The 144179-nt window shown below is 45.3% G+C and overlaps 1 protein-coding gene across 3 annotated transcripts; it reads left to right on the top strand.

Moving 5' to 3' along the window:
* Nucleotides 1–15177: 15177 nt before the first annotated feature.
* TMEM161B (transmembrane protein 161B) lies at nt 15178–72304 on the top strand. 3 transcript variants are annotated; one of them, XR_012320133.1, is made up of 16 exons: nt 15178–15470; nt 22952–23025; nt 34136–34239; nt 35065–35151; nt 36920–37017; nt 38664–38820; nt 39074–39225; nt 43726–43786; nt 45448–45588; nt 47159–47272; nt 48957–49131; nt 55475–55571; nt 55685–56022; nt 69246–70029; nt 70131–70283; nt 72158–72304. XR_012320133.1 is itself a non-coding variant. In XM_073678892.1 (13 exons), exons 2-13 carry the CDS (start codon nt 23023–23025, stop codon nt 55951–55953), a joined length of 1458 nt encoding a protein of 485 aa, XP_073534993.1. In that variant the 5' UTR covers nt 15178–15470; nt 22952–23022; the 3' UTR covers nt 55954–57170. The 3 variants fall into 3 exon arrangements, 2 of the variants coding, with proteins under 2 accessions (XP_073534993.1, XP_073535006.1); XM_073678892.1 differs by lacking the exons at nt 69246–70029; nt 70131–70283; nt 72158–72304 and having other exon boundaries at nt 55685–57170; XM_073678905.1 differs by lacking the exons at nt 15178–15470; nt 69246–70029; nt 70131–70283; nt 72158–72304 and adding an exon at nt 22804–22856 and having other exon boundaries at nt 55685–57170.
* Nucleotides 72305–144179: the final 71875 nt, after the last annotated feature.

A 144179-nucleotide genomic window follows, 5' to 3' on the forward strand; every position in this document is an offset into this window, starting at 1 on the left:
ATTCAATGGGAAGTCATCACTGCAGTCTTGTCAAAAGCTTCAGGAAGCAGCAGAAAGGCAGCATTGCAGTGGCAAAAGCTTTAACATGCAAGTGAAACTTGTTTTGTTATTTTCAAGCATTACCTATGGCCATTTTGTTTTTAAAACAAACAGTCCCTTTAAAGATAACTTGGAGATGCCTTAAGCTGCATTAACAATGAAAGATTATCGTGAATGGCTGTTCTTAAGAACGCTCGTTTTACGATAATTTTTCAGTGTAAACAGGCTGTTGATCATGCGAAGAACAAGTAAATTGATCATTCAACATGTGAAATGATCTTTTGTGCAGTATAAAAGATCACCGTTCTCGTCAGTGCATTATCCTGTGTAAACAGGACTCGAACTGCCGAGATCCATGGCAATGTTTATGCACTGAATGATCTATAGATTATTTAGTGTGCATTGTGTACGGTGGTCTGCCTGCGTAAACAGGCTCCTCAACAACTGCCAATGGGTAATTGATTACTGATTGACTGTCATTTAGGTCTGTGAGGGCTGTTCCCCTGGGAGTCTTTTGCACACCAGCACCAAGCACTTTACCATGGGTAAGTTTCAATGATCATTAATCAAATATTCATGGTTACTTCCGGGATATATGTATTGATTGTAAGATACCATACTTAGGATATTTACTGGATATGAGTTTTTGTAAGATGCACATGCACTTTACTCTCTTTGAGGATTTAATATATGCTCTCATAGGCTATATTTGAATTGTCTGGTATAACAATCAGAACTCTCTGAAATTGCTGTCAATCCTCAAGTTCTATGAAATATATATTCAAATTTGAACCTTTGGCTTATAGTTTCTCCCTTGGGGACTCTTAGTTCTTCTTTATGTCTACCTCTAAATGTATTTACTAATGATACATACTGTTTGTCAGTTTTATTTTTTGTGATTAACAAATTGTGTTTTTATTACATTTTTCAAGTCAGCGTAAACAGACCCTCAATAATTTTTTTCAAGGCAAAAAGGAAGTTATGCCAGCATTTTTTGCAGATCCCAAAGGAAGGGATGGTTACAGGAAGCTTTATTTCTATTGGAATTGGAAGATGTAAAGACTGCAGAATTAATGGGGGATCTCTGCTGCTGGACCTTTACCGATGAAACATTGCTTATTGGCATCTCATAGTATTCTTGGGAATCCCCTTTAAGTTCTTTACAAAATATAACAAAGCACTAGTGGAGTCTCTATGATGAAATGATTACAACATATTGTTTATCACTTGCTATTTTTAAATGAACTTGGCCATCTGTATCATTTTTTCTTCCCTTGTTGTTTCACATCTCCAAACTGATAAATAATATAGCCAAGGTTTGAAGTTATATGTTAGTAGCTTAGGTTTCCTCTTGAGGTAATGGTCTCAAATAAAGGTCATTCAAATGCAAATTACTATAGTTCTCAAGATGAGCTGCCACGCATCAAAGAGTAAGATCAAAGGCTGAGTGCATAAAAAAAGGCCTAAGAGATATTTGCAAAACATTTTTTTACATATGGTATTTGATCTAAACAACGCAAACTAAAATAAATAAATAATGTCATTTACATCAAACAGTTACATTCTATATGTAAATAACGATTTTGATCGACTTTTTTTTTTCACATACATCACAAAACATCACAGGGTACTTCAAACCAAGAACGATAACCCTCGTTTATGGAAAACACAGTCACTCCCTTCTTAATCATTCATGAAGCAGCGCTAACTAGATTAGTGCGTACAGTAGAGTTTCACAATGTATATTACAATTATCCTGCTGTAAGTTATCTTCTGTACAGATATGAAAGCCACAGTACGTTCTTGTGAACAGTGCTCCTGATGCTAGTTAATATGTAAATATATTATAATGTAGCAGTGTGGTGAATGTAAGAGCAGTCAGGTTTTGAGGGCAAACACTTGAGCCATAGGAGGATAAAAGTATGAGAGTACAGAATACTGCCACCCTCCCAAGGACTATTTCTAGGTGAAAAAAACTGTATACAAATATTTTTGAAGGTTTTAAAATGTGAACATATCCAGAACACAATATTATATTTCAAATTTTGGAAAATGGATTAAAGTTCCTTTCATTAAGAATGGAAAATTATGACTCAATTGAGTGAAAAGGTCTTCAAGGAGTAGGCCAACCTATGCTTCTTTAACGACAAGGAAAGTGTTGCTTACCCATGTCCGACTTTAAGCAAACAGGCATAATCAAATGCTCTATCCTCTGTGAATGCATATTAGGCCACTCAGTTGACAGAAAGTGATGATGTCCTGGTCGTCAGTCACCTGAATCTTGAACCTTGTGAGTAGCTGCAGTGGTCAGGTGTCTGCAGTGGGAAGTCATCAGAGAAACATCTGATGACTTTCTGTTCTAGTCCCCTGGCCTCAGCATTCGGAAAACCAAAGAAAGGAATGTCCTCACGGCTATCTCCTGAAGTGCCATTGAGTATGATTATGGATGAAGTGGCAGTGCATATGTTGGCCGCAACTCCATTTGAATGGGAGACAAAAGTCCTCTATTTGATGACCATTTTTGGTCTAAGCGGATGGAGGTTCCCAGGGAAACCCAATCAGCTGGGCATTTTCCTTCCAGCAGCTGTTGCAGAGAAAATGAATTATTCTAAGATGTATGGCCATCTATGAATGTGGACCGGTCAAATCCGGACCATGATGTCCATATAGCCTAATAGGACATATGGAAAGGTGTTGTCTTTATGAGAGCTCTTTAACCCCTTTACCCCCAAAGGCTGTTTGCATGTTAATGACCAGATGAATTTTTAAAATTCTGACCACTGTCACTTTATGAGTTAATAAATCTAGAATGCTTCAACGGATCCCACTGAGTCTGAGAATGTTTTTTCGGGACATATTGTACTTCATGATAGTGGTAAAACTTATTTGATATGACTAGCGTTTACTTGTGAAAAAAATCGGAAATCTGGAGAAAATTTCGCAATTTTCAAACTTTGAATTTTCATGCCCTTAAATCAGAGAGATATGCCACACAAAATAGTTAATAGATAACATTTTCCACATGTTTACTTTACATCAGCACAATTTTGTAACCAAGATTTTTTTTGTTAGGAAGTTATAAGGGTTAAAAGTTGACCAGCGCGTTCTCATTTTTCCAACAAAATTTACCAAACCATTTTTTTTAGGGACTATATCCCACTTGAAGTGACTTTGAGGGGTCAATATGACAGAAAATATCCAAAAGTGACACCATTCTAAAACCTGCACCCATCAACATGCCCAAAACCACATTCAAGAAGTTTATTAACCTTTCAGGTGCTTCACAGGAATTTTTGGAATGTGGAAGAAAACAATGAACATTTAACTTCTTTTTCACAAAAAATTTACTTTAGATAAAAAAAAATTATTTTTGCAAGGGTAACAGGAAAAAAATGGACCCCAAAATGTGTTGTGCAATTTCTCCTGGGCACGCCGATACCCCATATGTGGGGGAAAACCACTGTTTTGGCACACAGCAGGGCTCAGAAGGGAAGGAGCGCCATTTGACTTTCTGAATATAAAATTTGCTTGAATAATTATCCATGCCGCGTTTGCGGAGCCCCTGATGTGCCTAAACAGTGGAAACCCCCCACAAGTGACCCAATTTGGGAAACTAGACCCCTTAAGAAACTTATCTAGATGTGTGGTGAACACTTTGAACCTCCAAGTGTTTCACAAAACTTTATAACGTAGACCCGAAAAAATAAAAACAATCACTGTTTTTTCCACAAAAAATGATCTTTTAGCCCCAATTTTTATTTATTTTCACAAGGGTAACAGGAGAAATTGGACCCCAAAAGTTGTTGTGCAATTTCTCCTGAGTACACTGATACCCCATATGTTGGAGAAAACTACTGTTTGGGCGCACGTCAGGGCTCGGAAGGGAAAGAGTGACGTTTTGGAATGCAGACTTTGATGGAATGGTCTGCGGGCATCATGTCACGTTTGCAGAGCCCCTGATGTGCCTAAACAGTGGAAATGCCCAACAAATGCACCATTTTTGGAAACTACAGTGGTGGCCAAAAGTATTGGCACCCCTGCAATTCTGTCAGATAATACTCAGTTTCTTCCTGAAAATGATTGCAATCACAAATTCTTTGGTATTATCATTTTATTTGTCTTCAATGAAAAAACACAAAAAGAATTGTCCTAAAGCCAAATTGGATACAATTCCACACCAAACCTAAAAAAGGGGGTGGACATAAGTATTGGCACTGTTTGAAAAATCATGTGATGCTTCTCTAATTCATGTAATTAACAGCACCTGTAACTTACCTGTGGCACCTAACAGGTGTTGGCAATAACTAAATCACACTTGCAGCCAGTTAACATGGATTAAAGTTGACTCAACCTCTGTCCTGTGTCCTTGTGTGTACCACATTGAGCATGGAGAAAAGAAAGAAGACCAAAGAACTGTCTGAGGACTTGAGAAACCAAATTGTGAGGAAGCATGAGCAATCTCAAGGCTGCAAGTCCATCTCCAAAGACCTGAATGTTCCTGTGTCTTCCGTGCGCAGTGTCATCAAGAAGTTTAAAGCCCATGGCACTGTGGCTAACCTCCCTAGATGTGGACGGAAAAGAAAAATTGACGAGAGATTTCAATGCAAGATTGTGCAGATGGTGGATAAAGAACCTCGACTAACATCCAAACAAGTTCAAGCTGCCCTGCAGTCCGAGGGTACAACAGTGTCAACCCGTACTATCCGTCGATGTCTGAATGAAAAGGGACTGTATGGTAGGATACCCAGGAAGACCCCACTTCTTACCCCGAGACATAAAAAAGCCAGGCAGGAGTTTGCCAAAACTTACCTGAGAAAGACTAAAATGTTTTGGAAGAATGTTCTCTGGTCAGATGAGACAAAAGTAGAGCTTTTTGGCAAAAAGCATCAACATAGAGTGTACAGGAAAAAAATAGAGGCATTCAAAGAAAAGAACACGGTCCCTACAGTCAAACATGGCGGAGGTTCCCTGATGTTTGGGGGTTGCTTGGCTTCCTCTGGCACTGGACTGCTTGACCGTGTGCATGGCATTATGAAGTCTGAAGACTACCAACAAATTTTGCAGCATAATGTAGGGCCCAGTGTGAGAAAGCTGGGTCTCCCTCAGAGGTCATGGGTCTTCCAGCAGGACAATGACCCAAAACACACTTCCAAAAGCACTATAAAATGGTTTGAGAGAAAGCACTGGAGACTTCTAAGGTGGCCAATAATGAGTCCAGACCTGAATCCCATAGAACACCAGTGGAGAGATCTCAAAATGGCAGTTTGGAGAAGGCACCCTTCAAATATCAGGAACCTGGAGCAGTTTGCCAAAGAAGAATGGTCTACAATTCCAGCAGAGCATTGTAAGAAACTCATTGATGGTTCTCGGAAGCGGTTGTTCGCAGTTATTTTGGCTAAAGGTTGTGCAACCAAGTATTAGGCTGAGGGTGCCAATACTTTTGTCTGGCCCATTTTTGGAGTTTTGTGTGAAATGATCAATGATTTGATTTTTGCTTGATTCTCTTTTGTGTTTTTTCCTTGCAAGCAAATTAAATGGAGATAATAATACCAAAGAATTTGTGATTGCAGTCATTCTCAGGAAGAAACTGAGTATTATCTGACAGAATTGCAGGGGTGCCAATACTTTTGGCCACCACTGTAGACCCCCCACAATGAATTTATCTAGATGTGTGGTGAGCACCTTGAACCCCCAAGAGCTTCAGAGAAAATTATAACGTTGACTTGTGAAAAGAATAAAAAAACACTTTTTTCCCACAAAAATGTTATTTTAGGTAAAAAAAAAAATATTTTCAAAGGGGTAACAGGAGAAAGTGAACCCCAAAATGTGCTGTGCAATTTCTCCTGAGCACGAAGATACCCCATATGTGGTTGAAAACTACTTTTGAGGCACTGTGCAAAGCTCAGAAGGGAAGAAGCGCCATATTGAAGTTCATATTTTGCTGGGTTGGTTTGACGGTGCCATGTCACATTGGCAGAGTTCCTAAGGTGCCAGAACAGCAGAACATCCATAAGAGACCCCATTTTACAAATTATACCTCTCAATGAATTTATTTAGGGTGCAGTGAGCATGTTGACACATGTGCCTCAGAATTTATACCATTGGGCAGTGAAGAAAAAATAATTACATTTTTGCCACAAAAATGTTTTAGTCCCAGATTTTACATTTTCATATGGAGAAATTGGTAAAAAATAGCACCAAAATTTGTCACACAATTTTTGCTGAAAGTAGAAATACCCCATATGTGGATGTGCAGTACTGCTCAGCCACACAGCGAGGCTCGTGAGGGACGGAGCGCTATTTGCCTCCTGTATGCAGATTTTCCTAGAATAATTTGCAGACTCCAAATACAGAGCCCTCAAGTGCTAGGAGAGCAGAAAAACCACCTTAAGTGACTCCATTTTGGAAATTATACCCCTTTGGTAATTTATCTACAGGTGTAGTGATGATTTGACTCCATGAGTGTTATGCAGAAACAAGCAGCAGTATATGTTGTTGAATGAAAATTGCAAATCTCCTATTGTAGTACCCAGTATGTTATGCCCAGCTCGTTCTTCTGGAGACATGCACCCGTAAATTAGGTGGGCTCTCATCGCTACAGAAATGGCAAACATGTAGATGCTAAATGTGGTTTAGGCACATTGTGGGGCTCAGAAGGGAGGGGCAGCATTTGGATTTGGGAGTGCAGAATTTGCTAAATCTCTTTTGGGGGGACGAAAAACCATAGCGCTTTTCCAGAGCCTTTGTGCTACCAGTAACGTGGAAGCCCCCTATATTTCAATTAACAGATGACGGACCTGAGTGGGGACTTGCTTTTGTTGTGGATTGAGTTGAATCTTTTATTGAGAACATTTTACGTAATGTTTGGGATCACATTTATCCTGCGCTTTGCGCTGAGCAATTACATCGGGGTTTCCAACTATATTTCCGATCTTCTGATCACCTGGTGGCGATCACGCGTGCACAGCTCCTGTGTGTGCGTGTGCGTATACAACCCCTGGCAAAAATTATGGAATCACCAGGCTCAGAGGATGTTCATTCAGTTGTTTAATGTTGTTGAAAAAAATCAGATCACAGACATGGCCCAAAACTAATGTCACTTCAAATGACAACTTTAGGGCTTTAAAAAACACTAAAAGAAATCAAGATTAAAAATGTGGTACTCAGTAAGGGTAATTTTTTTCAGACGAAGCAGGGGGAAAAAAATATGGAATCACTCAATTCTGAGGAAAAAATTATGGAATCATGAAAAACAAACACACAAAAGAACACTCCAATACATCACTAGTATTTTGTTGCACCACCTCTGGCTTTAACAACAGCTTGCAGTCTCTGAGGCATGGACTTAATGAGTGACAAACAGTACTCTTCATCAATCTGGCTCCAACTTCCTCTGATTGCTGTTTCCAGATCAGCTTTGCAGGTTGGAGCCTTGTCATGGACCATTTTCTTCAACTTCCATCAAAGATTTTCAATTGTATTGAGATTCGGACTATTTGCAGGCCATGACATTGACCTTATGTGTCTTCTTTTAAGGAATGTTTTCACAGTTTTTGCTCTATGGCAGGATGCATTATCATCTTGAAAAATGATGTCATCATCTCCAAACATCCTTTCAATTGATGGGATAAGAAAACTGTCCAAAATATCAATGTAAACTTGGGCAATTATTGAAGATGTAATGACAGCCATCACCCCAGTGCCTCTACCTGACATGCAGCCCCATACCATCAATGACTGTGGAAATTTGCATGTTCTCTTCATGCAGTCATCTTTATAAATCTCCTTGGAACGGCACCAAACAAAAGTTCCAGCATCATCACCTTGCCCAATGCAGATTCGCGATTCATCGCTGAATATGACTTTCATCCAGTTATCCACAGTCCACGATTGCTTTTCCTTAGCCCATTGTAACCTTGTTTTTTTCTGTTTAGGTGTTAATGATGGCTTATGTTTAGCTTTTCTGTATGTAAATCCCATTTCCTTTAGGCGGTTTCTTACAGTTCGGTCACAGACATTGACTCCAGTTTCCTCCCATTCGTTCCTCATTTGATCTGTTGTGCATTTCCTGTTTTGGAGACATATTGCTTTAAGTTTCCGGTCTTGACGCTTTGATGTCTTCCTTGGTCTACCAGTATGTTTGCCTTTAACAACCTTCCCATGTTGAATGTATTCGGTCCAGATTTTAGACACAGCTGACTGTGAACAACCAACATCTTTTGCAACATTGCGTGATGATTTACCTTCTTTTAAGAGTTTGATAATCCTCTCCTTTGTTTCAGTTGACATCTCTCGTGTTGGAGCCATGATTCATGTCAGTCCACTTGGTGCAACAGCTCTCCAAGGTGTGATCACTCCTTTTTAGATGCAGACTAACAAACAGATCTAATTTGATGCAGGTGTTAGTTTTGGAAATTAAAATTTACAGGGTGCTTCCATAATTTTTTCCTCACAATTGAGTGATTCCATAATTTTTTCCCTCTGCTTGGTCTGAAAAAAATTACCCTTACTGAGTACATTTTTAATCTTGATTTATTTTAGTGCTTCTTAAAGCCCTAAAGTTGCCATTTGAAATGACTTTAGTTTTGTGCCATGCTGGTGATCAGCTTTTTTTTCAACAACATTAAAAACTGATTGAACATCCTCTGAGCCCGGTGATTCCATAATTTTTGCCAGGGGTTGTACATACTTCATTGGTCGGAAAGTCCTTCCCTTCCATGACTTATAGATACGTCTAATGTTGTGAAGGGGTTAAGGATCTTCAACTAAGAGTAAAAACATCTAATTCACTTAAGGTGCATTATGTTTACCTTTTCTTTGTAATTATGTCCTTACGATTTAAATGTTTAATTTTAAGATACATATTGGGTAAACATGTCAAATGCTGGCAAGAGATAAGGAACGGTACACATAGAAGTCTGAGTCATCGTGTGCATATCATTCAGATATAAAATACTGTTCAGATGATGAGAACACATCTTTGACATCTTTCCTATATCTGAGAACTTATTTATGCCAACATAATTTATACCTTCAAACTAATGGATGACTACATTGATTCAATGAGATCATTGACGCACTCCACAAATCCATCCAGTTGTAACTTTCCGAGTCTGCAAAACATTCAACAGTTAGCTTATCATAATAGCTTTCCTAGAACACAAAACCATCTATTTAAAAAGTGACCCACTTTTTATCAACCCATCTATATTCCCTAGTGGAATTGTCACAAAAACCTGAAGGGAATCATGATGCCAGTAAAGTGAATGAGAATCCTGAAGTCTGCTTGTGACTTGCAGATTTGGTGCAGATTTCAACCTGCAGTGTGTGATTTCTTTCAGCGTTTTTTCACCCACTGACTTCAATAAAGTCAGTATAAAAAATGCAGCAAAAACGCAGGTCTAAAAATGATTGCGGATTTGCAGATTTTTTTGTAGCTTTTTACACAGAAGTGAATGCTATAGAGATAACCAATTCAGCCTCGGAGTCAGTACGAGAGTCAAAAGCCCCCGGGGCACATTCATACGGCAACTATTCTGTATGGTTTACAGGTGTATTAAACATTATAGTTAAGTGTGGTTGTTATTTGATTTTGCACGGCTTAGACCTCCCCCCCCCCTTCCTTCCTCGACATATAATAAAGTTGCGCCCTGTGAAGCTTATAGGACAGCTTTTTATGATTAAATTAATTTTAAAAAACAACGTAGATTCCCCACCCCCAATTTTTGTAACCAGCAAAGGTGACAAAGACAGCTGTGAACTAATACTATCAGCCTATAAAGGTCCATGGATATTGGTCCCTTCCCAGCCTAACAAGACCTGCCCAGCCCAGCTACACCAGGAGTGAAGGATCACATGGGATGATCCAATTTGGTACTTTGCCTTTGATCTTCCCCATTGCCCTGGTGCATGGGAAATCGGGGCAATGGGGCTTGGGGGTGACGTCAGCTGTGAATTGTCCAAAAATACAGTTAACATCAAATGCTGGTGTTAGTAATGGAGAGGGATCTATCAGACATCTCAATTACTAACCCAGTAAGTAAAAAGACAAAAAAAAGCCACAAAAATCTTTAGTTAAACAAACAGTCCTCCGCACTTTCCCTGGCTCACGTCGTTTTTTTCATTTATTTAATCTTAAAAAGCTGTCCAATAAGCTCCACAGGGTGCTCAGGTACCCAATTGAACTTTCTGTCTAAAGTTTTTTTCGAGTACCAGAACTTAACCCGAATCCCATTGAAATGTATGAAGATCCGAACTTTGGAGCTGGAAAATTTTCTCTCTCTCCTACTACTTCCCCCAAAACTCCGAACATTAAAACGGACATCCGGGAGAAGTCTGTGTTCGGAGTTCAGCACTGGACACCAAGTCTGGTACAAACCCCGAACTTTAAAGTTCCGGTCTCATCTTTATTCTGCGTGTTTCGCTCTATGTGTCTGTCATCTACCTCTTTAGCATTCAGAGATTTCTGCCGCTGCGTTTTTCCTGCCAAGAGATGCAGAAATTGAATGCAGAAATTTCTGCATACAAATAATACGTGTGCACAACCCTTACTCAAACATTTCAGGGAAGATAGTACCCAGCTGGCCTTTAAAAGACTACGCGTCGCAGGTGTCTAGTCCAAGAGGCGGGTCCCCACGTGCTCCTCCCAACTCGCCTAGACTAAGGTGATTACAGACTTGTCAATGTAAGGCAATGGGGCAAGGAGAGAAAAGCAGCGGTGATTCAGAGTAAAATGTACCTGACTGAAATAACACTATGTCAGGTTACACCCCTACCTTAATACATACCAAAGTCCTTAGACCATACCCTCCAATTATAGACCCCCTCTTCCCAGATTAGATGCCCTAATTAATGCAGATCTCAGGCCTAGCAAAGACAGGCTCACACAAGCGAATTTATATTTCAAGTACTGTGAAAAAAAACGGGACAGTACTACTACCAAGGTCATTCAGTTGGGCTGTTTAGAGGAACACTTTTTTTTCCGCTGACAATATTCATGTGAAAAAAAAAATCACAGAATGCAGTAGTTTATTCTGTATGTTGTGTCAGACTTGCCCATTCACTTCAATAGGTGAGCAGAAAGCAATGGATCCCATATGAAACATCGGTATAGCATCCGATTTTCATCGATGCATATCAAATCTTTGACTATTTATTGTCACTTGTCGTCCGTGTGCAATGTTTTTACACATCAACAATTTATAATTTACAAGAGCATTTACAGTTTCCTATGTTAAAGTTTTCTGGATTACACAGAATTATTTTTATATGCTAGTGTGAACCTGGCCTAACGAAGACCCCAAATAAAAAGCAAACCCAAGTACACTTTTAAGACAGACTCCAGACACTCTAAGAACTAAAATCCTCAAGTCTCCCAAAACAAATTTTACTCACTTAGCACCATTAATTCTACAGTACTTTACAGACATTATCGGCACTGTCCCCATTGGGGCTCACAATCTAAATTCCCTATCAGTATGTCTTTGGAAACTGGAGAACCCGGAGGAAACCCACACAAACATGTGGAGAATGTACAAGCGCCTTGCAGAGGATGTCCTTGGGTGATTTAAATACTTCAGCACAGAACACAAAAAAAACAAACACAGACCCAAAGAACAGGCCCAAAGAACAAGCTGCTTTAGATCACAGACTACAGGGCCTCACTTAGCACAGAGGTCTTTATTAACCCCTGCAGTGTCCTTGCCTTTGATGCGGGCTCGCTAGTCAAGATCGCATCTTTCCCAGCACGATGGCTGATTTTTTCAGCCATCATGTGCCGTTAACAGCTACGGGTGGGGTGGAGCAGAGCATCGACTGTGGCTGTTAACCTGTTAAATGCTGCTGTCAATCTCTGACAGCAGCTGTTAATATAGATGTATCTCAATAAATTAGAATATCAAAATGTTAATTTATTTCAGTTCTTCAATACAAAAAGTGAAACTCATTATATAGAGTCATTACAAACAGAGTGATCTATTTCAAGTGTTTATTTCTGTTAATGTTGATGATTATGGCTTACAGCCAATGAAAACACAAAAGTCATTATCTCAGTAAATTAGAATAATTAACAAAAAACACCTGAAAATGCTAAGCGTTTAAAAAGGTCCCTTAGTCTGTTTCAGTAGGCTCCACAATCATGGGGAAGACTGCTGACTTGACAGATGTCCAGAAGGCAGCCACTGACACACTCCACAAGGTCCCAGAGTCTGGAGGAAGAGTGGAGAGGCCACAATCCAAGCTGCTTGAGGTCTAGTGTGGAGTTTCCACAATCAGTGATGGCTTGGGGAGCCATGTCATCTGCTGGTGTAGGTCCACTGTGTTTTATCAAGACCAAAGTCAGTGCAGCCGTCTACCAGGAAATTTTAGAGCACTTCATGCTTCCATCTGCCGACAAGCTTTTTGAAGATGGAAATTTCATTCTCCAGCAGGACTTGGCACCTGTCCACACTGCCAAAAGTACCAATACCTGGTTTAAAAACAACAGTATCACTGTGCTTGATTGGCCAGCAAACTCGCCTGACCTTAACCCCATAGAGAATCTATGGAGTGTTGTCAAGAGGAAGATGAGACCCCAGACCCAACAATGCAGACGAGCTGAAGGCTGCAATCAAAGCAACCTGGGCTTCCATAACACCTCAGCAATGCCACAGGCTGATCGCCTCCATGCAGTAATTGATGCAAAAGGATCCCCGACCAAGTATTGAGTGCATTTACTGAACATACATTTAATTAGGCCAACATTTCATATTTTAAAAACATTTTTGAAGCTGTTAGGCTGTGTGCCCACTATGCTTTTTTAAGCGTTTCCGCAGAGGCAATTCCACTGCAGAAACGCTTAAAAAACGCTTGGTAGAAGGTCTGCCATGCTCCCCAATGATAATCCGCATGTGCTCTACTCCCCTCTTATCTCCTCCTCCCACAATCGTATACAAGATTTCTCCCCTGCTTCCCCCCTACTCTGGAACTCTCTACCCCAACATATCAGACTCTCGCCGACCGTGGAAACCTTCAAAAGGAACCTGAAGACCCACCTCTTCCGACAAGCCTACAACCTGCAATAAACACCACTGCACGACCAGCTCTACCCTCACCTACTGTATCCTCACCCATCCCTTGTAGACTGTGAGCCCTCGCGGGCAGGGTCCTCGCTCCTCCTGTACCAGTCGCTGACTCGTTTTGTTAAGATTATGTAAATGCTTTTGTTATGTATATCCCTATCACATGTAAAGCGCCATGGAATAAATGGCGCTATAATAATAAATAATAATAATAATAAATAATAATAATAATGTGCTGTGCACATGCTGCGGGAATTTCCGCTGCGGATTATCATTGCGGAAAAATCCGCAGCACTACCAATTATTTTGCGTAAGCGACGCATTTTCGCCGCCATTGACTTGAATTGGACTGCATGGAATCCGCATCACTGCATCTGTACATGCGGATTACATACGTTTCAATGTGCGGATGGTACTCGGGTTTGGAGAAGAGGAGACTCTCCTCTGGACCCGGGTACCATAGTACCTGTAAAAAAAAGAATAAAATAAAAAAAAAATATTATACTTACCTTCTGATGGCCCCAGGTGCCGGCAGCTCGCTGTGGACTCAAGGACCCGCCATTCATTTAGTCATGTGACGGGTCACGCGACCGCTGATGTCGGCAGGTCCTTTAGTCTACCGCGAGCTGCCAGCAAGCCGAGACAAGGACACCGGGGGCCATCAGAAGGTAAGTATATGTTTATTTTTTACCATTCTTTCGGTCAGTCTGAAGCCCCCTTTATAAATTCCACAGCTCCTCCCTCTGTGCACTTCGCAGACCACCTCCACTTTACACCTGCTCCAGATGCATGGATTTATATAGTGTGACCAAGTTGTCAAGCACTTTCCAAGTGATGCTACAATCGCTTGGAAGGAACTTGATAACCCGCATGCGGAAATGCATGTGAAAAAAGCTTCACACCCGTTTGTCCCTGGCAGGAAAAACGCATGTACAATCCGCATGCGTTTTTTCTGCCAGGGAGATGCAGAAACGCTCAGGAAAAAATCCGGAGCATTTCTGCATCGTGGGCACATAGCCTTATAAAGTATTCTAATTTACTGAGATAATGACTTGTGTTTTCATTGGCTGTAAGCCATAATCATCAACATTAACAGAAATAAACACTTGAAATAGATCACTCTGTTTGTAATGACTCTATATAGGAGTTTCACTTTTTGTATTGAACTGAAATAAATTAGCTTTGATGATATTCTAATTTAGTGAGATGCAACTGTATGACGTCAGGAAGCGCGTGATTCCACAGGATGGGTTGCCATGATAGCTGGAGGTCAGCTGAACACCTCCGTACTTGTCATGATGATTCTGTGAAAGCCAGCAATGCTGATGCCCTCACCCAGCCACATATCCCAAACAATTAAAACTGGCCTCGGAAAATGGTGACAGCCCAAAAAAAAATAATTTTATCTTTTTTTTTTTTTTTTGAAAGTGGTGAAAGGTGCCAGGTCCATTTTACCTTATAGTGAACGTGGTAAATGATGAACAAAAATGTGGAATTGCACTTTTTTTGCAATTCCAAAGCATTTGGAATTTTATTTCCCTCTTTCCAGTGCATCACATGATAAAATGAAGGATTTCATTCAAAAGTACAACTTGTACCGCAAAAAAAACAAGCTCGCATACGGCTGTGTCGAGGGAAAAATAAAGTTATGGCTCTTTGAAGAAAGGGAGGAAAAAAATGAAAAACAGGGTGGTGAAAGGGTTAATGATGACCCTTAACAATTCAGATCTCTTATCAGAGGCCCCCTCCTACTCAGAGACCACACAGCCACTACACAACCCTGGGTGAGAGCAGACCCCTCTTCCTTACTGCAGTCAGTCTGAAGCCCCCTTTATAAATTCCACAGCTCCTCCCTCTGTGCACTTCGCAGACCACCTCCACTTTACACCTGCTCCTGTGGACCCCCTAACCCTATACAGTATGCAGATCCCATATACTGGCTTATAACCTCCTCAGCTCCCCAGGAGACGGCCCTTTATTAGCTAAGCGCCGTCAGGAAACACGTGTAGTACTGAGCGGTGAGCGCAGCCTCTGATTGTCGGCCGCTCGGTGCCCGCGCACGACGTCGTGCTCGTGCACCACACCCGCGCTCACAGGACTGCCCGCCTGCTCTGCTGACCGCGACACCGGAAGACGCCTGAAGGCGATCACGTGACTAGCACTGAACGTCACTGAGTGACGTCATAGCCACAAGCAGCCCATTCACTCTGGCATTTTCTTCACATGTGGCCGTCTCCCACCCAGCACAACACTGCGCTTCCTGCTAACTCTACACTAGCTCCTCCCACCCAGGAGTCTGGTCACATGGGCGTGACGTCATCGAAGGTCCTTTAGCCTACTAGGATTTAACATCTACCGTGACTGGAGAGAACGGTGTGTACCGGGGGCAGGAGGACGCTGGGCGCCGTGTGAGGAGGATGCATGTGGGGTTTATAGAGCCTTCCCGTACCCGCTTCATGCTCTGGGAACAGCAGTGAACGGTGTGCAGCTCCATTGTCAGACGCTGGCCAGTGACCTCTGTTGCACTGCTATGAATGGGAGCACAGAGTAATCCTGTCTCTGTCATTGACTCTGCATAATAGCGCTCAAGAAGAGGGGGCAGATTTATAAAGCTCTGAACATGCTGTCGCCCATAGCCACCAATCACAGCACAGCTTTCAGTCTTCAGCTGCTGACTAGATATGTAAGCTATGCTGTGATTGGCTGCTGTCTCCCATAGCAACCATTCAGTTTTCAACAGCCGACTAAGACTGAAAGCCTTGCTGTGATAGGATGTGGTCGCCTGTAGCAACCAATTACAGCACAGCTTTCAGTTTTCAACAGCAGACTAAAAATGAAAGCTGTGCTGTGATTTGTTACTATAGGCAACAGTCAGTCTTTCCTGTAAAGGGGTTTTCCCATAAAGTTAACATTGATTAAAAACAGGCAGGGAAATGTTTTACCTCACAAAAAGAATCAGCTGTGATCCCCTGCTGTAATGTCTGTATACTCTTTTGCATCCTCCCCTGCCCAGGAGCTGTGGTATGATCAGACCATGTTCATGTATGGTCAGACACAGCCATTACACAGTACACAGCAGGGGCACATTTATAAGATTATCTCAGCACAGGAACATTTTATTTAAACACATCCGATTGTGGAAGTTATTATTATTCCAAGATCGATGGATTAAAATGTACTTTGTCCGTGGGAAAACCCCTTTAAGGGCTCTACCGTATTATAGGCCCCAGTGTGGTCCTATAAAGCACATGTCCGATTCTTTTTCCTTGGACAGAGTCTGTCTGAGGAATATATTGCAGCATGCACAACCTGCATCCACAATTAGGCCACGGCCCCACTATCCGTATTCGGTCAGTACTTTTTCTCAGGAGTGGGAGCCAAACCAGGAGTGGGTGATAAATGCAGAATTGGTGACTTGTTTCTATTATACCTTTTCTCTGATTGTTCCTCACCTGGTTTTTGCTCCCTCTCCTGAGAAAAAATACTGACCAAATACTGATAGTGGGGCTGCGGCCTTAGGATCGCACTCGCTCATGCAAGGCAATGAGTCCGTAGAAAACATTAGACTGCACTCGGATGACATCCAATTTTCATGGACTGAGAAGAATGGAGAAGATGCAGATTTTTTTTTTCTGTCTTCTCCACATCTGAGAAAATTAGATCACACTCTGATCAGTGTCATTTACATAATTATCTCAGATGAGATAATACGGTGGTGTGACCTCAGCCTTAGGCAGTTTCACAAATCAGCTTGTGATGACTGGGACGGGTCCAGCTTGTCATACATCCGGGGGCGATACATGTACGTCACCTCGTTCCAGACTTAAAACAAATGTCCATACACAACGTCCATTTGCCTTTCCTCGGCTTGTGAACCCGATACTGATACGAAGATGTTTGTTCAAATCAGAAAATTAGGGCATGTGCACACGATCAGGATTTGCTACGGTTTTGACACCGTGTATTTATGCAGCGACAAAACCGCAGCGTCCAGATGTTACAGCATAGTGGATGGGATTTCTAGAAATCCCATGTCCACCGTGTATCTCTGTGCACATGCGGGCTACCCACGGACATGTGGCACGTCTTTCAGATCCTCAGCATGTCAATTTCTCTTGCGGGTACACATGCAGATTTTCCTCATAGACTTGCATCAATGAGGAAAGTCCACATGTGGAAAAAAAAATTTGCGGCTGCTCATTTGCATAATGAGGGGGAATTGGTGCGGATGTTCTGCAGCGTCGGGACTGCAGTGGGAACATTCCCTTAAAGGCAAGCTCGTTGTACTGTACAGACTGACAGATCTGGGCAGTGATGTGTAGCTGACAAGTACTCAAATAGGACGTTCCCACCGTCTACAGCAGGTGCTCACTGCCATGGGGCACATGTTGGCGCGTAGTAATGTTATCATTGGGGTCTGTGTGTACCGCTATTTCTGCAAGTTCTACAGATTTTATTTTCCAAGCTTTTCCATTTAGGGGATGTGCCGAAGATTGCACTATGAAGATGCTTCATCACCACTGCCACTTATATGGCCGAATTCAGACTGACGTATTTCACGGTCCATTTCCAAACCAGTCTGACCTCTAGGCTGCCAGCCTGAATTTGCAATCGAAGGCCACGGTCACACGTTCAGTATTTTCCTCAGTATTTTACCTCAGTATGTGTAAGCCAAAACCAGGAGTGGGTGAGAAATGCTGAATTGGTGACGTGTTTCAATTACTGTCCCACTCCTGGTTTTGGCTTACACATACTGAGGTAAAAAAAAACTCACCAAATACTCAATGTGTGACTGTGGCCTTACAGGCACATATGGGGCTGTAAGTTCAGGCTAGGGGCCGTCCAATTTTTTTTCACAAACACATAGACTTTCATTGAGGAGTTTGATCCATAGCTAGTATCAAAATGGACATGCCCCCATTGCCCCCTCACGCCTCTTTTTTTTCTTTATATAAATATAAGGCCAAGTTACTAGGTTCAGTATTTGGTTAGTTTTTTACCTCAGTATTTGTAAGCCAAAACCAGGAGTGGGTGATAATACAGAAGTGGCGACGTGTTTCTATTATACTTTCCCTCTGATTGTTCCACTCCTGGTTTTGGCTTACAAATACTGAGGTAAAAAACTAACCAAATAGGCCACGTTTACACGTTCAGCATCTCAGACACTGGCCCAGATTCATCATTTGCAATGTTTTTAAGTCACTTTTGTTTTGCGGTATTCGCAGATGTTTTTTTTGCACGAAATTCTTCAAAATGGCTCACAATGTTCATGAATTTTGTGTAAAATAAGAAAAAAATGCTCTTACTTTTAGTCTATTACTTTTTTGTGTGACTTTTTAAAGTACAAAGTGGTAAATGCTTTAAAATGTCACACACTGGTCTTCAGTTGCGACAGAGTAAAAACTGCGCCAGAAATCTTTCTCCAGATAGCGACTAAAATGAGACATTTAGAAAAAGTGGCTTTTCAGGAATTGGTCAAAATATCGGGATAAACAAAGTTGTCGAGAACAAACCAGAAAAGACTTAAAAGAAAGACAACGCAAAAATTGGCACAAAAGTTTTGAGAATAAGGTGCAAATATTAAAGCCACCAATAAAGATCAAATCACTCGAGAAAAGTGGAGAAACACCAATGATGAATGAGGATCTTTTCTAAACAAACTACAGACATGAACAGCACCTAAGACTGTAATGGGTGCATGTTCTCACTATGAAAAACAAGGAGCCAAGTAAAGATGGCCGCTCTCTAATCTCATCCTTCCTGAGTTGATTGATATTCCTGAGAGCAGAGTACGACAATCCAAGATTTATGACCCATAGAAATCTGTCAGTCTTAGGCAAGGCTGTGGAGTTGGAGTCGATATAAATGTTTCCTAAAATGTAGACTGTTTCCTAAAATATATAATAAATTGGGTACAGTTGTACAGTTCAGAATGTGTTGTCATCAGGGCTTTGGAGTCTGTGAGCCAAACTGCCGACTCCTCAATTTCCATGACTACGACTTCGACTCCCTCATACATTTCTCATGTTTAAGTGATACATTTACTGTAGCACAGATTCATCTCAGCTAAAAGTCTAGACCCTTAGATCAGGAATAGGACAGACAATTATAGGACATTTCATAACTTTCCCAAATTCTTATGAAAAAAATATTCCCCACAAACTGCATTGAACTACTGTACCCAATTTATTACATATTTTAGGAGTCGGAGTCGGTCCATTTTATTCCGACTCCACGACTCTGACTCCACAGCCGTGTGTGCTGTAAATGTTTTCATAAGAATTTGGAAAAATTATGAAATGTCCTATAAACGTTTATGTTCCTGATCTAGGGATCTTGGCTTTTAGTTGAGATGAATCTGTGCTGCACTTTATGTAGACGCTCAGTAGTGAGGCCGTGCTGTGGAGTCGTCAGGAAATTGCGGAATCTGAGGTTTGACTTACAAACTCCACAGCCCTGCTTAGCAGGCCGGCAATTGTCCTATGAACAAGCAAAATGGGTGTTCTACACCAGGATAAAAATCATTGTAAGGCTGTGTGCCCACGATGCGTTTTTGGTGCGTATATTGGTGCGTATTTGCAGCGCATAAATGCTCCAGAAGCGCATTGCATACCTTATCCCATGACTTCCTATGACATTCTGCAAGTTCTGTGCACATGGTCCGTATTTTTTCTACGCAGATTTTACTCGCTGAAAAAATACGGACATGACTAATTCTTGTGCGTTTCTGCATGCGTATTTGCCTATACAATGCATTGGAAAAACACTTGGAAAATACGCGTCAAAAACGCATGTAAAAAACGCATGCTTTTTTCTGCCAAGGAGATGCAAAAATGCTCAGGAAAATTTCTGCTTCATTTCTGCATCGTGGGCACTAAGCCTTATTGGCAGCCCTTCCTCCTGTGTAAACAGATGGTCTCCTGCGGATAACCTAATAGGACCATCCTATTAACACGTATTGTTCATGTGGAAACTTTGGCTTCTTGTAGGCCAGTAAATGATGCTGATATATATTCGATTAGCTGGCATTTAGGCTATGTTCGAACATCATGGTTTTTCAGCGTTTTTTGATGCGTTTTTTTATGAAAATTTTCAGCTGCATTTTGCAGTACCAGCAAAGTCTATAAGATTGCAGAAATTTCTTGCACACATCATGTTTTTTTTTTCTTGTTCAGGATTTTGTGCTTTGTGTTTTTTCACCCACTAGAAGTAATGGGTGGTGAAAAAAATGCTGAAAAAATGCACCAAAAACTCAGGTGTCAAGTTTTCAGCGTTTTTTTTCAGGGTTTTTTGTGCATAAACCAGAATGAGATTTTTTTTTTCACTGAACTTTATGTACATGCATAACAGAGACAAAAGGACAGTGAAAAAAACGGTGAAAACACGCACCAAAAAAAAAAGCAAGAAAACAGCAACAAAAATCCTGAACAACCTCCTCGTAAGAGATCGGGTTTTTCTGCAGAAAATGAACGCAGATCTGCTCATGTAAAAAGGCCATTAGGCATTGCTGATTAGCTGGGATTTGCCATCTTATACTGTGTGGGATATGCTTACATTTTATGATCACCAGGGTCTGGGACCACAATCGTTCCAGAGAGTCAGTTGAATGAAGTGCATGTTTAGCCCGGCATCCCCCGGCACCCACCGCCTTATGACCGCACAGCCAGGAGAGGAGGGGTGCAGTTCTAGGCTGGTGCAACCTCCACTTCATTCTTTAGATTGTGGGGATCCCAGTCCCCAGCGATCATAAAGTGATGGCCAGTAGTGTAACTTGAAACTCATCATGGCTGATTCATCAAAGCTTTTTACGGTACATGGGGAGTTGTGCAAAAATGTTGCGAGTTTTGGCATTTTTTCACCAGTTTCATTCAGCTCTACCAAAATGGGTAGAGGCGAGACGAGAGTGTGGCTATGCCCACCCATCAAGTTCATGAAAAATGCCAGTGCTTTGTACGCTAGAAATGTTACTTCAGTCTCTTAATGAATTTGGCGCATTATTTTTCAGCAAGAGTGGCGTAAGGCTGTGTGCCCACTAGGCGTTCTTTAAGTGTTTCCGCAGCGGCAATTCCGCTGCAGAAACGCTTAAAAAACGCTTGGTAGAAGGTCTGCCATGTTCCCCAATGATAATCCGCATGTGCTATGCACATGCTGCGGAAATTTCCGCTGCGGATTATCATTGCGGAAAAATCCGCAGCATTACCAATTATTTTGCCGAAGCTCGGCGTTTTCGCCGCCATTGACTTGCATTGGAACGCATGTCATCCGCATCACTGCATCTGTACATTCGGATAACTTGCGTTTCAATGTGCGGATGCTACCCGGGTTTGGAGAAGAGGAGACTCTCCTCCAGACTTGGGTACCATAGTGCCTGTAAAAAAAAAAAAAAAAAAAGAATAAAATATACATTATACTTACCTTCTGATGGCCCCTGGTGTCCTTGTCCTGGCTTGCCGGCAGCTCGCGGTAGACTAAAGGACCTGCGGTGACGTCATGTGACAGGTCACGCGACCGCTGACGTCGTGTGACCCGTCACATGACTAAATGACGTCATGGCAGGTCCTTTTAGTCTACCGCGAGCTGCCGGCAAGCCAGGACTAGGACACCAGGGGCCATCAGAAGGTAAGTGTAATATTTATTTGCATGGATTTATATAGTGTGACCAAGTTGACTAGCACTTTCCAAGTGATGCTAAAATCGCTTAGAAAGTTCTTGACAACCCGCATGCGGAAATGCATGTGAAGAACGCTTCACATCCGCATGTCCCTGGCAGGAAAAACGCGGATTGTATATGCATGTACAATCCGCATGTGTTTTTTCTGCCAGGGAGATGCAGAAACGCTCAAGAAAAATCCGGAGCATTTCTGCATCATGGGCACATAGCCTAACTCAATTGTATGCCATGTCAGTCTTGGTGAATAAGCCCCATAGGCCCCCATGGAAAATCTCTCAACTATCACAGATCTATAAGAGAATTGATCTCATAAGATCAAGGAACCTTTTTATCTTCTCCACCCCCCAGACTCCAGGGCCCTGGTGCTACTGCTACCCCTGCACTCAGTATAGCTATGCCACTGTAGATGTCATATCCAAGCAAAATCCCACCACTGCATAAGATAGCAATAAGCTTTTTTTAAAAAAAAAATGCTCTGTACATAGTGTTCAATTTGCTAGAGCATGACAGATACCCATGAAGTAATGTACATAAATGATATTTGTATGAGTAAAAGCAATGGCTGGATTTAGGGTATGGCAAGTCTAAAGGTGCATTTGCACTGGCCGACCACAGCCGTTAAGGCCGATCAGCGGGCATTTAATAGCCAGTTTAGACTGGCTGACTGCACTTCCATGCGCACAGAACTATCGGTAATAGATCATTCTGTGCTCACAGAACTCATCATTGCTCTCGGCAGCACAGGTCCTGTTACCCAGCCAGATGTGCTGCCGGGAATAGTTTTGCAAAACACTTGTTCTTCGTACGTCCACTAGTCTGTTTACAGAATCCAGTAATCGGCAAGTGATCATTCTTAGTAATTCCCGATTATCGGCCATTGTAAGTGCACCCTGACAACTAGTTTCATTGAGTCTATACACTCCATAGTGTGAGCTAATAGCTCCCATTGAACGCTCTGGTATCTGTACACAGTGGTGTCCATTGAGTGCAGTATTGGTCCTCCCATCACCTCCCTGCGCACACCTTGATGTGAATGGTATTCCAGCAGGGGGTGTGTTTATTGTCTGCATACCTGTACACTTTCCTGTGTAAGGTGCCCTTCACAGCCTCACCTCTGCTGCTTCTGTAGTGTCTGCATTTAGTCTGGCATTTAGTAATTCATGCAATCTTCTTTCTATTCCAGTGCCTATATATGATCTCCAGACAAAGCTCCTCATATTGTAGACTCTTGGAGAACAAGCCTTCAGCACAGAGATGGTAACGTAGTCTTCATGTCCCCCTGTCCATTCCTGCATAGCCTGTTTTACAAGCTTTAGCAATGATTTCAGCTGTATTGATATTGTTGAATATGTTATAATCACAGTTATTTGTTTGATGGTAACTTTAGAATTTTCGGCTTTGTTTAATGTTTCAAGCTTTTTTTAAACTTGGTTTATTAGGAAATATTTTCTATTGCAAGGATGTCCTACATCAGGTTGCTGGTCAGTTGTGGCCTCCAGTGTTTCCTTCATAGCTGTAATGCAGAGGGCCCATCGTGTCGTCTTTTCTTATTGTATGTTTGTTCCTATGCTACATTTACCTAGTGCATGAGACCGACAGGCAGGTCACACAGGGTAACAGTGACGTGTGTGATTGCAGGAGACCTCTGACTCTCGTGTGACCCTATCCTAGGTATCAGTGGACATGTGAAGGATTAGGCCACTGTTCATATGTTATACACATTTACCTTTTGCTTAGTACAGAAATGCTGGAGATGCATTTATCACAAGAATGGTCCCATAGTTTTCTTTAGCTTTGTCACATCAGCCATTAGGTTTTGTGATTTGTAAAGTTGAGCAAATTGATTCTAAGGAAATAGAATTTCCAAACATTCTAGAAAATCCAAATTTTGGAGAATTCTCTTTGTGTAAATTGAGCAAAATGTTGGCCTGTCAGTCAGCATCTTTGCTGGATCTCTATTGACTGGGAAGGGATTGAGAGACAATATAATATGATGCTCACTTTGCTACTCACTTATCCCTGCTGATGAAGCTCCCTAAATTAAGGAGAACCACCGAATGATAGGTCCAATACAACAAAAGCAATTAATTAAATACCTTTATTAAAGTTGTGGTTGAAGTGACACTACATGCACAAGGAAAGCCGCATTACAGTAATCCTACAGTCATGTTACAATATATGCTGGACTATAGAATATGTTGATGAAGTAGGATAGGTAAATACGTCCTGACGAAGGACGTGTGTCCGAAACGCGCGTCGGGGCTACGCCGCTTGGTGCCATTTACACACACTGGACTACTGTGCAGGTAGATACTCTCTATGATCTGAGTTATACGTTGATTCTTTGATTATTACATGGATGGGCATGGGGTACATGTACTGTTAATGATATGGAGTACATAGGAATTCTCCTCTCCATACTGTCAAGTATATACATATATATATGATCTGGCCATTCATATGTTATCTTTAGTTGCCTATTTGGTGATCTAAGCCCTTTTTGCCCCCTCCCTTCCATTTATTGTATTTACCTATCCTACTTCATCAACATATTCTATAGTCCAGCATATATTGTAACATGACTGTAGGATTACTGTAATGCGGCTTTCCTTGTGCATGTAGTGTCACTTCAACCACAACTTTAATAAAGGTATTTAATTAATTGCTTTTGTTGTATTGGACCTATCATTCGGTGGTTCTCCTTAATTATGTGTCTTACCGAATGGTCTGCCATTCCACATTGGTCCATATAATAAGTACACGATTATTTACCGGCCTGTTGATTTGCGGGTCTGAATATGGTCAGTGTCTTATACTGCTACATTCAGTGTTGTATATATCTGATGAAGCTCCCTGCCTGGTCCTCCTTCCCAAGACAGCCTCTCCGGCTCTGGTTTCCGTTTCACCATTTTCCAGTGCCTCTTACGCCGGCTAGGCTTCAATGCATGTCCTGACATCATGTCGGTCATTGCCCCATGCCGTCACATAATGATATTGTAAAGTGCGTTGAGTCCTATCCCGCGCCAGAAGTGCAAGTGAAGAGGAGACCAGAGCTAGGGCCCTCAAGAAGATAGCGGAGGACTGGAGGGGATCTGCAGGTACAGGTGAGCGGTGACTGGAGGGGATCTGCAGGGACAGGTGAGGGGTGACTGGAGGGGATCTGCAGGGACAGGTGAGGGGTGACTGGAGGGGATCTGCAGGGACAGGCGAGGGATGACTGGAGGGGATCTGCGGGGACAGGTGAGGGGTGACTGGAGGGGATCTGCGGGGCCAGGTGAGGGATGACTGGAGGGGATCTGCAGGGACAGGTGAGGGGTTGGGAGACCGCAGATCATAATAAACAGCTTTTTATACATAACAATCGGGGTACGTTTGATTTGCATAAAATAAATTCAATATGAGTCCAATTTCATGGCCCAAGTCAAGTGTATTTGACTTTTGATACTTTTGCTCATCCCTAGCAATTTATTTATCAGTCAAGGTGAGAAAAAAAAAAGAGTATACGTAAATTTGTGATTACACCTTCATATAGACCCTGTGCATTTTGGCCTATAATACGGTGGCCCACATAGTCTTTGATATGGCACCATGTGTAACTAAGAGTTTCAATCTGACAGCGCCATTTAAATGGAAGGCGCTGTTCCCATTGGCCCCCAGTGACACGATCGCAGGGGACCTGCGGATTACAATGGCAGTCGGGGGCCTGCTGAAGGCCCCTATCACTGTCATCTCAGTCCTGTAAAGCTCAGCCATAAGCGACCAAGATTCTCATTGTGAAGCCATGTTCACACGTTCAGTATTTGGTCAGTTTTTTACCTCAGTATTTGTAAGCCAAAACCAGGAGTGGGTGATAATACAGAAGTGGTGAGGTGTTTCTATTATACTTTTCCTCTGATTGTTCCACTCCTGATTTTGGCTTACAAATACTGACCAAATACTGAGGGGAAAAACTCACCAAATACTGATAGTGTGACCATGGCCTTATACTGTGGTATTGCTGTACATAGTACAAGCAAATGTAATGTCAAATAATCTTCTTTTTCCCCAGTTAAAAAAATAATTAAAGAATAAAAACATATTTAGTATCACTGCGTCCATAAAAGTTCAAAGTAATAATATAATTCAAATAATTTTTATTTATATAGCGCCAACATATTCACTTTACAATTAAGCGGGGACATGAACAGACAATAAATTCAATATAAGGTGAGACAGTTTATACAGTTACATCAGGAGTGAGGTCCCTGCTTGCAAGCTTATCATCTACAAGGAAATGGGGGGACACAATAGGTAAAAAGTGCTTGTTATAAGCAAAGAAAAGTGCTTGTTATAAGCACTATCAGAATATGGAATTAATTAACCTCTACAGGAAACATTGTAAAGAGAAAAAAAAGCAAAATGCCAGAATTGCATGTTTTGTCATTTCAGCTCCCTAAAAAAATGTAATAATAAGCAATCAACGCATCGTATACGTGAAACTGGTGCCCACAAAAAGAATGTCATCTCCTATGCCTTGCTGTTTGCCTCCAATAGGCATACACTGCCGAAAATTATGCACAACAGCACACTGCATCATTATAGTCAATGGCCTATCGGCTCATATGCCCCCGTCCTGTTTTTTGGAGGGGTGGGGGATTGGATGTAAACCCTGACAGAGCCACTGAACATAGGGAAAAATGCAATGTGAATTGGCCCTTACTCAATTCAGTGGAGGAAAAATGCTACAAAACTCTCAGGGATAGGATGAGAAGAAATTTGCTGTGGTATTTTACTAATGCAAACAAACTGGCTAATATACACTGCCTATAGAGCCTGCGGGCAGTTTTCTTGTTGTCCTATCTGGTCAGGCTGGTGTATCAGATGTCCGGCTGGAGCAGCTACAAGCCAATGTCTAGCTACTGCCAATTTACACTTTGATAACAACAGTTGATTAGATGAAATGAGATGAAAGAAGCCACCGGACAGGTCATTGATATGTGAAGCCGCCATTGTCATATTCTCAGCTTGTTAATGTAGATGTGGAAAGACAAAAGTGACCAAATCTGCATAGAATCTGTTTCTGCTCCATGATCATCCACCTCCCACGCCGTCATGTCTGGAGAGATTAGCTTGTCTATTGTTAGTGATAGTCATTTTTTTTCTCCTGTGATCTTTGGCCCCCATACACACTAAAGTCAGCCAAACCCTCCAATATCTGTGGGATCCTCCGACATACTAATGTGTATGGGGCCTCCTGACTCTCCACCAACAGGTAATGTTGGGGAAGAGAAGGATCCAAAGTAGTGATGACCGAGCGTGTTCGTTTAACCCTTTAAACGGGCACTCTCGGGTACTCACCAAGTAGTTTCGGCGTGCTCGGCATTTCAGTAACAGCCAGCTATCCCTGCATGTGTCACAGCTGTCTAACAGGTGTGACACATGCAGCCACGGCTGCTGTTACTGAAATGCCGAGCACGCCGAAACTACTCGAAAGTACCTGAGTGTGCTCGTTTAAAGGGTTATAGATTTCAGCTCAGTCACTTAAAAAAAAATTTGAATGGTTGTTAAAGTGCCCCCCTCTTTTAGCAGTAACTTTTTGAAGTAGATTGCATTTCAGAAGTCCTCACAAAACCGCAAAGCGCCTCCTATTGGTGGGTAGACACATGCTAACAGAGACTAAGCTTTTATTAAAGGGATTATCCGGTTATAACTTCCTGTCCTCTAATGGCTTTGCTCTGGGTTAAAATAATAAAATCATCTGTTACTCGCCTTTCACGGGTCTAGCACTGCCTCTCCGGTCCATATTTAGTGGCAGTAGCAGTGATGTCATGACTACATCGCACATCACCCTCAGCAGCTTTACCGATGCAGACGTCAAGAACCGCTGCACTTGGTGATTGGCTGCAGCAGTGATGTGTACTCTAGTAGTGACGTCACTACTGCAGCCAGTAAACACAGTCTGAAGCAGCGACATAGAGGCAGTGCTGGACCCGGGGAGGGCGAGTAATAGCTGATTTGATTATTTTATTTTAGGACAGGAAGTTATAACCGGTTCGGCCCTTTTACTTTACATTTGTAGACTATGTCCTGTGTACGCATCGTATCCAGTGAGCACCATTTACCCATAGTATATTAAAAGTTCATACCCCCTTCAGTGACAAATGCTGGGTCAGGATGCACCTTTTTTATACCTAGAATACCTTAGTCAGCTGCTTTTCTTTACAAAGGATTACCATTTACCTTGTATACAATGGCAGCCTGTTTCTGACATGTACCGTTGATTCCCCATACAGCGACATGTTGCCTTTTTCCATAGGGAATTGCCCCTGACATACCCCTCAGTCAGGGGTCATACCCATTTGCCAGAGTAATGGCAGTCATGTAAGCTGCCACTCATTTTCCACCAAAACCTATATGACTAAAGCATTAAGCGGCATCTTTTAACATTCTGACAGTAGTGACATTTGTTTTTTTTTTTACCATTTTTTCGCTGACTTACAGGCATAGGATGTATTTTTGACCTGTTGCCAGTTCTGATATACCAAGCACATGTGCTCCGTAACCAGTACCTGTGCACCTGGTGATTGTAAGATCTGGGACATATCAAGAAATACCTCATCATTAAAGTATATGCACACAACGTCTTTTTCAAGCTTTTTCTGTCTGGAACCTGCCTAAGACAACTATAAAAGTCCATTACAAGGAATGAACATAATGCACATCTATGTAAGAGCGACTTTCTGTGCACATCATATGTCACTTCTCTTAAGCACTTCAGGCTTCGAAAGCGACCAAAAGAAGTAGAGCTTGTTCATTCTTTGGGTGGTCTCCACTTGTAAGCCACTCGCTATTTAAAGTTCAAATTGCAAAAAAAAAGACACTGATGACGGAGTCAGAAAAACGACGACACTTCAGAAAAATACATCGCTACATTTTCCTGAAGCATCTTTGCCTTGGAAAATCGACCGGTAGGCCGGCTTGTAAAAGATGCCATGTTCACACATCACTAAGGTGACACCACCAGCAAGAGAAAAAATCTATGGTAGTTGGTTTATATGGTGATGATCATACATACAAGTACTAAATGTGAGGGAAATTTTATTACCACCGGTCTGGACAATACTCGCTATATCTGATCATAAAGTGCTGCAGAACAATGTTTATAATATCATACAAGGTAACGCAGAGCTGCATAGGTGCTTGGGGCCATGAGAAAAGAATGTCAGGATTTTTCTTTTTGCCTCCATCATCGGTAGCATAACAAAGACAAACAGGTATCGCTAAGAAAAGCTTTTTCCCTGACCTTGTACTTGCCACCGTCTTTACTTCACCTTGCTCCTGACCTTCTGTAACTCATCAGCCCTTGTGTTGACATAAGTAATCTCGTCCTTCATCAGTCCATATTTGCATTTGTTCATTGTTGTAAGGGACACACTTCTCAAGATAACGTTTCCTTGTTCATTAGTACACAGCAATGTTCTCCTTCCGTTGAAGGCAGCATGTAATGGCTGTGAAGTATGTAATTCAGTGTAAGGCAAGAGCTCTCAGCTTTGTAGAACATTCACTGGAAGCCCTACAAGTGTTCCCAGTATTTATGTATTTAAGATTACTGTTTATTTTCGCATTATTAAAGGAGTTGTCCCCTTTCAGCAAACTTACCTATGGGCTTAGTTTTCTGTAAAAAAAAAAAATAATAATAATAATCATACTAATCTCAACCTGAGCCGATGAGCTCACTGATTGGCTGCAGCACTGTTGACGTGACTTTACTGTTGCAGCCCATCAGCAGAGACTTGGGTATCGGCGAAGAAACAAAGCTGGATCCAAGGAGAAACCATAGTGAAATTTGGCGGCTATATGTAAACCATGCTTGACCTAACTCTGTGTATTTCTACTGGTTCCAGTAACGGTGGGGCTGAAAGTGAGTCATGTACTTGTGCATCATTCTGATGATGTTCAATATCTTTTTGTATCCCTTTCCTGTGTTATACAGTTCAAATGCATTTTCCCGTAGATCCGTTGACAATTCTTTTGCTTTCCCCATGACTCACAATCCAGAAATGTCAGTGGCTGGATGAACGATGCAAGAGTCTTTCCCAGAAACTCACTCAGCTTTTATGCACACACACTGATTACAAGCAAACAGGTCACAGGGGAGGATGTTACCTTTAGTAGCCATTCCAACCCATTTGTGTCAAATTATGTGAATGTTATCAAAATCACCAGGGTATGTGAACTTTTGATCAGGGTCATTTGGATGTTTTTGGTTGTCATTAAGATTTAAAAAGAGAAAACACAGTAGTTTGACAATAAATGGCTTCACCCAACCAATAACCATGAGTGGAGAAAAAGTTTTTTGGTTTTCATTCATATTCTTGGAAAAAGGTCAAGAAAGCAAAAATTCTGCCGGGGTATGTAAACTTTTGACCACAACTGTATGTGTGTTTTGGATCATTGAAATGTTGGAAAAGTGCAAGTCTTCCAAGGGCAAGGAGTGATGGTAGCATCTTTCCTTTCATTATAGAGCAGTACATCTGCGAATTCAAGATATCGTCAATGAAATGTATCTCCGCGACACCAGCACCACTCATGCAGCCCTACATAAGGACACTGCCACCACCATGTTTCACTGTAGGCACCATGTATTTAGAAAAATGCATGGTGACTATACTGACAACTGGTGGTGGCGATGTCCTTATGTGGGGCTACATGATTGCTGTTGGTGTCGCTGAGCTACATTTCATTGATATCTTGAATTCACTGATGTATTGCTCTATAATGAAAGAGAAGATGTACCATCACTCCTTGCCCTTGGTAGACGTGCACTTTTCCAACATGACAATGATCCAAAATGCACATCTAAGCTCATTGTTGCAATGCTGAAGAACAGGGTGAAAGTGATTCAGTGGCCAGGTATGTCTCCTGACCTGAACCCAACTGAACACCTATGGGGAATTCTCAAGAGACAAGTTGAGCATCACTCTCCATCCAGCATCCAGGCTCTAAAAAAAAAAAAAAAAATATGTCACCAACTTGTTTATTCCATGGCTAGAAGGCTTGGTGCGGTCCTTAAAAATCATGAAGGTCTTGCAAATTACTAGATGTAGTAGTTCTTGATGTGTTTCCAAAAATTTGGAAATTGTTCTTGATTCAGTGAGATTTATCCTGTGCTCTATGCTGAGCTCTTACAATCGTGTCCAAAACCACACAAAAGGTGATTGTGACAAAACCCCCAGAAGTAAAATTCATTATAGTGAGGCTGATGGAGTCACTGTAGAGTCTTTTGCAGCGATGTCCATCTTTTTGAAGTGCACAAAAGCATGGTCGACCATAATTTTGTGCAAGTCTAAAAAGATGAACACTGCCGGAACAGAGGCCAGACGAAGTCCAAAGTAACTCAATCATCCTCATTATAGTGAACGGCTGTTTCAGGATTTTTGTCTGAATCCCATTTTTCTTGAATTTAGATGGAAACACTGATGTAAGTACTCAGTGTAGAGCACAGGATAAATGTTAGGTGAGCCTAAGCAATCAATAAATGTTATGTACCCCCAAAATGGCACCAATAAAAACTTGAACTCATTCTGCAAAATACAAGTATCCGCTTAGGTCCGTCATCTGTCATTGGAAAAATAGAGTTTTTGTATATTACCGGTATTTCAAAGGCTCTGTAAAAGCAATGTTACTCCCCTCCCAAAAATCCTGCAAAATCTGTGCTCCTAAAGCCAAATGGCCCCTGTCCCTTTTGAGGCCTGCAGTGTGCCAAAACTGCAGTTAGCATCCACATGTATGGCAGAACTGCAGCTAGAAGAAGCAACAGATCAAGATAGTGGGTGCGTGTCTCCAGAAGGACCTGCTTGGAACAATGTATGGCCACTTATTTGGCATATTTGCAATTTTTATTCTGCAATGTCCTCTGCAAGTAATTTTTCTCATGTGCAAAAACCTGGCTCATTATTCATCATTGTTTTTAGTCACATTGTAATTAGTATTTGGTCAGTTTATCAGTTTTGGCCATCAGTGTTACAAACAGAATTAAACAAACTGCTAAGTCTCTCCTGTATATTAGTGTTAATCAACAGACCGCACACGGATTGCCATGAATTGGGTGGGTGATGTTCTCTATGGACCACTGGGTCTGCAAAAAACACGGACATGTGGACAACCTTATAGATTATAATGGGAGTGTGTTCTTTCCTTGAAAAACACAAGAACACATAAGTCACGTCTAATTGAGGCTTTTGTAGGGTGTCATTTACAAAATCAGCTACCTTCTTGATTTTCCTGGTATTCTGGCTCCTCAGGAATTTTGCAAATGGCATCTGAGAGCGTCAGCTGAATCTGATCTCCAAAAGTCAGATAGCACTTCTGCACTTCGGATGCCTGTCATGCGCCCAGTGATTTCTGACCACATGTGGGGTATTACTGCCTGTGGGCGAAACTCTGTAACAAATTGTGGGGTCCATTTTCTCCTGTTACATTATGTGAAAAGGAAACATTTAGGCCCAAAGCAACATTTTATTGGAGAAAATTATTATTATTTTTTTTTAAATTTTCACAGCGAAATGTTATAAAATCCTGTGAGACAACTTTGTTTTCAAAATGCTCATACTCACTACACCACTATTCCTTGAGGGTCACAGTCTCCAAAATGGGGTCCCATTTTTTTGGAGGATGCTGCTTTTGTGCTTTGCAGATGCAATCACAAACATTTAGCAAAATCTGCCTTACAAAAGCCGGATGGCACTCCTTCCTTTCCAAGCACGACCATGTGCCCAAGTAGTGTGTTTGACCATGTATGTGGTATTGCTGCGGTGAAGAGAAAGTGCTAAACAAAGTGTTTTCTCCTATCCCCCATGAAGCAAAAATATGGAGCTAAAGTTTCACTTTAAGGGGAATAAAATAATTGTTACAGATAATTTCAATTCTGGTGTTTCAGATTTTTATTCTTTACAACTTTTACCATACAGGTTAATTAATTTATACTTTATGAACACAGCAATACCGAGTGTTTTATGTTTTTCTTTATTTTTAAAGGGCGAAAAGGTAGGTAATTTACATTTTTTGTTTCTTTAAGTTTTTCCTTTAGTTTTTAGCATCCTTCACTTGAACTCATGACCATCTGATTTGATCCTACTGTGAGGTTATGAATCCAGCCAAGTGAAATTGCGTAGTTCTGTTTGCCTTACTCCCATAGACATAAATGGGAGCTACAAAACCAGCACAGCATCATGAGCTACTGTTTCCTCAGTTTGGGAGTTTGCACAACATAGCTTGTTTTGCTACACTGCTATGAGTCCCATTCATTTCTATGGGAGCCAAGTGATCAGTGTAGTGCCGCTGCGTTCAGGTGTGTTCCCATTTCTGCAGTTATTCCTGGCATAGCCTTATTAAAGGCAGAGATTAGAATAACCCTTTAATGAGTGCAGGGCAGGGAAGCAGGTGGACACCCCTTTCACCATTAAAGGGAACCTGACACGTGAAAAAACGCTATTAAACTGTAGACATAGGGTTAATCTGCAGGTTAATAGCGTTCTGAACCTGCCCGGCGCCTGCACTTAGACCCTTGTTGCCAGGAGGAAATGAACTTTATTCCTCCTGTAGCGTTCCGGTTTCAGTCATAGGAGTGGTACCGGTGTGGCTTCACTCACCGCTGTGTGTATAGAGAGCAGCAGCTGTAACCACGCCCCCGACACTGACTGACAGCTGGCCCTAATGATGAGCTGCTGTCTATACACAGAGTGGCACCACTCCTATGACTGAAACCGGAACATTACCGGGAGGAATAAAGTTAATTTCTTCCTGGCAGCAGGGTCTAAGTGCCAGTGCCGGGCAGGTTCAGAATTCTATTAACCTGCAATTTAAACCCATATCTGCAGGTTAATAATGTTTTTCACATGACAGGTTCCCTTTAAGAGCCTCTGCAGAGTACAGGCTGTAACCTCAATTCTGCCATTGTTGCACTGCGAGGTGTTTGCTGAGCTATTACCAAATCCTTCTTTCTTATCCAGGAAGAAAATCTGATACCAGGAATGTATTCAGACATTGCTGTATGTATAATTGTCACTCTGAACCTATAGTGTGAGATTTATCCAGCCTGCAGAAAATGCATGTTACATGAAGTGACTGACCAGGGCTCAGTGTCGTGCTGCGCTGCCAGCGTGTCTAGTACTATATGCGACATGACATCCTACCCCTTTGCTTGAGTCACACAGTCAGTTGTGCTCCATAACTGCACCCCTTGTTGGTTTTTTGGGCACAGATTTATTTTCCGTATACATCTCTATTCCAGCTGAATAGCAGAATGCTACATGTTGACTAGTGTGATTACATCGCCTTAAATGCTCTGTGCTGCCGTCTCATACGTCATGTCCACTGTTCTCTGCAGGGTGTGATAGGCATGCAGCTGGTTGTCACGATGGTGATGGCCAGTGTCCTACAGAAGATCATACCTCACTACTCGCTGGCCCGCTGGCTCCTCTGCAATGGCAGGTAACGTCTAATGTTCTCATAATAACAAAACTCATACTTCCCACTATTGTAAGAGTGGTGCGGACAGCATCCATAGCAGCTGTCCGGTGACGGGATAAGTGGTAAATTATTGATCCCTGACCACCACTATTATCTATAGGGCTCTGAAGGTCCGTCCCCTCTGCACATTCACCTTAGGCTTGTTCACACGTCGGGGCCCCACAGCCAGAATGTGTCACCCTACCGTTAAAATGCAAACAGCAGCGCCATTCACAAGGAGAAAAGCGATCAGGACACCCCACTAATTTCTACATTTATCATACTGCTACTAATGTGTCAGTATCATTATTTGCCAAAAACTTTCTGTTCACTATACAGTATGTTGCTAAGCCTTTGCTAATGTCTTCTTTACATCTACAGTATTGCAGCTGTATGAGTTATTTTAAAGGGATATTACATTTTCATGAAATTACATCTTATTCTTTTTATATAATAATTTAGTCATGAGTTTTATGTGTCAGGACATTAGTAATAATAAAATAAATTATTAATTCCTAGGGAAGCAATGAGGGTGTACTTACTTTTTCATACATCTCTGCATCTTGAACTAGTTTATGTTGAATAAATAGTGACACAGTTAAATCTGTCACCTGAGGTTGTATCTATCTAGTTTCATGACCTTAAAGGACAGTTGTGTTTATTATTATTATTATTATTATTATTCCTGATAAGTGAATCCGCAGGACTTAGCTTGTACTTTGTTCTTCTCATGGCTGTATATGATAGTACTCCTGAATGTATGCCAATTGATTTCCCTAATATTACTGCTGTGATTATATTATGCAGCTTATACTGGTACCAGCATCCTACAGAGGACGAGCTACGGACACTTGCTGGGAAGCAACAAATAAAAGGAAGGAGCAAAAAAGATAGGTAATGTTCTATTGTGCATGTTCTTGAAAGGGTTGTTATTACTTTTATATTGAGGAGGATAAGTCATCAATATCAGATCGGTGGCATCAGACACCTGGCACTAACACTAATCATCTGTTATCAACACAGGTAGCTGCCAGATGTATAATGTATGGGGCCGCAAACGGCCTCGCTCCATACACGGTGTAGTGCCCTCTGCAGGGTACTACAGACCAGCTCCTATTGAAGAGAATAAGAGCTGATCTGCAGTACACAGAAAATACTTATCTCCACATTAACAGAAAATGCTGTCGACACAAGTACACACTGGACACTAGAGAAGCTGTCCCCTGATTGCGCATATAAGCAGAGACCTGTCAATCAATGGTAGCGAGCAGGGAGAAGCTGCCAGGCACCTGCCGGTCCAACTAGTCTACAGCACGGTCCCCGGCTTCTTTTATTGTATGGAGATAAAGGTACACTAATGTACCTATATCTCCAAGTTTTGACATTTTAATGGATCAGTACAAAGACCTATAGCCCTATCCATCTCCCAAAGTTCTGCCTCTCAGAAGTGACAGGTTAAGCACCAGTGTTTGTAACTGACTTTTATACCAGATTTTAAAGTATATTTTCTCTGCATTTCAATGCCACACATTCATGGCTGAGTTTACACAGCCCGTCCCTGATACACGCTGCCCCCAGATTGGGCAGTATGTATCATCTGTCAGGTTCACTTTAAAGAAGCACGTCCATCAAAGTTTTTATCCTCTTAGTATTTTGCAGTCACCGTATTATATAGCACTGTGTACTTACAATTGCTCATTTTGCTTTTCTACCCATTTAATTCTTCTCTTTTCTCTGCTCTATGTAGAAACAGGAAGTCTCTTGTCCCTGCATGACTCATCCCCCCTCTTCAACTCCTGACCCAGCTGCTCCCTCCTTCCAGGGACTTTTGCAGTGATGACTCCTGCAGAGAAAATTGACCTATTTCTACATAGAGCTTAGAAGGATTCAGCTAGTCAGTTTATAATCACATAATGTTATAGACCTAATGGAAAACAGAAGAATTATCTGGGTAGAAAGGCAGAATGAGCAATTGTAATTACACTGTGCTGTATAATATGACTGAAATCTATTAAGAGGATAACCACTTTGATGGGAGGAGGAGTGCTTCTTTAAAGGGGATTACCACTACTTTTATATGCATAAGCAATCCTTATATAAGATGGCCTATCTTACGAATTTCTTGCTGCAAAACCTTAGTTTTCCTTGCACAGCAGTATTGCTGGCCGCCTGATAGTGCTGGAATCTGGCACCATATATTTCTGCCTTGTGTTGGTTGAACTCCAGCTCCTCTAATATATGTAAGAAACTCTTGTGACGCCAGTGTGAATTCCTGCAGTCTTCTGCTTTGCACAAGTCTGTGTGAAAATAGTGATTTCTGCTTCCAATAGATAACCGATTTGTTAAATTGTAACTATTCAACCAGGAAAGTTATAGCGCCAGAAAGGCAATGGCTCAAAGTGTGGGCTCTTGCTTAACTATGCAAATATGTAAAGAAAAAAAAGTTTTCTGAAGATGTCCTAATTTCCACATTTACACCTGCAGTCGTCATACAGCTTCAGTAGACCAAATACAAGAAGCAGCTGCCAGGCGCAGAGCCCTCTCGTGCTTCTTTAGGGATGGGGGATGTGTAGACCTGCTGATAATTTTAGGTTAAGTGTGTCCTTTCCTTCTCTTTGGGACCTTTGGTCTGATGTCTCCTGTGATTTTCTTTCTGTTGCAGAAAATATAACGGCCATATCGAGAATAAACCTCTTACCATTCCCAAAGATATTGACCTCCATTTGGAAACCAAGACTGTTACAGAAGTCGACACTTTAGGTGAGGTTTCTTTTTGTTTTGTTTTTTTACTATCCGAAATTATTCTTTTTTATTATCTTGCCCTTTTGTACAAGTTTACAATGAAGTCCATAGGAACACAAGACTGGCTAAACTTGAAAAAAATGCTGTAGAACAAGTCACTAAGAATCAATTCTGTCAGAAAATACAAAATTCAGTGTTAGGTAAAAATCTGAATCCAAATTGGTCATACTTTCTACCTGTTCCCGATCTCTTGCGAACATAAATTTAAAGAGGGGACTGCTTTTAGAAAGCACTACAGCAGTTTCACACTACTTTTACTTATAACATGTAACCATAGAGACACATAACTCTGGATAAGAGCATCAGTTACAAAACATTGACGTTTTAATAAAAAAATAAAAATACAAATTTGTAACGTTGCTTCAGGTTTTTATTATAAATCACTGGAACAATAAAACTTAAATTCATTGCAAATGTGCACATGGCCTTGATAAACGGAAACATTGCTTGCCGATACTCTATAAGAACAATGAAGCAATAATCACAGTGCACACAAAAAAGAAAGAAAAACATAGCAAAACCTTTAAAGAGGTTGTCCATTACTTTTTGATTGATGACCTATCCTCAGGATAGGTCATCAATGTCTGATGGGCCGGGATCCCACACCCGGTACCCCCGCTGATCAGCTGATATTGGTGGCAGTGGCCGCTGGCCGGAAGTACTCACTTGCAGAACTGGTTGTCTTCAGATAGTGGCCGCTGCAGGGTACTGCATATCTACCCCCTATAGATTTGAATAGGAGGCGGATGTGCAGTACCCTACTTCGGCCACTACCTGAAGACGGCCAGATCTGCAAGTGAGTACTTTCGGACATCGACACCAATGACAGCTGATTGATGGGGGTGCCAGGTGTCGGACCGCAGCCCATCAGACATTGATAACATATCCCAAGGATAGGTCATCTGTTAAAAAGTAGAGATCAACGTCTTTAAGTGTGACTGCACCAAAGAAAACTAAATTTTCACATACTCTTCTAATTTAAATGGTTTGTTTCTCTTTGTATGTGTCATGAATTAGTTGGGCTACCCAGTTTTTTATGTCTGCCGTGAAGGCCAGATTTTTCATGCAGTGAGCATCAGATAGCCAGATACTGTTTCCACTGGCTGACAAGGTTTATACACAGCTCTGCAGTATACATATATATAGACACACCACTCTGCAGCTTACATATGTACACACACTGTGATGTGCAAGTACAGCTTTCTCTCCTCCTCTGCACCGATCAGACTGATCCGTGTGGGGCAAGAGGAGATAGGACTGTGCAGCTGCATAGTTCTCAGTGATCGGGAAGGATGCCAAATGAGTGCACTTCTCAATCACAGAGAAAGCTCCTCCAGTTTATAAAACGCACACACTTTTTTGCAAGGTTTTTTTTTCTTGCTAAAAAGTGTGACTTGTAGTCCTAGAAAACGGTGTATTGCACATCCATGGCTTTAGAGAATAACTTTCATTGATTCGTTACATTATTTTGGCTTAGACGCTGTGGACGGTAATGTGGTGGATTATTGTGAACTATTACAATAGAATATACCAGTATATATTGTATGCTTCATATTAACTGACAACATACTCGGTGATTCTCAAAGGTTTTTCTTTCCTTCCAGCCCTCCATTACTTCCCCGAATATCAATGGCTGGTAGACTTCACTGTTGCTGCTACTGTCGTGTATTTGATATCTGAGGCTTATTACAGTTTGATGGCTCCATCACAGGAGATGAATATCAGCATAGTGTGGTGCATGCTCGTCCTGGCATTTGCTGTGTATCCTTTATCAGTATCAGTGATCATAGTTACAGTTCTATCATTTTTTATTTTGGAATTGTAACGACACATTTAATATTGCAGCTTCTACGTACACAGATTATAAAGAGTATGTCAATAAAGACAAAGCGGTTCTATTTCTAAATTCGTCAGAAGTTTTATAAAGATGCTCAACAGTTCACACTTGGATGGTGACAGCTGAGCATAAAGCCGCAATATAAAATCATCTTTTTCCTTGACTGTTCGTGTCCAGCAAAGTGCTCTTTTCTCTGACAACCCATTACTTTAAAGTTGAAGATGGTGGGGAGAGATCTGTCTGTGTTACTTTTGGATTCTTTTTCTTTGTCAAAGCCATGGCAATTCTTATTGTAACAGAAAGCTACCTGGAGTTTGGTCTGGAGACTGGTGAGAAATTCACATTTTTAAACTTTATTTCTTTGTAGTTTGTAAAAAAAAAAAAAAAAAAAAAAATGTATAAACGATGTGGTCCACCCTACTATCCTTTGTAATACACATCACAATATACTCCAAAGTTGGTTAGAGTTCAGGGCTATCAATCTGCCCAGATAGGAAGCATAATGTGAATCCATCTTGCCTGCTGTGCAATTGAGAGTGTTACGCACGCAGGTGACGAACGTGGTTTCGTGAACCCACTCTGCCATGGGGCTGGGCTTACCTTAGAGGGGCGTAGCTACCGGGTGTTCACTGGAGCTCCTGATGGTGGGGTCAGGCTTGGCTGGAGGTAGCCCCCAAGTACCCCAAAACTGCAACTGCTGACACCAGAGGTCTGGTATGCAGACACGGATAGGACTAGGGCTCCGTTCAGACTACTAGGTTCTGGATTCTCTGTAGAACGGTTATTGACACAGACTCTGGCTCTATTCAGACTACTAGGTTCAGGATCCTCTACAGAACTGTTCCCCACACGGACTGATTCAGGCACCACCGGAGCGGGTTCAGGTGTTGCCGATGCGGCTTCAGTGTTCGGAGACTGGTTGTAGCAGTCCGGAGACACGGAATACACATTCAGGACTAGCAGCACAAGGACCAAGGACTTCGGGTTCAAGACTGGCCACACTGGGACCTTGGATATGGGTTCAGGACACAGGCTACACTGAGACCAGGAGACCTCACAACTTTACTGGTAGAACACCACACTACCTAATGACTCAATGTGTTGCTTGGCCCCTCCCTATTGGGGAGGGTGCCTTTTAAACAAGATGCTTCCCAGTTATTGGCTGGGAGCCATCTTGCCGCTGAACACTTAAACTAAATGCCTCTCAGCTATAGGCTGAGGTCATTTTACTATATGCTTAAAGAGGCAGCAATCGCGCCCTAGACACACTGCCAGGGCTCAGAACAGTAAGGAAGCAGGGAGAACGCCAGGGAACCATGCCGCGTGGCCGGGGCAGTGAGTACAGATTATATAAGTTTTCTGATTAAAACAATGGACAATATTCACACCAGTGGTCACCACCAATTTGTATAACTATTAGAAACTGGGAGGGGTATCAAGAGAAAAAAGTGTGTGAATAAAATGTAACTTTTATTAATACAATTAAAAGATGTATTTAAAATTTTGGTTAGATTGATTATCATACATCAAAAGATGTATATTGGGCTGCTGCTATTATGAATTCTAAGCAGTGTTGGCCCACAAGATCCTGATTTCTATAGGATAGTACTGATATAAATTATCCACAACGAGTGTCCCTACAATTATTTGGTTGGGTATTATGAATTAATTGTCCCAGCTACCTTCACTGTACCGATCAAATTATTTTTGTAGTATATAAGCCATATATTAAAGTACCATCTCGATGTGAGAGATGGTAATTACAATCACCCTTATACAGCCTTCTATTAACCTCTCAGTTGTATATATGTGGCTGGTGAGTCAGTGGCAATATTATGGAGAGACGTCTGTTATTATAATTGTGCGAGCCCTTAGAAAAAGCCGGTAACCCCGGCGAAACGCGCGTCAGGGACGATCATCCTGATACTTTCAATATGCTAGCACACTAAAGCATCCCATGCTATCTCCTGGCCTTGCCATGTACCGTCACGACCTTGCTGCAAATTACACTTTGTCGGCTAAATACAACAAGCGCAACTGACCGCGTGCATACAACCTGCACGCGATCAGAGTGAGAACGCTGCGGGAGAGACAGGGTAATTTGATCTCCACGAGATCGATTCCTTGGTTAAATTAGCGGCATTGACCGCGTGTGTACTACCTGCATGAGATCAGCGTGTGGGTCGTATTTGAGAGGGGATATCAGTTGCTCAAGCTGATTCTATTGCTGCTTGTATGACAACTCCCCGCTATAGGCTCGCACAATTATAATAACAGACGTCTCTCCATAATATTGCCACTGACTCACCAGCCACATATATACAACTGAGAGGTTAATAGGAGGCTGTATAAGGGTGATTGTAATGACCATCTCTTACATCGAGATGGTACTTTAATATATGGCTTATATACTACAAAAATAATTTGATAGGTACAGTGAAGGTAGCTGGTACAATTAATTCATAATACCCAACCAAATAATTGTAGGGACACTGGTTGTGGATAATTTATATCAGTACTATCCTATTGAAATCAGGATCTTGTGGGCCAACACTGCTTAGAATTCATAATAGCAGTGGTCCAATATACATCTTTTGATGAATGATAATCAATCTAACCAAAATTTTAAATAAATCTTTTAATTGTATTAATAAAAGTTACATTTTATTCACACACTTTTTTTCTCTTGATACCCCTCCCAGTTTCTAACGGGGCAGCGAGTATGCTGGCGTCCCTGCTAGGTGGCAGAAGGGGAGCCATGCGGGGACGCTGGCAGCGGTGTTACAGAGTAACAACTGGTTCACTGGAGAGGCAACTGTAAGACAACCCCCAAAAAGTGAATGGTTTTGGAGGAGGTAGTCACAGACAATTATGCTCCCTTTCTGACTGATTCATCTCTAGTTTTGCATTTTGCTAGTATTCTGGTCACTACTAGTAGTATGTGGTGGTATTTGCAGCCCATTCAGGTTGCATGCATATTCCAGCTCCTCTAAGATGGTACATCCATACACGCCGTCATGGGAAGGTTTGCTGCCTCACAGCACAGTCTCAAGAGCATGGGCCAAAAAACATGGTGTTACACAAGGAGTGCTGGATAGGGTCATAGAAGGGCATAACCCAGCAGCAAGACCTGTATCTTTTGCTTTGTGTGAGGAGCATTACCGGAGCTCAACAAAATAACTCCCAGGCTACTTTCTGACCAAACTGTCATAAACACACTCAATGAGACCTGGAGTCCTGTAAGGAGTCCTGTGCTTACAGCCCAGCACCACGCAGCTTGGTTGGCATATGCCAAAGAACTCTAGTATTGGCAGGTCTGGCCCCGTTTTCTTCACAGATGAGACACGTTCACACTGAGTACTTGTGACAGACATGAAGGAGTCTGGAGACACTATGTTGAACCTTATGCTGCCTGTAATATCATCCAGCATGAATGGTTTGGCAATGGGTCAGTCTTTGGGGGGACGCTCAAACCTCCACATGATAGTCAACGGTACCCCGACTGCCGTTCGATTACCAGGATGAAATCCTCAGAGCCATTGTCAGACCTTACGAGGGTGTAATAGGCCATGGGATCTTTGTATGCATGACGGTGCCCGGCCTCCTGGGAGCACAGTGTATAGGCTGTTCCTGGATGATGGAGGAATTCACGCCATTGACCTATATGTACACGTTTAGGGAGAGGGACTTAGCTTAGTAAGCACCTGAAACCTTTACGCTGACATTATAATGCCGGTGTACGCAAATAAGCGTTTACTGCACATTTAGTTTTTTTAAAAGTTTAGTTTTATATCTCTGTTAGTACATAGCATATCCTTATATATATAGCCGTGTTAGTTATGTGGAAAATATGGGCAATTTGCTGGCAATTTGCAAAATAAAGTGTTTCTCAATGTAAACCACGTTTAGCTGAGCAATGAGCATAACACTTATTCTTCAGCTGATTGCATCAATTTTGACGGCATGACCATCACTGTTGTCGACGGCACACCCCACCCATGTAAAGAAGGGATGTTCTGCCAACGATACCCATGCTGTATGAGGATAGAAATATAGCGTACCGTCTCCATATAGTTTGTATCGGCCTATGTGAACTGGATTATCCGTGAGCCCGATTTGACTCAATGATGAAATTTCACCAAGAATGAAAAGTCGCAAAATTATGAAAATCACAGGATCAATTGAAATATTTATGGTATGCAAAAGATGAGAAAATGGAAATAAAATGTTTAAAACCTCTTGATTTGTTCAGTATTGCGTATGTGCTATTCGCTCATCCTACTGTGAGAAACCTGCATGGCTTAAACATGGCCTGTGGCGTCTCCAGACGTGTCCCCCCATCAAGCACATCTGGGACGTCATTGGTCTGCAATTGCAAAGGGAACTGCCAGTAGTGGATCTTGATGATTTGCCCAAGTGCATTTATGCCAGAATAACCATTAATAACCTCATTGATGGCAGCCATGGTGTTTAAGTGCCTGTATTTCTGTGTGTGGCTCTTTTTCTAGGTACTGAATAAATTGAGATGTTCGGAAGTTTTTGTTTCCCTTTTTAATCATTTGCATTTCATTAACATGTCTGTCCATCATGTGATTTCCATACATTCACAAGTTTTCCTTCCTAGTGTTGCAATTTAAGTGTTATGGAATGTGTACATGCTATATTGGGTTTAATTGCCCTCCAGCCCACAGTTGTAAATCACATTGGGTTGGGATCCTTGTGCTCGCTAACTTTTCTTATTAACACCAGATTAGAAATGATTGCAGCGTGGAAGGATTGAAATGTTCATAATCTGACTTTCTGAAATGTGTTTTTTTTTTTTTTCCTAGGCTTTACAAATTTTTCAGAAAGCGCTGTAGAGTTTCTTCAAAAACAAGGCTTGGAGTCTCAGTAAGTATTTTCAGCATCAACATTTTTGTACCTGACTATGAATCTCATGGACAATTGAGTCAACTGATATGACAGATGAAATATAAATAATGATATTCTGTGCTGGGAATGATTTTTGTTTTTATAGTTAAAGGGACTGTCCGATGATCTAAAGTTGTCACCTTATAGGTGATATCTTGCTGATTAGTGGGGGTCAAACCACTGAGACCAGCCCTGATCAGCAGAACGGGGACCTTTTATCCCTGCTAGAATGGGGTGGCATTGCACATGGATGACCACTACTCCATCCATTCCTTTTGGGGGCTGCCAAGCGCTGCACTTTGCTTTTTCCAGCAGCTCCATAGAGAATTAAAGGTGCGTCAGTGAGGCGTCGGACCTGCCGCACCATTATATAAATGGGATTAAAGTTCCCTGTTGTTGATAAAGATTCTTTAAATGTCAGACAGTGCGGGTGGTGGGTGGGAGGAGGGGGGTCCTAGCTGTGGAGCGGCCACTGAACTGATCAGCAAGTTGTCACCAATCTTGTAGACAGGTGATAACTTCTTTTAATTGGATAACCCCTTTAAAATACAAAATGTATCCATCAACTTATTGAAATCTATTATTTTAGTATTTGTGAAACTCCCCTCCCTACATTCTAAAGATTTATCATCAGCGTTAAAGGGAAGCTGTCACCAGATTTTGCTACCTCATCTGAGAGCAGCATGATGTAGGTAGGGCAGAGACCCTGATTCCAGCGATATATCACTTAGTTTACTGGATACAGCATTTGTGATGCAATCACAGTTTTCACTGCTGCAGACCCAGAAGTGCTTTGTCTGCAGTAGTGCCCTAAATCACCCCGCCTACACCATCGATTGGCAGCTTTCTCTGTACATTGACAAAAAGCTGCTAATCAATGGTGGGGTTATACAGGGCAGTGGACCAGGTCTCACTAGACTCCTAGTCCTGTAGCAGTAATCTCCAGGGGATAAAACACTTATTGCATTGAAACAGCAACACATCCTAGTAAATGACACATTTCTGTAATCGGCGTCTCCACCCTTTCCTCATGCTTCTTTCATGATTACATAGCAAAAACCTGCTGACAAATTCCCTTTCAAAGGGTATTCCAATGTCATAAAGTGATAGCATATCTCTTGGATATGCCATCCATTTATGATCAATCGTTGGGGCTTTGACTTTTGGGTCCCCCGCTATCTATCTATCTATCTCTGTTTTAGAAATGTCGAAAATATAAATATATAAACAGTGTTTTCCCAATGTAAAGACGTCTAGTTAATGTATGAACAGCCATCTCTCCTGACTCCCTCATATGCACGCACGCCGAGCGCTCCTGTGTCCTCTATGAGAAAGCCGCTGCCAAACTCCTCTGTAGCCGCTTATCTTGCTGAAATCCAAGAAATCATTCTCTCCAACGTACATGATTTGTCAGGACATTTGGGAGGCCCCCATACACATTAGACTGCTGGCTGACGTCTCTGAGTTTGGTTGATTTTAGTCTGATGTGCATGGGGGTCTTGAAAAAGCAATTTTCCATATATTTTAGCATAAGAATTACCTCTTCAGAACCCTAGAGAACCCCTTTGAGAAGCTAATTTAGACCTGTAGTAATCTGTTGTATACCACCAAAAAGTAGCTTTATTTTTTCTCTCACGCAGAGGTCCGGTGTCCAAGCTTACCTTTAAATTATTCCTGGCGGTACTATGTTCTCTTATCGGAGCCTTCCTAACATTCCCGGGCCTGCGTTTGGCTCAGATGCACCTTGATGCCCTCAGTCAATCAAGAGGAACAGTGACACAGTAAGGAGCAGAGTCTAAGCTTTCTCGTGCAGAAATGAATGTGCGCTGGATCCTTGATGATTATAATGACCAGAACTCTGACTTCCAGGATTTGACGATATTTGTGAAGTGTCCTTTGCCCTTTATCCAGTGCATTGGCCCGAAAAAAATTAAACATGATTATTTTTATGCGTTTGGTCATCATAACCAGAGAATTCATTCTTTCTTCCAACGCAGCAGAGCACGTGATTGTATAATACCTCTGTGCTGATGTGACTTTCTGTGAACCGATTCCACGTAAGTTTTTTACATGCAGACTGTTTGTGCAAGCAATGCTTGTCTTCCACGGTTCCCATTATATGAATATTCCCATATGCCATTTATGAGAAGCCCTGGAGAGGGACAAAAGCGCACTCAAAATATGGCTATACCCTCTAGCAAGGGAGAGGTCTAAACGATGGTAGCGCTCACCTCAAGGTGATGTGTGCAGGCACAACACCTATAAAGGCGTAGAAAGCCGCTGCTGCTGCCCCATGGCTGGAGGAAAAGGTTCTTCCAGATGTATAATGGCAAAAATGGAAGCTGTCATGTTTAGGCTGTCTGCGCTGCAGAAATGAAGAGCCTGATTCCAAATAGTTTTTTATTAATACCAACACGTTTCTGCTCCGGATCGGCACCTTTTTCAACGTAGAAAAATGAAGTGTGATATTTTTTTATATACCTTGAGAAAGACGCAGGTACGGCGCAGAAATGCTTTGGGATTTAAAAAAAAAACTATTTGGAATCCGGCTCTTCATTCCCGCAGCGCAGACCGCCTAATCATGACAGTTTCCATTTTTGCCATCTGGCATTTATGGCATATCCACAGGATATACCATAAATGTCTTATTAAAAGGGTGCTCACATGCAGCAAAGGACTAAATAAAAAGGAGGCCATACATTACGTTCACCATACAAATCTATGGGAATTATGGAAACCTTAGCTTATGCCCAGCCTCTCTTCTCAGTCTGTGGCTTGATGCAGCCATTTTTGGACCCACTTATCACACACAAATGTGCGAATTAAGTCTGTGGAAGTGGAAAGCAGGAATCTTCTTGTTATAGCTTTCTCCTGCTTTGTGAGCTATTATTGAACATGTCAGTTGTCTTGTTCACTATAGTTAATTGAGGATATAAACAGGAAAAGTCGCAGAAAGGGATCATCTCCACCGTAAGCGCATCCTGCAGAGATTTTGTTTCTTCTTTACCGAACATTCAATTAGAGGAAACAAGATATGAAGATAGAAAAATGAAAATGTAGCTTGTTGACGACGATGTGCAGTGACCTCCATGAAAAGACTCGGGAGCTGCTTCCATTCCCGCACCCCCCGAGCTGCCCAGCATTGTACACAGGATAGATAGAGATTCTTTTAGTAGAAATGCCAGTTGTTTTGTACAATGCATTTTTTCACCTTTTGTTTCTTCTCAGAGGACCTTCTGTATTTTATACGGATATTTGTCCCAATTTCACCTTTATTATACAACTAGAAACATAAATGCTGTAAGTTCCAGTAAGTGGGATGTTTCATGTATTTACTTGCTTCACTTATAGGTTTTTTCTGCATGTTAATTTTTTATCGCCTCTGTTGATGGTGCTGCTGTGGGTGAAGCCCATAACCAAGGACTACATTCTGAATCCACCAATGGGCAAGGAAAGTATACCTCTGTAAGTGTGTTACCGTACATCTGGAAATCCGTTGCTATAGTGGATGTGATAGTGAAACTGATGCCACAACTGATAATTTACCCATAGTTTACATTGGGAAATAGATGGGGATACATAAATCAGATGTTTTGCTGGGCTGGTCTTGGGGCCGGATCAGAAATGTTGCATGCCATATTTGTTATGTCTATTTTTTTGTCTAGCTCTGGACGCCACAGCAGTGCACAACTTTATCATGAGTTGTCTCCGGCTTGGGCATAAAAAAGTCTGGACACAACTTATCCATATATAAGCCCAACTTTACTGTTCTGAATGTACTTTAGAAAGTGCATTGCCTAAATGTGATCATCCTTCCTAGCAAAAAGAAATCTACCATCACTTCTCTTGGAGTCAGTGGTGCCGATTAGAAGCTTTAAATCTTGTCTATAGGATTGTGCTGTGAACAGGCAATGTAGAAAAGCTATGAATGTTACCCTTGTCTCGAGTAGTCTCAAAGGGCTTGTCTGGTTTCAGAAAATCCTTGTCCCCAGGCGCAATTAATTTAAAAAAAAGCACACCTTACTCACCTTCCCCAGGTCCAGCTCAGTCTCTACCACTGCTCCCGGTGTCTGTTATTCTCTGCAGCGGTGATGTCACTTTAACAGCACTGCAGCCAATAACTGAGCTCAGCAAGTCTGCCCGAGATGCTCAATGCTGCTGAGCTCACTGATTGGGTGCAGCGCTGTCGACGTGACATCACCGCTGCAGACACAGCATCAGACCCAGGGAGGGAGAGTAGCTTACATTTTATTAAAAAAAATGCAGCAGAGGATACAGGGATTTTTTGTCACCTGAAAACTCTTGTTAGATTAAGGTAAAACCCCACACAGTCTGGCTTACACTTAGGCCCCGATTCACCAAAGTGATAATGATAGAATTCTGGCTTAAATCGCTTTGAAAAGTCACAAAATGTTTGCACATTGTGAGGTTATGCAATTTTCGCCCAGGTCCACCAACATGGGTGATGATGTGGCGTGTCGGGGATGTGAGGCCACAGCTTATCTAATTCATGATGAGCTGTGTCACACCTTACGCCAGAGTTTTCCGGAGAGCTGCACGCCACTTGGCAGATGCTCCGGAGCAATGAATTATGCGTCTCTGATTCTAGCACGTCTTACTGTTTATCCTACGATGTAAAAAGAAAAAAGAGGAATATGGTATAGTCATCCCAACTAGATGTAGTGTGAGAAAATCTATGGGGGACAGTCGTCAACTTTACCATATTGTCATTGGGTATGAATAACTTTTTATAGGCTATAAGGCTCTACGTACATTATATGGCCATACATGGATGGCACAGGTCATCTAGTGGGTCCAATTATTAAAAACATGCACCTCGCTGTATACTGTAGTTTCTGAAGGTCCTCTGTATAGAAATGTGAAGAAAAAATTCCGACCATATCACCATATTGGAGACCAAACGTATTCTCATTCCCATCCGTTGAGGGTATGAAGCTCTATGGTTATGTGCACAATGTCTGCCTCTGATGCCACGTGCACAATGCTTATTAGGTTTGCACGACATCACCTTTACTTCTCCTGCCTTTAGTCCAGACCTATTGGCTCAGTGTTAGGGGTTCATGGCATCCTGCACTAAGTTGACAACAAGAATGTAATTACTTGTTTGCTTGTTTTTTTACTATGGCAGAATGACGGAGGATGCCTTTGATACAGTCCGACTTTGGATCATCATTTCCCTGTGTGGTTTGAGGTTAATTATGATGAGATACCATCTACAGGCGTACTTAAATTTGGCTCAGAAATGTGTGGATCAAATGAAGAAAGAAGCTGGGAGGATAAGTACTATGGAACTACAGAAGATGGTAAATCTGCTGTGTCCAACACTATTGTGTATTATTCTTCGTTCAGCCATTATGTAAAATATATATTATTTATTCCACGCTATACAAATCACAGATAAGATTTATTTTATGGAAACTTCAGTTTGTTGGAAAGTGTTGTTGTTAACCCAACAAGACTTTGTAATATTAGTGCCTCTATTTTAACCCTATGAGAAAATACTATTCATGCAGATTACGATGTAGCTGCGGACTTTAGACACTCAAGAATCAAGTATTGCAATACATGAAAAAGTCAGAGCGTCCTATGAACAAAGACCAGATCATTTTTGGAAATATTTGAAATAGCAGTAAGAGGGTGAAATCTAGTAGCCATTATTGAGTTGTGTCTATAATGCAGCTGCCAATTTAACAGTCTAAGGAGGTGAAGTATTTGAGACTTTGTATTTTTTTTTGTTCTGCTATACCAGTGACCATTGTCACTATGTGTATGACACTGTATGATTGTCTTTGTATTTTTTTTGCAAAAGATTATTATCTGCTAAATGATGGTTTGGGTTGTACAAGTGTTACAGCTGGCTTTTAATACAGACTGTCTGGTTTCTCTATTAAAGGGGTGTACTCACCTTCTGTCTTCAGTAGTGCACTGTACTTCTACCTCCCATGTTGCAGCTTGCCGGGGGACTGTGCTCTTGAATATTAAAGAAGTTGTCCACTACTGTATAAAATGCCCCCAATGTATTTAAACTGTGGAGAGAAGTCTTTTTGTAATTACCTTGCTTTGTCTTTATGGCCTGTGAGCAGCGCTATCGCTGACCGCTCACAGGCATCACGTGATCCCGGCTGCAGCCGTCTCTGACATCCGCTGATGTCACGTCAAGCCGGGCTTGACATCAGTGACGCGCTCCCCGGTGAGTGATGGGCTGTGGGTTGGGTTTCACTGCACGTCACAGCCCAGCATACACCGCATGCTTTCCCAGTGAATGCAGACAAAAGGGAAAGCACCCTGTGTATGTCGAGCTGTGCAGTGAAACCCCACCCACAGCCCATCAATCAGCGGGGAGCGCGTCACTGAGTCACGCCCGACTTGATGTGACATCAGCGGATGCCACAGGAGGCTGCAGCCAGGGTCACGTGATGCCTGTGAGCGGCCTAGGATAGCGCCGCTCACAGGCAATAAAGAACAAGCAAGGTAATTACAAAAATACTTCTCTCCACAGTTTACATACATTGGGGGGCATTTTATATAGTAGTGGACAACTTCTTTAAGTTTAGACCAGTGGCACAGTCGCACCGCTGATCTGAACCTTTTGGTCTCCCATGCTGCAAGCAGAGGCAGCTTTGCCTGTATAACAGGGATGTCAAACTCAAACACACAGAGGGCCAAAATGAAAAACTTGAACAAAGTAGCAGGCCAACCAGTATACAGTATAATGGGCCCCACAAAGTCCTCCATGCAGAATAATGGGCCCCACATAGTCCTCCATACAGAATAATGGGCCCCACATAGTCCTCCATACAGAATAATGGCCCCACATAGTCCTCCATACAGTATAATGGGCCCCACATAGTCCTTCATACAGAATAATGGCCCCACATAGTCCTCCATACAGAATAATAGCCCCTTATAGTCCTCCATACAGAATAATGGCCCAACATAGTCCTCCATACAGAATAATGGCCCCACATAGTCCTCCATACAGAATAATGGCCCCACATAGTCCTCCATACAGAATAATACCCCCTTATAGTCCTCCATACAGAATAATGGCCCCTTATAGTCCTCCATACAGAATAATGGCCCCACATAGTCCTCCATACAGAATAATGGCCCCACATAGTCCTCCATACAGAATAATGGCCCCACATAGTCCTCCATACAGAATAATAGCCCCTTATAGTCCTCCATACAGAATAATGGCCCCACATAGTCCTCCATACGGAATAATGAGCCCCACATAGTCCTCCATACAGAATAATGGCCCCACATAGTCCTCCATACAATATAATGGGCCTCACATAGTCCTCCATACAGAATAATGGCCCCTTATAGTCCTCCATACAGAATAATGGCCCCACATAGTCCTCCATACAGAATAATAGCCCCACATAGTCCTCCATACAGAATAATGGCCCCACATAGTCCTCCATACAGAATAATAGCCCCACATAGTCCTCCATACAGATAAATAGCCCCTTATAATCCTCCATACAGAATAATGGCCCCACATAGTCCTCCATACAGAATAATGAGCCCCACATAGTCCTCCATACAGAATAATGGCCCCACATAGTCCTCCATACAGAATAAGGGCCCCACATAGTCCTCAATACAGAATAATGGCCCCACATAGTGCTCCATACAATATAATGAGCCTCACATAGTCCTCCATACAGAATAATGGCCCCACATAGTCCTCCATACAGAATAATGAGCCCCACATAGTCCTCCATACAGAATAATGGCCCCACATAGTCCTCCATACAGAATAATGGCCCCACATAGTCCTCCATACAGAATAATGGCCCCACATAGTCCTCCATACAGAATAATGGCCCCACATAGTCCTCCATACAGAATAATAGCCCCTTATAGTCCTCCATACTGAATAATGGCCCCACATAGTCCTACATACAGAATAATGAGCCCCACATAGTCCTCCATACAGAATAATGGCCCCACATAGTCCTCCATACAGAATAATGGCCCCACATAGTCCTCCATACTATATAATGGGCCTCACATAGTCCTCCATACAGAATAATGGCCCCACATAGTCCTCCATACAGAATAAGGGCCCCACATAGTCCTCCATACAATATAATGGGCCTAACATAGTCCTCCATACAGAATAATGGCCCCACATAGTCCTGCATACAGAATAATGGCCCCACATAGTCCTGCATACAGAATAATGGCCCCACATAGTCCTGCATACAGAATAATGGCCCCACATAGTCCTGCATACAGAATAATGGCCCCACATAGTCCTCCATACAATATAATGGCCCCACATAGTCCTCCATACAGAATAATAGCCCCTTATAGTCCTCCATACAGAATAATGGCCCCACATAGTCCTCCATACAGAATAATGAGTCCCACATAGTCCTCCATACAGAATAATGGCCCCACATAGTCCTCCATACAGAATAAGGGCCCCACATAGTCCTCAATACAGAATAATGGCCCCACATAGTGCTCCATACAATATAATGAGCCTCACATAGTCCTCCATACAGAATAATGGCCCCACATAGTCCTCCATACAGAATAATGAGCCCCACATAGTCCTCCATACAGAATAATGGCCCCACATAGTCCTCCATACAGAATAATGGCCCCACATAGTCCTCCATACAGAATCATGGCCCCACATAGTCCTCCATACAGAATAATGGCCCCACATAGTCCTCCATACTGAATAATGGCCCCACATAGTCCTACATACAGAATAATGAGCCCCACATAGTCCTCCATACAGAATAATGGCCCCACATAGTCCTCCATACTATATAATGGGCCTCACATAGTCCTCCATACAGAATAATGGCCCCACATAGTCCTCCATACAGAATAAGGGCCCCACATAGTCCTCCATACAATATAATGGGCCTAACATAGTCCTCCATACAGAATAATGGCCCCACATAGTCCTGCATACAGAATAATGGCCCCACATAGTCCTGCATACAGAATAATGGCCCCACATAGTCCTGCATACAGAATAATGGCCCCACATAGTCCTGAATACAGAATAATGGCCCCACATAGTCCTCCATACAATATAATGGCCCCACATAGTCCTCCATACAGAATAATAGCCCCTTATAGTCCTCCATACAGAATAATAGCCCCTTATAGTCCTCCATACAGAATAATGGCCCCACATAGTCCTCCATACAGAATAATGAGTCCCACATAGTCCTCCATACAGAATAATGGCCCCACATAGTCCTCCATACAGAATAAGGGCCCCACATAGTCCTCAATACAGAATAATGGCCCCACATAGTGCTCCATACAATATAATGAGCCTCACATAGTCCTCCATACAGAATAATGGCCCCACATAGTCCTCCATACAGAATAATGAGCCCCACATAGTCCTCCATACAGAATAATGGCCCCACATAGTCCTCCATACAGAATAATGGCCCCACATAGTCCTCCATACAGAATAATGGCCCCACATAGTCCTCCATACAGAATAATGGCCCCACATAGTCCTCCATACAGAATAATGGCCCCACATAGTCCTCCATACTGAATAATGGCCCCACATAGTCCTACATACAGAATAATGAGCCCCACATAGTCCTCCATACAGAATAATGGCCCCACATAGTCCTCCATACTATATAATGGGCCTCACATAGTCCTCCATACAGAATAATGGCCCCACATAGTGCTCCATACAGAATAATGGCCCCACATAGTCCTCCATACTATATAATGGACCTCACATAGTCCTCCATACAGTATAATGGCCCCACATAGTCCTCCATACAGAATAATGGCCCCACATAGTCCTCCATACAGAATAATGGCCCCACATACTCCTTCATACAGAATAAGGGCCCCACATAGTCCTCCATACAATATAATGGGCCTAACATAGTCCTCCATACAGAATAATGGCCCCACATAGTCCTGCATACAGAATAATTAGCCCTACATAGGGATGGTGATTCTTATATCACGAGCCAAATAAAACCACCCTGCGGGCCAGAGTTTAACATGTATGCTCTTCAGAATTGAAGGAGCCCAGGGGCACTGAAGCTGGCCAGATCCAGCCATCTAAGCCAGATCCACAGGGCTGTGGATTCGGTAAGCCAAACTTCCGACTTCAACTCCGACTCCTCAATTTCCATGACTCCCGACTCCACGACTCCGACTCCCTCATACATGGCTCATGTTTAAATGATAAATTTACTGTCTCAGCTAAAAGTCTAGACCCTTAGATCAGGAATAGGACAGACATTTATAGGACATTTCATAACTTTCCCAAATTCTTATGAAAAAAATATTCCCCATAAACTACATTGAACTACTGCACCCAATTTATTACATATTTTAGGAGTTGGAGTCAGTCCATTTTATTCCGACTCCACCAAAATGGACACCGACTCCACGACTCCGGCTCCACAGCCCTGCAGATCCAGCCGTCTAGCCAGATCCAGCCAGATACGGAGCAGCGCTTGCAAATTTTAAATCAAAGCACTTTCAAGCGTGCACTCCTTTCCCAGGAAACCAGCCACCTCTAATAAACTGCAGCAGCAGGGGCCAGTAGCCTAGGCAACAAGCAATAAAATATAGAGTTAAGACATTCTTTAGAGCGAAGAGGATTTTTAGTAAGAGGTAAATTGAGAAGTTACTTGTTTTTTAAAGTATATATAATACAGAAATCACAGTGGCACTAGTACCCGTTATTTTCACTTTAGCAGCAAATAGAGACACAAATCCACTGTTTGTCTGGGTTAGAATGCATAATAAGGTTTATCTATTTGCGCTTAAGTAAAAATTTGTGTATAAAATGTATTATAATTAATTTCCTAGCTGAAAGACACGGACGTATAAAACGAACAGTTTAATACACATTATTTAGGTCATATCTGGTATTTTTCATAAGGAATACATCAGTATCACTATACCATAAAGCAAAGGTTGTTTGCACCCAAATTGAAACTAGTCCGTTACCATAAAGCAAAGGCTATTTGCATCCAAACCAACTCACTGTGATGGATCATCCCTGATGAAGAAAACCGTAGTTTACAAAATGCGTTGGAAATAACTTTGATCCATTCAGTGATCTGTACCAACTCAGACACCGACATCGTGACGTCACTGAAGTCTTCTTCAGTCTAGGACTCCTATCACCGAAGCTACCTGGGAGCATTTCCCCGGGCGTGTGCTGCCGGCCGGAGCACCGCTCAAGTGGACTCGTCAACCCAAAGACTTCCTCCATACAAACACCGGACTGGAATTCAAACAACGAGGTGTCTCATTGAACGCATGCTTCTAAAAGACTTTGTTTTGTCAACGGACTACTTTGAATATGGATACAAACATCCTTTGCTTTATGGTATAGTGATATCGATGTATTCGTCTTGAAAAATACTTCATGTGACCCAAATAATGTGTATTAATTTAACTGTTAGTTTTATACTTATGTGTCTTTCAGCTAGGAAATTAATTATAACACATATTTTATATAATAGATAAACCTTATTATATTGTTTTTTCAAGTACTTTGCAATATTATCCATTTAACAACATGAGACAGTCCCTTTAAGGTCCCTTCAGAAGTGAGCGCTGTTGTACTGCTCGTTCAGCAGCACACTGATGGATTCTGTCTTATTTTAGGTGGCTCGAGTGTTTTATTACCTTTGTGTTATTGCACTTCAGTACGTGGCACCTATGGTGATGCTCCTGCACACGACCCTGCTCCTGAAGACATTAGGTAGGTATGAACGTGGCACCTGAATACGTCGGTAACACCACGCCCCCTGATATTAAAGTATTCAATTCTGTTTTTAGTGCGAGTTAAAGTTGTTAACTTCTTTTTCTTGTTAGGTAATCATTCTTGGGGGATCTATGAGTCCAATTCTCCATTAGAAGCAGCACAAGGATCTAGCCCAGCTTTCTCTGAAGTGCCATGCCCTGAAGAAAAAATGAAAGCGACAGTAGCACAAATTACCATAGCGCTCGGGGGACTGAAGAACGTTTTCACCCCTCTTCTCTTCCGGGGACTCTTATCCTTCCTTACGTGGTGGATAGCAGCTTGCCTTTTCTCTACAAGCCTCTTTGGTTTGTTTTATCATCAGTATTTAATAGTGGCATGATCAACCCGATAGCATCATCTTAAAAGGACCAAGTATGAGACGAGAAGCTGCACCGACAAGAGCACATGGGTATGGGCAGCGTCATGTCTTGTATCAATGTTTCCTCTGTTTTCTCAGGGTAAATATTGTATCAAATCACTGTTGTGAGCTTAATCTTCATTACCTCAGAGGACGAAGACGACTAAACTGCTGATTCATGAAATAGTTGTTTTTTTTTTTGTGATTTTTCTTTTTTTTTTGCTTTTTATAACAAGTTTTGGACTGATATACTGTAAGGTAACCTAGTCATCTTTTCTTAGCCGGCATTGCACTCACATTGCTTAGTGTCTTCTTTTTTTTTTTTTCTCCCCTAAATATGGACGGCGTGTCAACGAAGCTTATGAGAGATTCCCCTGCATTTTTCTATCAAGAGCTGAGTCATACAAAGAAAGTTGAGGCTTGAAGATGACTAATTTATTTCTGCTGGCTCTGTCCATTTTTAGTGACACAAGTTCCGGCAGGACAGAATGTATTGCTACTGTATATTACAGTAAATGTATGTGAACAACTGTGTGGTTATCTGGTGACTTTTCTATGTCTGGCGGACATGTGTGCTTGAAGGCAGGTAACTAGAAATGAGCAAAAAGATTCACAGGACCCTGGTCCAGCAGCGACAATGGTAATTCTCGGCTGCCGGACATTGCGCCGGGCCTAAGGTGCCAAGGGTCCTGGCAGGCAGGAGGTTTGCAGGGCATTGGTTGGCAGCCACGGGCTACTGACGGGACCGATCAGCCAGGATCCTGCAAGTCTTTTTGATCATCTCTAACGTAATCTAATCCTATCATTACGATAGTTCCTCAGTCACTGCCCACATAAATACTTAACAAGTGTCGGTGCTAGACGTGTCAGACATGGGATTGTGTGTATGTACATGGATGAAGGGAGTGGGGATGACACTGCAAAAGTTCTGCTGCATTTTTACTAAAGCTTAATCCAAACATCACTCTAAAATCACATATTAGAAATAGTTTTAAATGTTTATTATATAGGAAATATGTAATCAGACCATTTTTTCCAGAGGTGTATAAAACTTGTGTGATCTGACTTTTTATTTATTTTTTAAATCCTTTTTAAAGGGTTCAATGCAAAACACTGCTGTAAACATATATAAAGGTTTATTTCAGATCAAACATATTTATATGCAATCATGTAAAAGTAAATCTTTATCAAGTTTCTAATCTGTAGAATTAATGGTGTTTCCTAAGGTAGTGAATAGTGATGAGTAATAAACCTTTAACCGAGCACGCTTGCGTTCTTACCGAGTATCTTCTGCGTGCTCGTATATTATATTCGAGTCTCTGCGTCTGCATAATTTATGGCTGTTGGACAGCCTCAACACGTGAGGATTCCGTAACAAGTAAGCAATCATTGCATGTGTTGAGGCTGACTAACAGCAATAAATCATGCAGACGCAGGGACTCAAACATAATATACGAGCACGCCGAAGATACTCGGTAAGCACCCGAGCATGCTCAGTTAAAGGAGCACACTCGCTCATCACTAGTAGTGAATGCTCGGTGGTGCTGCTTTTTGTCTAGCTCGGCTACCTTTGTAATCAGGGTTATATAAAGGCATTTCACTGTTGCGTTACAATAACCATTGGAGCTGGAGATATTTTGAATTTCTTTAGTTGTAAGTTGGACAAATATGCATCAAGCACTACAGTAGGAAAAAGCAAAATGTTACTGGTAGCCAAAGGAATGGGCTACAGACCACAACTTTTAAGATAGCCATACAAACGATATTGACTGCTGAATGATCTCCGACAGCTTTAGGGCCCCATACACATTAAGTGAAAGTTAGCCAAACCCGCCAATGGTAATGCTGATCATATGCGTATTGGTACTGTCATACTGACCTGCCTGTAGAATGTAATAGAGAAGAAAAAAAAACTAATTGTGGAAAAAGATTCAGCATAAGGCCTCATTCCGACATCCGTGAATCACTTACATGTTCTTCCTGTGGTTTTCACGGATAGAACACATAGCCATTATAGTCCATGGAGCGGATCTGTTCACATGTCCTAGATTTTTTTGGGACCGTGTGCTGAAAATAAATTTTGAAGACATGTCAAGACTTGGATCAAAATTACTCATACAAGTCTATGGGTTGTGAAAATCACTGTCAACACACATTCAGTAATACAATATGGTGGGCACTCAGTGGTGATGCTTGCTGGTGTTGAGAACTTATTTGAAAAGGCGTAACCAAACCACTCCAAATGAGACTGAAGGCTTTATATGATCATCAGCAGGTATACATACAAACTAATGGGCCAACGTTTTGTTCCACATCGAGGCAGAGCTGAAGGGTGGGCTACTAATTTGTGACCCACATCACACGTCCGCATCCTACACTTCAGCTCCGTCTCCTATGGCTGAGAACAGGGTCCAATGTGGGACGAAATGTTGGTCCATTAATTTGTATGTAATTATACCTGCTGATGATCATATAACACCATCATTCTCCTCTGGAGTGCCTTGGTTACACGTTCTGACAGCACACATTGTCGTCCAAGCATTGCCCGTAAGTCATTAACATTGTAACGTGTAGAAGAACCTTGCGGTTTATTTTTGCATACGAGAAAATCTATGATGATGAAAATAGGGTCAAAACCACTGATGAACAATGGTCCATGTTTTTACAGATGTCTGAATGAGGCCTAACTTGTGTTTTATTTACTGAGATTCCTGCACCTTCTGGGCCCAGCAGTCCAGTGAGTGGTCCCAGTCAGTGATCAGCAGCTATTTCTATATGCACACGGCGCTATAAAATGCCACCTATAGATTGCACAACATTTTTACTCTAACGGGTTCCCTTTAAGTGTCTGGCATTGCCGTTCATCTCCATACACTTTAAAGGGTTATTCATGAAGACATTACAGTATCAACTATCCACACATAAAATTAAAGCAAAACCTGCAGAAATCATTTGATTTGTTAATATATATTTAAGAAATGTGTTCCAATTTCATCTATTGTTTTTTGTGTGTGTGTTTTGTTTTTCAGAACAGAGAGATCTTTTTTTAAAGCCAGTTTTGGTTAAACATGCCGTACATTAGTTGAGGCTTGTGATAAATCAGAGCTTGGCCAATGTGAATAGTGGCTGTAAGGGACATTTGGGGAAAAGGGCTCATAGAGTAGAAGGCTTTTTATCAGTTAGGGAAAATTCTGAATTTTACATAAAATACTGTTTATTTTTACTTAATTTTGTATGGTTATTAAATGGGTTTTATGCTTTTAGAATGGTATTCCCATTTTGTACAATTGTGTCATATCCATACCATATTCCATAATATATAGTATATGCGTATTCCACCAAGAGGACGCGCTTCGATCTCGAGAACTGGACCCTAACACCCTGCGGTCCGTGTATGGGAATTCTGACCTTCTCTCCATTCAAAACAGCACGTGGTGGTTCCCCGTTACTAGGTACATACTGGTCCCATTGGTGGGACTCCTATGCTTTATACTTTTCGGCATATGCTGTGAATATACCATAGATACACAAAATGGGAGTAACCTTTTAAAGGGAACTTGACAGCTGATACATGCTGCCCGGTCCACGGACACTGTGTATCAGACAGTGGCTGCATGGTTTCAGCCATATATGTTTAACTCTGAAGCTCTGCGGCATTTCAGAGAAAAACACTCTAGTAGCTGCTGGAATGAGCCGCACTGGAGAATAGTCGGACAGACGGGTCCCCAGCAGCTGATCCCCCGCCCGCTGCCTTTTGAGTGATAGGTTTCTCTCTATACACGCATGCAGGAAGAGACCTGTCACTCCAGGGCAGCGAGCAGGTGGGAGCCGCCTGTCCAACTAGTCTCCTGTGGGGCTCTGTCCCCGGTAGCTATTAAAGTATATTTTTCTCTGAAACGGCGCAGCATTTCAGAATTAAACATATGTGGCTGGAATCGTGCAGCCACTGTCTGATGCATGCTGACTGTGGATTGGGCAGCGTGTATCAGCTGTCAGGTTCCCTTTAAGTAGGTAAATGCCTTTAAATTTTAAAATCGTAATGAATTCGAGACTTTGACTACAGACCTAAAGAAAATTTGTTTTCTGTCTGTCTCATGCATGTTGCTGACAAATTGTTACAATTCTATGCATTAAATTGTTAATTTGACTGTCAATGGTCCACAAATTTTGTATTGAAACAAAAGCATAGCCTAGTAAGTGACACACTGCTGGAATCGGGCTGTCAGCCCCTACGTCATGGTGCTCTTAGATTACATAGCAAAAACCTGCAGACAGACTTCCTTTACAAGAGCATTAAACAGAAAATTCACATGAAATTAAAAAATGAAATCTTGTATATGTGCCCGATTTTCCTCCTCACTGTCCTAATTCTTAGTCTTAAAATTTATCACACTGGTTTATGCTGCACCTTTGGATTGCCTGGTCTAAGTTTATACACCTTATTAGCTGGCCCAGAAATTATCTGGTACATAGTGTTGCACATTACACCATGTCGCCTTTTTCAGCCAAGTCCTCTTGACTGACAAGATGTGTGTATGTTTGTATACACAGTGCCTTGAAAAAGTATTCATACCACAACAGTTTCTTCCACATGCTAACTGTGTCCCCTACATGGCATGTGGAAGAAGGTGCTCTAGTCAGATAAGACCAAAATAGAACTTTTTGAGCTAAATGTAAAATGCTATGTGTGGCGGAAAACTAACATATCTCATTACCCTGAATACACCACCCCCACTGTCAAACATGGTGGTGGCAGTATCATGCTGTGGAGATGCTTTTCTTCATAGACAGTAAATGCTGGTAAGAATTGATGGGAAGATGGATGGGGCAAAATACAGGACAATCCTGGAGGAAAATTTGTTAGAGACTGCAAAAGACTTGAGACTGGAGCTTAGGTTCACCATCAAGCAGGAAAACGACCCTAAACATACTGCCAGATCTACCAATAGAGTGGTTTAGATCAAAGCATATTCATGACAAAAGTCCCAATATAACACATTTAAATATGTGGATGTAGAGTGAAAAAATGGGGAAAAGTTCATGGGGTATATGAATACTTTTTCAAGGCACTGTATAGCAGTTGGCTTAGGTTGGGAGACCCGGTGGTCAGGCCAGGGTGTTCTAGTCTAAGCAGCATCCATATTTCACGGATGTGTGAAATTAGCCTTCACTTTTCTTTAATGGGAGAATTTGTAAACCTGCTGAGACCTGTGCAGAGGTTATTATTATTCAGGCAGGGGGAAGGAGGTGAGCTATGACATCACTTATTGTGCATGGTGGATCCTGTCTTATCTACTGTGTATACAGGCGTTATCTGGCAGTGTTATCAAGACAGTGATGATGATAATGACTTCTAAAAAAAAGATTATCTGTACAGAAAAGAAAGTGTCAGCCTAATGCTACACTAAGTAAATAGTAGGAAAATGTCAAGATTTCACTATTGTTTTTCAAATATAGATAGCGATATGGAGAATGCAAAAAAAAAGTATGTTTTTCAAATGTTTTTTATTTTTATAAAGATTTTCACAAAGGTAAAAATAAAAAAAGACAACAACAACCAGATAAACACAGATCTCCACCCCCCAACCTTAAGAAGCATATAAGCATGAGTTATTTATACATCTTGGCTCTGCAAAACCAGCATAATTAGATGAACAAATATTTGAACATCGTAACAATAGTCAATGTAATTACATATAATTTGTGGAAGTACTAATAACAATTTTATTAATTTTCAAAGAAGTTTAATTTGAGGCATCATATAAACGTAACTCAAAGCAACTCGAGGCAAAATCTCAGTTCCCTAGATATCAAACCAGAGCCATCAATCACCTTTTTCCTAATTTACTAGCCAGTTAACTTTATCAATAAATTCTGATATCATAGGCTCCTGATCTGCTATCCATTTTTGGGCTATCAATTTTCTTGCCATATATAACATACGTGCCGCCGCAATTTTGCAGTACTCATCAATAGTCAGATCTTCAACATATCCCAGGATACATACTAATGTGAAGCTCTACATCAATTGAATAAACCCTGTTAATAATTGCTACAACACTCATCCAAAAGGACCCCAGGTTAGGACAGTTCCACATCATATGAAGCATATCTGCTATGTTAGTTTTGCATCTAGGACAGTGGGGACTGGAACTAAACCCTATGTTAAATAAGAATTGAGGTGTCCTGTATACCTGGTGTATCACATATATATGGGACAGTCTATGAGATTCACTTAAAGACAGCTGTGGAACTCTTTCCAGTATATCTGACCAGTGATTTTCCTCTATGGGTCCCATTACACTCTCCCATTTCTCTTGATTGCATCGGCTGGTTTGTCAATATAATGTCTAAGAGAATGTTATAAAATAATGAGATCAGTCCAGAAGAACTGTGTAGATTAGCTATTCTCTGTATTATTGAGTTTTGGGTACCCCTCCTTCCAGAACAATGCCTTCCGAACGATATGCGTGCCTAAACTGTAAGTTTTTATATAATTCAGAGTGAGGTAACCCATATTTGTTTTGCAGCTGTGAGAATACCTTAATCACATCACCTATCAGCACTTGATTAAGTCTATTTAAACCCTTGGCGCTCCAGGAGCCAAATCCCACCAGTTGATATAGATTTGGAAGCCATGGAGTGTTCCATAATGAAGTAAATTGCGAAACACCTTCTATTCCTTGTAATTTTTTCACCGTCCCCCAAAGTTTGTGACATAACAGCATAGTCGGTATTTTGCCTCCAAGTGTCCCAAACTTATGTGCCTCCAATACCTCATAGAGTTTTATCTCATTGGAAATAATGCTGTAGCAACGTACGCAAAGCTCCCCCTTCCCCAGGGTCGTCCCATCCCCGGATATGTTGAAGCTGAGATGCCACATAATGTACCCATGGGTTAGGAACTACAAGCCCTCCCATTATTTTGTTTCTTTGCAATGTTTCCAGTTTAATTCTCGGAGTCTGTTTGCCCCATATTCATTTTCTAACTCCTGACTGACTTTAATGAAAAACCTCAGATTTATCCATATTGGGGAGTTGTGTAGAACATACAGCAATTGTGACAACCAGATAATTTTGACCAGGTTAGCACGGCCTACAACCGACAACGGTAACTTAGACCAGGCACCTAGTTTCCCTCTAAATTTAATTAAGACTGGATCAAGATTCAACTTCTCATAATCATTTATTTTTGCCGATATATTGATGCCTAAATGTTTAAACTCAGATACCACTTGTAAACCCGAATTAATGTAGTGGGAAGCATTCTCATCTGTTTTATCCAATGGAAGTATGACTGATTTGCTCCAGTTTATCTTCAGACCTGAGTATTTTCCAAATGTTTCTATCGTCTCCATTGCTATAGGAAGGGACTCAGAAGCTTTAGCCAGAAATAATAGTATCATCAGCGTATAACATGATCTTCACTTAACTATTCCCTCTACGAAACCCAACTATTCCTGGATGCTCTCTGATAACCGATGCCAGGGGTTCAATAGCCAGTGCAAAGAGCAGGGGGGACAATGGGCACCCCTGCCCGTTACCTCTACTCAGTCCAAAAGCCGGGGAGATGTGTCCATTTACCCGTATTCTAGCCATCGGCCTACCATACAGCAATTTAACCCATGAAATAAAGCTAGGTCCTATACCAAGCTTTTCCAACACCGCCCATAAATATTCCTACTCAACAGAGTCGAATGCCTTAGCGGCGTCCAGAGAACATACAGCTCTATCCCCATCACCATCCACCGGCAATTGAAGATTAAGAAACAATCTCCGGATATTAACAGCTGTTGATCTAGCCGACATGAAGCCTGACTGGTCAGTATGGATTACTGTATTCAATCTAGATGCCAGAACCTTCGCAATATTTTTAACATCAGTTGACAATAAAGACATGTGCCTGTAAGAGTCAGGGATTAAAGGGTCTTTACCTGGCTTAGGTATGACTACTATCGCCGCCTCTTGCATTGAATGGAGTAGGGGTTTCCCCCTCACCGCTTCCTCAAAGGTAGTCCGTAAGTGGAGAAGTAGAATATTTCAGCAGCAGAAGGGAGACACAGATCCATTACTAGTGGGTAGGCGGAGCCCCACAGGATAGTTCACCTCAGATTAGAAAAAGTGACGACCAGCCCCTCCAGCTTAGGCTCCTCCTACTCCCATGTTCTTCAGTCTAAATTTAAGGTCGCAGAGGATAGTTGCTGCCTTTGCAGCTCCTCAGAAGAATTTTTTATTTTACTCCGGAGACCTGGACCCCCTGCGGTCTAGAGGTCTCAGGGGGTCTCGGCGCTGCTGGGACCCCTGACCCTCCCCTGGCGGATCTGTGTACCCCCTAAGGAGGTCCCCGCAGAAGCCTGCCGGCCCCGGGGGATACAGGGCGCTCCCTGGCGGAGACGCACACCACTTCTGTGGGGTCCCTGCGTGCTCCGCCGTGGGGGGGAGCAAAGGGCCACGGCGCCACACATCCCTGGGGGTCCCTGTGGCGCTCAGCTGGGTAAGTGCTCTCTGTGGTCTGAGTGCTTCAGCGGCTGTTACTGTTTTCAAGTGGTGACTGCTTCTTTTGTCCCTGCAGGAGGATATCTCCGCTGCAGGCGTTTGTGTTATCAGCAGGGGAGCAGGGACGGAGGAGCGGTGGGGGGCGTGGCTTCGCGCCTCTCTGCTGCCTGTCATCATAGCTCAGACAGGAAGTGCCAGGAAAGCGCGCGCTGGAGCTGTCCCAGCCCCCTCTTCTTCCGGCCATTACCTCGTGCTACCTCCTGCTCCCTGCTCCCCGCTCTCTACACCAGACACCGAGCACTGTGTAAGGAAGAGCAGTCACCCCGGCCAGCTGGTGAGTCACTTCTGTTTTTAAGGCAGAAGATTCCTTTCTCACACTATTGCAGCACAGAGCACCTTTCTGCTGGCCTCTTAAGGCAGACAGGGTGTGCTATATACAGCGCTGCTACTTCCCCGCTGAGGGACTCGCACACCACTATTCTTCTAAGGCAAAGGCGTATTGCGTGGTCAGCAGCATTAACCCCTTCTGAGGGGTCTGGCCTCACCAGGGCAGTTAACCCTTTCTGGACCCTAGTTTGTTAGGTTAACTTTTGCTCTGCAGGCAGCTGGGGTAGCTCTTCTCCCTTTAAGGAGGAGCTTTAACCCTTCAGTGTTTGGGGGTTTTGTGTGTAGGAACAGGCTGTGGTAGCAGAATCACACATCCTCGGTTCCCATACCCATTGTAAGGGGGGGTTGTTACTGCCTTATCCATGACGCTCGCAACTGTGTGGGGGCATGTCGGATCAGGGACCAGGGGGCGCGGACCTCTCTCCCGGTCCTCTTCAGGATCGGTCACGCGTATCTGATACGCCGGGGTCTTCGACGGCGTCAGGTTCGACACTGGTCGGGGGTCTCAGTGATGTTAAAGTGGAAGCGCTCACTCGCTCCATTGACAGTCTGTCTGACCTCCTGGGTCATTGGGTATCAGCTAAGTCCTAACCGACGTCACGAGGCAAGAAGCGCCACAGGCCTGTGGTGGCGCTGTCTCCTCTGCACAGTGCGTCAGAGGCTTCGGAATCACCGACAGACTCTGCTGGTGAGATCTCCGATTCTGATGAAGAGGATCGGCAGGGTCGATCTGCTTTGCTTTCGGGCCGCGTGGACGCTTTTATTGGGGCTATGCGGGAAGCGTTACAGCTGTCTGAAGAGGTGACGAGGCGCCCTGGCAAGTCGGCCCGGCTGTATCAGGAGTCGCGTCGGGTTCGTTCGACGCTGCCGGTGCACGATAAACTTAACGAGGCGGTGGAGAAATAACGCCTGTGTCCGGATAAACGCTTCCAGGGGATGCGGTTTTTTGATGCCCTGTATCCCTGCTCCACGGAGACGATCGCTAATTGGGTCCCCTCTCCTGAAGTGGACGTGCCATTGTCTCAGCTGAGCAAATCCTTTTTGCTTCCTGTTAAAGGGAAGGCGAGTCTACAGGACCCCCTGGATAGAAGGACAGAGTTAGCGGCGAAGTCCATCTACGAGGCCGCGGGTCATGGATTCCTAGCGGCCTTGGAGGCCATGTGGGCTAGTGAGGCTTCTCTGCGGTGGTTGGATCAGCTGCGGACGGCGTGGCAAGATGGGACTTCGCTGTCTGAGGTGGAAAGGCTCTTCCAGCTGTTGGAAGAGGCGGCCCGATATGGCAGGGACGCAGTGCTGGATGCTACTTCGGTTCTGTCCAGGGCTCAATCCTCGGCCGTCTCAGTCAGGAGAGCACTGTGGCTTAAACAGTGGACTGGAGACGCGGTTTCCAAACAAGGTTTGCTGAGTCTGGCGTACAAGGGCGGTCAGCTCTTTGGTTCAGACCTCACGGAGCTGATTGCTAAGGCAAAGGCCAAGGATTCGGCTTTGCCACAGCGGAAAGCAGCGGCTTCTACGTCTGGCAAGTCAAGTGCCGGTAGTGGTCGTCGGTCCTTTCTGCCCAGGTGACTGTTCGGTCAGCCCTCTTAGAGATCGGGTCGTCCCTCGTCTTCCGGAAAGAAGACCACCCAGAAATCCCGTACACCCTGGAAACAACATTTCCATCAGGACAAACTGGAGGTTGACAAAAAGCCCGCTAAGGCGGACTGACGCCAGGAACCCCCTCGAGGGCTCTCGGGTAGGAGGTCCTCTGCTTCAATTCGGGTCGATTTGGGCGTCCAGCGTATCGGACGTCTGGGTGACCCGGGTTATGTCGGCAGGCTATTTCATAGAGTTTCATTCTCGACCCCCGGACAGATTTTCATCAGCCACGCATCCCATCCGAGCCCAAGCTGGCTGCCGCACTGCTGCGGGAGGTCGACTCTCTTCTGCAGCAGGGGGTGGTGGTTCCGGTTCCGCCGGAGGACTGGAGAAGGGGGTTTTACTCCAACCTTTTTGTGGTCCCCAAAAAGGAGGACAAGTTTCGCCCCATTCTGGACCTCAAAGAATTGAATGTTCATGTCCAGAAATTCCTTATGGAGTCTCTTCGCTCTGTCGTGGCGGCCCTGTCGCAGTACGATTTCTTGGTGTCGATCGACATCCGCGACGCCTATTTGCATGTCGCTATCGGCAGGGCTCACCAGCGCTTCCTGCGTTTCGCCATAGGTCAGGCCCATTACCAGTTTGTGGCCCTACCATTCGGGTTGGCTTCGGCGCCCAGGGTTTTTACAAAAATTCTGGCGCCGCTCATGGCGCTCCTTCGAAGGCAAGGAGTTATGATTCTCCCCTACCTGGACGACCTGTTAATTGTGTCATCCACAGCGGAGGAGGCGGTGACGGCTCGCGATCTCTCCCTTCAGCACCTGGTGGACTTCGGGTGGCTGGTCAATTGGAAGAAGTCGTCTTTGGAGCCGTCACAGTCAATCCTGTTCTTGGGGATGCTTTTCGACACGGTTCGAGCAGTGGTGTCCCTGCCTCCGGACAAACAAGCGAGCCTTCGTCACCATGTCCAGGATATGAGATCGGCGATGGCGATGTCCCTTCGGAAGTGTATGCGCCTTCTGGGTCTGATGGTGGCAGCAATGGAAGCGGTACAGTTTGCACAATTTCATCCCCGGGGTCTCCAAAATCTTATTCTGACCCGTTGGGACCGATCGCCGGATTCGCTAGATCGCTGTGTCGGTATCTCCCGCAGGGTGCCAGAGTCTTTTGGATGGTGGTTACGTCCGGAGGCTTTATCCCTGGGGAAATCCTTCCTCCTCCCACGGTTGTCGGTCATTACCACCGATGCCAGCCTGACTGGCTGGGGGGGGGTTTAGAACGATCTCTGGGTTCAGGGAGTCTGGTCGTCAGAGGAGTCGTCTCTGCCGATCAACATCCTGGAGTTGAGAGCGATATTTCTCTGCCTCCGACATTGGACGGTCTCATTGAGCGGTCTGCCGGTCCGGATTCAAACGGACAATGCGACAGCGGTCGAGTATATCAACCATCAGGGCGGGACGAGAAGTTCCAGACTCATGATGGAGGTCTCTCGGATCCTGGTATGGGCCGAGTCCAGGGTCCCAGCCATCTCCGCGATTCACATCCCAGGAGTGCTGAATATCACGGCAGACTTCCTCAGTCGCGAGCAGGTGGATCCCGGAGAGTGGAGTCTTCATCCGGAAGTTTTTACACTGCTGTGCTCCCGTTGGGGGACTCCCCAGGTGGACTTGATGGCATCCAGACTGAATGCCAGGGTTCCGACGTTCATGTCCAGGTACAGGGACCCGGAGGCTGTTGCGGTAGATGCTCTAGTGGCCCAGTGGGACCAGTTCGAGCTGATCTACGTGTTTCCGCCGGTATCCTTCCTTCCTCTGCTCATCCGGCGGATCAAACTCGAACGAATTCCGGCAATTTTGGTGGCGCCGGATTGGCCGCGGAGGGCGTGGTATTCAACGCTGGTGTCTCTTCTGGCGGCTCCTCCGTTTCCACTGCCTCTTCATCCGGACCTGTTAACCCAAGGGCCCATTCGTCATCCGGACCTGAAGTCGCTTCGTTTGACGGCGTGGCACTTGAGACCGAGATCTTGACCCGTCGTGGGTTTTCGGCCGAGGTCATTGCCACCTTGCGGGCGGCCAGAGGTCCAGCTACAACTAGGATTTATCACAGGGGAGCATCACATCACCATGTGACCTCCCACATGACCGATCACATGGGTATTTCTAAGGTCCTTGCAGCGCATTCTCTTACCTTCCCTTGAGAAAGCTGGACGTGTTCCCTGCGAAACGCGCATCAGGAGGGAAGAGGCACTAGCCTTCCTTACCACCTGGTGGGGCGCATTTTTACTCTTAGAGGTAATGATTTGATGGACATTGATTGGGCATGTATGGGGATTTGTTTTGAGACTACATAGCTACACCACTATGCTGTAGGCTTACGAGAGGGGCATTGTAGCCTTAATTGTGGTTTTGTATTACTAGGGGGCACTAAGCTCCTCAGCTTTGTCTCATATTTGTCTCTCTAGGTTATGTTGTCTCTGTCCTCCCCCCTTATATTTTACTTGACATCAAGTCCCATTCATCTTGATAATTGCAATATTGTTTTTTCTACCTCTTTGTGCCCTTGCTGCCTCTCTTTATCTCTACTCATTTACACACATCCTTTGTACCTATAGATTTTAAATGTATGTTTTGTACTAATAAAGTTGTTATATATTTTTGCATCAACCTTTAAGACTTCAATTTGTTTCTATTTAATTCTATGCGGTTTGAAGTGGTTGCCCCAGTGATATCCATCTGCAATCCGTTGCAGGTGTTTTTCGCTGATTATGTTCTTGAGACTTGTGGTTCTAATATTTGCTTCTGTGTTTTTCACAGCCTTTCTCAGCATTACTATGGATTATAGGGCCCGTGACGTCACGTGGCTTTCATCTTTGGATGATGTGTGTAAAGATGGCGTAGAGGTGAACCCTGATGATACTGGCCTTAACTCACAGCTTAAAATTTCTCAACTCAAAGATCTGATTAGGAGGAGAACACGCACATGGTGTAACCATGCTTTTTTAGATAAATACATTCAACGGGGACTGGTTCCCAGGGGCCTACGTGTCCAGATATTTCCTTCCTTTCCTGTTGATGACGATCAGTTTAAGGACAAATGGGAGGAATGTGCGAATACTTGTTTACGAGGCTTTCTGACTCTCCTTAGGGATAGGAACCACACTACCATTATTGAAACGGAATAAGAAATTGAGGATTTATTGACCTCTTTAAAACAGGAATTGCCCGCTTCATCTTTTAAAAAACTGAATGATGACACTAATGCCGATGTACAGGTCTGGGCGGAAGAACAACAAAAAGTTAAAATAAAAAAATTCCAACGGGATTTAAATGATTCAAAATTAAATCAAGTGTACAAGTGGAGAAATCCTCAAAATAGATCTCGGTTGCTGTTTAAAGGGAACACACCATCCAGATCGAGATCTTCTTCCCTGAGGTCTAACACCTCACGTGAAAGTAGTATGTCAACGTCTAAAAATACAAATCGAGGACATCAGGAGGCGAATAAGCATACGGGTAGAGTTATATAACTCGACAGAATGCCAAAAGACAAATACCAGGCAGTGGAGCATCGGGTAGTGACAGTCAAGGTGGTTTACAGGTAATCAACCTTTCAACATATACCTTTTCAGAACAGGAATTAGAGGTACTTCAAAAGGGTCTTACGTTTTCACCATCTAACGGATATGATTTTTTTTACAGCCTTCAAAGATCTAAATCTTTTTTCTCGGATGTTAATACTAAAGAAGCTTCACTATAAAGACTCTACCACACCATCACTCATGAGTCCGGCTGAGAGGGAGGCCTTACAGACTTTGGAAGATCTCCTGGCTGAGCAGTACCCAGTAACAAAAGGTAGGTTTCCTCCAAGTATTCAACCCAAATGCACACGTTTTCCCCCCTTGTCTATTAGTCCTGCTGTAGAAATTTTTACCAGACTGGTGTCTGAGGATTTTAAAAATTTACCAACAGTCCGTAAAAATTACAATTTAACCTATACTCAGCGGACTGCTCTTAAAAAACTCCAATCCTATAAGTATTTGGTGTTTAAGCAAGCAGACAAGGGGGGGAATATCGTGGTATGGCCATGTGCTCAATATGAGAAGGAGGCACTGCGTCAGTTGCAAGATCGAAACACTTATGTGAAACTATCACACAGTCCGTTGGCCTCTTTCTCAGCCGACTTACAAAGTATTCTGTCAAGGGCTTTTGAGGCAGGAACCATCTCCAAGAGGGTTCTTGATGGCCTTACGGTTCGCTTCCCGTGAATTTCCACTTTTTACATGCTATCCAAGATCCACAAGGACGCCGTCAATCCTCCGGGGCGTCCGATTGTGTCCGGGATAGGAGGTCTCTGCGAACCACTTTGCAAATTCGTGGATTTCTATTTGAAGCTCCTCGTAGAGACACTACCATCATATCTCAGGGACACGACGGATGCCCTCACTAGGGTTGACGGCGTCTTTGTGGATCCCGATACTCTCCTAGTCACAGCGGACGTGGAGTCCTTATATATGTGCATCTCCCATGCTGATGGGCTTGAGGCGGTCCGCCTTTTCCTTGGTGCTTCCGACCTGGACGGCCCCCTGTGTGACTTTATTCTCGAGCTGCTGCACTTCATATTGACTCAGAATTTTTTTATTTTCAAAGATCAGTTTTACCTCCAGCAGTGCGGCACGGCCATGGGCGAAGCCTGTGCTCCCTCGTATGCCAATCTCTTCCTGGGGTCCTGGGAGAGATCCCTCTTTGGCGACGGGGGCGCATGGTCCGCTAACCATGTGCTGTGCTGGTACAGGTACATCGATGATGTCCTGTTCCTGTGGAAGGGTACAGCGCAGCTGCTCGGGAAGTTCATGGATAGATTAAATGGCAATAGCATGAATATCCGCTTAAATTATAAATTCCATGCTACCAAAATGGACTTTCTGGACGTGGGACTGAGGGTTGACTCACAATTTGCCATTCAGACTGACGTCCATCGAAAGCCAACCGCGGTTAATTCATTAATTCATGCTTCCTCTGCCCATGACCCCCCCAACTATAGGATGTTTTCCATGTGGTCACTGTCTGGCTTGCGCCAATGTCCTACACTCCCGTACCTTTGACTCTGCTACAGGGGACCGCCAATTTAAAATCCGTCCGTGGATCTCCTGCAGAACTCCCAATGTAATATATTATGCTACCTGTAAGTGTTCCCTCATTTACATTGGACTCACTTCGAGGGAACTCAGAGTCAGGGTCCGTGAGCATGTCAGGGACATTGCCGCAGCCAGACAAGCGACAGACCCTTCTGAGCTCAAGACACTTCCCCGGCACTTTTGGCAGTTTCACAACTGCGTCGCTAGATCTTTATCTGTGAGGGGCATTGAAGTTGTCCATCTCGGTGCCAGGGGTGGCAACATCAAACAGAGATTAGCTCAGCGAGAGCCTAGATGGATTACAATACTGGACACAATGGCCCCTAAGGGACTAAATGAATCTTTAAGTTTCGCCTCGTTTCTTTGATTTCCATGGTTACCACTAATGCGTCTCCTTCTCCTGTCTTATTGTTATCAAATGAGATTAATCAATTTTTATTGTAATTAATTTCCTTTTATTTGTGTTATTTTTTAACCTACGGCCAGTTGTCTTTTCTGGTGCAGTATAGTTGTGGTTTTTATTTTACTGTGTTGCGTTGTCTGTATTCTAAAAATTTCTTTTTTTTTCCTCTAATTTTTCTATGTACTTAGATTTGAACTATTACAGAATAGACCAATGTGAAAACATGTCTCTACATCATCAATTTCGTTTGAATAAATCACCCCACTGTGATGGGATATCGATCTTTCCGTTATGGTGGTACCCTTGTGATGTCTCTACATGGAGAATTTATCTACTTTATGAATAACTTCATCATATTACATTATTGTTTTATGGGTCCATCTCTTGTTATGTAGAAATTGATGTTTTCTCTTATGACATTTTATTGAATTTGATTCCCATCTCGGGTCTGGTTTACTTACCCTCCTGTGATCCTGTTGTGCGCATGCGCCTGTCGTGCTGGCGCTCCTGGCCTGCAGTCCGGCATCTCATCTCTGATTGCCGGACTGCGGTGCAGGACCTGCCGTGTGACGCGTGCACGCGCCGCCCATACACGATCATTGGATGTGATCGGACCATGTGACCTCCCACATGACCGATCACATGGGTATTTCTAAGGTCCTTGCAGCGCATTCTCTTACCTTCCCTTGAGAAAGCTGGACGTGTTCCCTGCGAAACGCGCATCAGGAGGGAAGAGGCACTAGCCTTCCTTACCACCTGGTGGGGCGCATTTTTACTCTTAGAGGTAATGATTTGATGGACATTGATTGGGCATGTATGGGGATTTGTTTTGAGACTACATAGCTACACCACTATGCTGTAGGCTTACGAGAGGGGCATTGTAGCCTTAATTGTGGTCTTGTATTACTAGGGGGCACTAAGCTCCACAGATTTGTCTCATATTTGTCTCTCTAGGTTGTGTTGTCTCTGTCCTCCCCCTTATATTTTACTTGACATCAAGTCCCATTCATCTTGATAATTGCCATATTGTTTTTTCTACCTCTTTGTGCCCTTGCTGCCTCTCTTTATCTCTACTCATTTACACACATCCTTTGTACCTATAGATTTTACATGTATGTTTTGTACTAATAAAGTTGCTATATATTTTTGCATCAACCTTTAAGACTTCAATTTGTTTCTATTTAATTCTATGCGGTTTGAAGTGGTTGCCCCAGTGATATCCATCTGCAATCCGTTGCCGGTGTTTTTTCGCTGATTATGTTCTTGAGACTTGTGGTTCTAATCCTGTAGCCATATACAAGGCAAGTGAACAATCAACCTAAAACAAAAAGGGTTAAGCACTTCCTCGGGGCCTGCAATATTTGGATATATCTCAGGCCTACTCCACTCCCTTTCTTTGGCAGCCGCACAGCGATACGCCTTGTTAATAAGGGCCAGAAAGAGCAGGTGCTCCAGTGGATGGCGAGCTCTGCTTCAAGTGCCCTCTCCCCTTCTTCCTACACCTCAACAGCACACGCAGTAAAGTCCACAGAGGTGGCACCCCAATTACCCATGCTTCCCTCCACGTTACAACAGTCCAACTGCCCAATTGACTGTAGCGAATCACAGATGGGCGAGTCTGTAGAACTGTTCACCCATTCTATTCCATGGGCATCAGAAGTGTTCTCCTAACAGTCAGAGTCAGGAGGAGGAAAGCATCTGCACCGATGCTCAAATTTTTTTTAGCTTGGATTCGGGACATGATGAAAAAGGGTCTGAGCAGGTTCCTGACCCTCGTCACCAGACTTTTAACGCAGGGGAGGGAGGTGATCCCAATGAGACTCAGATACCTGAGGCTGATGCGGACTGTACTGTGCTGTCAGGGCAACAAGAGGAGAAGGGTCTCTGTGAGGGCGAGGAATGGGATAACACATTGGATGATGACGAGGTTGAAGATCCTACTTGGTGTGAGTCACGCAGCCGAGTAGCTCATCTGAGGAGGTGGTGGAGAAAGACGAGGAGGTTATATTTCGCCGTAAGGCGCAAACACGGTGTGATGCAAGCACGAGGGGCACTGCATCCTTAATCACAACCGTGGTTGTGGCCAGTAGTGGTCACGGGTCTGCAGGGGCAGAAAGGGTTGCTTAACATGTCACCGAAACGGATGAGTCAGCTCATGTTATCTGCAAACTTCGCGATAAAAAACTCAGTAGAGGGAAAAACTGCAATAATTTGACTACTACATGCATGAACATTCACATGCTCAAACAACATGTGTTACACTGGGAATCTCACTGCGCTGAAATGCGCACCAGCGCACCTCAACAACCATCAGCTGCCCTATGAAATGCATCTACTGCTTCTTCCTCATCCTCTGTTACCGTGCTAAGTATTGTCACACAGGTCTCCCATTGCAGAATCTCTGGTTCTTTACCAGCTCCAGTCAGGCTGAGTGACAGCCCATCAGCTGTAACAGAAGCGGACGCCCCTGCTGTGTTTGTTTCACCGAACACACCACATGTTTCTCAATCCACCATAACATCTGCGCCTGTACCTCACTAACGGTCCAGCAGTTTGGTTCACTATACTCCGCCCTCTCTCAGCACCGCAGCCAGCCCTCGGTCCCGCAGTTGTTGTCATGTAAAAGATTGTTTTATCTTATTCATGACAAAGCTAAGAGGTTGAACTACACCATCTCCAATTTGTTGGCCACGGAAATGCTGCCTTTCTGCCTGGTAGATACAGATGGTTTCCGAAAAGCTGATGGCCGTCACAGTCCCCCAGTACCAGTTGCCCAGTCGCCATTACTTCGCTAAGAAAGCTGTGCCTGCGCTACACCAGCATGTCACAGACAACATCACCCGTTCCTTGTCTAAATTTATGTCTTCCAGGGTGCATTTTACTACAGACACCTGGTCAAGTAAGCATGGCCAAGGCCGTTACATCTCGCTGACTGAGCACTGGGTGACTCTGGTGGCTGTGGGAGCAGGCGGGAAAGGGGCTGCTCCACAAATCTTGGAATCCCCAAGGCTTGCAGAAGAAACCTCTGTATTTATCGGTTGACCATGACAGCACCACGAGAGAGGGGATCCGCCCACCAAGGATAAGAAATAGTGTTGAGCGAGCACTAAAATGCTCGGGTGCTCGAAGCGCGGGCCGAGCTCACCGTGATACTCGGGAGCTCAACCCGAGCAACGAGCCAAATGTTAGTCTATGGGAGACCCGAGCATTTTTGCGGCGGCACCCCCGGCAGTCTGTAGAAAGCCTAAAAAGTGCCCAAAACGATAGTGACAGTGTTCAAATGACATGGGGACAGCATGGGCATCGCCCCAGGAAGCATTTCTGACCCCCAGGTCACTGCTGTCAACAACGTGGTCAGAGGTATTAAGCCACTTTTACGGGCTCACAATAAAATGATCAAAAATGAAACTTAAAGTGGTTTCCTGTGAAATATGTTAAAGACCATCCTTTCCAGGGTAAAGATCTGTGTATAACGTAAAATAAATAACCAAAAACAAAAATACTCCTCCACACCTTGGGCTATGTTCACAAGTAGCATTTTTTATGCATTTTTGCACTTTTGTATTGCTTTCAACCGTGACAAATGCATTCACCGGGAAATGTCATTTTAACATTTTACAACCTTATCTGGCCATGTGCTGTGTGACACATGCATACAGAGCTGAAAAGACATGGTAACAGCATGGGGAAGACCCCTGGAAGCATCTCTGACACCCAGGTCACTGCCTAAAAGTGTGCCCATTAGAAGTGATTCTTGCCACATCAGACTTGCAAGTCCTTGTCCCAGGGCAGTGTTCAATTGTACCTCCCCCATTCCTTGTAATGAAAGCGCAAGTATGCAGCCTGCCACCCACCCACCCCCAGGCTGCAATACCATACTGCTTGCTTGCGCTTGAAATTGGGCCTTTTAGGCATGTGGAGGTGGAATCTGGCCACCACGTCATGGCTGCGTTGGCGGCCTGGTATCCATATTCAGTCCCCAGTCGCCCGGCGGCCGGGTGTCCACGCTTGGTCCCCAGCCGCCAGGGGGCGGCCGGGTGTCCATACTCGGTCCCCAGCCGCCCCTATTTAAAGGACAGCCTAACCACAAACACGTGGATAAGTGAATGTGGCCAGAGATGGTCCATCTGACTGACGCCGTCACACTGGGTTAATATTGTGGAAGCCGGGACACAGTTGGACACTGGGATGCAACACGTCCTCCAGACATAGAGGATTGTGGGTCCTAGGTCAATCAGGCTTCAACACAAAGTTCAGAAGGTAGACAGCAGCAGTGGTCGGCCTCCTACACAATGAGTAAATTATTCATGATCATGAGGCCATCCATCTCCTAAGCTTTCCGTTCCTTGGAATGCAAGCGCATGTATGTAGTAGCGGCTAGGCCTGAGGTGGTCAGCATTTTGGCGCATATCCTATCTCTTCCGAGGATTGCTGGATGTTTTCCTGCTACTATCCCAGTTCTATGACTCCCGTTAAAACAAAGCTTCAGGTGATAAATGATGGATGAGGTGGTGGCAAAGGAGAAAGAGCAGGAGGAACAGGTTCCATTCACATCAATATCAGGCCAGTCAACCACATATGTCTTGTAGGATATGTTTCTGTAACAAAAGGAGCGGTTCGGCTACACAGTTATACTGCATACAGTGAGTGCAATGCCTACCAAAAATTTCGAGGCACTCCAATGCCCCTTGGAAGTGACATGGAGGTCAGAGGGCCTTAACTAAACCGTTTTTTCCATTTATAGCAACTGGGTCTCCTGTACACTGTTGGCCTAAGCAGTGAATGGAAGGCTTTCCAAAAATTATGAGGAACTGCAATGCCCCTTGAAACAGACATGGATTACAGCGTACTAAAAACCTTCTACCCATTATTGGGGAGTGGGTCTCCTTTAGTGTTCGCCTATGCATTGAAAAGCAAAAGCTGACTAAAATTAGGAGGAAATGCAGTGCCCGTTGGAAGAGTCGTGGAGGTCAGAGTTAATTAAAAACAACATCTCAATGCCCCATGGAAGAGCTGTGGAGTTCAGAGTGGAGTTCAGACGCTTTTAATGCCTGTTGGAAGAGTGGTGGAGGTCACAGTAGCTTAACAAGACGGTTTTAAAGCCCTTTGGAAGAGACGTGGAGTGCAGAGTGGTTTAATAAGACGGTTTTAATGCCCTTTGGAAGAGACGTGGAGTTCAGAGTGGTTTAACAAGACGGTTTTAATGCCCCTTGGAAGAGACGTGGAGGTCAAAGTAGCTTAACAAGACGGTTTTAATGCCTCTTGAAAGAGACGTGGAGGTCACAGTAGCTTAACAAGATGGTTTTAATGCCCCTTGGAAGTGTGGTGGAGGTCACAGTAGCTTAACAAGACGGTTTTAATGCCCCTTGGAAGAGACGTGGAGGTCAGAGTGGTTTAACAAGACGGTTTTAATGCCCCTTGGAAGAGACGTAGAGTTCAGAGTGGTTTAACAAGACGGTTTTAATGCCCCTTGGAAGAGACGTGGAGTTCAGAGTGGTTTAACAAGACAGTTTTAATGGCCCTTGGAAGAGACGTGGAGCTCAGAGTGGTTTAACAAGACGGGTTTAATGCCCCTTGAAAGAGACATGGAGGTCACAGTGGAATAAATAGACAATATCAATGCCCCTTGGAAGAGTGGTGGAGGTCGCAGTAGCTTAACAAGACGGTTTTAATGCCCCTTGGAAGAGTGGTGAAGGTCGCAGTAGCTTAACAAGACGGTTTTAATGCCCCTTGGAAGAGTGGTGGAGGTCGCAGTAGCTTAACAAGACGGTTTTAATGCCCCTTGGAAGAGACGTGGAGGTCACAATAGCTTAACAAGACAGTTTTAATGCCCTTTGGAAGAGACTTGGAGTTCAGAGTGGTTTAACAAGACGGATTTAATGCCCCTTGGAAGAGATGTGGAGGTCACAGTAGCTTAACGAGACTGTTTTAATGCCCCTTGGAAGAGACATGGAGTTCAGAGTGGTTTAACAAGATGGTTTTAATGCCCCTTGAAAAAGACGTGGAGGTCAGAGTGGTTTAACAAGACGGTTTTAATGCCCCTTGGAAGAGACGTGCAGTTCACAGCTTACCAAGACGGTTTTAATGCCCCTTGGAAGAGACGTGGAGGTCACAGTAGCTTAACAAGACGGTTTTAATGCCCCTTAGAAGAGACGTGGAGGTCACAGTAGCTTAAAAAAGACGGTTTTAATGCCCGTTGGAAGAGAGTTGGAGTTCAGAGTGGTTTAACAAGACGGTTTTAATGCCCCTTGGAAGAGTGGTGGAGGTCACAGTAGCTTAAAAAAGACGGTTTTAATGCCCCTTGGAAGAGACGTGGACGCCACAGTGGAATAAAAAGACAATATCAATGCCCCTTGGAAGAGTGGTGGAGGTCGCAGTAGCTTAACAAGACGATTTTAATGCCCCTTACAAGAGCCATGCCGTACAGCATATTCAAAACATTATTCCCATTATTGTGGAGTGGGTCTCCCATAGTCGTTGCCTATGCCTTCCAAGCAAAAGCTGCCAAAAATTAGGACGCAGGAACTTGCAATGCTGGCAAACAAGAGCCATACAGTACAGCATATTCAAAACATTATTCCCATTATTGGGGAGTGGGTCTCCCATAGTCTTTGCCTATGCCTTCCAAGCAAAAGCTGCCAAAAATTAGGACGGAGGAACTTGCAATGCTGGCAAACAAGAGCCATGCAGTACAGCATATTCAAAACATTATTCCTATTGTTGGGGAGTGGGTCTCCCATAGTCTTTGCCTATGCCTTCCAAGCAAAAGCTGCCAAAAATTAGGACGGAGAAAGTTGCAATGCTGGCAACATGGACCACGGTCACCCTGGTTGTATAGTGGTGGTGGAGGCTGAGGATAAGGAGAAGAGCAAAATATAGCCAAAATGAGGAATCGTATACCCATGTGTGGGTGTGAAGCGGTGCATGGGAATACACCTCCCGATATAACACAGTGGAATTTGACTTTGTTAGTCTGCTGTTGTTTGAGAATGAGACGTCTGGCCCAAGCCAGCCCTTGTTCATTTTGAAAAGGGTCAGCTTATCAGCATTGTCAGTTGACAGGCGAGTGCGCTTATCAGTTATAATTCCCCCAGCGGCACTAAAAGCACGCTCCGATAACACGCTAGCGGCAGGGCAGGCCAGGACCTCCAAGGCGTACAGAGCGAGTTCATTCCAATTGTCCTGCTTGGATACCCAATAATTAACAGGCACAGAGGAATCACGGAGGACGCTGGTACGGTCGGCAAGGTACTCCCTCACCATCTTTTGAAACTTTCCAATCCTTGTGAGAGTACCCCGCGCCTCAGGGCCTATAAGCTGGGCGGGTCTCAGAAAACTGTCCCAGAATGTTGAGAGTGTTCCCCTGCCTCTGCTGGATTGAAGTTGCGTCTCTCTCGCCTGTACGCCTTGGTTGGTCAACGAACTGTGACTTCTGCTGCTAGCGTGTTCAGATGGGAATTTTTTTAACAGTTCTACAGCAAGGGCCTTCTGGTATTGCCTCATTTTTGTAGACCTCTCCACCTCAGGAATAAGAGAGTGAAAGTTCTCCTTGTAGCGGGGGTCTAAAAGTGTCACCAACCAGTAATGACTGTCACCCAACATTTTGACAACGCGAGGGTCACGGTTAAGGCAGCGTAACATAAAGTCAGCCATGCGTGCCAGACTGGTAACGGGCAAGACTTCCGTGTCCAAGATGATGACTAACCATGCTCTCCTCTTCCTCCTCCTCCCCCCTGTCCTCAGGCCACCCACGCTGAACCGACGGTATGACAGTTGTGCAGGTACTACCGTCTACAGCGCATGATACCAGCTCCTGTTCTTCTTCCTCCTCCTCCTCCTCCTCTCCCTCATTGTCCCCCAATACACGTTGGGATGAGATGAGGCTGGGCTGTGTGTAGTCGCCCGTTACGGCTTCTTGATCCATCTCATCATACTCTGGCTGCAATGCCTCCTCTTTACTTCTCTGCAGAGAGCGTTGCAAGAGACAGACAAGTGGGATGCTGATGCTAATGATGGCATCATCGCCAATCACCATCTAGGTGGACTCCTCAAAGTTTGTCGCTATGTTACATATGTCAGACATCCAGGTCCACTCCTGAGGTCTTATGTGTGGAGTCTGACCTGAATATCGACGGCCTTGTTGCAGCTGGTATTCCACAATTGCTCTCTTCTGCTCACAAATCCTTTGCAACATGTGGAGGGTAGAGTTCCAACGTGTGCGGACATCACACACCAGTCGGTGTGACGGAGGCTGCAAACGCTGCTGCAACACAGCAAGGGCGGCGGAAGCTGTAGCCGACTTGCGAAAATGAGCTGACAGGCGACGTACTTTGACGAGCAGATCTGGCAACTCGGGGTACGATTTAAGAAACCGCTGAACCACGAGGTTAGCACATGAGCCAGGCATGGTGATCTCGCCTCGCCTCAAAGCTGCCACCAGGCTACGGCCATTGTCACACACGACCATGCCTGGATGTAGGTTCAGCGGTCTCAGCCACAGATCTGCGTGCTCTTTCACAGCTGTCCACAACTCACAATCAGTGTGAGGTTTATCACCTAAGCTTATGAGTTTCAGCATAGCCTGTTGCCGCTTGGCTGAGGCAGTGCTGCAGTGCTTCCAGCTTGTAACTGATGTTGTGATATCTGAGATGGAGGCTGAACATGAGGAGGAGGAGGAGGAGGATGATGCGCAGGAGCTGTACACTGTGGGGGCAACTCTGACTTACATAGGGCCCGCAATCCTCGGTGTGGGGAGGATGTGTTCCGCCCCACTTTCCGACTGGGTCCCGGCTTCCACTATGTTTACCAGTGTGACGTCAGGGAGATGTACCGTCCGTTGCCACAAGCACTTGTCCACGTGTCCGTTGTCAGGTGGACTCTCCCAGTAACTGCATTGTTGAGGGCACGGCAGATGTTTTGGGACACGTGCTTGTGTAGTTCGGGGAAGGCACACCGGGCAAAATAGTGTCGGCTAGGGACTGAGTACCGAGGGACGGCCACCGCCATTAGGTTGCGGAAGGATTCCGTCTCCACCAGCCTAAAAGGAAGCATTTCCAACGCAAGCAGTCATCAAATGTGCGAATTTAGGACTATGGCCTGTGGGGCGTTGGCTGCGAATTTGCGCTTTCGTTCATATGTCTGGGATATGGTCAATTGAACGCTGCGGTGGGACGTGGACGTGGACGTTGATGCTGTTTCTTGAGAAACTGCCAAAACAAGTGAAGACTGAGAGGAGGGGGCATCTTTGCATGCAGTATGGACAGGGGATTGCCTTGCACGCACAACAGGGGGTTCTCTTACACGCACAACAGCGGAAGAAGCAGTGGTGACACCCGCTGACACTGGTCGTGGACCCTGGGGTTCGCCCCACAAAGTCGGGTGCTTTGCTGCCATGTGCCTGATCATGCTGGTGGTGGTCAGGCTGGTAGTTTTGTCACCCCTGCTGATGCTGGCATGGCAGGTGGTACAAATGGCCTTTTTGGGGTTATCAGCAGAGTCTTTAAAAAAATTCCAGACTCTGGAAGACCTACCGGTTGTACTGGCAACGTCCCTCGTGTTGGTGTTACGGGGAACTGTTGCCTGCCTTCTGTGTGTGGCCACCACACTGCTTCTTCCTGCCTGTTGGGGTACTCTGCCTCCCTCCCCCTGTGTGCTGCTGGCCTCGCTCTGCATGTCCTCCTGCCACGTTGGGTCAGTTACTAGATCATCCACCACCTCCTCCTCTTCCACTTGCGCACCACTATCCTCCTCCACACTTCGTGGCCATTGTGTCTCGTCATCGTCCACCTCTTGTGACAAATTGCCATAGTCGACTTCCTCTGGCCGTGGCTGTTCAAATATTTGGGCATCGCTACATGGGATCTCCTCTTCTACCACTTCAAGCAAAGCAGGCGAGGGGCATAAATATGGAAATGGACCAGTGAACAGCTCTTCAGAGTGTCCAAGTGTGGCATCAGTTGCTGTCTGACGACACTCGGCATGGTGGGAGGAAGGAGCATCAGGGTGAGGAAGAGTATGCGGTCGAGACTCTTGGCTACTAAAACTTGACCGTGTGGAAGGCAGACCGGAGGTGGTGGTGCCCAGGTAACTGGAAGTATTATCTGCTATCCAATTAATAACCTGTTCACACTGATCAGTTCGCAATACTGGTGTTGTAGTGTGCTTCCCTAGTAATTCGGTCAAGAAGTGGGAGTGAGAAGATGTGGCTGTTGGTTGTGGCACATTTTCACCTTGGCGACGGCCCTGTCCTCTACACGCACCATCACCAGAACGTCCAGTACCACGTCCCTTGCCACGCGCCCTGCCCATTGTAAATGAAGTAAAATAGCTTACACTCGCACTATCAATGGAAATAGCGTAATAAAAAGGAGATTAGAACCGTGGAAGAGGAAAACCACAGTTATATATTTGTGTCTGAACGCTGAGCGAGACACTCAATTTTTTTATTTTTATGTAAAAAAGGCAAAAAGGTGGATAATACAGAGATTTGAACTGTGGAACTGCAAAACCACAGTTCTAGTTATCTGGCCTACACCAGAATCTTTTAAACAGATATATTTGCGTCTGAACAGTCAGGGAGACACTGTTACTGTTTTTTTTACGGAAAAAAATGCCAAAAGCAGGATAATACAGAGATTTGAATCGTGGAACTGCGATACCACAGTTCTAGTTATCTGGCCTACACCAGAATCTTTTAAACAGATATATTTGTGTCTGAACAGTCAGGGAGACACTATTACTGTTTATTTTTACGGAAAAAATGCCAAAAGCTGGATAATACAGAGATTTTAACCGTGGAACTGCAAAACCACAGTTATAGTTATGTGGCCAACACTAGAGATGAGCGTTGTTCTACTCGAACTGTTCGCCAATCTCAAATTCGAGCTGTTTTGGGCGGTGTTCGAGCCGTTCGGCGAACACGAACAATTTGAGAAAAATTCGGCTGTTCGAGGTTATGTTCGATAACTGTTCGTGCACCAAAATCATAACTGGATTTTTTCTCAGTAATGATGAAAATTAATGTTAATACGCAGTTTGAGTGTACAGCGGGGTGGAGGGAGGGGCAGGGGATGGATCTCTGCAGGAACAATGAAGATCTCCATTTTTTTTTCTCTTTCCCGCATTTGCAGTGGGGAGGTGCAATCTGTCAGCATATCAGCAGCGCACACACGGAGCGAAGTGCTTTTTTTCCACACAAGCAAGGGCATGTGTCATTGGCAGTGTATGTCACATGTCCTTGCCCTATAAGACCAAGCCATTTTCCCCGTCGCCACCATTTTCTCACTGCTGCAGCTGCGTGTTAGACGGCACCGCTGTTGCTGTGTGCGCTATACCTTGTTAATTTCAAGCCAATTTTCGCACAAATATACAGATAGCTTGGGAGTAGGGAATAGTTGTGATTGCAGTCCTTTTAAGGACTAGGTTACAGCATTTCCTACGACTTTTATCAGGGAGGTCTGTGCTCTTAAATAGATAGGTTGTGGGAGTAAAGACTAATTGTAATTGGAGTCCTTTTCAGGACTAGGTTACATCAGTTCCTATCAGTTTTTGCCAGGCAGGTCTGTGCCAGTGCTGTGCAAGTTTTTTTCACAGCATTTGGCTGAATCTAGCAAAGCTAATCCTTTTTGGCCTATTGCAGAGTGTGTTAGTCAGTGGAGTAGCCTATCTGTCTTGCAAGATATACCACCTGTGTATAGAATACCAATTTTTTTACTGCACCTAGTGAAGTAAAATCTTTTGGGCATAGCATCATTCTATTAGTCCATCTATACTGACCTCCATCAGGTTGCAAATTAAAACTAATTTTTATCTGCATCTACAGTACCTCTGAAAAAATATTTGGGCTTCTACCTGTGTGTGGGGCTTGTTGTATTAGTCCATCTATACTGACCTCCATCAGGTTGCAAACTGAATATATTTTTTTCCTGCATCTACCTCTGAAAAAATATTGGGCTTCTAGCTGTGTGTGGGTCTTGTTCTATTAATCCATCTATACTGACCTCCATCAGGTTGCAAACTGAATATAATTTTTTTCTGCATCTAGCTCTGAAAAAATATTTGGCCTTCTAGTAGTGTGTCGGACTTTCTCTATTAGTCCATCTATACTGACCTCCATCAGGTTGCAAACTGAATATAATTTTTTTCTGCATCTAGCTCTGAAAAAATATTTGGCCTTCTAGTAGTGTGTCGGACTTTCTCTATTAGTCCATCTATACTGACCTCCATCAGGTTGCAAATTAAAACTAATTTTTATCTGCATCTACAGTACCTCTGAAAAAATATTTGGGCTTCTAGCTGTGTGTGGGACTTGTTGTATTAGTCCATCTATACTGACCTCCATCAGGTTGCAAACTGAATATATTTTTTTCTGCATCTACCTCTGAAAAAATATTGGGCTTCTAGCTGTGTGTGGGACTTGTTGTATTAGTCCATCTATACTGACCTCCATCAGGTTGCAAACTGAATATATTTTTTTCTGCATCTACCTCTGAAAAAATATTGGGCTTCTAGCTGTGTGTGGGTCTTGTTCTATTAATCCATCTATACTGACCTCCATCAGGTTGCAAACTGAATATAATTTTTTTCTGCATCTAGCTCTGAAAAAATATTTGGCCTTCTAGTAGTGTGTCGGACTTTCTCTATTAGTCCATCTATACTGACCTCCATCAGGTTGCAAACTGAATATAATTTTTTTCTGCATCTAGCTCTGAAAAAATATTTGGCCTTCTAGTAGTGTGTCGGACTTTCTCTATTAGTCCATCTATACTGACCTCCATCAGGTTGCAAATTAAAACTAATTTTTATCTGCATCTACAGTACCTCTGAAAAAATATTTGGGCTTCTAGCTGTGTGTGGGACTTGTTGTATTAGTCCATCTATACTGACCTCCATCAGGTTGCAAACTGAATATATTTTTTTCTGCATCTACCTCTGAAAAAATATTGGGCTTCTAGCTGTGTGTGGGTCTTGTTCTATTAATCCATCTATACTGACCTCCATCAGGTTGCAAACTGAATATAATTTTTTTCTGCATCTAGCTCTGAAAAAATATTTGGCCTTCTAGTAGTGTGTCGGACTTTCTCTATTAGTCCATCTATACTGACCTCCATCAGGTTGCAAACTGAATATATTTTTTTCTGCATCTACCTCTGAAAAAATATTTGGCCTTCTAGTAGTGTGTCGGACTTTCTCTATTAGTCCATCTATACTGACCTCCATCAGGTTGCAAATTAAAACAAATTTTTATCTGCATCTACAGTACCTCTGAAAAAATATTTGGGCTTCTAGCTGTGTGTGGGACTTGTTGTATTAGTCCATCTATACTGACCTCCATCAGGTTGCAAACTGAATATATTTTTTTCCTGCATCTACCTCTGAAAAAATATTGGGCTTCTAGCTGTGTGTGGGTCTTGTTCTATTAATCCATCTATACTGACCTCCATCAGGTTGCAAACTGAATATAATTTTTTTCTGCATCTAGCTCTGAAAAAATATTTGGCCTTCTAGTAGTGTGTCGGACTTTCTCTATTAGTCCATCTATACTGACCTCCATCAGGTTGCAAACTGAATATAATTTTTTTCTGCATCTAGCTCTGAAAAAATATTTGGCCTTCTAGTAGTGTGTCGGACTTTCTCTATTAGTCCATCTATACTGACCTCCATCAGGTTGCAAATTAAAACTAATTTTTATCTGCATCTACAGTACCTCTGAAAAAATATTTGGGCTTCTAGCTGTGTGTGGGACTTGTTGTATTAGTCCATCTATACTGACCTCCATCAGGTTGCAAACTGAATATATTTTTTTCTGCATCTACCTCTGAAAAAATATTGGGCTTCTAGCTGTGTGTGGGTCTTGTTCTATTAATCCATCTATACTGACCTCCATCAGGTTGCAAACTGAATATAATTTTTTTCTGCATTTAGCTCTGAAAAAATATTTGGCCTTCTAGTAGTGTGTCGGACTTTCTCTATTAGTCCATCTATACTGACCTCCATCAGGTTGCAAACTGAATATATTTTTTTCTGCATCTACCTCTGAAAAAATATTTGGCCTTCTAGTAGTGTGTCGGACTTTCTCTATTAGTCCATCTATACTGACCTCCATCAGGTTGCAAATTAAAACTAATTTTTATCTGCATCTACAGTACCTCTGAAAAAATATTTGTGCTTCTAGCTGTGTGTGGGGCTTGTTGTATTAGTCCATCTATACTGACCTCCATCAGGTTGCAAACTGAATATATTTTTTTCCTGCATCTACCTCTGAAAAAATATTGGGCTTCTAGCTGTGTGTGGGTCTTGTTCTATTAATCCATCTATACTGACCTCCATCAGGTTGCAAATTCAAAATAATTTTTTTCTGCATCTAACCCAGCCAATTGTTTTGGCCTAATACCACAGTTTGGCCACTCAGCTCTGCTCGGTTACCATCCATTGTTTTTTTGTGCAAACAACTCCAGAGTTGTGAATTAGTTAACCACCAAAATGAGTGGAAAAAGGCCTGATGCTGGTGGAAAGGGGAATAGGCGTGTTGGGAAGGGGAAAAAAGGTTGTGTCCGTGGGGTAGGTGTTAAAGCAACAGTAACATCTGCAGAAGAAAGACCATCTTCCAGCCAAACTAAAATGTCTACTTCTTTTAGCAGACAATGTGATAAGATCCCTTTCTTACGGCCACGCCAATCGCTACAAATTCCAGATGAGGCACAAAAACAGCAGGTGCTTCAACGGATATGAAGTGCTCCTTTAAGTGGGCTCTCCTCCACATCAACTTCAACATCACAAATACTCCAGTCCTCAAAGGTGTCACCCAAATCGCACTTGCTTCCTCACAGCTCCCAAATCTCCAGCTGCCCGTCTGAGTATGAGGTAGAACAGATGGTTGAGTCTGCAGAGCTGTTTACTCATACTATAGCCTGGGAATCAGAGGTCGACTCCAGCGCTTCTGTGAATCCAGACGAGGAAATGATCTGCACTGATGCCCAGAATCTTTATGAGTCGGATCCAGGACCAGACGCAGAAGGTTCTGACCATAATGTAGACCCTCATTCTCAAACTGTAACTCCTGTTGGTGGAGACAATGAGGAAGACGATGATAAGACTCAAATACCTGATTGGAGCGACAACTTTAGTTTTTTGTCAGGGCAGGAACAGGTTGGCTCTGAGGACGACGGGTGTGATAACGCACAGGGTGATGATGATGAGGTCGGAGATCCCACTTACTGTCAACCCACAGTCAGCCAAGAGATGAGGTCAGCAGAGGAGGTGGAGGAAGATGCTAGTGACGACGAGGTCAGGTTGCGCCTTCCTGGACAGAGACGTAGTACTGGAAGCACGTCAACAACTGCATCCTCAAACACAACTCTGCCTCTCACCACAAGTCGTGGTGGCTCTTCAGGTCGCATGGGTGCTAAGCCTTGCATAGCCTGGGCATTTTTTCAGATCGATAAAGATGACCCAACTCGTGTTATCTGTAACATTTGTCAGCAAAAGCTAAGTAGAGGCCAAAAAATACATAGTTTGAGTACTTCATGCATGAACCGGCACATGGACATGAAGCATAAGTTGCAGTGGGAAGCTCAGTGTGCTACAATGCGGCCTAGCCGGCCGGGCCAACCACCGTCTGCCATATCTTGTGCATCCGCGGCCTCTTCATCCTCTGTGACTGGGGGGACAGCAGTCACACCTGTTTTGGGGCGCAGACCTGCCACCTCTTTACCCGCAACAGCCAGTGTGATTGGCAGGTCATCATTTTCTTTGGAGGTGGTAACACCAGCTGGTGTTGAGCGCTGTCCGACATCGATAGCACCACCTTTGGATCAAGGCAACCTAACATGTCCGCCTGCATCTTCCTCACAGACCGGCAGTTTGCCGGGGACACCCTTATCAACCCCGTCTAAGCACAATAGCCAGCCCTCGGTCCCTCAGATGTGGACAAGTAAAAGACCATTTCCTCCTAGCCATGAGAAAGCTAAGAGGTTGAATTTCACCATCTGCAAGCTCTTGGCTACAGAAATGCTGCCTTTCCGCCTGGTGGACACAAAGGATTTTCGAGACCTTATGTCCGTCGCAGTGCCCCAGTACCAGATGCCCAGTCGGCACTACTTCTCAAAGAAAGGTGTGCCTGCGCTCCACCAGCATGTCGCACATAACATCACCGCTTCTTTGAGAAACTCTGTGTGTGACAGGGTGCATTTCACCACAGACACTTGGACGAGTAGGCATGGACAGGGGCGTTACATGTCGCTGACTGGGCACTGGGTAACTATGGTGACAGCAGGACAAGGGGCTGCTGTCCAAGTCTTGCCGTCCCCACGAGTTGTGCGTCAATCCTCTTTATGTCAAAGTTCCTCCACTGCTTCTGCCTCCACAACCTCCTCTCGGTCTTCCACCTGCACCCAAAGCCTGTCTGGTCATGCCACAAGCTTTCTAACTGCGCAGAAGGGATCCTGCACACCTCCTTACTATGCTGGCAGTAGGGCTCAACGTCATCAGGCGGTTTTTACATTGAAATGTCTGGGAAATGTGAGTCACACAGCTGAGGAGTTGTGGTCAGCTCTGGAGAACCAATTTCATGAATGGTTGTCTCCACTGGACCTGAAACCAGGGAAGGCCGTGTGCGACAATGCTGCAAACCTGGGTGCGGCCCTTCGCCGGGGCAATGTCACACACGTGCCTTGTATGGCTCACGTGTTGAACCTGGTTGTCCAGCAATTTTTAGCCCACTATCCCAGACTAGATGGCCTTCTGCAGAGGGCACGGTCGCTGTGTGCTCACTTCCGCCGTTCGCATCCCGCAGCTCAGCGACTTACATCTCTACAGAAGTCGTTGGGCCTGCCACTTCACCGGCTAAAATGCGATGTGCCTACCCGGTGGAATTCAACTCTGCACATGTTGCAGCGACTGTGGCAGCACCGACAAGCCCTGGTGCAATACGTTCTGACATATAGCCTGGGCCAACGAGATTCAGAGGTGGGGCAAATCACGCTGGATGAGTGGTCTCAGATCAGGGACCTATGCACCCTTCTGCACAGTTTTGAAATGGCGACGAAGATGTTTAGTGCTGACGATGCCATTATCAGCATGACTATTCCGGTGATTTACATGCTGGAGCACATGTTAAACAGAATTCGGAGTCAGGTGGTGGCACAAGAGGAGGTGGAGGAAGTAGAGGAGGAGGAGTTGTATGCGGAAGGGCTAACATCTGCAAGGTCCAGACGGTCGGCAGCACAAAGGCGGCAGGCATGTGAGGGTGGGGGAGATGGTTTTACCAGGGCGCATGGTAGCAGCCAAACTAGTGAGGAAGGTGCAGGAGCCCAGGAAGAAGTGGAGGACGAACTGATGGAAGACTCATCAGATGAGGGAGACCTTGATCACATTTCTGTTGTGCGAGGTTGGGGGGAGAGGACAGAGGAAGGAAGCATGATTGTTACCTCGCCACCAACACAACAGGGACTTGGTGCTCCTTGATGCGCAACACACATGAGTGCCTTCTTGCTGCACTACCTGCAACATGACCCTCGAATTGTGAGAATTAGAAATAATCCTGACTACTGGGTTGCCACACTGTTAGATCCCCGGTACAAAAGTAAATTTGCAGAAATTATTCCTGCCATAGAAAGGGATGCACGCATGCAGGAGTATCAGCAGAGACTGTTGCAGAATCTTACATGTGCTTTTCCACAAAATACCAGTGGTGCACGTAGTGAATCTCACAGTTCCAACTTGCCAACCGTGGGATAGTCAAGTGTTCAGCACTCAAACCGTAACAGAGCCACAGTATCTGCTGGTAACATCAATTTTGCGGAATCATTTCACCACTTTTTTAGCCCATCCTTTGCAAGGCCACAGGAGACAAGAAGTCTGACACATAGTCAACGCCTAGAGACGATGGTACAGGAGTATCTCCAAGTAAACATTGAAGCCACGACTGTGTCACTGGACCCTTGCTCTTTTTGGGCTTCCAATCTGGATAAATGGCCGGAGCTAGCCACTTACTCCTTGGAGATCTTGTCATGCCCCGCAGCCAGCGTTCTGTCTGAATGTGTGTTCAGCGCTGCTGGTGGTGTGCTGACAGATAAGCGCACGCGGCTCTCCACTGATAATATAGACAGACTCACGTTCATAAAGATGAACAAATCATGGATCCGAAACGACTTTTCTACCCCTGTGTCATCCTGGGGAGAGTAAAAGCTTGATGATTGGTTAAAATCACCCTACCAACCGTTTTAAGCTTTCAAATTACTAATCATGTTTATCTGTATCTTGACTGGAAAATAATTTGGGCTTTGTAGCAGTGTGCAGCACTGATCCTATTAGGCCATCTATACTAAAGCTTCACCAGATTTAAAATTAAAAATAATTTTTAGCTGCATCTAGCCCGGAAAATAATTTTGGGGCTCCGAGATGCGCAAGGCACATAAGTGCCTTCTTGCTGCACTACCTGCAGCATGACCCTCATATTGTCAGAATTCGAAGTAATCATGACTACTGGGTTGCCACACTCTTAGATCCCCCAAACTTTTCGATCAACCTTTTCATTTTAATAAAGACCAAAAAAATGGTCATTTTTGAAATTATAAGCATTAGCAGGTTGTTAGAAACTGAAATCAAACAGTTTTCAACTCAAAACTTTATTCTAGGTGATGTTACATTTTCACATAGGACCCCTTGTTCGAAAGGAGCTTCTGAACTCTCTCGTCCATTGAATTTGTCAGGTTTTGGATGGTTTCTGCTTCAATTGTTTTGCATGAGGACAGAATACCCTCCCAGAGCTGTTGCTTAGATGTGAACTGCCTCCCGCCATCATAGACACTCCTTTTAATGATGCTCCAAAGGTTCTGAATGGGGTAGAGGTCAGGGGAGCATGGGGGTCACACCATAAGTTTGTCCCCTTTTATGCCCATATCAGCCAGAGATGCAGATGTTTTATGTGCAGCATGAGATGGTGCATTATCATGCAGAAAAATGATCTTGCTGTGAAATACACGGTTCTTCTTCTTGAACCATGGCAGGAAGTGCTGTTTGAGAAAATCCACATACATTATGGAGTTCATCTTTAGCGCCTTCAGGGATCCTAAAGGGGCCGACAATCTCTCTCCCCATGATTCCAGCCCAAAACATTACTCCACCTCCTCCTTGTTGGCGCTGTAGCCGTGTTTGCGTGGGGTGTCCATCAACCAGCCATCCTCCACTCCATCCATCTGGACCATCGAGCGCTGCACGGCACTCATCCGTGAACAAAACAGTTTTGAAATCAGTCTTCATGTAATGTTTGGCCCACTGGAGCCGTTTCTGCTTGTGTGAAGTGGATAGAGGAGGTCGACAGGATGGCGCATGCACAGCTGCAAACCTCTGAAGGACCCTGCATCTTGTTGTTCGGGGGACGTTGGAGGCACAAGCAGCTTCAAAAACTTGTCTGCTGCTATGACAAGGCTTTTTTGCCGCTGCTCTTTCAACCTGACGTAATTGCCTGTAGGAAAGAGTCCTCAATTTGCCCTTATCAGCACGCACACGTGTGTACTGTGAATCAGCTACATACTTCTTGATTGCCAAGACACTTCATCCTGATCATCGCACAATGTTGATTGTAGTCATGCCTTGACCTAAACACTCCACAATTTGTTGCTTCTCAGCAGCCGACACATCCTTTTTCTTTCCCATTTTGGCAGAAAATGTAGGCTGCTTAATAATGTGAGAGAGCCTTCTTAAGTAGTCTTGCCTTTCATTGGACACACCTGCCAAACTAATTAGCACAGGTGTCTGCAATTGCTTACAGTGATATAAAGAGCCCTGACACACATCACCATCAATGAGTTTAACTGACAAACAAACAAATTCTTCCCTTATCACTCCTAAACACTTTTTGCATAATAATTTGGAACGCAGTGTACATGTGCTTTTCCACAAAACACCAGTGGTTCACGTAGTGAATCTTACAGTTCTAACTTGCCAACCGTGGTCTGTATGGAGTTGTTCAATAAAGGGCCCAAAATTAAGATAACATAGATGGGAGAGGTCTCTATGAATAGGAATTCCTAAGTATTTGATACCCTGTGAGGGCCAGGCAAAGGGAAAGTTGGACTGGATGGAATCCTATATGGATTTGGGGAGGGAGACATCGAGGGCCTCAGACTTCGCTGCATTGATTTTAAAATTTTACCATGTAACAAAGTGATCTATTTCGGCCATAACAGCATGGATGGATATATGTGATTGAGTGATATATACTAGGACATCATCAGCAAATAGAGAGCACTTGTACTCGGTGCCTCCCACCTCAATCCACCTAATATTGGGGTTATGGCGAATTGATGAGAGCAGGTGCTCCGTCACTAGGATGTATAAGAGAGGGGACAGAGGACATCACTGCCTTGTCCCATTGGTGATTGTGAAAGGTGATGAAAATGTTCTGACGCACCCCCTGGGCCTTGGGACACCCGGAGCCGGACCCTTTTTGGTGGATGCTGGTGGTTGTAGTCTTCGTGGCGGCGACCCGGTTCCATGGCTCAGGGCGGTCAAACCAGTGGCGGAACTATTTATGTGGTTTTGATGTTTAAATGTCCGACTACGCCACCCGTGGATTGCGGTCAGAGTGAACCGCCGCTACAGGGCAGACCGCTGAGGCTGGTGTTGTGGGTGCAGCAGAGCGTAGCATAACTCCCCACGGGAGAAGTAAAGCCTCAGGGCAGTGTATGCGGAGGATGGGGGTGATGGTGCAGGGCAGCAGCAGTAACGACACGGAGTCAGTGATGCAGTTCAGGGCCTTTACTCACAGTTCTTATTATCCAGACCACGTCTGCAGGTAACGGCTGCCCACGTCGTACTGTGCTCACCAGGTGAGGGGCTCAGACAACTCCCAGATAACTTTGGAGCACTTCACAGGACCCCCTTTGTGTGTCCTTTGTCTGGCCTTTCTTACCAACACTTCTGTCCGGCTGCCTCGGGCCTCCTCTTGGTAAACTTGGCGCCAGTTTCCCTGACCCTATGTGGTGCCTTCCTAGCGGGTGTAGCGAGGGGCTGCGCCACATAAAATGTCAGAGCCTCCGGTTTCTAGCTGAGGGTCGTTTCCTGCCTCCACTAGTTCGGGGACCGGTCTCCCCCTTTGGCCTGACCCCTCCACGCAGGTGGATTCGGGCGTGCGGTGGCGACTCGCCCGTCCGCACCCCTGGGATCCCTTCATTCCTCGTTCCTGGAGCCTTCTCCACTCCTCTTCCTTCCTTCTCCCTCTTCCAGGCCTGGGCCTCTGTTACTAGGCCCGCCTCCGGAGCAGAGCTCATGCAGAGCCCCTGCTCCCTGCCACTTCTGCTCAGACTTCTCTGCACTGAACTAAGATGGTGCCCACCTTTTATACTCCCTTCTCAATGCACCCAGGAACTGCTTCCTCCCTGCTCCTGCACTACAGGGTTCCCCTTCCTCAGTGTTCCCTCCCCCCACTCCAGCCAGGGACAGGGACTGTCGTGCCCATCTCAGGGGCATATTGGTCGCCCTGCCCCACGGCAATGTGGTGTAATGCATGCAGGTGTCGGGTCCTGATCCACACTCCATCCTTACCTGAGAGTGAGATATCACACCTCTGGGTGAGGTGCAATACGTCTGTAGCAACCGAGCCCTCAGGGTGCTACAGTTCCATTTATCTTCAGCCTAGGTGACGTATTGCGATACAGGGCCGTGATTTTGGCTATAAAAGGGTCCCCTAGACCCCTACCCCAAGCTTTTTAAGAGAATCATATATGGCGTGCCAGGAGACTCTATGGAATGCTTTCTCAGCATCCAACAAGAGTATCTAATTACAAATTTTTAACTGCATCTAGCCCAGGAAATACTTTGTGCCTAGTAGCAGTGTCTGCTAGTCAGCGGATTATCCCGGCTGTTAAGCAAGCTGCACCACCTGTAGTTTAGACACTTAATTTTTTCAAAGGAAATGCTTCGGGACCATGGGATACTTAGTGAAGAGCATCAGGAGGCACCCCAAGGCATAGGGGCTGGGACTGGCAGTAGCATGCCTTGCGGTGGACAGCCGAGCTCGATCCTTATAAAAGCTTTTTAACTGCAGCAGCTTTAGTGGACGCTACTGGAGCTGGAATTACCGCGGCTGCTGGCATGAGACTTGCCCTCCAATAGATCCTTGTAAATGGATTTAAAGTGTATTCATTCAAATTAGAGAGACAATTTAAATTAAAAAGCTTAGAGCTGCCTCCACCACAGGGGGGCTCGCTCGACCCACCAGCGGACAGGCACCAGTATTGGGAGAGGGGGGCTAGCCGTCAGGGTTCACCGCGGCTCTGGCACAAACCCGGCGACACGGAGGTGGCACGGGCAGGAGCGGACTGGCCGTGTCGGCTTCTCACTTTTTGGATTTTAGAAGGTAATGACATGCCTATATCTGTGTCTCCCCCTCCTTTTACTCCTCCACCTCTTTTATTTTCGCATGACTATATGTACTTGTCACTTTTCCATGTGTTAGTTATGTCTTCTGAGCAGTTTGTCAGCTTTTGGACACCTTTGAAGGTGTTTTCTATGTGTTTCTATGTGTTTTTGTTTGCCTGCCATTGGTTTTAACGGTGTTCGAAGGTGTTCGACGAACAGTTCGACGAACAGTTCGGCGAACACACGGGTGTTCGACGAACCGAACCGAACTCGAACACTACGGGGGTGGCTCAACACTAGCCAACACCAGAATCTTTTAAACAGATATATTTGTGTCTGAACAGTCTGGGAGACACTATTACTCTATTACTGTTTTTTTTTTACGGAAAAAATGCCAAAAGCTGGATAATACAGACATTTGAACCGTGGAACTGCAAAACCACAGTTATAGTTATGTGGCCTACACCAGAATCTTTTAAACAGATGTATTTGTGTCTGAACAGTCAGGGAGGCACTATTACTGTTTTTTTTTACGGAAAAAAAGCCAAAAGCAGGATAATACAGAGATTTGAACCGTGGAACTTCAAAACCACAGTTCTAGTTATCTGGCCTACACCAGAATCTTTTAAACAGATATATTTGTGTCTGAACAGTCAGGGAGACACTATTACTGTTTATTTTTACGGAAAACATGCCAAAAGCTGGATAATACAGAGATTTTAACCGTGGAACTGCAAACCACAGTTATAGTTATGTGGCCAACACCAGAATCTTTTAAACAGATATATTTGTGTCTGAACAGTCAGGGAGACACTATTACTGTTTTTTTTTTACGGAAAAACAGCCAAAAGTTGGATAATACAGACATTTGAACCATGGAACTGCAAAACCACAGTTATAGTAATGTGGCCTGCACCAGAATCTTTTAAACAGTTGTATTTGTGTCTGAACAGTCAGGGAGACACTATTACTGTTTTTTTTACGGAAAAAATGCCAAAAGCAGGATAATACAGAGATTTGAACCGTGAAACTTCAAAACCACAGTTCTAGTTATCTGGCCTACACCAGAATCTTTTAAACAGATATATTTGTGTCTGAACAGTCAGCGAGACACTATTACTGTATTTTTTTTACGGAAAAACGGCCTAAAGCTGGATAATGCAGAGATTTGAGCTGTGGAACTGCAAACCACAGTTATAGTTATGTGGCCTACACCAGAATCTTTTAAACAGATATATTTGTGTCTGAACAGTCAGGGAGACACTATTACTGTTTTTTTTATGGAAAAAATGCCAAAAGCAGGATAATACAGAGATTTGAACCGTGGAACTGCAAAATCACAGTTATAGTTATGTGGCCTACACCAGAATCTTTTAAACAGATGTATTTGTGTCTGAACAGTCAGGGAGACACTATTACTGTTTTTTTTTTTACGGAAAAAATCACAAAAGCAGGATAATACAGAGATTTGAACCGTGGAACTTCAAAACCACAGTTCTAGTTATCTGGCCTACACCAGAATCTTTTAAACAGATATATTTGTGTCTGAACCGTCAGTGAGACACTATTACTGTTTTTTTTTTCCAGAAAAAATGCCAAAAGCTGGATAATACAGAGATTTGAACCGTGGAACTGCAAAACCACTGTTCTAGTTATCTGGCCTACACCAGAATCTTTTAAACAGATATATTTGTGTCTGAACAGTCAGCGAGACACTATTACTGTTTTTTTTACGGAAAAGCTGCCAAAAGCTTGATAATACAGAGATTTGAGCCATGGAACTGCAAAACCACAGTTATAGTTATGTGGCCTACACCAGAATTTTTTAAACAGCTATATTTGTGTCTGAACAGTCAGGGAGACACTATTACTGTTTTTTTTACGGAAAAAATGCCAAAAACAGATATATTGGTGTCTGAAGAGTCACAGCCACACTCAATTTTTTTTGGGGGAGGGGGAAATACCAAAAGGTTAATAAGATGCGTATTTGTACAGTCTAACTGAGGGAAAAAAAAAATACAGGATTTAGATGAAAAACAAAAAGGATTTTTACTGGCCCCTGAGACTGGGGGATAAGTCTAGCAATTTGACCAGCAGGAGCACCAGGACTGTAATGCACTGTTTGTTGGTATAACCACTGCGTCTCCTATACAGCCTGCCTGCCTGATATCTGGGATGGATATTAGTCCTGAGAAGGACTGCTTGTTTGATTTTGCAGGCTTTAGAGACCCTACACTATCTATTTCACACTATATATCTCTCCCTAACTCAGCAGCACTGAACCTACACTGTCTGATCCTGGGCGACTGTGTCCAAGATGGCGGCGCCCGGTTTTAAATACTCGAGGTGACGCTGTGTGGCCAGCCAATCACTGTATTGCCCACAAACAACATGGCTGCGGCATTACAGTGACTGGCTGGCAAACTCTGCATGTTCATTTGCTCTGTAAAGAGCGTCAAACGTGCAGGGCGGAGACCCGAGCTCCCGCCCGAGTAACCCGGAAATGCTCGGTGCTTGCCGAAGATCCCGAGTAGTGAGATGCTCGGGCGAGTATCGAGCAGTGTCGAGCATGCTCGCTCAACACTAATAGGAAACCTACAGGCTTAAAAGGGGCGGCCCTCTCCCTCGCCTCAGTTTGGTTTCCTGTCCCTGATGGAGGGAACCTACAGCAGGCTCATGGAAGATCCTCGTATGAAGCTGGATATGGCGACAGCTGTCGAGCAGCGCCCCTATCAGGGATCGGCAGCTCCTGCGTCAGCTATGCAGGTGCACTCCTATCTGGGGAATGCACATCATCCTTGCACCGGATAGCAGTGGGAGCTGCGCCCCTCTCTGGGGTGGCTGCCTTAACATCATCTGCTACAGCCAGGTCTGCGCCCCTATCTGAGGGGGGCTGCCCCTCGACTGGTCCGGACTGCAGTGGGACGGCAAGCCCGCCAACGCCCTGAAGATGATGGCGGGTTGCGTGGGGTGCCATTCCCATCGACACCCGGCGGAGGATGGCGCTCTGGATATTCTGTGGGGCTGCGTCCCGGTCTGGGTTGACAGCCCCGTCGGTTCAGCTGTGGCTGCGACCTGGGAAAACAGGCCGATCATCCCCCTGGAGCCTACCTGGAGCGGCAGCGGCTGGAGCATCTCGCCGTCCTCGGGGCTCGCGCAGGCGCGTGCTTCCGGCCTCCTCCTGTGGCGGTCACGTGACCGGGACCCGGAAGTCCGGTCACGTGCATCTCAATCGCAAGTATAAGTGCGGTACTAACTGCGGTGGCGTCCCTTGTCTAAAAAAAAATATATATATAGTTAAATACAAACAGGTGATTGAGATTAATGTAAGGGTGGAACAGATGCTGCTATTTAACTGGCCCAAGCACCGCTATTCGGGGCTTCCCAGCTTCACTTCTCCCTATCATGGAGACTGATAGTGAGCAGCTGCAGCAAGTTCAGCAGCCACCATCTTCACCATCTCAGCGGCTGTTTGGGGAGCTTCAAAAGGTGCATCACACTCGAGCTACTGGTAATGTCCTCAGGAAAGCGAGGTTCGGCGTCTAAGTCCAGTCATCACGGCTCCAGCAGGATGGACGAATCTGCAGCCTCCAGGGAAGATCCCCCGGCTGAGAAAGGTCCTTCCTCCAAACCGGTACCAGCCCTTTGAGCCACCTGGGTAAGTGATCTTCGAGAAAGTTCACCTAATAATTGAGTATCCCTTCTCCCCTTCTATCTTTTAATAGGGGAAGAAGTGTGCCTCCAAGACCAAGCATTTTCAATGTGCATTGTGTAACACCATCCTTCCAGACTCGTATCCCAAAAAATTGTGTCAATCCTGTATCAATCAGACGCTAGCAGATGAGACCCCTAGTTTTGCCTCGGGATTGAAAACCTTATTCAAGTCTGAAATTAGTAAAATCCTCTCTAAAAAGGCAAAGAGAAAGGTGGATACAGACTGTGAGATCTCCCCAGTCCCTGATGACTCCTTGTCGTCGGCTTATGAGTTGGACTCGGACAACTCAGCCTCTTCATCATCCACTTCCTCAGACAGTGGTGTGGGTCAGCATTGTTTCCCACTTAATGGGATTGATGGTTTGGTTAAAGCGGTTCGCTCAACCATGGGTATTACAGATGCCAGACCAGAGAAATCAGTCCAGGACGTAATGTTCAGGGGGCTGGGGCAAAGGAAAAGAGGAAGTTTTCCTTTTAATGATAAACTTCAGGATTTTGATATGTAGAGAATGGAAAAGACCAGAGAGAAAGGGTGTTCTCCCTCCGTTCTTTAAGAGGAAACACTCCTTTGAAGACTCAGATTCTTCCTCCTGGGAGAAAGCCCCAAAAATAGATGTGGCCATAGCTAAGGCATCTAGATGATCGTCTCTCCCCTTTGATGATATGGGGGCTCTTAAGGACCCTTTGGATAGGAAAGCTGACACCTTTCTCAAAGGGACCTGGGAAACGACTGTGGGGGCTTTAAAGCCAGCGGTTGCCGCTACTTGTACAGCCAGGTCCCTAATGATATGGCTGGACCAGCTTGAATCCCATCTGAAGAATAACACACCCAGGAAAGAGATTTTATCAGATATGTCACTCTTACAGGGGGCAGCCGCCTTCCTGGCGGATGCCTCGGCGGATTCAGTCAGATTGGCGGCAAGGTCAACCGCTATGTCCAACGCAGCCCGTAGAGCCCTGTGGCTTAAATGTTGGCCAGGTGATATTCAGGCAAGAACGAGACTCTGTACTATACCGTGTGAAGGGGAGCATCTTTTTGGGCCTGTTCTAGACGAGATTCTGGATAAAGCTAGTGACAAAAAGAAAGGGTTCCCTAGCTTGCCTGCTCACGCTTATAAATGTTCTTTCCATAGAAGATTTCTACGAAAAAGACCGCAGAATGGTCAGGAAATGGGAAGACCGCAGGCCGAAAGGTAGAGGGCTCCTATTCGGCTCTTCTTCTTCTAATCGAGGGCCCCGGAAACCGAGTCAATGACTCGCAGCCCAGGTAGGGGGGAGGCTGTTGGCTTCTTACCTGCCTGGACAAAAATTTCTGCCAGTAACTGGATCCTTGATCTGGTAGGTTCGGGTCTGAGGTTCGAATTTCGGCAGATTTCTCGTGGGAGATTCATCTTGACCCCAGTCCGCTCCTCAGTATTTGAACAGACGGCCCTACAAGTGCTGGACTTGGTTCGTAAAGCGGTCCTAGTGGAAGTCCCGGCAGCAGAAAAGGGGCTAGGATTCTATTCGCTCCTCTTTCTTGTTTCTAAGCCTGACGGTTCATTTAGGTGTATCATTGACTTGAAAGCCCTTAATAAGTTTTAGATAGTCCCCACCTTTAAGATGGAATCCATAAAATCAACAATAAATTTGCTTTTTCAGGCTGTTACATTGTAGTATTAGGTTTAAAAGTCTCCTATTACCATGTACCTATACATAAGGATTTCCAGAAATACCTTAGGGTAGCTTTAATCATAGATGGAGAAATTAAACATTTCAAGTTTAGAGCCCTACAGTTCGGTCTGGCCATAGCTCCCCGGGTATTTATTAAGGTTATAGCAGAGGTCATGGCTCATGTTAGGGAACATGACATTTTAATTATCCCTTACCTGGATGATTTCTTGATAGTTGGAGACTCGGCCTCCCAATGTGATAAACACCTAAAATTTGTAACCTCCATCTTAGAAAGTCTGGGCTGGATCCTGAATCTAGAAAAATCTAGGGTAGTGCCTTCAAAAATGCAGCAGTTTTTGGGTATTATGCTGGATTCAGACCTTCAAGTATGTTACCTCCCGGAAGCCAAAAAACAAAAGATTAAAATTCTGGTGGGAAAAGCGTTATCAAACCCGATCATGCCCCTTAGAGCTGCAATGTCCTTGTTGGGTACCCTGTCATCTTGCCTTCCCAGGGTTCTGTGCGCACAATACCACTCCAGGGTTCTACAGTGGGACGTTCTGCATAATGTAGTTTTGTTAAATGGGCACTTAGAAGGACGAATATTCTTGTAATCCCGATCAGTTGAGCCTTTACAGTGGTGGGTGAACGAGGCGAACCTATCTCGAGGGGTTCCCTGGGTGTTTAGAGTCACTAAGATAATTACCACCAATGCAAGCTCCCATGGGTGGGGGGCCTATCTGGGGGATATGGTAGCCCAGGAGTCTTGGTCAGACACTGAAAAGGGTCTTTCCTCCAACACTAAAGAACTGCTAGCAGTGGACAAAGGGATTAATCATTTCTTGCCTTTCCTTCATGATAAAAATGTTAAGATCCTTTCAGATAATAGGATTGCTGTAGCTTACGTGAACCATCAAGGGGGTACACGTTCAAGATCACTGATGAGAGTGACGGATCATCTTTTTCAGATTTCGGATTTCCATCTCCTTTCCTTAAGGGCCCTCCACATCAAAGGAAAAGAAAACATAAAAGCAGACTACTTAAGCGGCTATTCTCTGAGGCAGGGCGAATGAGAGCTAAAACAAGACATTTTTTCCCAAATAGTCCGAAGATGGGGGCTTCCGGTGGTAGATCTTTTGCCACGAGACTTTTTCGAAAGACAGAGCTCTTTTGTTCCCTAAATCCCAGAGAAATCCCCCTGGATTTCAGCCTAGCCTATACCTTTCCCCCATTGAATCTTCTTCCCATGGTCCTAAGAAAGATCAGAGAGGACAGGGGTTCTTCTGGTCGCACCCTTTTGGCCCAGGAGGCCCTGGTTCTCATGCCTGAGGAACATGTCCATCTCCGATCCTTGGGTCCTGCCCGAGATTCCAGATCTCCTCATCCCGGGTCCAATAGTCCATCCTCAAGCTCCTGGCCTCCTCTTGACGGTGTGGAACCTGAGAGGTCTCTGTTAGAATACAAAGGATTCTTTTGGGACCTAGTGGCTACATTAATGCGTAGTAGAAAACCTATCACTACTAGAATTTATGCTAGAACTTGGAAGAAATTTTTATCTTTTTCTGGTTCTACAGTTGGTGAGGGGGCGCCAAATGCTACAATTTTAGAGTTTTTACAGAAGGGCCTCGAGTTGGGGTTGGCAACAAGTACCCTAAAAGTCCAAGTCTCTACCTTGGGTGCCCTATATAACTGTGACTTGGCGGGCAATTACTGGGTTTCTCTCTTTATCAAAGCTGTGTTTAGATCCAGGCCTATTATCAAAAGCAATTTAGTATCCTGGAATCTAAATTTAGTTCTAAAAGCACTAACTAGTTCACCCTTTGAACCAATAGATTCAGCAACCCTTAAGTCCATCTCCCTTAAAACAGCACTTCTAATAGCTCTAACATCAGCTCGGAGGATCAGCGACATCCAGGCTCTGTCTTCAGCTTCACCTTTCACTCAGATCCTGGACGATAGAATAATTCTTAGAACTGACCCAGCGTATCGCCCTAAAGTAGCTTCCATTTTCCATAGGCTCCAAGAAATAATCCTACCCTCATCCTGTCCTAATCCAAGTAACCAAGAGGAGGCAGAATTCCATACTTTAGATGTAAGAAGATGTGTGATTAGGTACCATTCGGTCACCCAGGCTTTCAGGAAAGATAGTTCTTTGTTTATCTCCTACCAAAGGGTTAGAAAGGGGCTTAAGTTTGCTAAGTCCACCAAAGCTAGGTGGATCAGGGAGGCTATTACTCTAGCTTATGCTTCCAGCGGTGAGGAAGCGCCACAGGGGTTGAAGGCTCACTCTACCCGAGCAGTGGCGACCTCGTGGGCGGAGAAGACGGGTGTCTCGATGGAAGACATATGTAAGGCTGCTACCTGGTCTTCTCCATCTACCTTCTATAGGCACTATAGACTGGATTTGGGTGTTTCATCTGACCTCACATTTCGGAGAAGGGTGCTCCAGGCTGTGGTCCCTACCTAGACTTCTTCATCTCTGCTATTCTCGTGTGGTGCTGTCATGGTCGACCGATAAAGTCATAAGTTACTTACCGGTAACGGGATTTTTCAGAGACCATGACAGCACCCTTATATTCCCTCCCTTCACATTATGGGAGCACTCCGTATTTATTAATTAAAGATTTCTCACTTAGTTGGTGTTGTATAAAATATTATTTTTATGGTTGTTTGCTATGTCTACTAACCTGGTGGTCCTCTCAATGCTCTGTAATCCAAACTGAGGCGAGGGAGAGGGCCACCCCTTTTAAGCCTGTAGGTTTCCTGTCCTTGGTGGGCGGATCCCCTCTCTCGTGGTGCTGTCATGGTCTCCGAAAAATCCCGTTACCGGTAAGTAACTTATGACTTTCCCACTTCCTCCACTTCTTCTGCGTCCTCCACCTCCTCTAGGGCCTCCACCTGTGCACTCAACCTCTGCCTTGATGAGACACGCGTTCCAAGGGTGCAGAGCGAATCCACACCACCTCCGTACTGCACAGTCAGGGCTCACCGCAATCAGGCATTCTTAAAATTAATATGCCTTGGAGATCGCAGTCATACAGGTGAAGAGTTGTGGGCAGCTTTCCAGGCTCAGTTTGAGCAATGGCTGTCTCCGCTGAAAGTAGAGCCAGGGAAGGCCATGTGCGATAATGGTACAAACCTGTTAGCGGCCCTAAGCCGAGGCAAGTTCACACATGTGCCTTGCATGGCTAACATCCTCAACTTGGTGGTACAGCGATTTCTCCACCACTATCCTGGCCTGGATGAGCTGCTTCACAAAGTACAGAAGCTGTGTGCTCACTTCCGCCATACGCATCCCTCATGTCATCAACTTGCATCGATACAGAGGTCTTTGTCTGTGCCAGTTAACAGGTTGATCTGCTATGTGCCGACGCGGTGGAATTCCACTCTGCACATGTTGCAGTGAGTGTGGCAGCAGCAACAACTCTGACGCAATATGTCATGTCGTATAGCCTGGGCCAACGCAGTACGGACGTGGGGCATATCACGTTTACAGAGTGGGAACAGATTAAGGACCTCTGCACCCTTCTGCACAGTTTTTAAATGGCTACTAAACTGGTTAGCTCTGACGATGCCATCATCAGCATCACTATTCCGGTCATCTACATGCTGGAGCAGACTTTGAATAACCTGTGGCAGGAGGTGGTGGTCCCAGAAGAAGGGGAAGATGCGGAAGGGATGAGAATGTCTCAAAGTTCCAGACTCTCGTCACACAGGCGGGTGCCAAATGACGGTGGATTCATGCGAACGAGTGGGTTTGATGATACCACGCAAACTGTTAGTGAAGGTGCAAGAGCCGAGGAAGTAATGGAGGAGGAAGAGGTGATGGGCGAAGAGCTGTCAGAGGATGGAGAGAATAATCATCCCCTCTCGGTTGAACGTGGTTGGCAAGAGGGGACGGAGGAAACAAGCATCAGTGTTACACAGCCCACAATACAGCCTGGCTTTGGACCTACTGGAAGAGCCGGACATACGAGTACCTTCTTGATGCACTATCTGCAACATGATCCCCGTATAGTTAGGAAATAATTCTGACTACTGGGTTGCTACTCTGTTAGATCCACGTTATAAGAGTCAATTTTGCCAGAAGATTCCTGCCCTGGAAAGGGACCCGTTTATGTTGGAATATCGAAACAAGTTTTTAAGCAACCTTAATAGAGCTTTTCCCCAAGATAGCAGTGAGGCACACAGTGTGCATCGCAGCTGTAGTCTTTCAACCTCCGGCACGTCAGTTCGTCACGCCAAAACATTAGTATCAGCAGCAGCAGAGTAAGTGGCAGAAGCAATTTCTGTGAGTCCTTTCACACATTTTTTAGATCACCTTGCGCACCAGCACAATAGAGTAGAAGTCTGAAACGTGGTGAACGACTGGAGAGGATGGTGGAGGAGTATCTAGAGCTTAATATGAATACCTTCAAAGAGGATTTGGACCCTTTTACATTTTGGTCTTCAAAAATGGATGAATGGCCTGAGCTCGCCTGTCACGCCTTGGAGGTTTTATCATGCCCGGCAGCCAGCGTTCTCTCAGATCGTATCTTCAGCACTGCTGGTGCTGTCTTGACAGATGAGCGCAGCCGGCTGTCCCATGAAAGTGTAGGCCGCCTAACTTTCATCAAGATGAACAAGTCATGGATCTCCAAGGACTTTTGCACCCCAATTGCAGGCTGTACAGAGTAGGCGATATTGTAGTTTTTAGTCTGCTGCATTGATCTCGTGGAATTGCAGTCTGTGATATGGTTTATGTGCCTGCTCTTGCTGCTGCTGCAGGTTTTAGGCCCTAATTTTGGGAAATGTGGAGAATTCTGATTTGGTCTCCATCTATTGGGTTGGCTGTAGTGGGAGAGGTTTGGGTTTCCGTTAAACTACTTGTAATCTGATGAAATTGATGCCACTTCTGTGGTGTTAGGCATTCATTTAGGGAAATGTGAACACTCCTGGTTAGTAATGATGAGTGAGTATGTTTTGTTAACCCTTTCACCGAGTATACTCGGCCAAGCACCAGAATTCCTCACATGTATTAAATCTGTCAAACAGTTGCAAATCATGTTCACAGAGCGACGAAAACTTAAAGCCAGAGCACGCTATAAATATTCGGCGCTCGGCCGAGTATACTCGGTGAAAAGGTTAACAAAACATACTCGCTCATCACTACTGGTTAGGTCTCCATCTCCTGGGTTGGCTGTACAGGAAGAAGTGTGAGTCTTATTTACACTATTTCTACTTTAGTGAAATTGATGCCACTTTGCTGGTGTCTGCCACTCATTTTTGGAAATGTGGAGAAACCTCATTGGGTCTCCATCTATTGGATTTGGCTGTAGTGGAAGAGGTTTTGGTCTCCTTTGCAATACTAAGGCTGGGTTCCCACTATCCGCTTTTCAAGCGTTTTTTGCCTCGGAATTTCCGCAGCGAAAACTCTTAAATAACGTTTGGTAATACGTGCCCCATGGTCCCCAATGATAATCCGCATGTGCTTTGCACATGCTGCGGAAATTTCCGCTGCGGATTATCATTGCGGAAAAATCCGCAGCATGTTCATTATTTTTGCGGAAACGCCGCGTAATTGCCGCCATTGACTTGCATTGAATCGCATAATATCCACATGACTATATGAGCACATGCGGATATTTAGCGATTTAATGTGCAGATGGTTCCCGGGTCTGGAGAAGAGGAGACTCTCCTCCAGACCTGGGTACCATAGTACCTGTTAAAAAAAAAAAGAATTTAAAATAAAAAATAAACATTATACTCACCTTCTGATGGCCCGCGGTCTTCTCTCCGGTGCGTCCTTGCACCCCGTCGTGCGTCCTTCCATTACGTCATTTAGTCATGTGACAGGTTCATGACGTCATGCAAGGTCCTTTTACACCATCGCGAGCCACCAGGGAGCCAGAACGCACCAGAGAGAAGACCGAGGGCCATCAGAAGGTGAGTATAATGTTTTTTTTTTATTTTTTACCATTTTTATTCTTTTTTTAACTGTTAACTTGGTCACACTATATAAATCCATGACGGTTGCATGGATTTATATAGTGTGACCAAGATGTCAAGCACAAGTGATGCTAAAATCGCTTGGAAAAGCGCTTGATAACCCGCATTCGAAAATGCATGCAAAAACGCTTGACAAACGCTTCTACCTGGCAGGAAAAACGCATGTAAAATCTGCATGCCTGCAGCCCTCGGTCCCACATTTGCGGTCACGTAAAAGATTGTTTACTCCAACACATGACAAAGCTAAAAGGTTGAACTCCACCGACTCCAATCTGTAGGCCACGGAAAGGTCTTAAGCCCTAATTTTTTATTAAATGTGAACAGTAGTGTTGAGCGAGCATGCTCGACACTGCTCGTTACTCCCCCGAGCATCACGCTTCTCGGGATGTTTGGCGAGCACTGAGCATTTCCGGGTTACTCGGGCGGGAGCTCGGGTCTCCGTCCTGCACGTTTGGCGCTCTTTACAGAGCCAATGAACATGCAGGGATTGCCAGCCAGTCACTGTAATGCCGCAGCCATGTTGTTTGTGGGCATTACAGTGATTGGCTGGCCGCACAGCGTCACCTCGAGTATTTAAAACCGGGCGCCGCCATCTTGTGCACAGTCGCTCCGGATCAGCCAGTGTAGGGTCAGTGCTGATGAGTTAGGGAGAGATATATAGTGCGAAATAGGTAGTGTAGGGTCTCTAAAGCCTGCCAAATCTAACAAACAGTCCTTCTCAGGACTAATATCCATCCCAGATATCAGGCAGGCAGGCAGGCTGTATAGGAGACGCAGTGGTTATACCAGCAAACGCTGCATTACAGTCCTGTGTGCTCCTGTTGGTCAAATTGCTAGACTTATCGCCCCGGTCTGAGGGGCCAGGAAAAAAATTTTTTTTTCCTCTAAATCCTGTATTTTTTTTTTTTTCCTCAGTCAGACTGTCCAAAAACGCGTCTTATTAACCTTTTGGTATTTCGCCCCCCCCCAAAAAAAATTGAGTGTGTCCGTGACTCTTCAGAAACCAATATATCTGTTTTAAAGAGTCTGGTGTAGGCCAGAAAAATAGAACTGTGGTTTTGCAGTTCCACGGGTGAAATCTCTGTATTATCCTGTTTTTGGCATTTTTTGCCGTAAAAAAAAACAGTAATAGTGTCTCCCTGACTGGTCAGACACCAATATATCTGTTTAAAAGATTCTTGTGTACGCCACATAACTATAACTGTGGTTTTGCAGTTCCACGGGTCAAATCTCTGTATTATCCTTCTTTTTGCATTTTTTGCCATAAAAAAACAGTAATAGTGTCTCCCTGACTGTTCAGACACCAATATATCTGTTTAGAAGAGTCTGGTGTAGGCCAGAAAAATATAACTGTGGTTTTGCAGTTCCACGGGTCAAATCTCTGCATTATCCTGTTTGTGCCACTTTTGCCGTAAAAAAAACTGTAATAGTGTCTCCCTGACTGATCAGACACCAATATATCTGTTTAAAAGAGTCTGGTGTAGGCCAGAAAAATATAACTGTGGTTTTGCAGTTCCACTGGTCAAATCTCTGTATTATCCTGTTTTTGGCATTTTTTGCCATAAAAAAAACTGTAATAGGGTCTCCCTGACTGTTCAGACACCAATATATCTGTTTAAAAGAGTCTGGTGTATGCCACATAACTATAACTGTGGTTTTGCAGTTCCACGGGTCAAATCTCTGTATTATACACTTTTGGGCCTTTTTACATAAAAAAAACAGTTTGAGTGTGTCGCTGACTGTTCAGCCCCAATTATATCTATTTAAAAAAGTCTGGAACACGCCAGTAAATTAGAACTGTGGTTTTGCAGTTCCACGGTTCAAATCTCTGTATTATCCAGCTTTTGGTATTTTTTCCGGAAAGAAAAACAGTAATAGTGTCTCCCTGATTGTTCAGACACAGATATATCTGTTTGAAAGATTCTGGCGTATGCCACATAACTATAACTGTGGTTTTGCAGTTCCACAGTTCAAATCTCTGTATTATCCACTTTTGGGCCTTTTTTTGCATAAAAAAAACAGTAATAGTGGCTCCCTGTCTGTTCAGTCACAAATATATCTGCTTAAAAGATTCTGGTGTAGGCCAAAGAAATAGAACTGTGGTTTTCCTCTTCCACAGTTCTAATCTCCTTTTTATTACCCTTTTTACATTGCTAGTCCGAGTGTAAGCTATTTTACTTAATTTACAATGGGCAACGCGCGTGGCAAGGGACGTGGAACTGGACGTTCTGGTGATGGTGCGTGTAGAGGACGGGGCCGTGGCCAAGGTGAAAATGTGCCACAACCAACAGCCACGTCTTCTCGCTCCCACTTCTTGACTGAATTACTAGGGAAGCACACTACAACACCAGTATTGCGAACTGATCAGTGTGAACAGGTTATTAATTGGATAGCAGATAATACTTCCAGTTACCTGGGCACCACCACCTCCGGTCTGCCTTCCACACGGTCAAGTTTTAGTAGCCGTGAGTCTCGACCGCATGCTTCTCATCACCCTGATGCTCCTTCCTCCCACCATGCCGAGTGTCGTCAGACAGCAACTAATCCCACACTTGGACACTCTGAAGAGCTGTTCACTGGTCCATTTCCATATTTGTGCCCCTCGCCTGCTCCGCTTGAAGTGGTGGAAGAGGAGATCCCATGTAGCGATGCCCAAGTATTTGAACAGCCACGGCCACAGGAAGTTGACGCTGGCAATTTGTCACAAGAGGTGGATGATCACGAGATACAATTGCCATGAAGTGAGGAGGAGGATAGTGGTGCGCAAGTGGAAGAGGAGGAGGTGTTGGATGATCTAGTAACTGACCCAACGTGGCAGGATGACACGCAGAGCGAGGCCAGCAGCACACAGGGGGAGGGAGGCAGAGTACCCGAACAGGCAGTAAGAAGCAGTGTGGTGGCCACACACAGAAGACGGGCAACAGTTCCCCGTAACACCAACACGAGGGACATTGCCAGTACAACCGGTAGGTCTTCCAGAGTCTGGAATTTTTTTAAAGACTCTGCTGATAACCTCAAAAAGGCTATTTGTACCACCTGCCATGCCAGCATCAGCAGGGGTGACAAAACTACCAGCCTGACCACCACCAGCATGATCAGGCACATGGCAGTAAAGCACCCGACTATGTGGGGCGAACCCCAGGGTCCACGACCAGTGTCAGCGGGTGTCACCACTGCTTCTTCTGCTGTTGTGCGTGCAATAGAACCCCCTGTTGTGCATGCAAGGCAATCCCTTGTCCATACTGCATGCAAAGATGCCCCCTCCTCTCAGTTTTCACTTGTTTTGGCAGTTTCTCAAGAGACAGCATCAACATCCACGTCCACGTCTCACCGCAGCGTTCAATTGTCCATATCCCAGAGTTTTGAATGAAAGCGCAAATTCGCAGCCAACGCCCCACAGGCCACAGTCCTAAATTCGCACATTTCACGACTGCTTGCATTGGAAATGCTGCCTTTTAGGCTGGTGGAGACGGAATCCCTCCGCAACCTTATGGCAGTGGCCGTCCCTCGGTACTCGGTCCCCAGCCGACACTATTTTGCCCGGTGTGCCATCCCCACACTACACAAGCATGTGTCCCAAAACATCTGCCGTGCCCTCAACAACGCAATTACTGGGAGAGTCCACCTGACAATGGACACGTGGACAAGTGCTTGTGGCCAGGGAGGGTACATCTCCCTTATGGCGCACTGGGTAAACATAGTGGAAGCCGGGACCCAGTCGGACCTTGGGACGGAACACATCCTCCCCACACCGAGGATTGCGGGCCCTATGTCAGTCAGAGTTGCCCCCACAGTGTACAGCTCCGGGCGCATCATCCTCCTCCTCCTCCTCATGTTCAGCCTCCATCTCAGATATCACCACATCAGTTACAAGCTGGAAGCACTGAAGCACTGCCTCAGCCAAGCGGCAACAGGCTGTGCTGAAACTCAGAAGCTTAGGTGATAAACCTCACACTGCTTGTGAGTTGTGGACAGCTGTGAAAGAGCAGGCAGATCTGTGGCTGAGACCGCTGAACCTACATCCAGGCATGGTCGTGTGTGACAATGGCCATAACCTGGTGGCGGCTCTGAGGCGAGGCGAGATCACACACGTACCATGCCTGGCTCATGTGCTTAACCTCGTGGATCAGCGGTTTCTTAAATCGTACCCCGAGTTGCCAGATCTGCTCGTCAAAGTACGCCGCCTGTCAGCTCATTTTCATAAGTCGGCTACAGCTTCCGCCACCCTTGCTGTGTTGCAGCAGCGTTTGCAGCTTCCGGCACACCAACTGGTGTGTGATGTCCCCACACGTTGGAACTCTACCCTCCACATGTTGCAAAGGATTTGTGAGCAGAAGAGAGCAGTTGTGGAGTACCAGCTGCAACAAAGCCGTCGATATTCAGGTCAGACTCCACACATAAGATCTCAGGAGTGGACCTGGATGTCTGACATATGTACCATCCTGACAAACTTTGAGGAGTCCACCAAGATGGTGAGTGGCGATGATGCCATCATTAGCGTCAGCATCCCACTTGTCTGTCTTTTGCATCGCTCTCTGCAGAGAATTAAAGAGGAGGCATTGCAGCTAGAGTATGATGAGATGGATAAAGAACCCCATAATGGGCGATTACACACAGCCCAGCCTCATCTCATCACAACGTGCATTGTGGGACAATGAGGGAGAGGAGGAGGAGGAAGAACAGGAGCTGGTATCATGCGCTGTAGATGGTACTACCTGTACAACTGTCATACAGTCGGTTCAGCGTGGGTGGCCTGAGGACAGGGGGGAGGAGGAGGAGAGCGTGGTCAGTCGTCATCTTGGTGAGGACACGGAAGTCTTGCCCATTACCAGTCCAGCACGCATGGCTGACTTTATGTTACGCTGCCTTAACTGTGACCCTCGCGTTGCCAAAATGTTGGGTGACAGTCAGTACTGGTTGGTGACACTTTTAGACCCGCGCCACAAGGAGCACTTTCACTCTCTTATTCCTGAGGTGGAGAGGTCTACAAAAATGGGGCAGTACGAGAAGGCCCTTGCTGCAGAACTGTTAAAAAAAATTCCCATCTGAACACGCTAGCGGCAGAGGTCACAGTTCGTTGACCAACCAAGGCGTACAGGCGAGAGAGACGCAACTCCAATCCAGCAGAGGCAGGGGAACACCGTCAACATTCTGGGACAGTTTTCTGAGACCCGCCCAGCTTACAGGCCCTGAGACGCGGGGTACTCTCACAAAGAGTGTAAAGTTTCAAAAGATGGTGAGGGAGTACCTTGCCGACCGTACCAGCATCCTCCTTATCCTCAGCCTCCACCACCACTATACCACCAGGGTGACCGTGGTCCGTGTTGCCAGCATTGCAAGTTCCTCCGTCCTAATTTTTGACAGCTTTTGCTTGGAAGGCATAGGCAAAGACTATGGGAGACCCACTCTCCAATAGTGGGAATAATGTTTTTAATATGCTGTACTGCAAGGCTCTTGTAAGGATCATTAAAACCGTCTTGTTAAACCACTCTGACATCCACGTCTCTTCCAAGGGGCATTTAAACCGTCTTGCTAAGCTACTGCAACCTCCACGTCTCTTCCAAGGGGCATTAAATACGTCTTGTTAAGCTAATGCGACCTCCACCACTTTGCCAAGGGGCATTAAAACCATCTTGTTAAGCTACTGCGACCTCCACGTCTCTTCCAAGGGGCATTGAAACCGTCTTGTTAAGCAACTGCAATCTCCATGTCTTTCCAAGGGGCATTAAAACGGTCTTGTTAAGCTACAGTGACCTCCACCACTTTTCCAAGGGGCATTAAAGCTGTCTTGTTAAGCTACTGCGACCTCCTCCACTTTTCCAAGGGGCATTAAGGCTGTCTTGTTAAGCTACTGTGACCTCCACCACTCTTCCAAGGGGCATTAAAACCATCTTATTAAGCTACTGCTACCTCCACCGCTCTTCCAAGGGGCATTAAAACCGTCTTGTTAAACCATTCTGACCTCCACGTCTCTTCCAAAGGGCATTAAAACCATCTTGTTAAGCTACTGTGACCTCCACCACTTCTCCAAGGGGCAATAAAACCGTCTTGTTAAGCTACTGTCACCTCCACCACTCTTCCAAGGGGCATTTAAAACGTCTTGTTAATAGTGTTGAGCCACCCCCGTAGTGTTCGAGTTCGGTTCGGTTCGTCGAACACCCGTGTGTTCGCCGAACTGTTCGTCGAACACCTTCGAACACCGTTAAAACCAATGGCAGGCAAACAAAAACACATAGAAACACATAGAAAACACCTTCAAAGGTGTTCAAAAGCTGACAAACTGCTCAGAAGACACAACTAACACATGGAAAAGTGACAAGTACATATAGTCATGCGAAAAGAAAAGAGGTGGAGGAGTAAAAGGAGGGGGAGACACAGATATAGGCATGTCATGCCCTTCTAAAATCCAAAAAGTGAGAAGCCGAGACGGCCAGTCCGCTCCTGCCCGTGCCACCTCCGTGTCGCCGGGTTTGTGCCAGAGCCGCGGTGAACCCTGACGGCCAGCCCCCCTCTCCCAATACTGGTGCCTGTCCGCTGGTGGGTCGAGAGAGCCCCCCTGTGGTGGAGGCAGCTCTAAGCTTTTTAATTTAAATTGTCCCTCTAATTTGAATGAATACACTTTAAATCCATTTACAAGGATCTATTGGAGGGCAAGTCTCATGCCAGCAGCCGCGTAATTCCAGCTCCAGTAGCGTCCACTAAAGCTGCTGCAGTTAAAAAGCTTTTATAAGGATCGAGCTCGGCTGTCCACCGCAAGGCATCCTAGTGCCAGTCCCAGCCCCTATGCCTTGGGGTGCCTCCTGATGCTCTTCACTAAGTATCCCGTGGTCCCGAAGCATTTCCTTTGAAAAAATTAAGTGTCCAAACTACAGGTGGTGTAGCTTGCTTAACAGCCGGGATAATCCGCTGACTAGCAGACACTGCTACTAGGCACAAAGTATTTCCTGGGCTAGATGCAGTTAAAAATTTGTAAGTAGATACTCTCGTTGGATGCTGAGAAAGCATTCCATAGAGTCTCCTGGCACGCCATATATGATTCTCTTAAAAAGCTTGGGGTAGGGGTCTAGGGGACCCTTTTATAGCCAAAATCACGGCCCTGTATCACAATACGTCACCTAGGCTGAAGATAAATGGAACTGTAGCACCGAGGGCTCGGTTGCTACAGATGTATTGCACCTCACCCAGAGGTGTGATATCTCACTCTCAGATAAGGATGGAGTGTGGATCAGGACCCGACACCTGCATGCATTACACCACATTGCCGTGGGGCAGGGCGACCAATATGCCCCTGAGATGGGCACGACAGTCCCTGTCCCTGGCTGGAGTGGGGGGAGGGAACACTGAGGAAGGGGAACCCTGCAGTGCAGGAGCAGGGAGGAAGCAGTTCCTGGGTGCATTGAGAAGGGAGTATAAAAGGTGGGCACCATCTTAGTTCAGTGCAGAGAAGTCTGAGCAGAAGTGGCAGGGAGCAGGGGCTCTGCATGAGCTCTGCTCCGGAGGCGGGCCTAGTAACAGAGGCCCAGGCCTGCAAGAGGGAGAAGGAAGGAAGAGGAGCGGAGAAGGCTCCAGGAACGAGGAATGAAGGGATCCCAGGGGTGCGGACGGGCGAGTCGCCACCGCACGCCCGAATCCACCTGCGTGGAGGGGTCAGGCCAAAGGGGGAGACCGGTCCCCGAACTAGTGGAGGCAGGAAACGACCCTCAGCTAGAAACCGGAGGCTCTGACATTTTATGTGGCGCAGCCCCTTGCTCCACCCGCTAGGAAGGCACCACATAGGGTCAGGGAAACTGGCGCCAAGTTTACCAAGAGGAGGCCCGAGGCAGCCGGACAGAAGTGTTGGTAAGAAATGCCAGACAAAGGACACACAAAGGGGGTCCTGTGAAGCGCTCCAAAGTTATCTGGGAGTTGTCTGAGCCCCTCACCTGGTGAGCACAGTACGACGTGGGCAGCCGTTACCTGCAGACGTGGTCTGGATAATAAGAAATGTGAGTAAAGGCCCTGAACTGCATCACTGACTCCGTGTCGTTACTGCTGCTGCCCTGCACCATCACCCCCATCCTCCGCATACACTGCCCTGAGGCTATACTCCTCCCGTGGGGAGTTATGCTACACTCTGCTGCACCCACAACACCAGCCTTAGCGGTCTGCCCTGTAGCGGCGGTTCACTCTGACCGCAATCCACGGGTGGCGTAGTCGGACATTTAAACATCAAAACCACATAAATAGTTCCGTCACTGGTTTGACCGCCCTGAGCCACGGAACCGGATCGCCGCCACGAAGACTACAACCACCAGCATCCACCAAAAAGGGTCCGGCTCCGGGTGTCCCAAGGCCCAGGGGGTGCGTCAGAACATTTTCATCACCTTTCACAATCACCAATGGGACAAGGCAGGGATGTCCTCTGTCCCCTCTCTTATACATCCTAGTGACGGAGCACCTGCTCTCATCAATTCGCCATAACCCCAATATTAGGTGGATTGAGGTGGGAGGCACCGAGTACAAGTGCTCTCTATTTGCTGATGATGTCCTAGTATATATCACTCAATCACATATATCCATCCCTGCTGTTATGGCTGAAATAGATCACTTTGTTACATGGTAAAATTTTAAAATCAATGCAGCGAAGTCTGAGGCCCTCGATGTCTCCCTCCCTAAATCCATATAGGATTCCATCCAGTCCAACTTTCCCTTTGCCTGGCCCTCACAGGGTATCAAATACTTAGGAATTCCTATTCATAGAGACCTCTCCCATCTATGTTATCTTAATTTTGGGCCCTTTATTGAACAATTCCATACAGACCACGGTTGGCAAGTTAGAACTGTAAGATTCACTACGTGAACCACTGGTGTTTTGTGGAAAAGCACATGTACACCGCGTTCCAAATTATTATGCAAAAAGTGTTTAGGAGTGATAAGGGAAGAATTTGTTTGTTTGTCAGTTAAACTCATTGATGGTGATGTGTGTCAGGGCTCTTTATATCACTGTAAGCAATTGCAGACACCTGTGCTAATTAGTTTGGCAGGTGTGTCCAATGAAAGGCAAGACTACTTAAGAAGGCTCTCTCACATTATTAAGCAGCCTACATTTTCTGCCAAAATGGGAAAGAAAAAGGATGTGTCGGCTGCTGAGAAGCAACAAATTGTGGAGTGTTTAGGTCAAGGCATGACTACAATCAACATTGTGCGATGATCAGGATGAAGTGTCTTGGCAATCAAGAAGTATGTAGCTGATTCACAGTACACACGTGTGCGTGCTGATAAGGGCAAATTGAGGACTCTTTCCTACAGGCAATTACGTCAGGTTGAAACAGCAGCGGCAAAAAAGCCTTGTCATAGCAGCAGACAAGTTTTTGAAGCTGCTTGTGCCTCCAACGTCCCCCGAACAACAAGATGCAGGGTCCTTCAGAGGTTTGCAGCTGTGCATATGCCATCCTGTCGACCTCCTCTATCCACTTCACACAAGCAGAAACGGCTCCAGTGGGCCAAACATTACATGAAGACTGATTTCAAAACTGTTTTGTTCACGGATGAGTGCCGTGCAGCGCTCGATGGTCCAGATGAATGGAGTGGAGGATGGCTGGTTGATGGACACCCCACGCAAACACGGCTACAGCGCCAACAAGGAGGAGGTGGAGTAATGTTTTGGGCTGGAATCATGGGGAGAGAGATTGTCGGCCCCTTTAGGATCCCTGAAGGCGCTAAAGATGAACTCCATAATGTATGTGGATTTTCTCAAACAGCACTTCCTGCCATGGTTCAAGAAGAAGAACCGTGTATTTCACAGCAAGATCATTTTTCTGCATGATAATGCACCATCTCATGCTGCACATAAAACATCTGCATCTCTGGCTGATATGGGCATAAAAGGGGACAAACTTATGGTGTGACCCCCATGCTCCCCTGACCTCTACCCCATTCAGAACCTTTGGAGCATCATTAAAAGGAGTGTCTATGATGGCGGGAGGCAGTTCACATCTAAGCAACAGCTCTGGGAGGGTATTCTGTCCTCATGCAAAACAATTGAAGCAGAAACCATCCAAAACCTGACAAATTCAATGGACGAGAGAGTTCAGAAGCTCCTTTCGAACAAGGGGTCCTATGTGAAAATGTAACATCACCTAGAATAAAGTTTTGAGTTGAAAACTGTTTGATTTCAGTTTCTAACAACCTGCTAATGCTTATAATTTCAAAAATGACCATTTTTTTGGTCTTTATTAAAATGAAAAGGTTGATCGAAAAGTTTGGGGGATCTAAGAGTGTGGCAACCCAGTAGTCATGATTACTTCGAATTCTGACAATATGAGGGTCATGCTGCAGGTAGTGCAGCAAGAAGGCACTTATGTGTCTTGCGCATCTCGGAGCCCCAAAATTATTTTCCGGGCTAGATGCAGCTAAAAATTATTTTTAATTTTAAATCTGGTGAAGCTTATTATAGATGGCCTAATAGGATCAGTGCTGCACACTGCTACAAAGCCCAAATTATTTTCCAGTCAAGATACAGATAAACATGATTAGTAATTTGAAAGCTTAAAACGGTTGGTAGGGTGATTTTAACCAATCATCAAGCTTTTACTCTCCCCAGGATGACACAGGGGTAGAAAAGTCGTTTCGGATCCATGATTTGTTCATCTTTATGAACGTGAGTCTGTCTACATTATCAGTGGAGAGCCGCGTGCGCTTATCTGTCAGCACACCACCAGCAGCGCTGAACACACGTTCAGACAGAACGCTGGCTGCGGGGCATGACAAGATCTCCAAGGCGTAAGTGGCTAGCTCCGGCCATTTATCCAGATTGGAAGCCCAAAAAGAGCAAGGGTCCAGTGACACAGTCGTGGCTTCAATGTTTACTTGGAGATACTCCTGTACCATCGTCTCTAGGCGTTGACTATGTGTCAGACTTCTTGTCTCCTGTGGCCTTGCAAAGGATGGGGTAAAAAAGTGGTGAAATGATTCCGCAAAATTTAAGTTACCAGCAGATACTGTGGTTCTGTTACGGTTTGAGTGCTGAACACTTGACGGTCCCACGGTTGGCAAGTTGGAACTGTGAGATTCACTACGTGCACCACTGGTATTTTGTGGAAAAGCACATGTAAGATTCTGCAACAGTCTCTGCTGATACTCCTGCATGCGTGCATCCCTTTCTATGGCAGGAATAATTTCTGCAAATTTACTTTTGTACCGGGGATCTAACAGTGTGGCAACCCAGTAGTCAGGATTATTTCTAATTCTCACAATTCGAGGGTCATGTTGCAGGTAGTGCAGCAAGAAGGCACTCATGTGTGTTGCGCATCCAGGAGCACCAAGTCCCTGTTGTGTTGGTGGCGAGGTAACAATCATGCTTCCTTCCTCTGTCCTCTCCCCCCAACCTCGCACAACAGAAATGTGATCAAGGTCTCCCTCATCTGATGAGTCTTCCATCAGTTCGTCCTCCACTTCTTCCTGGGCTCCTGCACCTTCCTCACTAGTTTGGCTGCTACCATGCGCCCTGGTAAAACCATCTCCCCCACCCTCACATGCCTGCCGCCTTGGTGCTGCCGACCGTCTGGACCTTGCAGATGTTAGCCCTTCCGCATACAACTCCTCCTCCTCTACTTCCTCCACCTCCTCTTGTGCCACCACCTGACTCCGAATTCTGTTTAACATGTGCTCCAGCATGTAAATCACCGGAATAGTCATGCTGATAATGGCATCGTCAGCACTAAACATCTTCGTCGCCATTTCAAAACTGTGCAGAAGGGTGCATAGGTTCCTGATCTGAGACCACTCCTCCAGCGTGATTTGCCCCACCTCTGAATCTCGTTGGCCCAGGCTATACGTCAGAACGTATTGCACCAGGGCTTGTCGGTGCTGCCACAGTCGCTGCAACATGTGCAGAATTGAATTCCACCGGGTAGGCACATCGCATTTTAGCCGGTGAAGTGGCAGGCCCAACGACTTCTGTAGAGATGTAAGTCGCTGAGCTGCGGGATGCGAACGGCGGAAGTGAGCACACAGCGACCGTGCCCTCTGCAGAAGGCCATCTAGTCTGGGATAGTGGGCTAAAAATTGCTGGACAACCAGGTTCAACACGTGAGCCATACAAGGCACGTGTGTGACATTGCCCCGGCGAAGGGCCGCACCCAGGTTTGCAGCATTGTCGCACACGGCCTTCCCTGGTTTCAGGTCCAGTGGAGACAACCATTCATGAAATTGGTTCTCCAGAGCTGACCACAACTCCTCAGCTGTGTGACTCACATTTCCCAGACATTTCAATGTAAAAACCGCCTGATGACGTTGAGCCCTACTGCCAGCATAGTAAGGAGGTGTGCAGGATCCCTTCTGCGCAGTTAGAAAGCTTGTGGCATGACCAGACAGGCTTTGGGTGCAGGTGGAAGACCGAGAGGAGGTTGAGGAGGCAGAAGCAGTGGAGGAACTTTGACATAAAGAGGATTGACGCACAACTCGTGGGGACGGCAAGACTTGGACAGCAGCCCCTTGTCCTGCTGTCACCATAGTTACCCAGTGCCCAGTCAGCGACATGTAACGCCCCTGTCCATGCCTACTCGTCCAAGTGTCTGTGGTGAAATGCACCCTGTCACACACAGAGTTTCTCAAAGAAGCGGTGATGTTGTGTGCGACATGCTGGTGGAGCGCAGGCACACCTTTCTTTGAGAAGTAGTGCCGACTGGGCATCTGGTACTGGGGCACTGCGACGGACATAAGGTCTCGAAAATCCTCTGTGTCCACCAGGCGGAAAGGCAGCATTTCTGTAGCCAAGAGCTTGCAGATGGTGAAATTCAACCTCTTAGCTTTCTCATGGCTAGGAGGAAATGGTCTTTTACTTGTCCACATCTGAGGGACCGAGGGCTGGCTATTGTGCATAGACGGGGTTGATAAGGGTGTCCCCGGCAAACTGCCGGTCTGTGAGGAAGATGCAGGCGGACATGTTAGGTTGCCTTGATCCAAAGGTGGTGCTATCGATGTCGGACAGCGCTCAACACCAGCTGGTGTTACCACCTCCAAAGAAAATGATGACCTGCCAATCACGCTGGCTGTTGCGGGTAAAGAGGTGGCAGGTCTGCGCCCCAAAACAGGTGTGACTGCTGTCCCCCCAGTCACAGAGGATGAAGAGGCCGCGGATGCACAAGATATGGCAGACGGTGATTGGCCCGGCCGGCTAGGCCGCATTGTAGCACACTGAGCTTCCCACTGCAACTTATGCTTCATGTCCATGTGCCGGTTCATGCATGAAGTACTCAAACTATGTATTTTTTGGCCTCTACTTAGCTTTTGCTGACAAATGTTACAGATAACACGAGTTGGGTCATCTTTATCGATCTGAAAAAATGCCCAGGCTATGCAAGGCTTAGCACCCATGCGACCTGAAGAGCCACCACGACTTGTGGTGAGAGGCAGAGTTGTGTTTGAGGATGCAGTTGTTGACGTGCTTCCAGTACTACGTCTCTGTCCAGGAAGGCGCAACCTGACCTCGTCGTCACTAGCATCTTCCTCCACCTCCTCTGCTGACCTCATCTCTTGGCTGACTGTGGGTTGACAGTAAGTGGGATCTCCGACCTCATCATCATCACCCTGTGCGTTATCACACCCGTCGTCCTCAGAGCCAACCTGTTCCTGCCCTGACAAAAAACTAAAGTTGTCGCTCCAATCAGGTATTTGAGTCTTATCATCGTCTTCCTCATTGTCTCCACCAACAGGAGTTACAGTTTGGGAATGAGGGTCTACATTATGGTCAGAACCTTCTGCGTCTGGTCCTGGATCCGACTCATAAAGATTCTGGGCATCAGTGCAGATCATTTCCTCGTCTGGATTCACAGAAGCGCTGGAGTCGACCTCTGATTCCCAGGCTATAGTATGAGTAAACAGCTCTGCAGACTCAACCATCTGTTCTACCTCATACTCAGACGGGCAGCTGGAGATTTGGGAGCTGTGAGGAAGCAAGTGCGATTTGGGTGACACCTTTGAGGACTGGAGTATTTGTGATGTTGAAGTTGATGTGGAGGAGAGCCCACTTAAAGGAGCACTTGATATCCGTTGAAGCACCTGCTGTTTTTGTGCCTCATCTGGAATTTGTAGCGATTGGCGTGGCCGTAAGAAAGGGATCTTATCACATTGTCCGCTAAAAGAAGTAGACATTTTAGTTTGGCTGGAAGATGGTCTTTCTTCTGCACCTACCCCACGGACACAACCTTTTTTCCCCTTCCCAACACGCCTATTCCCCTTTCCACCAGCAGCAGGCCTTTTTCCACTCATTTTGGTGGTTAACTAATTCACAACTCTGGAGTTGTTTGCACAAAAAAACAATGGATGGTAACCGAGCAGAGCTGAGTGGCCAAACTGTGGTATTAGGCCAAAACTATTGGCTGGGCTAGATGCAGAAAAAAATTATTTTTAATTTGCAACCTGATGGAGGTCAGTATAGATGGACTAATAGAACAAGTCCCACACGCTGCTAGAAGCCCAAATATTTTTTCAGAGATAAATGAAGAAAAAAATTATTTTTAATTTGCAACCTGATGGAGGTCAGTATAGATGGACTAATAGACCAAGTCCCACACACTGCTAGAAGCCCAAATATTTTTTCAGAGCTAGATGCAGAAAAAAATTATTTTTAATTTGCAACCTGATGGAGGTCAGTATAGATGGACTAATAGACCAAGTCCCACACACTGCTAGAAGCCCAAATATTTTTTCAGAGCTAGATGCAGAAAAAAATTATTTTTAATTTGCAACCTGATGGAGGTCAGTATAGATGGACTAATAGACCAAGTCCCACACACCGCTAGAAGCCCAAATATTTTTTCAGAGCTAGATGCAGAAAAAAATTATTTTTAATTTGCAACCTGATGGAGGTCAGTATAGATGGACTAATAGACCAAGTCCCACACACTGCTAGAAGCCCAAATATTTTTTCAGAGCTAGATGCAGAAAAAAATTATTTTTAATTTGCAACCTGATGGAGGTCAGTATAGATGGACTAATAGAACAAGTCCCACACGCTGCTAGAAGCCCAAATATTTTTTCAGAGATAAATGAAGAAAAAAAATATTTTTAATTTGCAACCTGATGGAGGTCAGTATAGATGGACTAATAGACCAAGTCCCACACACTGCTAGAAGCCCAAATATTTTTTCAGAGCTAGATGCAGAAAAAAATTATTTTTAATTTGCAACCTGATGGAGGTCAGTATAGATGGACTAATAGACCAAGTCCCACACACTGCTAGAAGCCCAAATATTTTTTCAGAGCTAGATGCAGAAAAAAAATATTTTTAATTTGCAACCTGATGGAGGTCAGTATAGATGGACTAATAGACCAAGTCCCACACACCGCTAGAAGCCCAAATATTTTTTCAGAGCTAGATGCAGAAAAAAATTATATTCAGTTTGCAACCTGATGGAGGTCAGTATAGATGGACTAATAGAATGATGCTATGCCCAAAAGATTTTACTTCACTAGGTGCAGTAAAAAAATTGGTATTCTATACACAGGTGGTATATCTTGCAACACAGATAGGCTACTCCACTGACTAACACACTCTGCAATAGGCCAAAAAGGATTAGCTTTGCTAGATTCAGCCAAATGCTGTGAAAAAAACTTGCACAGCACTGGCACAGACCTGCCTGGCAAAAACTGATAGGAACTGATGTAACCTAGTCCTGAAAAGGACTCCAATTACAATTAGTCTTTACTCCCACAATCTATCTATTTAAGAGCACAGACCTGCCTGATAAAAGTCGTAGGAAATGCTGTAACCTAGTCCTTAAAAGGACTGCAATCACAACTATTCCCTACTCCCAAGCTATCTGTATATTTGTGCGAAAATTGGCTTGAAATTAACAAGGTATAGCGCACACAGCAACAGCGGTGCCGTCTAACACGCAGCTGCAGCAGTGAGAAAATGGTGGCGACGGGGAAAATGGCTTGGTCTTATAGGGCAAGGACATGTGACATACACTGCCAATCACACATGCCCTTGCTTGTGTGAAAAAAAGCACTTCGCTCCGTGTGTGCGCTGCTGATAGGCTGACAGATTGCACCTCCCCACTGCAAATGCGGGAAAGAGAAAAAAAAATGGAGATCTTCATTGTTCCTGCAGAGATACATCCCCTGCCCCTCCCCCCGCCCCGCTGTACACTCAAACTGCGTATTAACATTAATTTTCATCATTACTGAGAAAAAATCCAGTTATGATTTTGGTGCACGAACAGTTATCGAACATAACCTCGAACAGCCGAATTTTTCTCAAATTGTTCGTGTTCGCCGACCGGCTCGAACACCGCCCAAAACAGCTCGAATTTGAGATTGGCGAACAGTTCGAGTAGAACAACGCTCATCTCTACTTGTTAAGCTACTGCAACCACCAGGTCTCTTCCAAGGGGCATTAAAACAGTCTTGTTAAGCTAATGCAACCTTCACCACTTTTCCAAGGGGCATATAAAACGTCTTGTTAAGCTACTGCGACCTCCCTGTCTCTACCAAGGGGCATTTAAACCGTCTTGTTAAGCTGCTGCAACCTCCACGTCTCTTCCAAGGGGCATTAAAACCGTCTTGTCAAGCGACTGCGACCTTCACCACTTCTCCAAGAGGCATTAAAGCTGTCTTGTTAAGCTACTGCGACCTCCACCACTTTTCCAAGGGGCATTAAAGCTGTCTTGTTAAGCTACTGTGACCTCCACCACTCTTCCAAGGGGCATTAATACCGTCTTGTTAAGCTACTGCGACCTCCACCGCTCTTCCAAGGGGCATTAAAACCATCTTGTTAAGCTTCTGCGACCTCCACCACTTCTCCAAGGGGCATTAAAACCGTCTTGTTAAGCTACTGTAACCTCCACCACTCTTCCAAGGGGCATGTTAGCCGTCTTGTTAGCTACTGCAACCTCCACGTCTCTTCCAAGGGGCATTAAAACCGTCTTGTTAAGATAATGCGACCTCCACCACTTTTCCAAGGGGCATTAAAACCATCTTGTTAAGCTACTGCAACCTCCACATCTCTTCCAAGGGGCATTTAAACCGTCTTGTTAAGCTACAGCAACCTCCATGTCTCTTCCAAGGGGCATTAAAACCGTCTTGTTAAGCTAATGCGACCTCCATCACTTTTCCAAGGGGCATTAAAATCATCTTGTTAAGCTACTGCGACCTCCACGTCGCTTCCAAGGGGCATTTAAACCGTCCTGTTAAGCTAGTGTGACTTCCACCACTTTTCCAAGGGGCATTAAAACCATCTTGTTAAGCTACAGTGACCTCCACCACTTTTCCAAGGGGCATTAAAGCTGTCTTGTTAAGCTACTGCGACCTCCACTACTTTTCCAAGGGGCATTAAAGCTGTCTTGTTAAGCTACTGTGACCTCCACCACTTTTCCAAGGGGCATTAGAACCGTCTTGTTAAGCTACTGCGACCTCCACCACTTTTCCAGGGGCATTGATATTGTCTTTTTATTCCACTGCGACCTCCACGTCTCTTCCAAGGGGCATTAAAACCGTCTTGTTAAGCTACTGTGACCTCCACCACTCTTCCAAGGGGCATTAAAGCTGTCTTGTTAAGCTACTGTGACCTCCACCACTCTTCCAAGGGGCATTAAAACCATCTTGTTAAGCTACTGCGACCTCCACCACTTCTCCAAGGGGCATTAAAACCGTCTTGTTAAGCTACTGTAACCTCCACCACTCTTCCAAGGGGCATTTAAGCCGTCTTGTTAAGCTACTGCAACCTCCACGTCTCTTCCAAGGGGCATTAAAACCGTCTTGTTAAGATAATGCGACCTCCCCCACTTTTCCAAGGGGCATTAAAACCATCTTGTTAAGCTACTGCAACCTCCACGTCTCTTCCAAGGGGCATTTAAACCATCTTGTTAAGCTACAGCAACCTCCACGTCTCTTCCAAGGGGCATTAAAACCGTCTTGTTAAGCTAGTGTGACTTCCACCACTTTTCCAAGGGGCATTAAAACCGTCTTGTTAAGCTACTGCGACCTCCACCACTTTTCCAAGGGGCATTAAAACTGTCTTGTTAAGCTACTGCGACCTCCACTACTTTTCCAAGGGGCATTAAAGCTGTCTTGTTAAGCTGCTGCGACCTCCACCACTCTCCCAAGGAGTATTAAAACCGTCTTGTTAAGCTAGTGCGACCTCCATCACTTTTCCCAGGGGCATTGATATTGTCTTTTTATTCCACTGCGACCTCCACGTCTCTTCCAAGGGGCATTAAAACCGTCTTGTTAAGCTAATGCGACCTCCACCACTTTTCCCAGCGGCATTGGTATTGTCTTTTTATTCCACTGCAACCTCCACTTCTCTTCCAAGGGGCATTAAAACCGTATTGTTAAGCTACTGTGACCTCCACCACTCTTCCAAGGGGCATTAAAACCGTCTTGTTAAGCTACTGCGACCTCCACCACTTTTCCCAGGGGCATTGATATTGTCTTTTTTTTCCACTGCGTTCTCCACGTCTCTTCCAAGGGGCATTAAAACCTTCTTGTTTAGCTACTGTGACATCCACCACTCTTCCAAGGGGCATTAAAACCATCTTGTTAAGCTACTGCGACCTCCACCACTTTTCCCAGCGGCATTGATATTGTCTTTTTATTCCACTGCAACCTCCACATCTCTTCCAAGGGGCATTAAAACTGTCTTGTTAAGCTACTGCGACCTCCACCACTTTTCACAGGGGCATTGATATTGTCTTTTTATTCCACTGCGAACTCCACCATTCTTCCAACAGGCATTGCATTTCCTCCTAATTTTAGTCAGCTTTTGCTTTTCAAATCATTGGCGAACACAAATGGAGACCCACTCCCCAATAATGGGTAGAAGGTTTGTAGTACGCTGTAATCCACGTCTGTTTCAAGGGGCATTGCAGTTCCTCATAATTTTTGGAAAGCCTTCCATTCACTGCTTAGGCCAACAGTGCACAGGAGACCCAGTTGCTATAAATGGAAAAAATGGTTTAGTTAAGGCCCTCTGACCTCCATGTCACTTCAAAGGGGCATTGGAGTGCCTCAAAATTTTTGCTAGGCATTGCACTCACTGCGTGCCCTATAACTGTGTAGCCGAACCTCTCCTTTTGTTACAGAAACATATCCTACTAGACATGTGTGGGTGACAGGCCTGATATTGATGTGAATGGTCCCTGTTCCTCCTGCTCTTTCTCCTTTGCAACCACCTCATCCATCATTCATCACCTGAAGCTTTGTTTTAACGGGAGTCATAGAACTGGGATAGTAGCAGGAAAACATCCAGCAATCCTCGGAGGAGGTAGAATATGCGCCAAAATGCTGACCACCTCAGGCCTAGCCGCTACTACATACATGCGCTTGCATCCCAAGAAAACAAAGGCGGCTGGGGACCGTGTGTGGACTCCCGGCCACGGGGCGGCTGGGGACTGAGTATGGATACCAGGCCGCCGACGCAGCCATGACATGGTGGCTGGCGTCTGCCTTCACATGCCTAAAAGGCCCAATTTCAAGTACAAGCAAGCTAGCAGTATGGTATTGCAGCCTGGGGCTGGGTGGGTGGGTGGCAGGTTGCACACTTAGGCTTGCATTCCAAGAAAACAAAGCAGATGCTAACTTCTATCATCATCATCATGCTCCTCACCTTGGCACTTTCAACTCCCCTGATGGAGAAGCCAGTGCCCACCGGAGGAGTCTGGTTCTCTGGTGGGCTCGTCCAATGCTGCCCTAAAGCAGGCCGGGCTAAGAAAAGTGTGTGGGGGAATGTTCCAAGGAGAAATAGGGGCGGCTGGGGACTGTTTATGGACACCCGGCCGCCCCCAGGCGGCTGGGGAGCGTGTGTGGACACCCGGCCACGGGGCGGCTGGGGACCGAGTATGGACACCCGGCCACCCCCTTGCAGCTAGGGACCGAGCGTGGACACCCGGCCGCCGGGCAGCTGGGGAATGAGTATGGATACCTCGCTGCCGAAGGTAGTGGCCAGCTTCGGCCTCCTCCAAACTAAAAGGCCCCATTTCAAGTGCAAGCAAGCTAGCAGTATGGTATTGCAGCCTGGGGGTGGGTGGGCGGCAGGCTTCATACTTGCGCTTGCATTGCAAGGAATGTGGGAGGTACAATTGAACACTGCCCTGGGGCAAGGACTTGCATGGGAATAGTTGCAAGTCTGCATCTTCTGATGCGGAAAGGATCACTTCTGATGGGCACACTTTTAGGCAGTGACCTGGGTGTCAGAAATGCTTCCAGGGGTCTTCCCCATGCTGTTCCCATGTCTTTTCAGCACTTTATGCATGTGTCACACAGCACATGGCCAGATAAGATTGTAAAATGTTAAAATGACATTTCCCGGTGAATGAATTTGTCACGGTTGAAAGCAATACAAAAGTGCAAAAACGCATAAAAAATGCTACTTGTGAACATAGCCCAAGGTGTGGAGGAGTATATTTGTTTTTGGTTATTTATTTTACCTTATACACAAGTCTTTACCCTGGAAAGGAAGTTCCTTAACATATTTCATGGGAAAACCGTTTCAGTTTAGTTTTTGAACATTTTATTGTGAGCCCGTTAAAGTGGCTTAATACTTCTGACCACGTTGTTGACAGCAGTGACCTGGGGGTCAGAAATGCTTCCTGGGGCGATGCCCATGCTGTCCCCATGTCTTTTAAGCACTGTCACTATCGTTTTGGCCACTTTTTAGGCTTTGTACTGACTGCCGGGGGTGCCGCCGCAAAAATGCTCAGGTCTCCCATAGACTAAGATTGGGCTAGTTGCTCGGGTCGAGCACCCGAGTATCACGGCGAGCTCGGCCCGAGCTTCGAGCACCCAAGCATTTTAGTGCTCTCTCAACACTAATGAACAGTCCTGATTGTGTCTCCATCTACTAGGTTGGCTGTAGTGGAAGAGGTGTCGGTCCTAATTATACTATCTGTACTGTAGTGAAATTGATGCCACTTTGCTGGTGTCTGCCACTGATTTTTGGAAATGTGGAGAATCCTGATTGGGTCTCTATTGGGTTTGGCTGTAGTGGAGGAGGTTTCTGTCTTCATTAAACTACTTCTACTCTGGTGAAATAAATGCCACCATGATGGTGTCTACCACTATTTTTTGTAAATGTGGAGTATCCTGAGTCGGTCACCATTATACTAGTTCAACTCTAGTGAAATTAATTCTTTGGTGCAGATATTTTTGTCACAGGGGTACAGAAGATATAATCAAAATTGGTTTTCTTAGTACCGTGGTGTAGCATCGGCATCTCTGCCTCCTGCTGGGCAGAGATGCCGTTCCCCTCACCGCTGCGGTCCCGGTCCGGAGTCTTCCTATTCTTCCGCTGCTAAGGCGCGCACTTCGCGCTGCTTCCCGGGCACTGTGCTTAGGGTGCGCGCACTCCCTCCCTCTTAAAGGGGCCGTGTGCGCCGTCCTAAAGAGTCCCCGGCCAATATGGAGGTGCCTGTACAAGGTTGTTGTTTGTGTGCTAACACTCTCCTCAGCTAACAGTCCTGCCCGCCAGTCTGTCTAACAGTCCTACCCACCAGTCTGTCTACAGTCCTGCCCGCCAGTCTGTCTATCTGCTGTGCCTGCCAGTCTGCCAGTTACCTGCCGTGCCTGCCAGCCGACCTACCCGGAGCTCCTGCCAGATTAACTGCCGTGCCTGCCTGCCTACCCGGAGCTTCTGCCAAGTTACCTGCGGCACCCATCTGTACCTGTCTGGCTATCCGCCTTACCCGCCTGCTCATTTACTTGGAGTACCTATCTGGCTATCCGCCTTACCCGCCTGCTCGTTTACCCGGAGTACCTGTCTGGCTATCCGCCGTACCCACCTGCTTGTCTACCCGGATCACCCGCCAGCCTACCTGCCATACTCTTCAGCTGTACCGGTCAGCTCCTGTCACCTGACCCGTGGGAGTCACCCACCAGCTCTCACACAAGGTCGGTCCCAGAGTGACACCTGGTCCACCTGCCCGGTCCCTCCTTGGTTCACGGAGTCGACTAAGCCGCCGTGTGACCTAGGTCAGTCCGAGTAGGCACCTAGTTACGCCCCTCTGGTCCCTCCTTGCATGAAGCACAGAGGTTCAACCACCCGGATCCGTAGCAGTTTGCACAAGCCATGGAATCTGGTGGCTCCCAGGCTCCTTCGCTCTCTGACTTGTACCAGGAGGTCTCTCATCAGTGATCTCAACAGGAGACTATCCTGTCCTATCTGCGGACAGTCAACTCTTGCCTGGATATGCTGTCTACTCTGACGGTGTCTGTCTCTAATCAAGCAGCACCCACTCTGGTGGCACCCACTCCGGCGGCACCTCAACCCTGTGGCGTTGTGGCATCCGGCTTTGGACCCCTGCTTTCTGCGCCACCACATTTCGATGGTGATCCTGTCCTATGTTGGGGCTTCATAAATCAGTGCACGCTTCACTTTGAACTTCTGGCACACCAGTTCATCTCCGACCGGGCCAAGGTGGCATTCATCATGTCTCACCTCACCTGAGAGGCATTGGTGTGGCTTAACCCTCTGTGGGAGAGAGGGGATCCTCTGGTGTCCAATCTCCAGGCCTTCCTTGCGGCTTTCCGGAAGGTGTTCGATGAACCTGGACGAAGATCTTCTACTGCCTCTTCACTTCTCCGACTCTGTCAAGGGAGCCTTTCTGTGGGACGGTATGCCGTGCATTTCCGCACCCTCGCATCTGAACTGGCCTGGAATAATGAGGCACTGATGTCCACCTTTTGGGAGGGCCTTTCTGGATTGATCAAGGATGAGCTAGCCAGCTGAGACATACCTCCCACCCTGGACGACCTGGTGTCTGTAGCTACCCGGATCAACATCCGATTTCTAGAACGTGCTAAGGAGACGACCTGGGAGAGAAGACCTCCGCGTCTTGCTCCAACCTTCCAAAGGCCTGTCTTGCAACCAGCAATCCCCCGGGTGTCTTCTCCGGAGCCAATGCAAATTGACCAAGCCAAGTTGGTCAAGTCTCACCAGGAGACATGCCGCGCTGAGGGGAGTTGCTTCTACTGTGGCAGTATAGAGCATCTGATCCATTCCTGCCAGGAGAGACTCGGAAACTCCAGTGTCTAGGACCACTCGGAGAGGTCGTCTTAGGCAAGAGTTCTTTCTCTCCATCCTTGACTCTGTCTGTTTCTGTCACCAGTGGTGAGACCCATTTCTTGGAGACTGCCTTTCTGGATTCCAGAGCCACAGGGAATCGCATTCAACAGGCCGCTGTGGAGCGTTATCAGATTCCTACCATGCGTCTGACTGAACCTTTGGCGGTTTCCTCAGTGGATGGGAAGCTTCTTCCAGAAACCATCTTGCTGGTCACTGAGCCTGTAACTCTTCTGGTGGGAATGCTGCTCTCGGAGAACATCTCCTTTCATGTGCTGTCCGGTCTCTCTCATCCCCTCTTAATTGGTCTGCCCTGGTTACAGAGACATGAGCCCGTCCTGAGTTGGAGATCTGGTGAAGTGCTCGGTTGGGGTCAGGAATGCCATGAATCCTGTCTGGTTCCGGTTCGTCCTGCTCGACCCCCGTCTACGCCGGCTAACCTACCTGGCCTGCCGGCACCCTACTGGTCCTATGTGAACGTCTTTGACAAAAAGGAAGCTGAGACACTACCGCCTCATAGGCTGTATGATTGCCCCATCGACCTAATACCTGGTGCTTCACCTCCTTGTGGGCGAATCTACTCCTTGTCGTTGGCCGAGACCCGTGCTATGTCTGAGTACATTGAGGAGAATCTTTCTAGGGGATTTATCCGGAAATCCACCTCTCCAGCTGGAGCAGGATTCTTCTTCGTCAAGAAGAAAGACGGCTCGCTTCATCCTTGTATTGACTATAGGGGTCTAAACCAGATCACCATCAAAAATAAGTACCCCCTGCCTCTCATCTCGGAGTCGTTTGACCGCCTAAAAGGTGCAAAGATCTTCCCCCAGCTCAATCTTCGGGGGGCGTACAATCTGGTCCGGATTCGCCAGGGAGACGAGTGGAACACAGCATTCACCACCCGGGATGGTCACTACGAATACCGTGTGATGCCCTTCGGTCTCTGTAATGCCCCAGCCATCTTCCAGGAGCTAGTTAACGACATCTTCCGAGATCTCCTGTATTCCTGCGTGGTGGTGTACCTGGACGACATCTTGGTGTTCTCCCCGGATCTGCCTTCACACCGGAGGGATGTTCTTCAGGTTCTGCTGAGACTCCGGAAGAATCGCCAGGATGCTAAATACGAAAAATGCCTCTTTGAGCAGACCTCCTTGCCATTTCTTGGTTACATCATTTCTGAGACCGGTTTGCGGATGGATCCCGAGAAGGTGTCAGCCATCTTAAAGTGGCCCCGACCGGAGGGATTGAAGGCGATTCAACGGTTTCTGGGTTTCGTGAACTATTACCGCCTCTTCATTCCTCATTTTTCCTCCCGGACTGCTCCCATCTCTGCTCTCACCCGTAAAGGAGCAAATCCCAGGGAGTGGTCTTTCGAGGCGGAGAAAGCCTTCGTCTCCATAAAACAAGCCTTCTCCTCCTCTCCAGTGCTACAAAGTCCGGATTGCAACAAGCAGTTCTTCCTGGAGGTTGATGCCTCCTCCTCCGGGGCCCGAGCAGTGCTCACCCAGAAATCCTCGTCCGGGAGAATGGTAACCTGCGGCTTCTTCTCCAAGCTCTTCTCCTCATCTGAGCGCAACTACTCCATAGGAGATCGTGAGCTGCTGGCCATCAAATTAGCACTGGAGGAGTGGCCCTACTTGCTGGAGGGGGATCTGCACCCGGTAGTCATCTACACTGACCACAAAAACCTCGCCTATTTGCAGAATGACCAAAGACTAAACCCGCGTCAGGCCAGATGGTCACTATTCTTCACTCAATTCTGCTTTACTCTTCACTACCGCCCAGCAGACAAGAACATTAAAGCCGATGCACTATCCCGTTCATTTTTGTCTACCGACCAGGAGGATAAGCCTCTACATATCATTGACCCCTCCAAAATAATGACTGTTGCTCCATTTGACATGTCTCATCTACCTCCCGGTAAGACCTTTGTAGCGATTCAGGATCGGAAGAAGGTTTTACTGTGGGGTCATTCATTCAAACTTGCTGGTCACACCGGCCAGAGGAAGATATTTCTGCTCATTGCCCGAAATTATTGGTGGCCCACCCTGCGCAAGGATGTTGCGGAATTTGTCGCAGGTTGGTCCTCTTGTGCCCGTAACAAGATACCTAGGCACCTTCCAGCTGGTCGTCTTCTTCCTCTTCCCGTGCCTTCCGTTCCATGGCAACATATCGCAATGGACTTCATCACAGATCTCCCTGTTTCTGACGGTTGTACTGTCATTTGGGTGGTCGCTGACCGCTTTTCTAAGATGGCCCACTTCATTCTCCTGGCTTGTATTCAATTTGGGAAGACACTAGATCTGCGCTTCTTCAGTCCTCGGAGCGGATGAAGAAGCATGCTGATAAGAGACGTCTGGATCCGCCTTTATTCCGTCTGGGAGACAAAGTCTGGCTTTCTTCCAAATATGTTCGCCTTAAGATACCATCTTACAAGTTGGGTCCGCGGTTCATCGGTCCGTTCGAGGTTCTGAACCAAATTAATCCGGTGGCTTATAAGCTGAAATTCCGGGCTTCCTTACGGATTCCAAACTCCTTTCACTTGTCTCTCCTCAAACCGGTTGTCCTTAATTCTTTCTCTGACGATCCAAGTACCACTCCAGCTCCAGTCTCCGCTGAGGACGTCTTTGAGGTAGAAAACATTTTGGCCACCAAGAGGGTAAGAGGAAAGACTTTCTTTCTTGTGGATTGGAAGGGGTTTGGCCCTGAGGAGAGGTCTTGGGAGCCCAGAGAGAACATTCATGGCAGAGACGCCATTCCCCTCACCGCCGCGGTCCCAGTCCGGCGTCTTCCTATTATCCCACTGCTAAGGCACGCACTGTGCGCAGCTCCCCGGGCACTGTGCTTAGGGCGCTCGCGCTCCCTTCCTCTTAAAGGAGCCGCGTGCGCCATCCTAAAGAGTCCCCGGCCAATGGCCGGAGGACTGCCCCTATATTAAGCACCTCCTCCAATATGGAGGTGCCTGTGCAAGGTTGTTGTTTGTGTGCTAACACTCTCCTCAGCCCTCAGGTTCCTTGCCCGCCAGTCTGTCTAACAGTCCTGTCCACAAGTCTGTCTACAGTCCTGCCCGCCAGTCTGTCTATCTGCCGTGCCCGCCAGTCTGCCACTTACCTGCCGTGCCTGCCTGCCTACCCGGAGCTACTGCCAAGTTACCTGCGGTACCCGCCTGCTCGTTTACCCGGAGTACCTGTCTGGCTATCCGCCTTACCCGCCTGCTCGTTTACCCGGAGTACCTGTCTGGCTATCTGCCTTACCCGCCAGCTCGTTTACCCGGAGTACCTGTCTGGCTATTTACCGTACCCGCCTGCTTGTCTACCTGGATAACCTGCCAGCTTACCTGCCGTGCTCTTCTGCTATACCAGTCAGCTCCTGTCATCTGACCTGTGGGAGTCACCTGCTCTCACACAAGGTCGGTCCCAGAGTGGCACCTGGTCCACCTGCCAGGTCCCTCCTTGTTTCACGGAGTCGACTAAGCCGTCGTGTGACCTAGGTCGGTCCAAGTAGGCACCTAGTTATGCCTCTCTGGTGCCTCCTTGCATCAAGCACAGAGGTTCCACCACCCGGATCCGTAACACGTGGTATATAAAGCAGGCTATATTTCATCTTTCAATTTTTCGGTGCTGATATTGTTCTCCATACAGGGTTACACATTAGTAATGAGAGAGCACTAAATGTGCTCAACTTAGTGGTTTAGCAATTTCTCAAAGCCTACCCAGATCTTCCACAGCTGCTTGTGAAAGTAAAACACATGTGTGCCCATTTGAAAAAGTCAGTTATAGCTTCCGCCACCCTGGCAGTGCTTCAGCAGCGTTTGCAGCTTCCAGCTCACCGACTGTTGTGCAATGTCACCACATGTTGGAAATCAACGTTGCAGATGTTGGGAAGAATTTGTAAGCAGCAGAGGGCAGTTGTTGTGTACCTGTTTCAACACGCCCATCGGCATTCAGGTCAGCCTCCGCACATAAGAGCTGATGAGTGGGCATGGATGTCTGTGCCGTCATCCAAAACTTTGAGGACTCCACCAAGATGGTGAGTGGCGATGACATCATAACTAGCGTCACCATCCCGCTTCTCTGTCTACTGAAATACTTGCTGCTCACAGTTATAGAGGAGGCATTGTAGGAACTTTGCAGCCCAGCCTCATCTCATCTCAATGCGGATTGGGTGATAATGAGGAGGAGGAAGATGAGGAGGAGAACATGGACAGTCGTCCTCTTGGGGAGGACAGGGAAGTCTTGCCTGTCTTGGACGTCTTGATACCCCTCTTTCAGTATGTGAGAAAGCTGTATGAGTTTCGCTTAAATACCTTCAGTGGCCTAAACCGTGGCTTTGCTTATGCACGTTATTTCTCAAAGCGCATTGCAGATCAGGCCATTGTCCAACTCTGTACTGATTAAATTCAAGGCATAAAGAAAGATCTTTGTGGCTAAGCAGTAGCACCAATGAGAAGTGTGAGCTGATGTTGGAAGGGCTGCCATTGCTTATGCAAGAAGATGCATTAGAGGACTTCCTGGGAGAGATGACAGCTGGAGTAGATATGGTTTCCCAAGTCCTTTCCCCGAGCTAAAGAATATGGCTGTGGTGAAATACAACTCTCACCAACAAGCTGTGGACTGGCTCTGTACCGTCCCTGGCCACATTCACTTGTCTTCGTGTTTGTGGTTAGGCGGTCCTTCCTAGTCAGTGCTCTGGGAGAGGGAGCACGGGTAATGTTCTGGGACCCGTGCTTGTGGAAGGCGTGGATGACACCGGGAGAAATAGTGGCAACTGGGGACCGAGTATGGAGACCCGGCCGCTGCCGCCATGAGGTTGTGAAAAGCTTCCGCCTACATGAACCTAAAAGGCAACATTTCAAGAGCAAGCAGCTGCCCAGAAATGTGGCAGTTTACTATTGCGGCCTGTGGGTGGGTGGGTGGCTGGCTGCATACTTGTGCTTGCATTCAAAGTAACAGAAAACTAAGGAGATGGATGGCCTCAATATCATTACTACCTGCAAGGTTTGCACTATGAACTTTCCTGATGGAGAAGCCAGGGCCCACCGAGGGATTCTCCATTTCTCTGGTGGGCCCTTCGAACCCTGCCGAGAAGCAGCCCTGGCTAAGAAAAGTCTGTTGTAAGGTTTGTGACTGATTTTTCACTGTGGACTGGCTCCGTACTGTCCCTGGCCACATTCACTTGTCCACATGTTTGCGGTTAGAAGAGATGAGCGTTGTTCTACTCGAACTGTTCGCCAATCTCAAATTCGAGCTGTTTTGGGCGGTGTTCGAGCCGTTCGGCGAACACGAACAATTTGAGAAAAATTCGGCTGTTCGAGGTTATGTTCGATAACTGTTCGTGCACCAAAATCATAACTGGATTTTTTCTCAGTAATGATGAAAATTAATGTTAATACGCAGTTTGAGTGTACAGCGGGGTGGGGGGAGGGGCAGGGGATGGATCTTTGCAGGAACAATGAAGATCTCCATTTTTTTTTCTCTTTCCCGCATTTGCAGTGGGGAGGTGCAATCTGTCAGCCTATCAGCAGCGCACACACGGAGCGAAGTGCTTTTTTTCACACAAGCAAGGGCATGTGTCATTGGCAGTGTATGTCACATGTCCTTGCCCTATAAGACCAAGCCATTTTCCCCGTCGCCACCATTTTCTCACTGCTGCAGCTGCGTGTTAGACGGCACCGCTGTTGCTGTGTGCGCTATACCTTGTTAATTTCAAGCCAATTTTCGCACAAATATACAGATAGCTTGGGAGTAGGGAATAGTTGTGATTGCAGTCCTTTTAAGGACTAGGTTACAGCATTTCCTACGACTTTTATGAGGGAGGTCTGTGCTCTTAAATAGATAGGCTGTGGGAGTAAAGACTAATTGTAATTGGAGTCCTTTTCAGGACTAGGTTACATCAGTTCCTATCAGTTTTTGCCAGGCAGGTCTGTGCCAGTGCTGTGCAAGTTTTTTTCACAGCATTTGGCTGAATCTAGCAAAGCTAATCCTTTTTGGCCTATTGCAGAGTGTGTTAGTCAGTGGAGTAGCCTATCTGTGTTGCAAGATATACCACCTGTGTATAGAATACCAATTTTTTTACTGCACCTAGTGAAGTAAAATCTTTTGGGCATAGCATCATTCTATTAGTCCATCTATACTGACCTCCGTCAGGTTGCAAATTAAAACTAATTTTTATCTGCATCTACAGTACCTCTGAAAAAATATTTGGGCTTCTACCTGTGTGTGGGACTTGTTGTATTAGTCCATCTATACTGACCTCCATCAGGTTGCAAACTGAATATATTTTTTTCCTGCATCTACCTCTGAAAAAATATTGGGCTTCTAGCTGTGTGTGGGTCTTGTTCTATTAATCCATCTATACTGACCTCCATCAGGTTGCAAACTGAATATAATTTTTTTCTGCATCTAGCTCTGAAAAAATATTTGGCCTTCTAGTAGTGTGTCGGACTTTCTCTATTAGTCCATTTATACTGACCTCCATCAGGTTGCAAACTGAATATAATTTTTTTCTGCATCTAGCTCTGAAAAAATATTTGGCCTTCTAGTAGTGTGTCGGACTTTCTCTATTAGTCCATCTATACTGACCTCCATCAGGTTGCAAATTAAAACTAATTTTTATCTGCATCTACAGTACCTCTGAAAAAATATTTGGGCTTCTAGCTGTGTGTGGGACTTGTTGTATTAGTCCATCTATACTGACCTCCATCAGGTTGTAAACTGAATATATTTTTTTCTGCATCTACCTCTGAAAAAATATTGGGCTTCTAGCTGTGTGTGGGACTTGTTGTATTAGTCCATCTATACTGACCTCCATCAGGTTGCAAACTGAATATATTTTTTTCTGCATATACCTCTGAAAAAATATTGGGCTTCTAGCTGTGTGTGGGTCTTGTTCTATTAATCCATCTATACTGACCTCCATCAGGTTGCAAACTGAATATAATTTTTTTCTGCATCTAGCTCTGAAAAAATATTTGGCCTTCTAGTAGTGTGTCGGACTTTCTCTATTAGTCCATCTATACTGACCTCCATCAGGTTGCAAATTAAAACTAATTTTTATCTGCATCTACAGTACCTCTGAAAAAATATTTGGGCTTCTAGCTGTGTGTGGGACTTGTTGTATTAGTCCATCTATACTGACCTCCATCAGGTTGCAAACTGAATATATTTTTTTCTGCATCTACCTCTGAAAAAATATTGGGCTTCTAGCTGTGTGTGGGACTTGTTGTATTAGTCCATCTATACTGACCTCCATCAGGTTGCAAACTGAATATATTTTTTTCTGCATCTACCTCTGAAAAAATATTGGGCTTCTAGCTGTGTGTGGGTCTTGTTCTATTAATCCATCTATACTGACCTCCATCAGGTTGCAAACTGAATATAATTTTTTTCTGCATCTAGCTCTGAAAAAATATTTGGCCTTCTAGTAGTGTGTCGGACTTTCTCTATTAGTCCATCTATACTGACCTCCATCAGGTTGCAAACTGAATATAATTTTTTTCTGCATCTAGCTCTGAAAAAATATTTGGCCTTCTAGTAGTGTGTCGGACTTTCTCTATTAGTCCATCTATACTGACCTCCATCAGGTTGCAAATTAAAACTAATTTTTATCTGCATCTACAGTACCTCTGAAAAAATCTTTGGGCTTCTAGCTGTGTGTGGGACTTGTTGTATTAGTCCATCTATACTGACCTCCATCAGGTTGCAAACTGAATATATTTTTTTCTGCATCTACCTCTGAAAAAATATTGGGCTTCTAGCTGTGTGTGGGACTTGTTGTATTAGTCCATCTATACTGACCTCCATCAGGTTGCAAACTGAATATATTTTTTTCTGCATCTACCTCTGAAAAAATATTGGGCTTCTAGCTGTGTGTGGGTCTTGTTCTATTAATCCATCTATACTGACCTCCATCAGGTTGCAAACTGAATATAATTTTTTTCTGCATCTAGCTCTGAAAAAATATTTGGCCTTCTAGTAGTGTGTCGGACTTTCTCTATTAGTCCATCTATACTGACCTCCATCAGGTTGCAAATTAAAACTAATTTTTATCTGCATCTACAGTACCTCTGAAAAAATATTTGGGCTTCTAGCTGTGTGTGGGACTTGTTGTATTAGTCCATCTATACTGACCTCCATCAGGTTGCAAACTGAATATATTTTTTTCCTGCATCTACCTCTGAAAAAATATTGGGCTTCTAGCTGTGTGTGGGTCTTGTTCTATTAATCCATCTATACTGACCTCCATCAGGTTGCAAATTCAAAATAATTTTTTTCTGCATCTAACCCAGCCAATAGTTTTGGCCTAATACCACAGTTTGGCCACTCAGCTCTGCTCGGTTACCATCCATTGTTTTTTTGTGCAAACAACTCCAGAGTTGTGAATTAGTTAACCACCAAAATGAGTGGAAAAAGGCCTGCTGCTGGTGGAAAGGGGAATAGGCGTGTTGGGAAGGGGAAAAAAGGTTGTGTCCGTGGGGTAGGTGTTAAAGCAACAGTAACATCTGCAGAAGAAAGACCATCTTCCAGCCGAACTAAAATGTCTACTTCTTTTAGCGGACAATGTGATAAGATCCCTTTCTTACGGCCACGCCAATCGCTACAAATTCCAGATGAGGCACAAAAACAGCAGGTGCTTCAACGGATATCAAGTGCTCCTTTAAGTGGGCTCTCCTCCACATCAACTTCAACATCACAAATACTCCAGTCCTCAAAGGTGTCACCCAAATCGCACTTGCTTCCTCACAGCTCCCAAATCTCCAGCTGCCCGTCTGAGTATGAGGTAGAACAGATGGTTGAGTCTGCAGAGCTGTTTACTCATACTATAGCCTGGGAATCAGAGGTCGACTCCAGCGCTTCCGTGAATCCAGACGAGGAAATGATCTGCACTGATGCCCAGAATCTTTATGAGTCGGATCCAGGACCAGACGCAGAAGGTTCTGACCATAATGTAGACCCTCATTCCCAAACTGTAACTCCTGTTGGTGGAGACAATGAGGAAGACGATGATAAGACTCAAATACCTGATTGGAGCGACAACTTTAGTTTTTTGTCAGGGCAGGAACAGGTTGGCTCTGAGGACGACGGGTGTGATAACGCACAGGGTGATGATGATGAGGTCGGAGATCCCACTTACTGTCAACCCACAGTCAGCCAAGAGATGAGGTCAGCAGAGGAGGTGGAGGAAGATGCTAGTGACGACGAGGTCAGGTTGCGCCTTCCTGGACAGAGACGTAGTACTGGAAGCACGTCAACAACTGCATCCTCAAACACAACTCTGCCTCTCACCACAAGTCGTGGTGGCTCTTCAGGTCGCATGGGTGCTAAGCCTTGCATAGCCTGGGCATTTTTTCAGATCGATAAAGATGACCCAACTCGTGTTATCTGTAAAATTTGTCAGCAAAAGCTAAGTAGAGGCCAAAAAATACATAGTTTGAGTACTTCATGCATGAACCGGCACATGGACATGAAGCATAAGTTGCAGTGGGAAGCTCAGTGTGCTACAATGCGGCCTAGCCGGCCGGGCCAACCACCGTCTGCCATATCTTGTGCATCCGCGGCCTCTTCATCCTCTGTGACTGGGGGGACAGCAGTCACACCTGTTTTGGGGCGCAGACCTGCCACCTCTTTACCCGCAACAGCCAGCGTGATTGGCAGGTCATCATTTTCTTTGGAGGTGGTAACACCAGCTGGTGTTGAGCGCTGTCCGACATCGATAGCACCACCTTTGGATCAAGGCAACCTAACATGTCCGCCTGCATCTTCCTCACAGACCGGCAGTTTGCCGGGGACACCCTTATCAACCCCGTCTAAGCACAATAGCCAGCCCTCGGTCCCTCAGATGTGGACAAGTAAAAGACAATTTCCTCCTAGCCATGAGAAAGCTAAGAGGTTGAATTTCACCATCTGCAAGCTCTTGGCTACAGAAATGCTGCCTTTCCGCCTGGTGGACACAGAGGATTTTCGAGACCTTATGTCCGTCGCAGTGCCCCAGTACCAGATGCCCAGTCGGCACTACTTCTCAAAGAAAGGTGTGCCTGCGCTCCACCAGCATGTCGCACATAACATCACCGCTTCTTTGAGAAACTGTGTGTGTGACAGGGTGCATTTCACCACAGACACTTGGACGAGTAGGCATGGACAGGGGCGTTACATGTCGCTAACTGGGCACTGGGTAACTATGGTGACAGCAGGACAAGGGGCTGCTGTCCAAGTCTTGCCATCCCCACGAGTTGTGCGTCAATCCTCTTTATGTCAAAGTTCCTCCACTGCTTCTGCCTCCTCAACCTCCTCTCGTTCTTCCACCTGCACCCAAAGCCTGTCTGGTCATGCCACAAGCTTTCTAACTGCGCAGAAGGGATCCTGCACACCTCCTTACTATGCTGGCAGTAGGGCTCAACGTCATCAGGCGGTTTTTACATTGAAATGTCTGGGAAATGTGAGTCACACAGCTGAGGAGTTGTGGTCAGCTCTGGAGAACCAATTTCATGAATGGTTGTCTCCACTGGACCTGAAACCAGGGAAGGCCGTGTGCGACAATGCTGCAAACCTGGGTGCGGCCCTTCGCCGGGGCAATGTCACACACGTGCCTTGTATGGCTCACGTGTTGAACCTGGTTGTCCAGCAATTTTTAGCCCACTATCCCAGACTAGATGGCCTTCTGCAGAGGGCACGGTCGCTGTGTGCTCACTTCCGCCGTTCGCATCCCGCAGCTCAGCGACTTACATCTCTACAGAAGTCGTTGGGCCTGCCACTTCACCGGCTAAAATGCGATGTGCCTACCCGGTGGAATTCAACTCTGCACATGTTGCAGCGACTGTGGAAGCACCGACAAGCCCTGGTGCAATACGTTCTGACGTATAGCCTGGGCCAACGAGATTCAGAGGTGGGGCAAATCACGCTGGAGGAGTGGTCTCAGATCAGGGACCTATGCACCCTTCTGCACAGTTTTGAAATGGCGACGAAGATGTTTAGTGCTGACGATGCCATTATCAGCATGACTATTCCGGTGATTTACATGCTGGAGCACATGTTAAACAGAATTCGGAGTCAGGTGGTGGCACAAGAGGAGGTGGAGGAAGTAGAGGAGGAGGAGTTGTATGCGGAAGGGCTAACATCTGCAAGGTCCAGACGGTCGGCAGCACCAAGGCGGCAGGCATGTGAGGGTAGGGGAGATGGTTTTACCAGGGCGCATGGTAGCAGCCAAACTAGTGAGGAAGGTGCAGGAGCCCAGGAAGAAGTGGAGGACGAACTGATGGAAGACTCATCAGATGAGGGAGACCTTGATCACATTTCTGTTGTGCGAGGTTGGGGGGAGAGGACAGAGGAAGGAAGCATGATTGTTACCTCGCCACCAACACAACAGGGACTTGGTGCTCCTGGATGCGCAACACACATGAGTGCCTTCTTGCTGCACTACCTGCAACATGACCCTCGAATTGTGAGAATTAGAAATAATCCTGACTACTGGGTTGCCACACTGTTAGATCCCCGGTACAAAAGTAAATTTGCAGAAATTATTCCTGCCATAGAAAGGGATGCACGCATGCAGGAGTATCAGCAGAGACTGTTGCAGAATCTTACATGTGCTTTTCCACAAAATACCAGTGGTGCACGTAGTGAATCTCACAGTTCCAACTTGCCAACTGTGGGACCGTCAAGTGTTCAGCACTCAAACCGTAACAGAACCACAGTATCTGCTGGTAACATCAATTTTGCGGAATCATTTCACCACTTTTTTAGCCCATCCTTTGCAAGGCCACAGGAGACAAGAAGTCTGACACATAGTCAACGCCTAGAGACGATGGTACAGGAGTATCTCCAAGTAAACATTGAAGCCACGACTGTGTCACTGGACCCTTGCTCTTTTTGGGCTTCCAATCTGGATAAATGGCCGGAGCTAGCCACTTACGCCTTGGAGATCTTGTCATGCCCCGCAGCCAGCGTTCTGTCTGAACGTGTGTTCAGCGCTGCTGGTGGTGTGCTGACAGATAAGCGCACGCGGCTCTCCACTGATAATGTAGACAGACTCACGTTCATAAAGATGAACAAATCATGGATCCGAAACGACCCCTGTGTCATCCTGGGGAGAGTAAAAGCTTGATGATTGGTTAAAATCACCCTACCAACCGTTTTAAGCTTTCAAATTACTAATCATGTTTATCTGTATCTTGACTGGAAAATAATTTGGGCTTTGTAGCAGTGTGCAGCACTGATCCTATTAGGCCATCTATACTAAAGCTTCACCAGATTTAAAATTAAAAATAATTTTTAGCTGCATCTAGCCCGGAAAATAATTTTGGGGCTCCGAGATGCGCAAGGCACATAAGTGCCTTCTTGCTGCACTACCTGCAGCATGACCCTCATATTGTCAGAATTCGAAGTAATCATGACTACTGGGTTGCCACACTCTTAGATCCCCCAAACTTTTCGATCAACCTTTTCATTTTAATAAAGACCAAAAAAATGGTCATTTTTGAAATTATAAGCATTAGCAGGTTGTTAGAAACTGAAATCAAACAGTTTTCAACTCAAAACTTTATTCTAGGTGATGTTACATTTTCACATAGGACCCCTTGTTCGAAAGGAGCTTCTGAACTCTCTCGTCCATTGAATTTGTCAGGTTTTGGATGGTTTCTGCTTCAATTGTTTTGCATGAGGACAGAATACCCTCCCAGAGCTGTTGCTTAGATGTGAACTGCCTCCCGCCATCATAGACACTCCTTTTAATGATGCTCCAAAGGTTCTGAATGGGGTAGAGGTCAGGGGAGCATGGGGGTCACACCATAAGTTTATCCCCTTTTATGCCCATATCAGCCAGAGAGGCAGATGTTTTATGTGCAGCATGAGATGGTGCATTATCATGCAGAAAAATGATCTTGCTGTGAAATACACGGTTCTTCTTCTTGAACCATGGCAGGAAGTGCTGTTTGAGAAAATCCACATACATTATGGAGTTCATCTTTAGCGCCTTCAGGGATCCTAAAGGGGCCGACAATCTCTCTCCCCATGATTCCAGCCCAAAACATTACTCCACCTCCTCCTTGTTGGCGCTGTAGCCGTGTTTGCGTGGGGTGTCCATCAACCAGCCATCCTCCACTCCATCCATCTGGACCATCGAGCGCTGCATGGCACTCATCCGTGAACAAAACAGTTTTGAAATCAGTCTTCATGTAATGTTTGGCCCACTGGAGCCGTTTCTGCTTGTGTGAAGTGGATAGAGGAGGTCGACAGGATGGCGCATGCACAGCTGCAAACCTCTGAAGGACCCTGCATCTTGTTGTTCGGGGGACGTTGGAGGCACAAGCAGCTTCAAAAACTTGTCTGCTGCTATGACAAGGCTTTTTTGCCGCTGCTCTTTCAACCTGACGTAATTGCCTGTAGGAAAGAGTCCTCAATTTGCCCTTATCAGCACGCACACGTGTGTACTGTGAATCAGCTACATACTTCTTGATTGCCAAGACACTTCATCCTGATCATCGCACAATGTTGATTGTAGTCATGCCTTGACCTAAACACTCCACAATTTGTTGCTTCTCAGCAGCCGACACATCCTTTTTCTTTCCCATTTTGGCAGAAAATGTAGGCTGCTTAATAATGTGAGAGAGCCTTCTTAAGTAGTCTTGCCTTTCATTGGACACACCTGCCAAACTAATTAGCACAGGTGTCTGCAATTGCTTACAGTGATATAAAGAGCCCTGACACACATCACCATCAATGAGTTTAACTGACAAACAAACAAATTCTTCCCTTATCACTCCTAAACACTTTTTGCATAATAATTTGGAACGCAGTGTACATGTGCTTTTCCACAAAACACCAGTGGTTCACGTAGTGAATCTTACAGTTCTAACTTGCCAACCGTGGTCTGTATGGAGTTGTTCAATAAAGGGCCCAAAATTAAGATAACATAGATGGGAGAGGTCTCTATGAATAGGAATTCCTAAGTATTTGATACCCTGTGAGGGCCAGGCAAAGGGAAAGTTGGACTGGATGGAATCCTATATGGTTTTGGGGAGGGAGACATCGAGGGCCTCAGACTTCGCTGCATTGATTTTAAAATTTTACCATGTAACAAAGTGATCTATTTCAGCCATAACAGCATGGATGGATATATGTGATTGAGTGATATATACTAGGACATCATCAGCAAATAGAGAGCACTTGTACTCGGTGCCTCCCACCTCAATCCACCTAATATTGGGGTTATGGCGAATTGATGAGAGCAGGTGCTCCGTCACTAGGATGTATAAGAGAGGGGACAGAGGACATCACTGCCTTGTCCCATTGGTGATTGTGAAAGGTGATGAAAATGTTCTGACGCACCCCCTGGGCCTTGGGACACCCGGAGCCGGACCCTTTTTGGTGGATGCTGGTGGTTGTAGTCTTCGTGGCGGCGACCCGGTTCCGTGGCTCAGGGCGGTCAAACCAGTGGCGGAACTATTTATGTGGTTTTGATGTTTAAATGTCCGACTACGCCACCCGTGGATTGCGGTCAGAGTGAACCGCCGCTACAGGGCAGACCGCTGAGGCTGGTGTTGTGGGTGCAGCATAGCGTAGCATAACTCCCCACGGGAGGAGTATAGCCTCAGGGCAGTGTATGCGGAGGATGGGGGTGATGGTGCAGGGCAGCAGCAGTAACGACACGGAGTCAGTGATGCAGTTCAGGGCCTTTACTCACAGTTCTTATTATCCAGACCACGTCTGCAGGTAACGGCTGCCCACGTCGTACTGTGCTCACCAGGTGAGGGGCTCAGACAACTCCCAGATAACTTTGGAGCGCTTCACAGGACCCCCTTTGTGTGTCCTTTGTCTGGCCTTTCTTACCAACACTTCTGTCCGGCTGCCTCGGGCCTCCTCTTGGTATACTTGGCGCCAGTTTCCCTGACCCTATGTGGTGCCTTCCTAGCGGGTGTAGCGAGGGGCTGCGCCACATAAAATGTCAGAGCCTCCGGTTTCTAGCTGAGGGTCGTTTCCTGCCTCCACTAGTTCGGGGACCGGTCTCCCCCTTTGGCCTGACCCCTCCACGCAGGTGGATTCGGGCGTGCGGTGGCGACTCGCCCGTCCGCACCCCTGGGATCCCTTCATTCCTCGTTCCTGGAGCCTTCTCCGCTCCTCTTCCTTCCTTCTCCCTCTTCCAGGCCTGGGCCTCTGTTACTAGTCCCGCCTCCGGAGCAGAGCTCATGCAGAGCCCCTGCTCCCTGCCACTTCTGCTCAGACTTCTCTGCACTGAACTAAGATGGTGCCCACCTTTTATACTCCCTTCTCAATGCACCCAGGAACTGCTTCCTCCCTGCTCCTGCACTACAGGGTTCCCCTTCCTCAGTGTTCCCTCCCCCCACTCCAGCCAGGGACAGGGACTGTCGTGCCCATCTCAGGGGCATATTGGTCGCCCTGCCCCACGGCAATGTGGTGTAATGCATGCAGGTGTCGGGTCCTGATTAGAGATGAGCGTTGTTC

This window comes from Phyllobates terribilis, unplaced genomic scaffold (genome assembly GCF_046119375.1).
Source record: "Phyllobates terribilis strain yellow unplaced genomic scaffold, ASM4611937v1 Scaffold_1__5_contigs__length_1240528914, whole genome shotgun sequence".
Classification (NCBI taxonomy): domain Eukaryota; kingdom Metazoa; phylum Chordata; class Amphibia; order Anura; family Dendrobatidae; genus Phyllobates; species Phyllobates terribilis.

What these genes read in the sequence shown, in the direction of transcription:
- TMEM161B (XM_073678892.1), top strand. An exon ending in GGAAGGAGCAAAAAAGATAG is followed by an intron (nt 35,152 to 36,919) that starts GTAATGTTCTAT and finishes TTTCTGTTGCAG; the next exon opens with AAAATATAACGGCCATATCG. An exon ending in CTATGGAACTACAGAAGATG is followed by an intron (nt 49,132 to 55,474) that starts GTAAATCTGCTG and finishes GTCTTATTTTAG; the next exon opens with GTGGCTCGAGTGTTTTATTA.